The sequence below is a fragment of the Bos taurus genome, chromosome 13 (genome assembly GCF_002263795.3).
Source record: "Bos taurus isolate L1 Dominette 01449 registration number 42190680 breed Hereford chromosome 13, ARS-UCD2.0, whole genome shotgun sequence".
In the NCBI taxonomy this organism is placed as follows: domain Eukaryota; kingdom Metazoa; phylum Chordata; class Mammalia; order Artiodactyla; family Bovidae; genus Bos; species Bos taurus.
Genome location: NC_037340.1, coordinates 74,352,785 through 74,475,690, shown reverse-complemented (window position 1 = coordinate 74,475,690; position 122,906 = coordinate 74,352,785). Strand labels below are relative to the sequence as shown.

Genomic DNA, 122,906 nt, shown 5'->3' with positions numbered 1-122,906 from the left:
CCCAGTGGGACGGTCCACGGGGAGTGAGTCCTGTGCTGTCCCCACTCCAGCACCACCAACAGGCTGCTTGTGGAATGAGGCCTGGCTGCGATCCCTGGGACTCCAGGCCCTTCCTTTAACTGTGCGGTCCCAACCTTTCCTTATGGCCTCATCTTTCTTCTTTTTTTTAATCCAGAGGGAGGAACAGTTGGTTCAGGGTGATGTGACAGGATTAATTGGCACAGGATGCCTTGGGTCTTGCCCCTGATTTCATGGTGAGTCAGTAGAAATTCCTCCCTGGGGTCCAGAGTCCCTACTACTCTGTACAATCACCACTTCTCTGATGTGGTCCTGGGACTAAGTCCAGAGACCGGGCGAGTGTGTCCAGCTGGGACGTGGGGTCAATTGTGAAGAACTTGGGAGGGCAGACCCTGCTGGAGGCATGGATGTGGTGCTATGCTCCAGGCCAGTGGCTCCTGCTGAGCATCAGTGAAGGAGATACGCCACGCCTCCATCAGCCTAGAGCCTCTGACCCATCTCAGGAGCATCACAGGGCTTCTGGTACTGCAGGGTCTCCTCTTCTGCTAAGAGCTGCCCTCAGACAAGGGGGCCTTAGGAAAGAGATCATGATCATAGGTGCCAGGCTGACCTTTTCCTTTCCCCAGTCTACCCTGCCCTAGAGAACTCAGAGGCTATCCCTGGAATGTTATGGATAGGAGTGCTTGCCTGGACACCAATGCGTGTTCTGGTTTTATTGAAATAATTGAGTGCCTCTTTATTACATAAATAGAAGGAGTGGAGGTCCCTTGGAAGACCTTGAAATTTATGGAGGCAAAGGAAGAAACAAATGCATACTCTGCTTTGATTTGGGTCTCCAAAAGGTCAAGCCCCAGCCTGCAGAGAACTGCAAATCAGAGCTGATCTGTTTTGAGCCAACCCATCGCCTCATGGTTGCAATGACTTTAGCATGACTTGTTCTCATCCCCTGCTCTTCTCTATGTCAAGCATATGAAAGGACCCTAGAAGTATCCTCCTCATCTCGTACATCATGATGGTGGTCAACTCCCACCTGCTCCCACTGACTGCCCCCAGTGTTCACAGGAGGATTAATACTGATGCCTTCATCAGCAAGTGTATTCCATCCTGTGTCTCTAGCTGTCTGTGTCATAACTAGACGCAGAATGCCTAAGTAAGAAGCTCCAGGAAGATATATGGAATGCAGATGTTGGGGTTAGGTGCTGGGTGCAAGATTTACTACTAAGAAATGCCCATCAGCCCAAATATATTGGTTCCTTGAACCATTCCAGGAAGATTTTCTTTCCAGAAGGAGATGTTCATAAGTCCAAAATAACATTATCTAGGAGTATGCGTGCATGCATGCTGGGTCCCTTCAGTTGTGTCTGACTCTTTGAGACCATATCTACTGTAACCCACCAGGTTCCTCTGTCCCTGGGATTCTCCAGGCAAGAATACTGGAGTGGGTTGTCATTTTCTTCTCCAGGAGATCTTTCCAACTCAGGGATCAAATCCATGTCTCCTGCATTGGCAGGCAAGTTCTTTACCACTGAGCCACCAGGGAAGCCCCTGTGTGTGTATATATAAGGTTGACCAAAAAGTTCATTCGGGTTTGTCCATAACATCTTACAGGAAACCCAAGTGGACTTTTTGACCAACCCTATGTATATATATAGCTGAGCGTGAGTTCATATCGATATCTCTGATTTTAATCCAGTAACCCAGGGTTCATTCTAGCATTTTCCTTTTGCTTATTTCTAACTCTCACAGAAACCTGGCTCTTATCTACCAGTTACTTACCTGTTCAATCTTTCATAGCTGTAAAATAGTTTTAGAACTGTTTACCCATACCCTGTGAAAACAAATTCACCGGAGACCTGCTGTCTGAAAAATGGAAAGAAAGGGCTGCTTGCCAGTTACCCACATTAAAATGGCATGCGAGAAATAAACTTCTTTTCTTGAAGTCCATGATTTAGCCTATTAGTTCTAAGGTAATCAAATGGGGAAGCAAGATTTGGAAGCAAGAGTTGGAAACTTACATACACACTATGACAATAGAAGGGAGTGTAATAATGGCATTCAAGGGTAGTGGAATGGAGTGGAAAAAAAGTCAAGGACCACTGCTGGCAGGTGAGTTTATTAGCCAAGGATTTACTCCTTCCCAGCCCTCAGTGAGAATGAACTGGTGTCTCAGTGGGAGGCTAGGCTTTTAGCTTCTTCAGTGATTAGCTGCAAGAGAAAAAGGTTAGATGCTTAGAGGCTCTGGAAATCTGGGAAGCAAGAATTCATTCCCAAGCTTAATATTATTCATCTTTACCAGATCTTGGAACAAGAATACTTCATGTAACAACAGGAATTGTCCACTTCTGATTTGGAGGAGGGGATGGTATTAGTTCACTGAATAGTTACAGGTAGAAATATGGGATCTGGGTAAGCTAAGATGGTTCATGGTAAAGTCTGACTGTGGATGCTATGGCTAGAAATCTGGATGAAAAAACAAAAAAAACACCAAGCTGTTGAAATACAGAATGAAGACATCACAGGCATTGATTATATATCGAAAGAAACAAGGTGCCCCAAGCTGGTATCTTGGTCTATTTGCCAGTGAATTGGCTTCCAGGTTTAGTGGACATGGTCTTCTGCTACGTTTGTGCCTAGGATTTAGGACCTCGGCCCTCTGTTTAGGGATAACAGCATCTGAGAAGAAGGTGAGAATCAGTGATGACACACACCCAAGCGTGCATCTCCAAACTCACTGTATTTTCCCAGCAGACGTTTCCACAGTAGGTCCAGCAGCATGTGTGATTTATTTTTACACATCTAAAATTTCTAGAACACCTGTTGTTACATTCTTGGATGGTTGGCTGTCCCCAGCACTCCTGAAGGAGCAATTCCCTCCTGAAAATGAGATGAGATGGTAAGACATTGGTGGGGCCATATAGACAAGTGTGGGAAGAGAAGTCCTTCATAAGCTTAACAGCTTATGTTAAGCTAGAGGGCCCCTCTAGGGGCCCCTCCTAGAATCCTGGCCCCAAGTCCCCACTAAAGTACCTATCTTCTAAGAAAATCCCCTTCCTTAGCCTCCTCATTGTATTTTCACTGACCCCATTGCATCTTTACTAAACTCTTAGACTTCTCTGCTCCCCAGGTCCTATAGTGTTGCAGACTTCTGGGTCCTCTTTGAACATCCTAGAGATAGGACTCCATATACTCCCAGCATTCATCTGCCCTCCTATAAAAGTTACATCTTTATAACGGGGGATCTCAGAGTCTGAGATAACCTCTACCCTCGTTATCACACCTATTTTACAGCATGGGAAACTAGACCAGGGAAAGTAAGGAATAGATTGCCTCACTTTCTTCCCCTCCTTGCTGACCCTGCCTTTAATGTAACTCAGCCTCAGGACTTCTCTGGTGATCCAGTGGTTAAGAATCCGCCTTCCAATGCAGGGGACATGGATTTGATCCCTGATTGGGGAACTAAGATCCTACATGCTTCAGGGCAACTAAATCTGCATGCCACATCTAGAGGAAAAAAAAAAAATCATCCTATTAAAAAAAATAAAGTAATTCAGCCCCTCTCCAAATTCTCTCTCATCTCATTTTCTTGGCCCCCTCCATTGATTTCATTTTCTCATCATATGGCCCCCAACATTGCTCCACTAAAGACCCATCTGATGTCTCTTTTCCATCTTTTTACATTCTGAACTATCCTACCAATGGGTCGGCTTTAACTCAAGCAGTCATTCCATTGCATTGGACTTCTGAAATATCCTATCGCTAAATTAAGGGTATATATCAAGAAATGATATTGGTATCATTTGGTAATCATCAACATGCACACAGTTAGGACACAGAGCTTCTGGAAGAATGGGAAAATATGGTAGCTCTCTACTGGTGCCCCATCTCCTCCAAGATAGCCTGACACGGGAAAATATTATATCCTTATAATTTATGGAATGTATCTAAAAGCTGACAGATACTCATTGATACTTTTAAGGTTGGAAGAAGAAACATTGAAGGATTTCAGCTTGCGAATTTCTTGGATCTCTGTCTATAGAAAAGTATCTATACACAAATGCTCCAACAGGTGATCCAGGGAAGTGAGTCCTGGGTCAGATGTATCAGGCATGATACTTCTTCATTTGTCCAGAAATAAGCACAGCCCCGTCATGCCCTTTTGATCCTCAATCCAGGCTCATCACCTGCTGCTATATCTTTCCTTCACTCCTCCCAGCACAGACAGTAGTACCATACAGAGTAACATCATGAGGAGAGGTGTCCCGAACTTCATGATGTTGACCATATATATACGTCTGAATAGGTGTTGTCAGGAGTTCTTTCCTTTGCAGTTGCTTCTAGAGATCAAAAGACACAAATAAAGAAAGCTGGGAAGCAAGAGGAAAATTCTCATGGAATTTCTTTACACTCTGTCCTCTAATTATTCTTCCTTGACCTCCACCACCCAACCACAGGTACAAACCAATTCTGGATGTTGACTTTGCTAAAAGATATCTCTCCATCTCAAGTTTCATGCCTTCCTTTTGCAGGAACCCGCCCCACCCCCCTGCTTTTTTTTGATGTGCTATCTTCCCTTGATTAAAAAATAACTCAAGGGATTCCTGGTAGTTCAGTGGTTACGAATCTGCCTGCCAACACAGGGGACATGGGTTCGATTCCTGCTCCAGGAAGATCCCACATGCTGCAGGGCAATGAAGCCCATGTACCACAATACTGAGCCACCACTCTAGAGCTTGAGTGCTGCAACTGCTGAAGTCTGTGTGCCTAGAGCAAATGCTCCATGACAAGAGAAGCCACCACAATGAGAAGTCCGCACACTGCCACTAGAGAGAGCCGGCACAGAGCAACAAAGACCGAGTGCAGCAAAATAGATGAATACATCTTTAAAATAATGATAATTCAAATTTAGCACTTAAGACAAGCTTCATGCCTTCCTTTTGCAGGAAAACCTTTTTTATTTTTATTGTTTTGCAAGTGTGTGTTATTTTCCCTTGATTAAAAAAATGACTCAGAGGCTTCCCTGGTGGTCCAGTGGTTAGGAATCTGCCTTCCAATGCAGGGAACTTGGGTTTGATCCTTGGTCAGGAAACTAACTCACACAGCACAACTAGAGAGCCCATAAACTGCAACAAAAGATGAGCGTGCTGCCACTGAGACCCAACGCCAAATAAATAAATAGAATATTTTTTAAAAGAAAAAAAAGGAAGTAAGTGGTCAGGGAAAGATATCACAATAAACCAGCTGGTAAAGAGATGGATTCAGCCAGATCACAAGTGAGCAACTTCCATCATTTGGGTGGGGGAAAACTCAAGCCATGAAACCACCCATGACAGAGTCAATTTGAAGCAGTACCAAGTCCAGAAAGTACAAAGTTCAAGAATGCAACACTGCCTGCCAGAAGGAGCTGTCCTGACCCCTTTATCTATTCTTGCTAGATAAAGCCACCTCCAAATGGCTCTTAGCTACCTGCAGGAGGAGAGGAAAGAGCAAGGAAACTGACCACTCTCTTTCTAGGTGTGGAGGGAACAACCGTTTTAATTCAAGCTTAGTGTTTCAACTGTGCTTGGGCTTAGACTTTTTTCTAAATTTATTATATTATATTATGAATAATATATTTTAGCATATAATATACTATTATATTTTAAATTTAGGCAGTGACTAGAAAAGTCTGGTTCTATACCCAAGCTCTCATATAGAACCAAGAAATGAAGTAGCTCTTCTGGATATATTTAAATGGGACAAAGGACAAGACTTTCAACATATTACTAGTAACATTCCCAGTGAATATTAATGATATGTGTACCAGTAACACAGATTATTAATATTTTCCCATGGATCATAAGACATCTGAAAATTTGTGACTTCTCTTTCTTCAGGGGAAAAATGTCTTTGGAAACCTCCTTGCAACTGAAATTCGGTTAAATGCATTTGTAAATGTGGAGATCCTTGGACAAAGGATACTGCCTATCTCAAACCCTAGGTGGGGTTGGTGCCAGTTTTTCCTGTTTTAAGATTAGTTTATTCTCAAAAACAGACTCACAGATTTAGAGAAGGAACTTATGGTTTTCAGGGGGGAGGGCGGTCTGGAGTGATAGCTAGGAGTTTGGGATTAACAGGTACACACTGCTATATTTAAAGTGGAAGGACTTCCCTGGGGGTCCTGTGTTTAAGATTCCTCAATTCCAATGCAGAGGGGCACAGGTTGGATCCCTGGGGAACTAAGATCCCGTATGCCCCACATGCCTCATGCCATGGCCAAAGATTTTTTTTTAATTTTTAAAAATTAAAACTGATAACCAACAAGGACCTACTGTATAGCACAGGGAACTCTGCTCAATATTATGCAACAATGGGAAGAGAATTTGAAAAAGTATTTTTAAAAAATAAAAGAAAAGAGAGGTAGGATGAACTGGGAGATTGGGATTGATAAATGTACAAATGTATATACAGATACATGTATACATGCATAACACAGATGGCTAATGAGAACCTACTGTATAGCACAAGGAACTCTACTCCATGCTCTGTGGTGACCTAAAGGTCCTAAATGGAAAAAAAGCTATATGTGTATATATATATATAGAGAGAGAGCTGATTTACTTTGCTGAACAGAAGAAACTAACACAACATTGTAAAGCAACCATACTTCAAAATTTTTTTAAGTACAATTTAATTTTATCAATAATGGCTGTGGTTTCTCATAGCCTTAAAGAGTTAGACATATAAAAGGAACCTAGATGGGGTCGCTAAGAGTCGGACACGACAGCGACTTCCCTTTCATTTTTCACTTTCATGCATTGGGGAAGGAAATGGCAACCCACTCCAGTGTTCTTGCCTGGAGAATCCCAGGGATGGGGGAGCCTGGTGGGCTGCCGTCTATGGGGTCACACAGGGTCGGACACGACTGAAGTGACTTAGCAGCAGCAGCAGCAGAGACACATAACTCTAAAATGTTTACTTATTTAAAAATTGGTTTATTTTACCAACAGGATATACATCCTGTCTTATCAATAGGAGGGAAATTCTCTCCCACTTGACACCACACTGAAAACTGTCAGTGTGGCATAGACAGTAAATTCCTGTGACTTTCTGGAGTCAGATATTCAAATTCCTGTGAATTCCCAACCCCAACATGCCTAGTTTAATATAAGCTATGTGTTTGGCTAACCACCTAATTTCTCAAAGACTCAGTTTCCCTGGATGTATTATTTTTGGGCTCCAAAATCACTGCAGATGGTGACTGCAGCCATGAAATTAAAAGATGCTTGCTCCTTGGAAAAAAAGCTATGACAAACTTAGATAGCATATTAAAAAGCAGAGACGTCACTTTGCTGTCAAAGGTCCGTATAGTCAAAGCTATGGCTTTTCCAGTAAATAGATGTAAGGATTGGACCATAAAGAAGGCTGAGTGTGGAAAAACTGATGCTTTTGAACTGTGGTGTTGAAGAAGACTCTTGAGAGTCCCTTGGACTGCCAAAGAGATCAAACCAGTTAATCCTAAAGGAAATCAATCCAGAATATTCATTGGAAGGACTGATGCTGAAGTTGAAGCTTCAAATAGTTTGGCCACCTGATGAGAAGAGCTGACTCATTGGAAAAGACCCTGATGCTGGGAAAGATCGAAGGCAGGAGGAGAAGGGGACGACAGAGGATGAGATGGTTGGATGGCATCACCGACTCAACGGACATGAGTTTGAGCAAGCTCCGGGAGATGGTGAAGGACCAGAAAGCCTGGTGTGCTTCCTTGGGGTTGCAGAGTCTGACACGACTGAGTGACTGAACAATATGGGGATGATATATCCACATAGCAAACGTTGACTATATGAAGCACTAGCAAAAAATTTAAGTTTTAAAAATTAAAAAATTAAGCCTCTTGGCATATGTTACAAATTATAAAATAGGAAAATATAGAAAATTTGGGGGATTTCCCTGGTAGTCCAGTGGCAGACTTTGCCTTCCAGTGCAAAGGGGTTTGGATTCAGTCCTTGGTTATGGAGCTAGATCCCACAGGCCTTGCAGCCAAAAAATCAAAACATAAATAAAAGAAGCAATATTGTAACAAATTCATTAAAAGACTTTTAAAAATGGTCCACATGAAAAAAATCTGTTAAAAATAATAAAATAAAAATTGAGGCACATAGATGGTTAGCTGGGTTGCCTTTAACTTCTAAAACACTGTTATTTGGAAATGATTTCAAAATTACAAGAGTAAGACTAGTCAAAGAACTTCTACATACTATTTACTCAGATTCACGTATTTTAAGAATTTACCCCAATTGCTTTCTCTCTCACATGTGTGTGCGTGTATATATATATATATGCCTAAGCCATTTGAGGGTAAGTAGATACATCATGGTTCTTATTTAGGAATAATACTTCAGTGAGTACTAACAATAGGAGCATTCTCTTCTGTGATCACAGTACAACTTCATTAAATTGAACATTTCTAAAATCTTTTTATCGAATCTACCATAAGTATCCCATTGTGTAAATTCACCCAAGAATGCCCTTCCTTTATCTTTTATGAGGTTGAAATTTTTGACGACGCTAGACAGTTTTTTCTTTTAAATAACATTCCTCATGTGGGGTTTGTGTGCAGTGTCTTCATGATTAGGTGCAGGTTATACGTTCTCCCTGAGACTACTCTGAAGACAATACACAATGGGCCATGTGTTGCCGACAGTAGTGTCATGTGTATTGTAGGCAATACATGGTGAGTCGGCGTCCATCTGTCTCATCTTTCTCTCACTTTCTCCATTTGAACATCAAGGACCATTACTTCTTTCTGGGAGCATGAATTGGACACAAGCCACAAATGAAAGCATTTTCAGGCTCACATTTCCAGCCCCAAGATTCTGACCCTCACCTACCTCTGAAGTTGTTGGAGTTGGAAGTGCCGGTATTTATATGACTGATGGCTCTTCTTCCTGGTCTCTGCGAACTGCCGAGCCCTTGCACACGGGGAATCTGATGAGCAGAACAGAGCTCGAAGGTTCAGAATGTAATCATGGTTCTGGTTGTGGCAGATCTGGGAGTTCTGCCAGTAAGTTGGGTACATATAGAACATTGTCCCTAAATTCCTATAAAAAGTACTCAAGGAGTACTTTTTTTTTTTTTTTAATCTCTTTGTGCTGCAGGTAATACAGGTAAAAGCCAAACACTGGAGAACTGCAGGAGCCTTCCCTCCCTCAACACACACATTGCCTGGCTGTCTGGGTGATTGTAAGGGTAGTGAAGGATCTGCATATCTCTTTTGTGCTAACATGTGTGCGATGACTTTTGTAACATCCTATCCATCTCTATGTTAACTTCTCCATGGTTAGCACCAGCCTAACACTACCTGCAATGGCACCCAACTCCAGTACTCTTGCCTGGAAAATCCCATGGACGGAGGAGCCTGGTGGGTGCAGTCCACGGGGTCGCTAAGAGTCAGACATGACTGACCCCACTCCAGTACTCCTGCCTGGAAAATCCCATGGATGGAGGAGCCTGGTGGGTGCAGTCCACGGGGTCGCTAAGAGTCAGACATGACTGAGTGACTTCACTTTCACTTTTTACTTTAATGCATTGGAGAAGGGAATGGCAACCCACTCCAGTATTCTTGCCTGGAGAATCCCAGGGACAGAGGAGCGTAGTGGGCTGCCGTCTATGGGGTTGCACAGAGTCGGATACGACTGAAGCGACTTAGCAGCAGCAGCAGCACTACCTGAGCACAATGTCCTGTGGGTTTTGAGCTACTGAAAAAACAGAGCTCTGCCAAGAGAGCTTGGAAAGGCCACCTAATACAGAGATTTACAACACAGACTTAACCTGGATTCAAATTCTAGTTCCCACTTACTTTTGGTGAGTCACTAATCCTCTCCGTGCATCAATTTCCTCACTGACAAAGTGGATTAATAGCGGTGCTTTCCTCATAGGGTTATTGTGAGGGTTCCCTGAATGATTATCTGTTAAGCACTTAGAACCAATGTCTGAATTAAATCAACAAATGAGAGTGTTACCCAATGAAGTGTCAAGCATCACCCAGTTTAATACCAGATTTACTACCTGTCAGATATTTAACATGTATTAGCTAGTACTCTCAATGACCCTATGAGTTTAGTACCATCATTCCTATTTTACAGATGCAGAAACTGAGACATAGAGGAGTTAAGCAACTCCTTTGAAGTTCTTAAGGGCAAGATATAAATAAATAAATAAGAAAGTAAACAAGTAAATAGATACAGCGTGATTGTGGCTATCTAGTTTTAGCTGTTTTTAGAAAATCCATACCGATCAATAAGGAGCAAATAAATCACTCCACACATAACCGTCAGTCTAATGAGGAAATAGAGAACGTTACAAATTTCAGTTTGTTAGGAGAGAAATAAACACCCCAACGTAGCAGGTGCAGTGTCGGAGTCCATGTTTGTGCATGTCTGCCTGGTCACTCAGTCACGTCCAACCCTTTGTGGCCCCATGGACTGTAGCCCACCAGGATCCTCTGTCGATGGGATTTTTCAAGCAAGAATACTGGACTAGGTTGCCATCTCTTTCTCCAGGGGATCTTCCCGACCCAGAGATTGAACCTGTGTCTCTTGTGTCACAGGCGGATTCTTTACCTGCTGAGCCATCAAGGAAGCAGAGACATACGAAGACCACAGAGACTGCATGCCTGTAAATGAGGTAGGGGCACTGGGCTTAGGCTAGGACACAGATAAAATAACCCTCAGAAAATGGAAGTCTGAATGCAAATGGAGGAACGCTGAGAAACAGGCTGCCATCTACAACAGATCCCTGGACTCTGAGAAATCAAAAAGAGAGGTGCAAGTACAAGAAACCCTAAGTAGGCAAACACAGGAAGACGCCATTTCTCAGAGTGCCAGCGGGGACACAGAAAGGGCAGTGCCTCTGGTAGACTTAGAGGCCGTGGGAAAGGATGAAGCTAGAGAGGAAGGCAGTGGGTCCTCAGAGTCCACACACCTGATTATACAGGTGACTCATTTCCTCTGGAACTGATCAAGCTCAGTCTCATTTATACCATTTCCATTTGACAATGAACCGCCTCTATGCACTGCCCCCCATTTTGAGACTTCATAGATCAGATAACCCCCCAAGTTGCGATGGAAGCTTTCAGTTGCAGAGTGGTTTGATGTCCCCTGGTTAGACATGGGTCTTTACCAGGGTTTGCTAGCAAGGAAAAAGCTGCTTCAAAAATGGAAACCATCTGGCAACAGAAGAGAAAGTCTGACCTCAACACAGGTGTGCATTCTTTGATTCTCCTACTGGAACTTGCAAAGAGACCAGTCAGCATCTTAATCAACCACAGACACTTTGTATAATGCATGTACTAGGGGCTACGACCCAAGGGGCAGGCAACTTGCAAAATATCCTGGACCTGTTGCAGAAATATTCCTTAATTTGGATTCCACTCAAAACTAGCAGCCTTGGACTTCCCTGGTGGTCCGGTGGATGAGAATCCGCCTGCCAGTGTAGGGGATGTGGGTTCAATCTCCTGTCTGGGAAGGTTCCACATGCTGTGCAGCAATTAAGCTGTTCTAGAGCCCAAGAGCCACAACTACTGAGCCGGCAGGCTGCAAGCACTGAAGCCCATGTGCCTATAACCAGTGCTCTGCGACAAGAGAAGTCACTGCAGTGAGAAGCCCATGCACAGTAACAAAGAGTAGCCCCAGTCGCTGCAACTAGAGAAAGCCCACGTGTGGCTCTGAAGACCCAGTGCACCGAAAATAAAAATTAGTGAATTATTTTAAAAAACTATCAACCTTATGTTCCCCCAGAAAGTCAGTAACAGCTGAGTGCCCCCAAAGTGGCCTTTATTGTCTCCAAAATCCAAAGAGCTCCACCAAGGGAATTCCCTGGTGGTCCAATAGTTAGGACTCGGTACTTTGATTGTTGTGGTCTGGGTTCAGCCCTAGTTAGGGAACTAAGATCCTGCAAGCTGTGTGTCACGGCCAAAAAACAAAACGACGACAACAAAGCAGAGCCCCACCACGTACTGTGTCTTTCTTCACGGTGGGCAGCAGAAGGTGCAGCAGCTTGTCTGCTGCCTCCCAGGGTCTTTCCTATACACCTGGACAACTGGATCTCTGGAAATGTTACCAGCAGAGCAAGTCCTGACTATCGTCAGGTGTCAGACTTCTGTCAGTCTGGACTATTGCCCCACCCTCTGGCATGCAAGTGCTAAAGCATCTAGGGTGCCTGCTATTTCCATTCTCTATGGCCAGTGAGCAGAGTGGCATAGGTATGATGAAGCTGGCGTGATGCTCCATGGAATACCAAGGGATCAAAGTCTCTTCAGACTGTGAAGTCAAAAGCCCAAAGAGATGAATTAGTCCTGAAGTAAGACACTGAGGGTCTATTGCTAGGTCTGTACATGGGAGAAAGCTACTTCCGATTATCTTGGTTGATAGGAACCAGAGGTAAAAATTTGCTAGAAGACTGGAACTTGAGAGGACAACAAATCATGCAATAAATAAATATATAGAGAGACAGACAGGCAAATAGATAAATGAATGAGTGAATAAGGCATAGCAACCAGGAGCCCATGTGTTTGTCACAAACAGATCAGTCCTGATCTGCGATTTTCTATAGGCAGGGACTTGACCTTTTGGAGACCCAGATCATGGCAAACTCTGCACTTGTTTCCTCCTTTGTCTCCATAGATTTCAAGGTCTTCCAAGGGACCCCCCCACCCCTCCCTTTTATGTAATAAAGAGGCCATTGTTTATTCTAATAAAAATAGAACATGAAGTGGTAGCCGGGCAAGCACTCCTCCTAGCCATAGCGTTCTAGGTGTGGCCTCTGAGTTCTCCAGAGCAGGGTGGACTGTCCAGAGAGGGTCAGGGCACCAGTTACCACAAGGAGAAGAACAGCTGCTTCCAGTAAAATTCACGGCCCACGGTGTCCACCAGTGGCAAGGAATAGGTCAGCCTGGTATCTCCGATACACCCATGGAGTAGGACACGATGGGCTTGGACTTGGGAGGCCATTCACTATGTGGTCCCCTGGCAGGTGATTTTGCCTCTCTTAATAGTCTGTCCCACGGTGTTTGAGGGGATAGCCAAGCTTGGGAAAACGCATGCAGAGTGAGGTTATCTGAAGAAGTACCACATAAGAGCTCCTTTAGAGCATGCCCTTAGCACCCAACTACCTCCAATGATGTCTGAATTGCTAGTGGATCGTGATCTCTTTCCTAAGGCCCCTTGTCCAAAGACAGCTTTTAGCAGAAGTGGAGGAGACCCTGCAGTACCAGAAGCCCTGTGATGCTCCTGAGATGGGTCAGAGGCTCTGGGCTGATGGAGGCATGGCGTGTCTCCTTCCCTGATGCTCAGCAGGAGCCACTGGCCTGGAGCATAGCACCACATCCATGCCTCCAGCAGGGTCTGCCCTCCCGAGTTCCTCACAATTGACCCCACGTCCCAGCTGGACACACTCGCCCGGTCTCTGGACTTAGTCCCAGGACCACATCAGAGAAGTGGTGATTGTACAGAGTAGTAGGGACTCTGGACCCCAGGGAGGAATTTCTACTGACTCACCATGAAATCAGGGGCAAGACCCAAGGCATCCTGTGCCAATTAACCCTGTCACATCACCCTGAACCAACTGTTCCTCCCTCTGGATTAAAAAAAAGAAGAAAGATGAGGCCATAAGGAAAGGTTGGGACCGCACAGTTAAAGGAAGGGCCTGGAGTCCCAGGGATCGCAGCCAGGCCTCATTCCACAAGCAGCCTGTTGGTGGTGCTGGAGTGGGGATACCACAGGACTCACTCCCCGTGGACCGTCCCACTGGGATGCAGAGAGGGGAGCACAGAGGAAACCTCCTCCTCCAAGCAGACCACAACTTCTCCCTCTCCTTTGACCTTGGACATGTCATCTCACTTGGGATTCACTTTCTTTGTTGCAAAGAGACAGTGACCTGAGCCTCTCAAGGACGATGAGCAGGATGGGATGGGGGTGGACCAAGTTTAAGAAGAGTCCTTCTCGGGGGCCTCCCCTTCTGTGCCCCAGGGTCTAGCCTCGCGGCATGTCATGTTGAACTTGGCCCTTTGTGGCTCCGGGCGAGGCACGTTCTCCTGCGGACCAGGAGGTGCCACCGAGCAGGTCCTCCCCCAGGAGTCCTGGTTCAGTGAGCAGAGGAACAGGGGGGCTGGCAGGGAAGCAGGGGGAGGTGGGGAGGGGGAGCAGAGAAGCTTGACAAGGGGAGAGATCAGAGACCCAGACCCAGAAAGGCGGGGGCCCTCTGGGGTCTGTGCCGGGTTCTCCATGATCACAGGCACTGGGAGTGAACTAGGCAGGCCCTTCCACATTCGTTCTGGTTTATTTGACAGGGACAGGTTGTTCAGATCCTAGCTGGACAGGGTGGCGTTCCTGTCGACATCCTGTATCCAGGGTCAAGTCCTTATCTTCAGCCGCAGGTACAGTGTCTGCGGAGACGGCTGGAGGGGGGACAAGATGTAAGGCCCCAGGCTCTCTGACTCACAGGACGTTCATGCAAATGTTCCCGCAGAAGGTTGAACAACATATGTTATTTGCTTGACATTCTCGATCATCTGTGCAGGGGATTTTGCACATATATATTTTGGGTCTTTTCTCACACTGCTTGATTTCTGGGGGTTGCTGCTTTTCTGAAACAGAGCAGATGAAAGGTCAGTGGAACCAGGCCCCTGAGAATACCTCTCTAAAGCTTAAAACTTCCAAGACCCCAGACACAGGCCCACTCATGACTCTTGGACTTTTCAGGGAACTCACCTCCGCCCTTCACCAGATCCTGGTGATGGGTAGTATCTTAAACCCACTCCTCCTACTCTTCCCCAATAGACCTCGATGCCTGGACTTCCTGGACTCTCTCCATAATCCTGCAATAGGACTCCGTCTCCCATATTTGTCATGGCCTTGGCCAAGTCACCTCCTCAGAACCTGCACCCGACCCCTGAGAACTCCACAAAGGTGAGGATGACCTGCTAACTCTCCCCTCTCTCCACAATCCGTGGGGACCAGAGAGGAAGATGAACTTGCCCCTTCGTCGTCTCTCTCCTCTCATGCTGCCACTGTCTGCTCCATCCCTGCCGCTTCCCAGCAAAGTAGCACCCTCAGTGTTTCCCTTCCACTCTCAGCATCCTGCTCCCTCTGAGATAAATTTACCTTGACCCTTGCACCCCAAATGTTGCTCTCCCACGTACTTTCATTCTACACCTGCTCCCCTGAATGTCTCGGAATGTTTACCTGTCACCTGTGTGCATAAACCAAAGAATAGCTGTTTGTTTTCCCACCTGATTCTCGCTCAGGTGTATCTTTCCCTGTTGTAGGTACCACATGTCTCTGGATTTGAGGGATGGGGAATGAAAAGATGCAGTTTCCCCCTCCACCCCCATCACTCTTCCCAGAGCCAGATAAAGAGGCTGGAGGGCCGTGGTTTGGGAAGAACCAGAGTCTTCACAGTGCTGTGGTCCGACCGAATAGGATGTGCCGGAAAGTTCGAACTCCCAGGTCCTCCTTAGACTGGACGGGTCACCCCTCCCCCGCCCCCTCCCGCCCCCTCCCCCACCACCTACGGTTCGTCTTCTGGCTGTGTTGCCTTCCCCTGGCCTGCAGCAGCAGAACGCAGAGGAGCAGGATGGGCAGCAGAGCCTGGGCTCTCATGACTCTGGCCAGAGTGGTGAGCGCTCTTCTGGCCTGGACTCCCCTGGAGAGTTGAGTGGGGAGAGAGAAGGGAAGGAACGAAGGTGATCCTGGGCTCCTCGCTGCCTCTCCTGGCCAAGCCGGGGCAGAGCAAGGAGTCCTTGTTCCTCACGTGGCCTGCCCCTCACCACGGCCCACTCCTGTGGCACTGGGGCTCCTACAGGGACGGTCCTCCTCTCACAGCTAATCTTCCTCTTTTGTCAACAGTTTTTTTTTTTTTTCTGGAAGATGTAACTATTTCTATTTTGTAATTACAAAATAATTTATAAGAAAAGAGACAAAGAGTGTTAAAAAAGATGATCATCTCACTGCCTGGAATTAACATGGGCCCTGTTATACTGTCTTTCTAGTTCTTTGCATATTTACTATGTACAGTTCTTTGTCTTCTCACATTTTGAATCACCCAGCTTTTGTTACCCATCCTCTCCACTCTTAATGAATATTGTAAATATTTCACAAAATATGATTTCTCATAATTGCACAGCCCTCACTTAACATAAATGCCTATTGTCAAGCATCTGTATTACATTATGGAGAAGGCAATGGCATCCCACTCCAGTACTCTTGCCTGGAAAATCCGATGGACAGAGGAGCCTGGTAGGCTGCAGTCCATGGGGGTCGCTAAGAGTCGTACATGACTGAGTGACTTCACTTTCACTTTTCACTTTCATGCATTGGAGAAGGAAATGGCAACCCACTCCAGTGTTGCCTGGAGAATCCCAGGGACGGGGGAGCCTGGTGGGCTGCCATCTGTGGGGTCTCACAGAGTCGGACATGACTAAAGCGACTTAGTAGCAGCAGCAGCAGGATTACATTAATTACTGATTATCTGGACAATATCCTGTTGAACATTTTTATTCAGAAGTCCTTTTTTCTTTTTCTTTTAAAGTAAGGCAGCTGGAATTTGTGGGTGAGACAGTGAGTTAGGTACACAGTGTTCTTCCTGGCTTAGCAGGAGACACTTCTCACATCAAAGAAAATCCAGGACTTCTGGATGGGTGAATATCACAGAGGCTGCGATGTGACCAGAATGTTCCTGAGTGGGAATGAAAGATGGGCTGCAACCAAAATCACCTTTAAGTTCCCAGCCTTTGAACTGACTTTTTCTCCTCTTCTGCCCCTTGTTCCAGACCACAACCCCTGCCCCCTCCCGCCCCTCCACTGACTCTCCCAGTAGGAAGAAGCCAGATAAAAAAACAGCCTGTTACTGCAGACACTCCACTCAGATGCCTTCAGAGGTAGGTGGAGGTAAGGGTTTTGAGGCGTGAGTTTTTATTTGTGGCTTGCTCAGATGAGTTTCCTTCCCAGTGGTATCAACATTCTTCCTGTTAAATGGGGATTATTGCCTGAGGTATGAATAAGAAAGTTGATAGAGAGGGCATGGGAACTGTTTGAAGTGCTCTGGTAAAAGGAGCAGAGAGTAAACAAGATGACAATATCCCTGACTAGAAAGCCCCGGTTCTCTCCTTTAACATCTAGAGAGCCCAGGACCCTGAATTTGGGGGAGGGGGCAGTAGTTCTGTGTCTTTGTGATGCGTAGAGACCATTTCATTGCCATACACCCTATGTCATCATGGCCAAAAGATTCGCCCAGACCTCTGTATGTGAGTGGTACACAGCCTGCGCGGGATGATACTTTTCCTCTCTGGGATCATTTAGGACACCTGAGGTGTGCAAAGAAGGGGACTGGGCATCCCCAGGATCCTGAACAAGCCCTCTAGGGACAAGTGAGAAGCTCAGAGAACAGGACAAAGAATGAGGCTCTTTAAATGAACAGGTCTCAAAGCTCCGGCAAACTTGCATCTAGAACGCTATTTTTGAATACAAATAAACAGCTTCATTGAACCCTTTGCTTTGAATTTATTGTGTCTGTCTTCCTCCTTCTGTGTGCAAAAGGCGGGGGTGTCAAGAATTCAGAGGCCGGTCCCAATCCATGCCCAACTCCACCCAGTTCTCTTTTGCCTTACCCCTGCCTATAAGTGGTTAACAGAGCATCCTCATTACATACCTGTCTTGCTATGTGCTGCTGCCTTTGGAGGATCAGAAGAACACTGAGCCCGGCCCAAGGACTGGGACTCTTACCACTCTTAGCTGGCTTTCCAGTGCAAAAAAAATGTGAGTGATTTACAGGATTTCTGGAAGCCCACTGTGCATAAAGAAAGTTCACCTTTAGCTTGGAGCTTCACCAGTTAAGTGGTATCCTTTGGTATAAATATTGCCCAATGTGTCAGTAGGTGAACTTCACAGTTTGCCCTCCCCATGCCCTGCTGAAGCAGGCTGGCAAGAATGTGGGTTCTGAATGGACATGGTTGGAGAGCAAATATACGCATCTGAGTGGAAGCCCCCGGACATCTGATCTTTTACCTTTCCAGTTTTTTTGACTGTGCCGGGAGGCATGTGGGGTCTTGGTTCCCCAGCCAGGATTGAACCTGTGCTCCCTGCAGTGTAAGCGTGGTCTTAACCCCTGGACCACCAGGAAGTCGCTTTTTTTACGTTTTAAGGGCTTTTCCTCTCCTCTTCTTCATTAATCTCCTTCTCTTACTGTCTCTCCTCATCTCCTAAATCCAATTTGCCTCTAAGTCAATGCATCGAGGGATTCACATGCCTAAAATGTGCATTTTTGCAACTTCCAAATTTCACGTATTCTGAGTGGACAATGAGTTTTCAAAGATCCCTTTGAAAAATTCCACACCTTTTAAATGATCTCTAGCACTAGCCTTGCTTTTAAGCAAAGGCATTTTGTTTCATTCCGAGGAGTGTGGTTTCATAGAATTTTCTGTGATGATGGAGATATTTTACATCTAACCTATCCAATAGACTAGCCACTAGCTTCATGTGGATATTGAAGCCTGAAATGCCTGGAAACTAAACTTAAGTTTAATTTTTAACTGAAGGACAGTTGATTGTGTTAGTTTCAGGTGTACAGCATAGTTTGTTTGTTTTTTTTTTAAGGTTATATTCCATCAAGATACTGAGTATAATTCCCTGAGCTACACAGTAAAACTTTGTTGTTCATCTTGCACTTTAAGTTAATTTATATAGTCATAGGTGTCAGCAGCTACCATATTGGACAGTAGTCTTCTGGTGGACTGAAAATTTCTAAAGACTTTCAGGGAGAGAAACAACCTCTAACTTGTTACTATGTAATCTGTGATATCAGAATTTTACCCTTTTCTTAGATTCTTTCATTTTTCTTCCTGTTTGGTTTTAAGAGAGCAAGACAGCAGATAAAGGATGAAGGAAGCAGATGGGAGAGGGCGGGGACTTCTAATTAAGTCTCCTTCCCCACATGTCCTCCACCCCTCAGCTGCCAGTTGTCAGCAGGCTATCTCATCTTTTTTCTGCTTCTTTGTTTTCTCCTAAGTGAGTGAGTGAGTGAGTGAAGTCGCTCAGTCGTGTCTGACTCTTTGCGACCCAGTGGACTGTAGCCCCCCAGGCTCCTCCGTCCATGGGATTCTCCAGGCAAGAATACTGGAGTGGGTTGCCATTTCCTTCTCCTGAGTGCTTACTATCAAATATGTATTTCCTTATTCTCTTACTTAACTAGAATGGCAACTCTACAAATGTATGGATTTTTGCCTGTTTTCTTCATGACATGGGGAATGATCGTAATATTTATCATTGTATTGTTGGCATGACTTGTGTGATGTGATCATATTATTTTTGTCCCCTGCCTGCTCTGTTTGATTTTATTCACAATCTATTTATTCAGAATAGATTTTATTCTATTCAGGAAACAGCTAGTTTTTCCCTTGCTTCTTCAGGAAAACTTTGGTAGCTGCCCATAACTTCTGTGACTTTAGTCACAAAACATTTTCTCAACCTAATCATTAGAATGTGCAGGCCCACAAAGTTAGCCACAACTTCCTAAATTGCTTAGAACTGTGGATCCTCCTTTTTCTCAGAGGCTCCAGCTGTGGAAGAGGATGTGGCCAAAATCTTTCTCTTGGGTTCTTTGTGATTCTGTTCCTCCGCCCCCAACTGGTTTAAAAAAGTTTCTGGCCCCTGGGTAGTAGAGGGAGGAAGGACCACTAAGAGAGATGGGAAAGTTCTTACACAATAGGCATGATCACTGGCTGGCACTGGGCTTTTGGTCCTCTTTTATGGGTGATTTCAAGAGTTCATTGGAGACACAAAATGGCATCAGGCCATTTACAATTAGATACTTCTCAAACTGTAGCCCTCTTCTCTGCTACTACAGGTCGCTTTAGACACATTCCTTACCCTTTAGAGTTTTCAGTCATGACTGGAACACAAGTCTACAGTGTCTCTGTAAACTTTTGGGGACATACTGGAGACTCTGAGTAGCAGCCACAGAGCTCATGCTCCCAACTTGGAATTGGAAGACAGCATGTCTACTTCTCTGGGCAAAGCTTCTGACCAATGAGGTCTCCTGCATCATCTTCTCTCATAACGCCTTCAACTTTGGATCATCTTTGCAGATGAAAATTTTTTTTTTCCAGTTTTATTAATTTTTATTGGAGTATAGTTGCTTCACAATGTTGTGTGAAAGTCTTGCTTCTAAGTTTGGCCAGCAACTTTTCTCAAGTCCTGCTGAGTCATCTATCTCATCCACTCTGTCTTAAGGTCTCAACTAAAACTTCCACTATATCATCCTGTTACCTGTGTTCTTAACAGATCAGATTATTTCAAGTAGTCTATTTTTCCAATTTTGTAAAATAATGACTGCAACATAAAAGCATAGACATTATACAGTTATCTCTGGGTAGTGGAATAATGGATAATGCTTACCCATTTCTTCTTCTTCTTCTTTTTTTTTTTAAATAGCTGTGCTGGGTCTTCGTTGCTGTGCAGGCTTTTCTCTTGTTTCGGTGAGTGGGGGCTACTCTCTGTTTGTAGTGCACGAGCTTCTCGTTCCAGCCGCTTCTCCTGCTGCTGAGCACAGGCTCTAGAGTGTTCGGGCTTCAGTAGTGGCAGCACGTGGGCTCAGTAGTTTCAGCGCCCGGGCTCCAGAGCACGAGTTCAATAGTTGTGGCATACATGCTTAGTTGCTCCGTGGCACGTGGGGTCTTCCCAGACCAGAGATCAAACGCGTCTCTCCCGCATTGGTAGGTGGATTGTTTACCACTGAGCCACCAGGGAAGCTCTCCTGTTTGTATTTTTTTAACAATACAACCTGAAGATAAATTGCTTTTTGATCAGAAAAAAACAATGCATTAAAAAAAAAAAGTAATTTCATAAAGGAAGGGGTACCTAATGTGAATGGGGAAGAAGTCCAGGGAAGCCACTGGCTAGTTTGCTGTGTTGCTGGGGCCAGCGGGCGGAAAGGAAAAGTAGGAGAAGAACAACACAATATTCACAGGCATTTTCTCTTTCTTTCCTACCCTGTCCCCTTAATTCCTATCTCTAGTAGCATCGGGAAAAGACCTGCTTTCTGCCAAAACCTAATCCACACACACGTAGAAACGACCATGAAGCCCTGGATTCTTCTACTCATGCTTCTCACCTATGAGCTTGTGATGTTTCTGCCTGTGTTGGGAGGCATCAAGAACAAACTTCTATGTAGGTGGTGTGGCCAGGGAGGACAGGGAGGAGGGTGCTTTGTCCAGGCCTGGGGTGTCTTGTATAACTGATTCAGGGCCCACATTTCTAGGATCACCCTTTAAATGAACAGAGTCCTCCTTCAAGCAAGAGATGTCCAAGAAAGATTAGGTTGGCTGTTCCCAAACTGGCATCTCCTCAAGCTTCCTTTCCCAGCTCTGAAAGCCGTAGTGGGTACATGGAAAGGGAATGTAGCTTTTGCCCACATTCCATAACCTAGCAGCATACAATAGTGGCCAATGTCAGACCACCTTGGGTGGAGGAAAGACCAACACAGAGTTTCCCTCTGAGCCCACAGTTTTCCAATCTGAAAAATGGGTATGGAAATTGGAGCTAGAGACTATTGCAGACCTTGCAATCTAAAGTTATGTGGGAACGGACTTGGTGAGGTGGTGTCATCTGTGTTGGGGTTGTCCGAGGCCCCATCTTTAGGCAACCTGGACAGAACCTGCAGCCCTGCAATGCTGTGGGAACATGTGGTAAGAGGGAAGTCATGCCATATAAGGATGGTCTTCTGTAAAAAGCCACTGCCTAGGGTTCACAGAGGGATTCTCTTCAAAGGCAGGAAAATATCTTGTGACTTACAGCTCAGGGATTTTTCAACTTGAGAAAAGATTTCTTGTCCAAGTACTGGGTGGATAGACACTGCCAACTTCTATGCTCTTGATTCCAGATGAAATAAAAGACGTTGATCAATGCTGGGTACAGCCTCCATCATTAAGGTATTGTGTAAAAAGATGCACTAAATTAAGGGAATGTTCCTTTCCAAATCACACATGCTGCTGGACCTACTGTGGAAACATCTGCCTGAACAATGAGTGAGTTGATTGGGGTGGGAAGGTTGGCCTGCGGATGCTTCCTTCCTGCTCCTTGCCCTTGTTCAGAAGGTGTGACCTGGGACCGAAGACATCATCACCCAAACCCTGGTCAAAGAAACAAGCGGCATAAGGCAACGTCCTCCTGCCCCCACACCTAGGCTGCCACTCACTGCAAAGTAAACAAGATACCAGCATGGGGGCCCTCCACGTATTTTTTCACTCTCATTCAATTCCCCGCAACATCACCCATCAATTTGTTCATCCTTCCCTTGTCCAAGGTTCCTATTATTGCCTCAATCTGGCCTCTCCACTGGCCCCTTTTCTTAGCCAGGCCCAAGGAGACCAGGTCTTTACTTGTCTGCTCAACTGGCAAATCTCTTGAGAGAAATTGATTAAAAGCAGGTAACTCCTGATCTTCTAGGAAGAATTCCTGTTTCCATTAACTGGGACTAGAAAGTCAGTTAAGTCGCTTAGTCGTGTCCAACTCTTTGTGACCCCGTGGACTGTAGCCCACCAGTCTCCTCCGTCCATGGGATTCTCCAGGCAGGAATACTGGAGTAGGTTGCCATTTCCTTCTCCAGGGGATCTTCCCGACCCAGGGATCGAACCCAGGTCTCCCGCATTTCGGGCAGACACTTTAACCTCTGAGCCACCAGGGAAGCACCTGGTGCTTAACTGGGACTAAGGGAGGAGTTAAGTTTGGGAATGGATGCCCCCCAGAGTTCTGTGACTTTTAACCACTTAACTTTTCTCTTCCAGGGAACCTTTTAAATTCAAGTGAAAATCCTAGTTTCTAGATGACCTCCTCCCAACTAGTGTGGGCTAGAGGCTATGTGGCCAAGAAGAGGGCTGCCTGGTTCTCTGTTGGGATACCCACTCGCTCCAGCTGAGGATTTCTGTTCTTCCTTGACCTTTCAATCTTGAGAAGGCTCACGTCTTTGCCAAATAAACTGATGCACCAACTTGAGCATTCTGTGTTTGTTGGTACTTTATCCCTGTGACTTCATTTCTTTCATTATAACCCTCAACAGCTCCCAGAGGTGTTCCCATCCCATCATGGGCACAGGCACTCAACTCTGCCTTTCAATTAGACCCATGTATTAGTCTGGCATGGTCATGGTTGTAGCAAAAATACAGAGTTTATAAAAATCTTGGGGGGCCACGTGCTCTAGATCTCACGTGCTGCAACTCCTGAAGCCCGCAGGCCTTAGAGCGTGTGCTTTGCAACAAGAGGAACCACCATAAAGAGCAGCCCGCACAGCGCAACTAGAGAGTAGCCCACATCTGCAGCAACGAAGACCCAGCTCAGTCAGAAATAAATAAACAAATAAATAAGTTAAAAAATAATTTAAAAAACGTATGTGGTCAACACAGTAAAGTTTATCCTTATTCATAATACATCAGGGTGATCAATGAATGATCCATGTCAAGATTCAAGGGTCCTGGCTCCTCCCATCTATAGATCCATCATCTCCTATGGCTGCTTCTGCATCCAGCCAGCAGATGGGAAAAGAAAGCTAGGATGGAGGCCCTTAACTTTTAAGGGCCAGGCCTAGAAATGAAGTTTATTATTTCTCTCCAATATTCTATTTGCCATTATGTGGTCCCACCTATTGGCAAAAAAGACTAAGAATTATAGTCTAGCTCTATGCTCAATAAGAACAGGAAAATGGATTTGGTGAACACATGACAGTCTCTTACCTGCCTATTTATGAAAAACCAGACTCCTGAAGTAAGACCTAAGATGCTGGCCTCCATATCACTCTCGCCCCGGGAGCAAGCACCCTTGATAACCTCTGTTGTTGGGCTTCCCTGGTGGTTCAGACGGTAAAGGATCCACCTGCAATGCAAGAGACCTGGGTTCAATCCCTCAGTCAGGAAGATCCCCGGAGAAGGAAATGGCAACCAACTGTAGCAACCTTGCCTGGAGAATCCCATGGACAGAGAAGCTTGGCAGGCTGTAGTCCGTAGGGCTGCAAAGAGTCGGACACGACTGAGGCGACTTAGCACACTGAGCTTTAGAGCTCAGAACAATGAAAAGGGACAATGGGCCAGGGGCTTGGGTAAACATCCTTCAGGAGTGGGGCTCCAGGCTCCCCACTATGGAGCGCCCCTGGGGATTTCTCTTCACCATCAAAGTGGTATTTTACTTTCTCCTGGTTTAGAGATCCTGTTTCTTGCAGCATGCAAGATCTTTAGTTTCAGCATGTGAAATGTAGTTCCCTGACCAGGAATTGAAGATGGGTCCCCCTGCATTGGGAGCATGGAGTCTCAGCCACTGGACCACCAGGGAGATCCCTATTTCAATCATTATTTCTGCAATTCCTTTTTTTCCATCAAATTCTCTCACCATGAAACTAGGACCTGATTTTTGTCAGTAAAATACTTGTAAACAGGTGCAAGTATTTTGGAGATTAATGAACTAAGTTTTATTTAAAATCCCTTGTGGCTCAGCTGGTAAAGAATCTGCCTACAATGTGGGAGACCTGGATTTGATCCCTGGGTTGGGAAGATCCCCTGGAGAAGGGAAAGGCTACCCACTCCAGTATTCTGGCCTGGAGAATTCCATGGACTATATCGCAAAGAGTTGGACACGACTGAGCATCTTTCACTTCACTTCACTTCGTAGTTGATTTACAATGTTGTAAATCACTATAAAGCAAAGTGATTCAGTTATACATACATTTAAAAAACATTTAAAAAATATTCTTTTTCATTACAGTTTATCATAGGATTACAATTTTTAAAATTTGGGAGTTTACAGCTCTTTTTTATAAAAGATAAAAAACCCTAGTATCTACCTATATCTAGGTAATGGATAATCAACTGACAATACCTCATTACTCTTCTTCATACTTTTCTGTGTTTTTCAAACTGCTAAAATAAAAATTAGTAAAGTACAAAGAATCCATTTCTACAATGAGAGGAGTATATAAAGTATAAGAGGAGGCAAGTGCTTCTTGAGACATCAATGCCCAGCCCAGGAGTGGTGGCTGAAGACGGAGAGGAGGCAGAACCAGATGGTGCACTGAGAGAAGGTCACGTGGTCTCCCAACTCCCCACCCTGAAACCCTTCTTGAGCCCCTGCAGAACCTGGCCCAAGTGCTGGGTCTTCTGCCAGGCTCACCTTGACATGTCCGGGGTCAGCGTCATGAAGTTGTTGGGTCTCCCGCTGCTGATGCTCTCCTGCATGGCAATCCTGCCAGTTTCAGGAAGCTGGAAAGAAAAAATAGATTCTCCCTTTGAACTTCCACCTTACAGTAGGTATTTGGGCTGGGCGTCCAGATGAAGAAGGAATAGGAAACAAAAGGACCTTTCTCGGTCTAATTGCAGAGAAGAACCAGGGTCTGTAATAGAAGCAGTGGTTTTTTTAAAGTCCGGGTACCAGAGGAAGGCTGAATGTTTTGTTCTCAATCTTGAGGGTCTTCTGATGCTACACGGAATGCGATTTTTTTTTTTAAACATGTGCACATAGAGTTTTTGTCCAGGAGAGCACTTAGCAGTGAAAAGCTCCATGGGGTCTAGAGCTTAGCTTGAGCTACCAGGAGTTTATGTTCTCAGGAGTTTCAAGGATGAGCAGCAAACTGGAAAAGGACTGGTAATAATTTCTTGAAATATGCCCTTTGTTTACAATGTTCTGAGTATTTCAGAACATTGGGTATGGAGAGGAGAAATAAAACACATGCTCATCTAGAAAAATGGTACTGATGATCCCAATTGCAAGGTAGGAATAGGGATGCAGACATAGAGAAGGAACTTGTGGACACAGCAGGGGAAGGAGAAGGTGGGATGAGTTGGAAGAAGAGCACTGACATAAATACCGTACCGTGTGTAAAACAGATACCTAGTGGGAAGCTGCTGTGCAGCACAGGCAGTTCAAGGTGGTGCTCTGTGATGACCTGGACGGGTGGAATCGGGGGGAAGTGACAGGGAGGCTCAAGAGGGAGGAGATATATTTTCACATTTAACTGATTCACACTGTTGTACAGCAGAAACTAACACAACATTGTAAAGCAATTATACTCCAATGAAAAAACAAATAAAAAATAGATTGAGGGGAAAATAAGCCTAGATATTCCAAGACTAAAGGCCAATAAAAAAATTCTGTTCCATGAAGAGAAATTTAGAACCACTGGTGTAAAAAAATTGAAATCAATAGAATTGAGGGGAGAAGAGCAGTGAATAACTAGTGATAGATGTTTCTAGGGAAGAACTAGGTGTGGAGGGCCATTTCCACCAGAGGTGAAACAGTGGAGTCTCTGCTCTGGGACCTGGTTCCCCTCATTCTGTAAAATGAGAGTGGGAGACTGGGAGATCTCTTGGGATTCTTTGTTCTGAAACTTGGGTTTCAGGACCCAGGTTCTGTGAGTTTAAATTCCACAGGGGTGACTTCAGGGTGGCTGGGTTTGTTGGGGGCAGGGGTGGGAGCAGGATCTTGAGTCTGGGCACTAGGAAGTCCACCTAGACCCCCGGGCAGGCAGAGGAAGAAGAGAAATGAGTGGAGCAGGTCCTGGGGTCTTGGAGGGGCTGATAATACTGAGGACGCTCTTCTTCTGGGAGTCAGTACTCATGTACTCTTCTAAGTTGAGCCAAAGCTGAAACTGAAACCCTGCAACAAGAGTCCCACTAATGAGCAGTGTGCCATCAAGTGCAAGCTTCACACGGAGTGTCAGCTCGGTCATCACTGCTGCAGTGCCTTCTGCGGAGATGTCTGCATGCTTCTGAAGCCGAACGGTAGGGTCTAAGAAGCACCCTTCCTTGCCTTGCCATTTGGTTCTCAAGGACTATGGACTCCTGGGACATCCCTGGCAGTCCAGTACTTAAAACTCTGTGCTTCCAATACAGGGGGCATGGGTTTGATCCATAATCGGGGAAATAAGATCCCACATGCCCCAAGGTACAGCCAAAAGATTTTTTAAAAAAGGAAAACCAAAAGACTATGGATTCCAAATTGCGGGGAGACAGACTGCAGGAGACTCAGCCTCCCCTCCTTCTCCCAGTTCCAATATCTAATCAAACCTGGGATCCCCTGCCTCTTCATTCATCTGAGTCCTTGTCTGCTTGTGGGCCTACCTGATTCATCCAGACTTCAGGAGGTCTGACATTTATGTCTCCTTGCTCATGGCTGACTTAAAACATCCCTGGAGAAACCTTGTGTGGCCCTTCCCTACATTGCAGAACACACCCGTGCCCCTATGGTTTGGGAGGATCTGTTTTCTCTGGATTGTGTGATGACTGAGTACCTACCCCTCCTCTCTCCTAGTGAGCAGCAATACAGACCACAAAATCAGCAACATCCTGTCCACCGTGCAGCCCACAAAGCACCCGTGAGAGTCGGAGGATACCTAGGAGGCCTTGGAAGACCGTGCTGTGACCTCCAGTAGGATCATCTTCCTAACTCAGCTCTGGGTGGGGCAAGGAGGGTGGGCCAGGGTAATGTCCCCCTGCCAACCCTCTTCCCTAAGCTATTATGTTATCAGCTTTAATTCCTTGACAAATAAGCTGTGACAGTAAAGGAGACATCTGTTTCTTCTTCCATAATGCCGGCCCGTATCGTTCGCTGACCATCCCCACCCCACTTTATACATGCCCTCAACTTCTGCCTCCCAGCTTTGTTTTGTTTTTCTGATCACATCTTGCAGTATGTGGGATCTCAGCTCCCCAACCACTAATGGAACTTGTATCTTCCGCAGTGGAAGCACAGAGGCCTAACCACTGGACCACCAGGGAAGTCCCTGCCTCCCGGTTTGGATCCCCCTACCTCCTCCCCCTTTAGGGGCTTGATGTCCTTAGCCAAGATTTCTGGATTCTACTCTTCTTTGTCCACGGACCAACCTCCCTGGGATGTTCTTATGGCTACAGAAAACACTGTTCCTCTGAGATCCCCATAACGTGGTGTAGCCTTTCTCCTATAATCTCAGGCCTGTGATTTAACTAGTTCATGAGCTTCCCAGGTGGCACAGTTGGTAAAGAATCTGCCTGCCAAGGCAGGAGATGCAAGAGACTTGGGTTTGATCCCTGGGTCAGGAAGATCCCCTGGAGTAGGAAATGGCAACCCACTCCAGTATTATTGCCTGGAGAATTTCATAGACAGAGGAATTTGATGGGCTCCTGACAGTTCATGGAGTCAAAAAGAGTAGGCCACGACTGAGCACAAATGCACACACATGAAATTACAATCTTACCTAAAGGGGATAGCACCAATGGTCTAGAATGAAAGGAAATACCCCTGGCCTCCCCAAGTTCTCTTCCTGAACAATGCCTAACATGTTACCATTACTTATTCAATCATTTGGCACCTACAGGGCTATTTTTAGATGTAAATACTCCTAGAAATCATAAGCAACCTTTGGAGGGTGGTAGCCTACCATGTGCCCAAGATGGTGGCAAGGCCACTCCACATAAATGAGGGTGTCACAAACTCTATCTGTTAGCATTTTACCCAAGGAAGGAGGTATAATCCAAACAGCTAGAAACCTGAATGAGACATGACAAGAAGGGGCCAATGGACAGACAGTGCATTAAAGTACAGAAGACAGTGGGTAGATGTAATCAGGCTTCCTGCAAGGAGAGATGCTTGGTCCTATCTTGAAGGATAGAGAGGAATTGGAATGCCCCAAATGATAGTTATTTTCCCTTCTTGAGTAGATTAAATGTAGACTTGGGGGGAGAGGAAAGGGAGCTTGAAAGACATGAAAGCCTGCTACCCTAACCTCCCCCTGCCTCCAATAGCAACAGACGAGTTTGCCGAAAGGGTTGGATCATGAATTTGGTACTAAATTCTATGGCCCTAGCATTTCTAATTTGCAACTTTTCCATTTTGATCTGTGCTGTTATGCCCATTAAGCCTGCAGAGAATAAGTTGTTGTTGTTCAGTTCCTAAGTCATGTCTAACTCTTTGCGACCCCACGGACTGCAGCAAGCCAGACCTCCATGTCCCTCACCATCTTCCAGAGTTGACCCAAGTTCACGTGCATTAAATTGGTGATGCCACCCAACCATCTCATCCTGTTTGCCAAAATTAGTAACGGAGAACAAACAGGAACTAACAGGTGACTGAACCTATCCAAACTCACTGGGCAACTTGATGATGAATGAATATGCAGACCCCATTCTCCAAACACCTCTGCACTTGAGTTTACGGAAGTTTATCTGTGTCAGGGGACAAAGATGTGCTTCAGGGAAGGGGTCTGGTGGGGAATAGAGTTAGAGAGGGGCACTGTGCAGAAAAAGCATTAAGTGAGATGCATGATGGAGGACAGGTCCTCAATGTTTTCCTGGACAAGCAGGGGGTGATTGCCTTAGGACAAAACCAATGAACTAGTCACTGTTGAGTGATTAGAGAAAAAGAAAGTTGAGAAAAATCTCTGGAATCACTTGTCAGAGAGAAGACTCTCATTTCCCCAGGGGTGTGCTAGGAACACACTGAAACAGCTTTTGCACCTGGTTATCTAGCTTCAAAGTGTGGAGTCAACCCACTCTGGAAATGGGTGGTGATTGCTACTCAAAGATGTGTACTGAGAGCCCCCCAGGGGATCTCATTTTGGCTTTACTGGGAGGATTGGTCCTAAGTAAACTGGCCTGCCATGGTTGATCAAGCATGATTGATCAGCAGCAGACAGTTTTAACATCCTTCTCTCAGTAACTGATAAAATAGGATGATATGTCTGCTCCCTCCTCCACAAAATCAGCAAAGAGACAGAATATTTGAGCAACATAAAGTGACTATTCGACTTATATCAAAAAGAATTCAGGACTTCCTTGGTGGTCCAGTGGTTAAGAATCCTCCTGCCAATGCAGGGAACATGAGTTCAATCCCTGGTCTAGGAAGATTCCACATGCCTCAGGGTAATTAAGTCCATGTGCCACAACTACTGAAGCCCCTGCACCTAGAGCCCGGGCTCTTCAACAAGAGAAGCCACCACAGTGAGAAGCCTGCTCAACACAACCAGAGGGGAGTCCCCACTCTCTGCAACTAGAGGAAGCCCCAGTGCAGCAACAAAGACCGAGTGCAGCCAAAAATAAATAAGTAAATAACAAAGAATTCAGCATTTCTGTGGAATATACTTTTTCCCCCCAGAGCACGCGCATGTGTACTCAGTCCCTTCAGTCATGTCCGACTCTTTGCGACCCTGCGGACTGTAGCCCACCAGGCTCCTCAGTCCATGGGACTTTCCAGGTAAGAGTACTGGAGTGAGTTGCCATGTCCTCCTCCAGGGGCTCTTGCCAACCCAGGGACTGGACCCGCCTCTACTGTGTCTATGGCATTGCAAGCAAGGTTCTTTACCACTGAGCCACCAGGAAAGCCACATGGGAACGTTAAAGGATGTCTCAGTGAATGTCAATAAATTGCAATCAAACTGACTACGGTGGAAATTCAAAGTGACCACTGTGGAAATAAACTAGAAAATAAAATGAAATAGCTAGAAAACTATCCATACATAATTAAAAATAAGGCAATTCTAAGGAACCATGGGTCAAAATGAAATCATGATAGGAAGTAGAAAATATTTTGAACTGAAAAATGAAAATATGACAGATCAAAACATATGGATACAGAATGATGTCAATAAAACAATGACCTAGGAGACCCCAGTCTCTGTCCTACAAAGGACAATACTTAGACAGCTATCTGTGAACAAAAACAGCTCTGGGGGAGCGTTGGAGCCCACTTACAAAATCTGGGCAAGAAAACCTGAGCAACACATGGAATACCACCCGAGAGAACCACCTAAGAGGAGAAGAGAACCGTGAGCTTGTTTCCGTTTTGTGAATAAGCTCATTTGTGCCATATTTTAGATTCCATGTATAAGTGGTGCCATACATATAAACATGGATAAAACGGAGTCACGTTGCTGCACACCAGAAACTAACAGGACACTGTAAATGGACTATTCGTTGTTTCGTCTCTAACTCGTGTCTGACTCTTTGCGACCCTATGGTCTATAGCCCGTCAGGCTCCTCTGTCCATGGGATTTCCCAGGCACGAATACTGGAGTGGGTTGCCATTTCCTTCTGCAGGGGATCTTCCTGATCCAGGGATCAAACAGGAATCAAACCCAAGTCTCTTGTGTCTCCTGCCTTGGCAGGCAGATTTTTTTTTTTTTTTTTTACCACTGAGTCATGAGGGGAGCCCAATACTTCAACAAAAAAACAGAAAAAAAATTTTTTTTTTAAAGGAGAAGGGAGAATGGTTGCATTTTGCTTACAGCATCCCATCCCTGAAAGAATAATTGCTTAGGCATTGCTCAGTCCCCAGTATCGAGAGGAATTTTTCCAGGTAGAAAGAATTCTCCTCCCTAGGAAAGAAAGGATTCTCCTAAGAATGAAAGAATTCTCCCCTAGGAAAGAAAGGAAACATGTCAGAACTTTGGTTATCATCCCTGAGGCTCTGTATACCTTTTTCAATATATTTTTCTCTGTTGTTCAAATTGGATAATTTCTATTGCTCTGTCTTCAAGTTCACTGCTCTTTTCTCTGTCATCTACATTCTGATATTAAGCCCATCTAGTGAGTTTTTTATTTCAGTTATCATATTCTTCTCTTAAAAAGTTTCTATTTCAGTCTTCTTTATCTCATCTATTTCTTTGCTGAGGCTTTTTACTTTTCCATCAGTTTCAAGGGTGTTCATAATTGCTTGCTGCACAATTTCTATAGTAGCTGCTTTCAAGTCTTCATCAGTGACCTAAATGGGAAGCAAATCTAAAAAGGAGTGGATATATGCGTATATAACTGACTCACTTTGCTGTACAGCAGAAACTAACACAACTTTGTAAAATAACTATACTCCAGTGAAAAAATCGGAGAAGGCAATGACACCCCACTCCAGTACTCTTGCCTGGAAAATCCCATGGATGGAGGAGCCTGGTAGGCTGCAGTCCATGGGGTCGCTAAGAGTCAGACATGACTGAGCGACTTCACTTTCACTTTTCACTTTCATGCATTGGGGAAGGAAATGGCAACCCCTCCAGTGTTCTTGCCTGGAGAATCCCAGGGACGGGGGAGCCTGGTGGGCTGCTGTCTGTGGGGTCGCACAGAGTCGGACATGACTGAAGCAACTTAGCAGCAGCAGCAGCAGTGAAAATATATTTTTAAAAAAGATAACAACAACAAAATCCCTCAATCATAATTATCTTGCCTCTCCCAACTTTATAGAAGAGGGAACAACTCTTATTGTAAGACCTTTGTCATTCAATACAAAGTAAGTTACAGAAATAGGAAAGATTAGGATGCCTATTACAAGCTGTTCATCAACTAAGAATGGATGTTTTTGGAACAGTTAAGGTGTGGTCAAGGTTTAAAAATTTGGAAAAAATATTAAATGATTTATTTACAGAGAGAAGTTTTTAGATGCATAGAGTAATCTTGGATCTTTACTATGTGAATCAACAGAATGCAAGAAAACTTCCACTCGTGTTTTTGCTCTTCTTCAAGAACATCAGTGAATTTGTGGAGAAAATATCACTGGTACGTCCATGTATACATGTGCATACTAAGTATTTTATATTTTTATTACTTGCTATCTTATGAAAAAATACCAAAGAAATGTAAAAAGAAAAAAGTCTTTGTCAGATAATTCTAACATTTATTTCATCTTAGAATTGGAGTCTCTGGATAGTCTTTTCCCTTATGAGTTGTTATTTTCCTTTTCCTTCATCCAGTTTCTAGTTCACTCACTCAGTCATGTCCAACTTTTTGTGATCCCATGGACTGCAGCACTCCAGGCTTCCCTGTCCATCACCAACTCCTGGAGCCTGCTCGAACTCATGTCCATTGAATCGGTGATGCCATCCAACCATCTCATCCTCTGTGGTCTTCTCCTCCCGCCTTCAGTCTTTACCAGCATCAGGGTCTTTTCCAATGAGTCAGATCTTCACATCAGGTGGCCAAAGTATTGGAGCTTTCAGCTTCAGCATCAGTCCTTCCAATGAATGTTCAGGACTGATTTCCTTTAGGACTGACTGGTTTGATCCCCTTGCAGTTCAAGGGACTCTCAAGAGTCTTCTCCAACACCACAGTTCAAAAGCATCAATTCTTTGTTGCTCAGCTTTCTTTATAGTCCAATTCTCACATCCATACATGACTACTGGACAAACCATAGCTTTGACTAGATGAGCCTTTGTTGGCAAAGTAACATCTCTGCTTTTTAATATGCTGTCTAGGTTGGTCATAACTTTCTTTCCAAGAAGCAAGCATCTTTTAATTTCATGGCTGCAGTCACCATCTGCAGTGATTTTGGAGCCCAAGAAAATAAAGTCTGTCACTGTTTCCATTGTTTCCCATCTATTTGCCAGGAAGGGATGGGACTGCATGCCATGATCTTTGTTTTTTGAATGTTGAGTTTTAAGCCAGCTTTTTTCACTCTCCTCTTGCACTTTCATCAAGAGGCTGTTCGGTTGCTCTTCACTTTCTGCCATAAGGATGGTGTCATCTGCATATCTGAGGTTGTTTATATTTCTCCTGGAAATCTTAATTCCAGCTTGTGCTTCATCCAACGTGGCATTTTGCATGATGTACTCTGTGTAGAAGTTAAACAAGTAGGGTGACAATAAACAGCCTTGATGTACTCCTTTTCCAATTTGGATCCAGTCCTTGTTCCATGTCTGGTTTAACTGTTGCTTCTTGACCTGCATACAGATTTCTCAGGAGGCAGGTAAGGTGGTCTGGTATTCCCATCTCTTTCAGAATTTTCCATAGTTTGTTGTGATCTACACAGTCAAAGGCTTTGGTGTAATCAATAAAGTAGAAATAGATGTTTTTTCTGGAATTTTCTTGCTTTTTCTATGATCCAACAGATGTTGGCAATTTGATCTCTGGTTCCTCTGCCTTTTCTAAATCCAGCTTGAACATCTGGAAGTTCATGGTTAATGAATTGTTGAAACCTGGCTAGGAGAATTTCGAGCATTACTTTGCTAGTGTGTGAGATGCCAAATAATTTTGGATTATATACTGGGCATTTTGAATATTGTATTATGGAACTCTTGGGTCTTGTTTAAATCCACCAGAAAAAGCTGATATTTTGTTTTTAAAAGTCATTGAAATGGTTAGGTTCAGGTTTAAAAGTTCCATCTGTCTTCTGCGGGTGGTGGTTCCAATGTCAGTACAATTTCTAAAGCTTTGCAGTTCATTCAGTAACTTCCCTGCCCGTGTACCACCTAGTGGCTAGTCTGGGACCTAGACAATGTATTTGTTCATTTCTCAAGGCAATGGCACCCCACTCCAGTACTCTTGCCTGGAAAATCCCATGGACGGAGGAGCCTGGTGGGCTGCAGTCCATGGGGTCGCTGAGTCGGATACGACTGAGCGACTTCACTTTCACATTTCACTTCCATGCATTGGAGAAGGAAATGGCAACCCACTCCAGTGTTCTTGCCTGGAGAATCCCAGGGACGGGGGAGCCTGGTGGGCTGCCGTCTGTGGGGTTGCACAGAATTGGACACGACTGAAGCGACTTAGCAGCAGCAGCAGCAGGGTATGTTAAATAGGCTTCCATACATGCTTGGAGGTGAGCCTAGGAGTAACCAAGTAACTTTCCTGAGTTATTTTCCCTGTGATCTCCCCAGTATCTTGTGTTTCTTCAAAACACCTAAAAGCATGGGCTTTGGTTACCCTGCTCCTCTAGGCACTTCCACAACTGCATCCATACTCAGGGCAAGTGGCAGAAGAACAAAGACAGAAGTGGAGGATGGCAGGGGCCCACCCACTCTCAAAAGTACAGCTGTACCCCATGAGGAAGATTTCCCTTCTTTCAGGGTCTTGGTTCCTTCTAATTCCTGTACTAACTGCAGTCGTCACTAGCATAGAATTTCTTAGGGGCCAGGGTGAAAAAGAACAAAAAAAAAAGAAAGGAAAAAATAAAAACAAAAAACCTGCACCGCTGCTGAACATTGCAAGTTCCCTTTCACATGCATCAAGCCAAAATTAGAAGGTTTCTTCTGAAGCTCTGTCTCTCTGCACCTTAGTGCTTATTTCCTGGTTAACCAGGAATATTTGATGGAGGAAAAAAATGCCAGTAAACTCATGATTGGTAGTGTGGCCCTTGCAGTCTTTCCCAGTCTGCCGGCTATTACTTATTTTACAGCTTTTATACTCTATTCAGTGGGAGACACAAGGAACCAGAACCAGTAAGTAGCTTTTCTTACCCCTGGAAATAGGCTCACCTTTCCTTCTACTAGACTTTGAGTTTGTGTGAATCTATTTCAGAGCAGGGCTGCCTTTGGGGTGACTGGTTGATGGTTGCTGTGGTTGCCCTTGAGTGCACCGTGGATTTTAAATTTCATCCTCAAAACAGAAATAGTGTCTGTGTTTAGGGTGGAGCTGGGTTTATCAGGTTTTTTCCGCCCCCCAACAACTGCTCTGATTTCAGCTTCGGGCTGGCTCTGAGAATGACACTCTTGCAAGTTGCTTATTATTCAGTGTTTTTAGCCAGGTGAGGCGGGAGGAGGTGTGGTTGGGGTCCATTCTCTGTCGTTCTGGTTAAGCCTCAGTCTTAGGTAGATGCACTGTCCTGAGTCTCAGGGGAGTGGTCTTAGTGATCTTACCCTTCCCCCCACCCTCAGGGACAAAGTTCTGAAGCTGGCCAGTATTTGGACCCCTCCTCCGGCTGCACAGAGATTTCACTGGTATCCTTAGGGCAACAGTATTGCTTCATTCTCTCTAAATGAAAAGTCCCTTTGGAGGAAGGACAGGAAAGCTTTCAGGTGGAATTTCTTGCCTTTCCATAGTGGGGGCTGCCTTGTCTCCCCTCCCCAGTGTTGCCCCTCCAAGAGACTTTATCAGAATTGTAAATTTTTTTCTATGAGGGCCCCGTGGGATTCCTGAGAGAAGGAGTGTGTGGACTTCCCGCTGTATTTGCAGCCTCAGGGACTGCGCTATCTTGCCAGTGCCCACTCAGCCTCCAGCCATTTGCCAGCCCTGGAGGTGTACTCCTTTTACTAGTCCTGCATGGTGACTGCTGCACGTCTCCAGGTAATCCAGCTCACGGTGTGTCTCTCTGAACAGGTGCCCATCTTTCTCTAGATCCTGGACGGGTTGATTGGTGAGTTCAAGAAAAGCTGTCCAGCTTTTTTTCAAGGTAAGTTTGGGAGGTTTATTCAGCTCTCTGCATCTCTGAGCATAAAGCAAGAGTCTCTTTCCTTTTATTATTAAAATTATTTGCAATTGTGGTAAAATATGCATATATAAAGTAGACATACACCTGTGTGTTAGTTGCTTGGTCTTATCCAACTCTTTGCGGCCCCATGGACCGGGGCCCCCCAGGTTCCTCCTCTGTCCATGGAATTCTCCAGGCAAGAATACTGGAGTGGGTGGCCAGTTCCTTCTTCAGAGGATCTTCCTGACCCAGGGATTGAACCTGGGTCTCCTGCATTGCAGGCAGACTCTTTACCATCTGAACCACCAGGGAAGCCCAACTACACAGTTCAATGGTTTTTGTTTTTTTTTTTTTAGAATTTTTATTTTTTTATTTTTTAACTTTACAATATTGTATTGGTTTTGCCATATATCAACATGAATCCGCCACAGGCATACACGTGTTACATTCATCTTGTTGTGCAACCATCATCATCACCCATATCTATTACTTTTTCTGTTATTTATTTTCCATTATGGTTTATTAAGTCAAGTTGCTCGCTCAGTCGTGTCCGACTCTTTTCGACCCCGTGGACTGTAGCCCACCAGGCTTCTCCGTCTATGGGATTCTCCAAGCAAGAATACTGGAGTGGGGTGCCAGTTCCTTCTCCAGCTTCCATTAAATATAGGAGCTCACATACAAACACGCATAGACATACACATTCACAACATAGGTTAGAAAACAAGAAAAGATGGGGGGGAAAGAGTAAAGAGAAACAACAGAGAACATGTTAAAACAAAGATTAGAACATTTATTCACACCACATACAAAAATAAACTCAAAATGGAATAAAGATCTAAATGCAAGATCTTAAACCATAAAACTCCTAGAAAGAGAATGTTGGCAGGACACTCTTTGGCATAACTCATAGCAATGCCTTTTCCTTTTTTTAGATCTGTGTCCTATGGGCATAAGAAATAGAACCAAAAATAAACAAATGGGACCTAATTAAACTTAAAAGATTTTGCACAGCAAAGGAAACCAGCAACAAAATAAAAAGGCAACCTATGGACTGGGAGAAAATATTTGCAAATAATATGACCAACAAGAGGTTACTATCAAAAATAAATAAACAGCTCACACAAATCAATGTCAGACAAACAAACAACAACCCAATAAAATATTGGGTTCAAGGCCTGAATAGACATTCTTCCAGAGAAGAAATACTTATGGCCAACAGGCACACAGAAACAAGCTTAGCATTGCTTATTACTAGGGAAGTGCAGATTAAAACAACTATGAGGTGTCACTTCACATCCGTCAGAAAGGCTATCATAAAGAAGTATACAAATCACAAATGCTGGAGAGGATGTGGAGAAAAGGGAACACCTGTGTGCTGTTGGTGGGAATGTACATTGGTGTAGCCACTGTGGAAAACAGTATGAAGGTTCCTCAAAAACTAAAATTAGCATACCATATGATCCAGCAATCCCACTCTTGGACATAGAGCTGGAAAAAATGAAAACACTAATTTGAAAAGATACATGCACTCCAATGTTCATCAGATCAGATTAGTCGCTCAGTCATGTCCGACTCTTTGCGACCCCATGAATCGCAGCACGCCAGGCCTCCCTGTCCATCACCAACTCCCAGAGTTCACTGAGACTCACGTCCATCAAGTCAGTGATGCCATTCAGCCATCTCATCCTCTGTCGTCCCCTTCTCCTCCTGCCCCCAATCCCTCCCAGCATCAGAGTCTTTTCCAATGAGTCAACTCTTCGCATGAGGTGGCCAAAGTACTGGAGTTTCAGCTTTAGCATCATTCCTTCCAAAGAAATCCCAGGGCTGATCTCCTTCAGAATGGACTGGTTGGATCTCCTTGCAGTCCAAGGGACTCTCAAGAGTCTTCTCCAACACCATAGTTCAAAAGCATCAATTCTTCGGTGCTCAGCCTTCTTCACAGTCCAACTCTCACATCCATACATGACCACAGGAAAAACCATAGCCTTGACTAGATGGACCTTTGTTGGCAAAGTAATGTCTCTGCTTTTGAATATGCTATCTAGGTTGGTCATAACTTTCCTTCCAAGGAGTAAGTGTCTTTTAATTTCATGGCTGCAGTCACCATCTGTAGTGATTTTGGAGCCCAGAAAAATAAAGTCTAACACTGTTTCCCATCTATTTCCCACGAAGTGGTGGGACCAGATGCCATGATCTTTGTTTTCTGAATGTTGAGCTTTAAGCCAACTTTTTCACTCTCCACTTTCACTTTCATCAAGAGGCTTTTTAGTTCCTCTTCACTTTCTGCCATAAGGGTGGTGTCATCTGCATATCTGAGGTTATTGATATTTCTCCCGGCAATCTTGATTCCAGCTTGTGTTTCTTCCAGTCCAGCATTTCTCATGATGCACTCTGCATATAAGTTAAATAAACAGGGTGACAATATACAGCCTTGACGAACTCCTTTTCCTATTTGGAACCAGTCTCTTGTTCCATGTCCAGTTCTAACTGTTGCTTCCTGACCTGCATACAAATTTCTCAAGAGGCAGATCAGGTGGTCTGGTATTCCCATCTCTTTCAGAATTTTCCACAGTTTATTGTGATCCACACAGTCAAAGGCTTTGGCATAGTAAATAAAGCAGAAATAGATGTTTTTCTGGAACTCTCTTGCTTTTTCGATGATCCAGTGGATGTTGGCAATTTGATCTCTGGTTCCTCTGCCTTTTCTAAAACCAGCTTGAACATCAGGAAGTTCACGGTTCACGTATTGCTGAAGCCTGGCTTGGAGAATTTTGAGCATTACTTTACCAGCGTGTGAGATGAGTGCAATTGTGCGGTAGTTTGAGCATTCTTTGGCATTGCCTTTCTTTGGGATTGGAATGAAAACTGACCTTTTCCAGTCCTGTGGCCACTGCTGAGTTTTCCAAATTTGCTGGCATATTGAGTGCAGCACTTTCACAGCATCATCTTTCAGGATTTGGAATAGCTCAACTGGAATTCCATCACCTCCACTAGCTTTGTTCGTAGTGATGCTTTCTAAGGCCCACTTGACTTCACATTCCAGGATGTCTGGCTCTAGGTCAGTGATCACACCATTGTGATTATCTGGGTCATAGATGTTCATAGCAGTATTATGTTCATAGCAGTATTATTTATAACTTCTAAGATGTGGAAGCAACCCATGTATCCATCAACAGATGAATGGATAAAGAGATGTGATATATATATGAATATTAGCCATAAAAAAGAATGAAATTCTGCCATTTGCAGAATGGATCTAGAGAATACTATGTTCAGTGAAGTAAGTCAGACAGAGAAAGACAAGTACTGTATGATATCACTTATGTGGAATCTTTAAAAAGTCAAACTAGTAAGTATAACACAAAAAAGACTCACTTGGGGAATTCCCTGGTGGTCCAGTTGATTAGGATTCAGCACGTTCACTGCTGTGGGCCAGGGTTTGATCTCTGGTCACGGACTAAGGTCCCATAAGCTGTGTGGTTGGGCCAAAACAAACAACAAAAGGCAGATATAGAGAACTAGTGGTAACCAGTGAGGAGAGGAAAGTGGTGGGGGTGGGGGGGAGCAGGCAAAATAGGGGTAGAGGATTAAGAGTTAGAAACTAATAGGTATAAAATAAATAAGCTACAAGGATATATTGTGCAGCACAGGGAATATAGCCAATATTTTATAACTATAAATGGAGCATAATCTATAAAAATTTGAATCACTATGTTGTACACTTGAAATTAATATAAAACATATAAGTAAATCAACTATACTTCAATTAAAAAAACACCTAAGTGCCTTGAAAGGTTGAAAGCAAGAAGATGGAAAAAAGTCATCTTCTGTGTCTGTGCTCAGTTGCTCAGGCGTGTCCAACTCTTTGCAATCCCATGGACTGTAGCCTGCTAGGCTCCTCTGTCCATGGAATTTTCCAGACAAGAATAGTGGAGTGGGTTTCCATTTCCTCTTCCAGGGTATCTTCCTGCCCCAGGGATTGAACCCGAGTTTCCTGCGGCTCCTGCATTGGCATGCAGATTCTTTACCACTGAGCTACCTGAGAAGCCCCAAAGTCTAGATAACTGTGAACAAAAGAAATGGTATAGTTTGGTTAATATCAGACAATCAAGAACTCTAAGGTGAACATTTATTTTATCGATAGAGAGTAGGTCACTATATAATGACAGAAGATACAATTCACAAGGAATGCACTGTTTCCCTGGTGGGTCAGAGGTAAAGAATCCCCCTGCAGGTTCAGTTCCTGAGTCAGCAAGATCCCCTGGAGAAGGGAACGGCAACTGACTCCAGTTTTCTCACCTGGAAAATGCCATGGACAAACGAGCCTGGCGGGCTACAGTCCATGGGGTTGCAAAGAGTCAAACACGACTAAGCGATTAAAACAGCAACAGCAACAATAAGTATATAGAATCAGGATATATTAAACAAACATTAGTGGAATTACAGGCATAAACTGAGACGCCTATGGCTATATTGATAGCCCTCAACACATCTTTTCCAATTACTGATAGGTTAAAGATCTTAACTGTGTTAAGGATCTTAACACAGTTTGGAGACACAAAGTGCTCTGCATTCCACCCTTAGAGACTGCCTTTCGTCAGTATCAGAGTGTAGATCGCTAAGTAGGTGTTATTTAGAAGGCTGTATCTTTGGAAGAGGCATCTACTTACTCTACCTGAGCTTAGGGCATGCTGTATGTGTGCTCAGTTGCTTCAGTTGTGTCCGACTCTTTGTGATTCTATGGACTGTAGCCCTCCAGGCTCCTCTGACCGTGGGGATTCTCCAGGCAAGAATACTGGAGTGGGTTGCCATGCCCTTCTCTAGGGGATCTTCCTGACCCAGGGATCAAACCCACATCTCTTACATCTCCTGCATTGGCAGGTGGGTTCTTTACCACTAGCACTACCTGGGAAGCCCATCCACAGAGCTAACTGTCCTCCTCAAGGTCTCCTGCCCAGAGACGGAGGCTCAAGGCACATTACTGGTTGAGCCACATTACACCAGAAGAAGATGTGAGCAAGGAGCTCTCAGCCATGGAAACAGGGCTGGGTTTGCTCCCAGTAGGGGAGTTAGAACGTGGTGGGACATAGTGGAGACAAGGTGGAGCCTTTACCTGTGGTTCCAAAGGTTGTAACCTGGAAATTCACATGTTCCCCCAGCTCCTGGTCATCTGTAGACCTTTCAGTTGCAACATGTTCCTCAGTCTACTGCCAAGAGTAACCTCGGCCACGCGGGGAAGCTGGGCAAAGAGGTAGGTTCAATGACGAGGCTCTGGGGACACTCCTGACCAAGCAGGCTCAGGAACCAAGGAGGATGCTGGGCTTGAAAGTGCCCTAAGGAAAGTTGGAAAATAGGAGAAATCTCCCCATCATCCTTCTCGGTGGCTTAGATTCTTAGGGTTCTAGAAATTTAAGCCAACTACTTTAATGTCTTAAAATGTTTTTCAGTCTTACCACTATGCATCTATGAGAATGATTAAAATAAAAGCATTTACATTAATACATATACATTACTGTATATATGATAGATACCCAACAAAGACCTACTGTATAGCATAGGGAAGGATACTCAATATTGTGTCCTAAACCACATATCTATATCTATATATCTGAATCACTGACTGTACACCTGAAACTGACATGGCATTGTAAATCAACTATACTTCAATTAAAAAGCAAAAAAATATTTACAATACTAAGTTCTAGCAATCATGTGGAGCAGGTGGAACTCTCATCGAATCCTTGTGGAAATGCAAAATAGTACGGCCATTTCGAAAAACATTTTGGTAGTTTCTTATAAATGTGTATGCATGTGTCTCAGTCGTGTCCGACTCTTTGTGAACCCATGGATGACAGCCCCCCAGGCTCTTCTGCCCATGGGATTTGTCAGGCAAAAATACTGGACTGGGTTGCCATTTCCTACTGCAGGGAATCTTCCAGACCCAGGGATCGAATCTAGCAGGTTTGATCAACTTCAGTACTGACAGGCGGATTCTTTACCAATGAGCCACCAGGGAAGTAAAAAGATACCTTACATTCATGCAAAATCCTATATGCAAATGTTTGTAGGGAGTTTATTCATAATTGTCCCAAACTGGAAAAATCCAAATATCCTTTAGTGAATGGATGAACAACCTGTGAGACATCCATATAGTGGATTTAGGACTCATCAATAAAATGGTACAAACAACACACAGAAACATGAATGAATCTCAAATGCGTTATGCAAACATGTTGTAAACTTTATTTGGCCATGCCATGAGGCTTGTGGGATTTTAATTTGCCGATGAGGGATTAGACCCTGTCTCTCAGCAGAGAGAACATGGTGTACCAACCACTGGACTGCCAGGGAATTCTCTGTTGTAAATATTAATACTTTACAAAAACCCTGCTACATAACAAATGAATCAGTTGGGGCCAAAATACCATAATAACTTGATATACAGCATCATTCATTTAAAAAATATGTGAAAAGCACTTGAAGAGTTGGAAAATTTAAAACACTTCTCCTTGAACTTCTCTTTCCATTGCTCTTACCCCACAGACTTTTAATCTGATGAAATACAATCTTACGCTCAAAAGCCTTTTATTCATGACTTTTTCATATTGCTATGCAGCAAGAACATGAGTTTAAATTAAAATTTAGCCTTTTCATTTACAGTGATCATAAGACTATAGGAATAAAATGTTTTCCTTCGGATTCATTTTCACTCCATTTGTTATTTAAATAACATAATAATAGTAATGACTATATAAGTAAATATATTGAAATTATTGATAAATAAAATTTTATTGATACATTCCATAGGTAATGCAACTCAATGATATGTAAGTTCATGGGAACAAATGGAGTTCGGTTATAGGTATGTCACTCGGTTCTTTGAACTTCTAGCAAGTTGCCCCCCAGTCACATAATTCTGTATAATAAAAATGTATTTTAATGATCTAGTTAAATGTTTAAGAAAGTTTTATTAAGCCCTATTTCAATTTTTACTTAGACATACAATTGGAAAACCTACCCTTGAAAATAATTTGTTTCCAGTAATTAGAATACTGATCACAAATCACAAGTGATTTTCTTAATTTCTGGAAAGTTTACCAAAAAGGTTTTAAGAGTATTTGCCAAATGATCAAAGATGTTTGATTACATCCATTACTCTTTTACTTAGACACCTTACATAATCTTATATGTTCTGTAAATGTTGGAAAGCTTAACCTGATTGAACTTTGATAGCATATTTTCATAAAATGCATTAATCTTATTGAAGTCCTTTAGTACATTTAAAAAAATCTTTGATGCTACAGATTTTCAGTTCAGTTCACTCACTCAGTCATGTCTGACTCTTTGCGACCCCATGAACCACAGCACGCCAGGCCTCCCTGTCCATCACCAACTCCTGGAGTCCACCCAAACCCCTGTCCATTGAGTCGGTGATGCCATCCAACCATCTCATCCTCTGTCATCCCCTTCTCCTCCTGCCCTCAGTCTTTCCCAGCATCAGGGTCTTTTCCAATGAGTCAGCTCTTCTCATCAGGTGGCCAAAGTATTGGAGTTTCAGCTTCAGCATCAGTCCTTCCAATGAATATTTAGGACTGATTTCCTTTAGGATGGACTGGTTGGATCTCCTTGCAGTCCAAGGGACTCTCAAGAGTCTTCTCCAACACCATGGTTCAAAAGCATCAATTCCTTGGTGCTCAATTTTCTTTATAGTCCAACTCTCACATCCATACGTGACCACTGGAAAAACCATAGCCTTGACTGGGTGGACCTTTGTTGACAAAGTAACGTCTCTGCTTTTGAATATGTTGACTAAGTTGGTCATAACTTTCCTTCCAAGGAGTAAGCATCTGTTAATTTCATGGCTGTAATCACCATCTGCAGTGATTTTGGAGCTCAGAAAAATAAAGTCAGCCACTGTTTCCACTGTTTCCCCATCTATTTGCCATGAAGTGATGGGACCGGATGCCATGATCTTAGTTTTCTGAATGTTGAGATTTAAGCAAACTTTTTCACTCTCCTCTTTAACTTTCATCAAGAGGCTCTTTAGTTCCTCTTCACTTTCTGCCATACGGGTGTTGTCATCTGCATATCTGAGGTTATTGATATTTCTCCCAGCAATCTTGATTCCAGCTTGTGCTTCTTCCAACCCAGCGTTTCTCATGATGTACTCTGGATATAAGTTAAACAAATAGGGTGACAATATACAGCCTTGACATACTCCTCTTTATTTGGAACCAGTCTGTTGTTCCATGTCCAGTTCTAACTGTTGCTTCCTGACCTGCATACAGATTTCTCAAGAGGCAGGTTATGCACTATATTTGTGGAAAAATGTTAACCAAATTGTCTAATTGGCAAAGTCAGTCCTCAGTCAACCAAATCAAATGACTTTCTTCCATAAAAAGATTGAATTAATTGTTCAATTTAAATGTTTTAATACACATTCCTGTAGCAACTATCATTCTTCTGAATTCTAATTCTATTGCCCAAACAAGTCCCCTTCCAATCTAAATGAATTGATTCTGTTTTAAAGTTTCCAGATTTAACAAGTACAAACACGTGATGACCAATTCAATTTGGGGGGTTCTTTTGGCTGTGCTATACAGCTGAGGGCCGAAGAATTGATGCTTTTGAATTGTGGTGTTGGAGAAGACTCTTGAGAGTCCCTTGGACTGCAAGGAGATCCAACCAGTCCATCCTAAAGGAAATCAGTCCTAAATATTCATTGGAAGGACTGATGCTGAAGCTGAAACTCCAATACTTTGGCCACCTGATGAGAAGAGCTGACTCATTGGAAAAGACCCTGATGCTGGGAAAAACTGAGGGCAGGAGGAGAAGGGGATGACAGAGGATGAGATGGTTGGATGGCATCATCGACTCAATGGACATGAGTTTGAGTAAACTTGAGGAGTTGGTGATGGGCAGGGAAGCCTGGCGTGCTGCAGTCCATGGAGTTGCAAAAAGTCAGATATAACTGAGAGACTGAACTGATTGACACAGCATGTAGGATCTTAGATCCCCAACCAGGGATGGAAACCATGCCCTCTGCAGTGGAAGTGCAGAGTCTTAGCCCTTTGACCTCCAGGGAAGTCCCAACCAACTCAGTTTGAATGAATAATTTTTGGTGTAACTACAGTCCTTACATTGCATGGGATATGCTTATACTAAAAATGATAACTGGACATCCTATATTATATTTGGTAATCTTATTTATCCGTATCCTTCCCTTTACCCCTTTTCAGGCGTTCTGCTTCCTACTAACTGACTATAGGCTAATCCGATCAACTAACTTTCAAGAGTTAATAGATGTTACTTCCCTGGTGGCTCAGTGGTAAAGAATCCACTTGCCAACTCAGGAGACTTGGGTTCGATCCCTGGGTTGGGAAGATTCTCTGGAGAAGGAGATGGCAACTCACTCCAGTATTCTTGCCTGGAAAATTTCAAGGACAAAGGAGCCTGGCAGGCTACAGTCCATGGAGTCATGAAAGAGTCAGACCGGACTTAGCAACTCAGCAACAACAACACACTTTGGCATAAAAACTTTCTTTCTTCCCTACCCTCTTCCTTTCTGTCTTCCTCCCTTTCTTCTTGCCTCCTTCTCTTGCTATTTTTGAAATTTACTCCGAGAGGCAATACAGTAAGACATTATCAGTTCTTCACATTATTAAAAAAAAAAAATAGATAAAGGCCAGGAAAATACATAGAAAATGGAGACTTAAGTGGGGGAAGATGTCCATTTATCTGGTTGTCTGGACATATCATAAGCTCCTAGGCTTGGATAACATCAGAAGGAATAAGAGGGATCCCTTTGTTAACCTCAGGCTTCCTTTGTGGCTCAGCTGGTAAAGAATCCGCCTGCAGTGTAGGATACCTGGGTTTGACCTCTGGGTTGAGAAGATCCCCTGGAGAAGGGAAAGACTACCACTCTAGTATTCTGGCCTGGAGAATTCCATGGACTGTATAGTCCATGGGGTCGCAAAGAGTCAGACATGACTGAGCAACTTTCACTTCACTTTGTTAACCTCAGATCAACTGGCATCTTTTTGGCTCTTGGGGCACTAAAACCCAGCAGGATATGGCCAGGCCTCCCTGCAAATCTCATATCATCATCAGTTTCTTGTTCAGTGGAGCAAAGAAAAGATTCTCAGTAGTGTCTGGGGTTGCCCCAGGACTGATTGTGGGCAAATCAACTTGGTGTTCCAGACAGATCCCTGTGATCACTCATGTGTGGCCTCTAGCCTGGGAGCAAGACAATGGGCAAGTGTCTGGGTAGGTAACGTACAATCCACAGCAGAGCGTGGGGCCCCTGGGAGGGTGTTGGGACTGAGAGACCTGCCCTGCTTGCCACATGACTGACCTCACGTGATGCGCCTTGGTTTTCTGCTCTGTGAACTCAGGGAATTGGTGGGTCAGCTCCAAGGTTCATCTGCAGATGCTTGCATCTCTCTGGCTTGTGCCTAATCCCTGCCCTCTTCTCTTCCCCTTCCACAGGCATCTTCCTCTCCACAGCTCCACCTTCTCCTGGAGAAATGTTGCCCTCCTGCTGCTTCTCTCCCTCTCTTTGGAGCAGACATCTGCCTCGCCAAGCTACAGAGTCAAAAGTGGGTTCAGAAAAGCTGCAGCTGCTCTTCTTTAGAAGGAGATCTTGGGGACTGAGGATTAGACACGAGGACTTATGTCAGAGGAGGCCACTGTGATGGTGGCTTCAGAGAACTAGCCCCACTCACCTGTCCTGAGCCCTTTATATCCTCCCCTCACCTTCCTCCCCCCAAATTATTCCCCGACTTTTCCTGATACATGTCTTTTCCAAGTTTAATTTTTGAAAATTTGTCAGTTGCTAGGCAGGACTCTGAGGGCAGAAGACCGATGAGGAGCCTGGTGCAGTAGTTGAGGGGGGAGATGGGAGAAGGTTGGGCTTCCCTAGCAGCGAGAGTGGTGAAGAATCCACCTCCCAAAGCAGGAGGTGCAAGAGACACAGGTTCAATCCCTGGGTTGGGAAGATGCCCTGGAATAGGAAATGGCAGTCCACTCCAATTTTTTTGCCTGGAAGATTCCATGGACAGAGGAACCTGGCAGGCTCTAGTCCATGGGGTCGCAAAGCGCTAGACATGACTTGGTGACTGAGCACACAAAGCACGCCTGGGAGGAGGTCAGCTGCTGCCCTGAGGAAGTGGAGCAAAGAGGAAGAAGAGATGGGATTTAGAGAGCTGAACTGACCCAAGTCTATGACTGGTAAAATGCTGGGGTGGTGGCGAGCGAGGGAATTGAATCTCAGGATTCTAATAACAGATCAGGGGACTGTTGATGCCAAACATCAAGATGGAAACAGAGAGAAGGTGCTGTTTGGACGTGGGGAGATGCTAGCTCCATTGTCTTCTTCTTATTCTTTTAACTGAAGTATAGTTGATTTACAAAATTGTGCTGATCTCTGCTGTGCGGCAAGATGACTCATATATATACACACATATATACATTTTTAAATATTCTTTTCCATTATGGTTTATCCCAGCGTACTGAATGTAGATCCCTGCGCTATATATCAGGATTTTGCTGTTTATCCACTCTAACCCCGCACTCCCCGTCCATCTCCCTCGCTCCTCTCTCTTCCTTAGCAACCACGGGTCTGTCCTCTATGCCTGAGTCTGTTTCTGTTTTGTAGATAAGTTCATTTGTGCTGTATTTTAGATTCCATGTGTAAGTGATTAGTTCCATTTTAAACATGTTGGAGCAGAGGTGTTTATTAAATGCCCAAATGGTGTTTTCCATTGGCTATAAAGTGTCTTAGCTTGGAAGAGAGGCTAGGTCTGAAGGGAGCTATAGGAACCACAGTTGGGATTGTGGGAATGGATGTGATCTCCTGGGAAGTATGAGCCAAGGAATGACAGGAGAGGCCTGATACCATCTTCTTTTCTCAGCTTTAGGCCATCCTTGGAGAGTGCATTAAGGATAGCATGAAGGGGGGGCATCCCTGGTGGTCCAGTGGTTAAGACTTTGCACTTCTGATGCAGGGGGCACAGGTTTGATCCCTGTTAGGGGAGCTGAGATCCCACATGCTTTGAGGCTTGGCCAAGAAAATAATAAATAAATAAATAAATAAATAAATGTTTTTAAAAAGGGTAGTATGAAGGGCAAGAAATATATTTGGAAAGCACTAGAAATCTCAGTGGCCAGTCCTCACCAAAGAAGCGGGTCTGGAAGCCATGGACTGGAAGTCCCAGACCTGCCCCCAATTCACTATATTATTCTACGTGACCTCGCTCTTTCTTATTTTAACCTATTAGATTAAGAAGTTGATACCAATGATAAATATGTTTTTTTCTGATTCGAAACTTCTGTAATTTCAAGATTCAGTAGTATCCAAAAGAGTCACGTCTCTCCGGTCAGATTCCACCAGAGAGATGCTCAGTTTTGAGACGTGGAGCCACAATAAATATTGTATCAGTTATCTTGCTGTGTGACAAATTACCTGTAGGTTGGAAGTCTGGCATGGAGTGTTGAGGTTCTCTGCTCAGGTTCTCACCAGACTGAAATCAAGGTGTCCATCAAGGCCGCCATTCTTATATGGGCTCAAGGGTCTCCTCCTATCTCATTGGTTGTTAGCAGAATCATTCCTGGCAGCTGTAGCACTGAGGTTTCCTTACTGGTTGTCAACTTTTAGCAGCCACCCTCATTCCTAGGCAATTAGCTTCTTCCATCTTCAAAGCCACAAATAGCAGGCCAGATTCTTTTTTGAATATCTCTGACCTCTTCTCTACCAATCTGGAAAAAACCTTCTTTTAAAAAGACTTAACAGATTGGGCTGAACTCCAGTTACTCCTTGCCTCTCTGGGAGGCTCTCTACAATCAGCAGGGGGTTCTGACCTTGGCTCCTTTCAAATCACTGCTTCTGTCCTGGGTCCCAGAGCAGGTGAGATTTTGTGTGTGTCCTTCACCAGTGGAATCTTTTTTCACAGCCCTCTGCCTCTCCTGAAAGTAAGCCCCTCTGGCCTTTGAAGTCAAGCATTCTGGGTCTTGTCTTCCTGATATAGGACTCCTGTGTTGGGGAGCCCAGTGTGGGATTCAGACCCCCTCACTTCCTGGTGATAATCTCTTCAAATTGTAATTATCCTTCTGTTTGTGGGTTTCCCACCTGGGGTATAGGTCTTGAGTAGACATCTCTGCCCCTCCTACCCATCTTATTGTGGTTCCTTCTTTGTATCTTTCATTGTAGAAGATCTTTTCTGCTAGTCTTCTGGTCTTTCTCCTGCAGAGTTGCTCCATGAAGATTTGTAATTTTGGTGTGCCTATGGGAGGAGATGAGCTCAGAGTCTTCCTACTCTGCTATCTTAATCTTTCTGAAGAGCCTATAGAGATTGTAATTCTCATTTCATAGATGGAAATTTATAACTCAGACAAAGGAAGACATTTCCCCCAAGATTATTTAGCTGTTGTGTAGAGTCAAGCACCTAAGCCAGAGTTGTCTTATTTATAGTGATTCTTCCACTCCACCATTTCTTCCCCCTTAGAGACAACTGCAGAGTCGTAGAGTGGAACTCAGATTGGTCTTGAATTCACAAGGAGTCAGGAACCAAAATCAGGGCTCCTGACTCCTATGTCCATGATATTTCCACCACTCCTCACTAATTAACTTCCCTTATCAACTAAGATACAGGAGGCAGAGGAATTAGGCATTAAAATAATTAGTTTTGGGAGGAGAAAGGAGATCCTGAATTTAAGACTAGGGTCTTGATCCCTATAAAACCCCCTGCCCTGGAATCTGAATGGGTAAAGAAAATGTGGTGTATATATATATTACTATTACTCGGCCATAAAAAGAATAAAATAATGCCATTTGTGGCAACATGGATAGACCTAAAGATGATCATGCTCTGTGAAGTAAGTCAGAGAAAGACAGATATGATTTCACTTATATGTGGAATCTAATTAAAAATAATGTAATGAACTTAGTCATGAAACAGAAACGGACTCACAGATTTTGAAAGCAAACTTATGGTTACTAAGATGCTTCCCCTTTGGTTCTACCTGGGCACAAATTCCTGATTCAGATCTACCTAAATGTGTGAAGAATGGTGAGAGGTAGACCCTGAATACAACAGAGTGACAGTTAAGAATTGAAGGTAGAGTATAGGACTGAAGGAATCTCACTATCCACTTTTTTCCATGGGCTGATAAGAGCTGAAACTCTCAAAAGATGTGAATTTGGACATTTTTTTCTTACAGTGAAGCCAGGAAAGTGCCCCCAGGAAAGGATCACCTGTAGTTCTAAAGCCCCAGACTTATGCAAAACAGATTTCAATTGCGATGAACACCTCAAGTGCTGCCCTTTTGCCTGTGGGAAGAAGTGCATGGACCCGTATGAAGGTAGGGCCATCCAGGCTGAGAGCAAGGGTGTCTGTGAGGTGTCCTGCTTCCTGCTCTGTCAAGACCTGCTGGAATGACCCCCTTGAACGTTGGGATAGGGAGGCCAGGGTTCAAGCTTTTCGCCTTCTCTAATGAGCCTCCCAACCCTCAAGTACAAACAATGAGTCTAGGCATGGTGGACATCAATGGATACTCTTGATGTTATTCTTCTTTGGTCCAACATCCAATCGCTCCCAGTAACTAAAGCTTGCTGCTTGTTCACTGTGCGTCAAGAAACTATTGTTGGCACTGTGGCAAGTAGCAACCTCAGTTCAGAGGCTGGACTTGCTCTCCGATTCTTTGCCCTTCGAGGAGGTTTTCTAGTAATTCAAAGTATCTAATAGTAGGGAACTGTGCATTTTGTATAGATTCACTCTTCATTCATTCATTCCTTCAACAAATAAGTAGTGTCAATGCCCTTGGTTAAAGACCACTAGGAACAGATCTGCAGTTGAACAAGTTGAGCTTATCACTTGCTGCAGCGAGGGAGAAAGTTCACCGCAGACAATTTGAAGTGTCTCGAGAAGAAACTGTTAGGAAGTATCTACTACAGGATGAAGGCTTTGATTGGGGAATTTGGGGGAAGATCTAAGGAAGTGGGAATTCACCCTAGATTGGGTGCTGTCAGAAAGTGGGGGGAGTTGTATAACTATCCTGGTAAGTCTCTTCAATAGAGTGGGAAGGCTAGGAGGAGGGTAAAGCTGTAATTGGTAGAGAAGCATACATCACTCATAGGTGTTTGGTATTTTGTAGGTTTCACAGTGATCTTTTTTTTTGGTCCCACTCTATCACCTCAGAGTAACTTTGTTTGATGTGGATGTCCTATGGGATTAAGTCCAACAGGAGAACAATATGGCTTAGCTGTGAGCATCAGATCAATTTCCAGACAGAGAGGGACTGCTCTTTTTCTGTCTCAGTACCTCATTCTTTCTATGTGCCAGGTGCTTTGATAGGCAGTTTGGATACAGTTCTTGAACAAGTCTTTCCCTCTCAAAACTCAAAGCAGTGAAGAAGTAAGATCAGCTCTGAATCTTTCTTATATGCTCTTTGTGACCACCTTTGCAAGGTAGGAAGAATGCTCAGGGATGTTAAAGAGTGACCATATAGAGCTAGGACCGGAACTTTTATTGATCATGGCTCTTTCTACAACTTGGATAATAACACCTGGAGCTATACAAAAGCTGAGGGCCTAACCCCTATCTTTTTTGCTACTCTTATGTTCTTCCCTCTCTGTCTCCTGTCTCAGAACCCTGCTTGTTACCCTTAGACCAAGGACACTGCAAGAATACAGTCCAGCAGTGGTATTTTAACACCAAAGAGCGTGTATGCAAACCCTTTTTATATGGAGGCTGCCTTGGGAATGCCAACAACTTCTCCAAGAAGGAGGACTGCATGCAGGCTTGCTTATCAGCTGGTAAGACTCATACCCTTGGCAATCTGTGAGCCTAGTCTGATGAGAAATAGTATACCGTCCCAGTTGCAGATTCAGGCTTTGAGGTGAAATTGCCTTGGTTTAAATCTCTGCTGTGTCATTCACTGGCTGGGTAGTCTTAGTTTTGTGTCTTTCATGGGCTTTAGTTCTCCTGTCTATAAAATGGGAATAATAATAGTCTTTACCTAAAATCTTTACCTAAAAATACCTTTACCTAATACCTTTACCTAAAGACTTTACCTAAAGTCTTTACCTAAAGGAGTTGTGCCAAAAAATGAGGTAGTGCATATCAATTGTTGGTAAACTTTGGCCAGTGGGACCTGAGAGTCATGTCTACACTTTGGAAACAGGTTATTTTCTCATGACATTGACCTGCTGAATATTACCTAAGGATTCACCCAAGAATGAAGCATAGACAGGTCAGCTCTGGAATCCCATGGAATAGGGATGGAGCAGGGAGAAGGTGAAGAGTAGAGCTAGGGAAGGGTTTCCCTGGTGGCTCAGAGGAATGGCAACCCACTCCAGTATTCTTGCCTGGAGAATTCCATGGACAGAGGAGCCCAGGGGGCTACAGTTCATGGGGTCAGAAAGAGGTGGGCATGACTTTCACTTTCAGAGTGGGCTAAAGGTAAAGTCTGGATTAATTCCTGTGCAATGACCAGTAAGGATACAGCATGACAGCGTGATACAGAGCTTAGGAGTCAAAATACTGGCTAGAAATCTGTCTTTCTCACTGCAAATTTCTTCGCTTCTTTGAGTTTCAGTTCCTCCCCTTGTAATACTGGAATAATAGTATTGGAATACTGGAATAGTACCTCACTGAATTGTTGACAGGGTTATGTATTATCAAGGACACAAAGATTTGACAAGGTTACGGGGTCACTAAGGAGGAGGAGGAGGAGAGCAAGAAGGAGAATGACAGGGACAAGGAGAAAAAAACATTTCTTGCTGTCAGGGAATTTACAATCAGATGAGGGCAAACAGAGACATGCACATGCATCCTTGATATCTGTCTTTCTCAATCAACATCCTTTGTTAAGAAGTCATTTTAGACTTACCTGGAAAATAGATCCAGAATCAGATCAGTTCTTACCACAACCACAGCTGCCACCCTAACCTGAGGTGCCATCTTCTCATCTAGATTAATCGCAATGACCTCCTAACAGATCTCCTTGTTTCTCTCCTTCCCTTCTTACAAGTCTGTTATGAACACAATAGCCACAATGATTCTTTCAAAATTCGAGTCAGATCACATCACTCCTCCTGCAAAGTAAAGCACGTCCCCTAAAATAGCTTACATGGACTTGTGTGGATGTCACATAATTAATCCTACCTTGTAGAGAAGGAAACTGGAGTCATTCATTAACTGGCAGGACGGGGACTTTACCTTGGCCCTTCAAACACCAAGTTTAACTCTCTTTCTATTTTATCTCCTGATATAGCGGAGCATTTCATCACTCCACAGCCTACTAGAGGTGCCCGTGGACAGGGTAGAATGAACCACATCCCAGAAAGAGATACTAGTTTTAAAGAAAAGGAGAAGCTGTTTGAAGGGTGATGGGAGAGGATGGGGTTTGAAGGAACTCACATCTGCTCTCATTTCAGTCAAGGATGGACAGTGCCCACTCTTCCCTTTTAAGAACCGTATGGAGTGTTCAGCTTCATGTAAGAGTGACTACGATTGTCCCTTAAATGAAAAATGTTGCGAATCCATGTGTGGCTTTGATTGTGCCATGGCCTGGACAGGTAAGGACTGGGGATATACTTCCCAAAGTCTACTGGGCAAACCCTGAGAATGCCAAGCTGTCCCAGAGTGGTGGATGCCCCTTTGTTTAACTCAGAAGTCTCTCGGGAAATTTCCCTCACTTAATGGCCAACCAGGGCTCTCATGTTGCCTTCTTGACCTTGGGAGACTGTTGTGCTATTCTTCCAAGCCAATCTTGCATGGTAACCCTCTTCATATTTCTCAATTAAAATGTATTTATTTCAAGTCTCATTCTTCAGTGTCCTGCAAGGTGACTGTATCCACTTATTCATATAGAAAATTCATAACCATTCATAGGTGTAATTCAGATGAATCCTATGTCTGCACAGAACTTCATGTAAAGTATGCAGGGGAAAAGATGGGTAGCAAAGTGCTGTTGGAGTAGAAGCGAACTCTTCCTCTATAGATGCTATTCATTCCCTCATGCAGTGCTAAGATACTGTGGTCTTGTCCCAGGGATTGTCAGTGTTTTGAGGAACAACATGGTATGGCGGAAGGAGTCAAAGGCTTTTCAACTGACTTCAACTTTCATGCTTGTTTTCTGTGTGACCTTAGGCAACTCAATTCCCCCTTTATGGTCCTTAGTATCTACGGTTTATAAAACAAGGAAGTTCTTCGTGTTCTCTAACACTCCTACTTCTGGTACTCTGGGATTAGATAACCCAAATCTATTAATTTTGTAGAGTCAATAAGGAATCCTATCAGATTTTATAAATCAGAGATGGCAAAACTTTGTTTTCTGCCCATTAAAAAATATTTATTTTTAAATGAAGGATAATTGCTCTACAGTATTGTATTCATATCTGCCAAATGTTAACATGAATCAGCCATAGGTATGCATATGTTCCCTACCTCTTGGCAAGACTTTCTGATTCTCCTCAAATAATTATTAAAATTACTTATCACATAGAAGTTGATACTCCACCTATTCCACCTTATTGTTACTCTAGGGGGGAGGGTAAGAAGCTTAATTAGAGGAAAACCTTATTTAAGGTTCCCAAGATTCCCCTAATTTGTCTCAAAGTATGGTCAAGTATTTCAAGGTCAAGTGTCTTGCTTTACCTCATAAAGTCAAAGCAGGTTTTTGCCCAAACAAGCCGCCAATATGTTCCACGATTGATAGACCCAAGTGCCTGCAGGATAATGATTGCCCATTGACAACGAAGTGCTGTTCACGCTGTGGACTAAAGTGCCTGGAATCCCTGAAATGAATAGTAAGTTTAAAATGTTATCATCAAAATAATTAATGATGATCAGTATAATAAAAGGGCTTCCCTTGTGGCTCATGTGGTAAAGAATCCACCTGCAATGTGGGAGACCTGGGTTCTATCCTTGGGTTGGGAAGATCCCCTAGAGAAGGGAAAGGCTACCCACTTCAATATTCTGGCCTGGAGAATTCCATGGACTGTATAGTCCATGGGATTGCAAAGAGCTGGACACGATTGAGTGACTTTCACTTTCGGTATAATAAAGAGCTATCAATTTTGTCTTGCATCCGACTAGTTTGCTAAATGGCCTTATTAAGTATAACAATATTTATTGGGGTTACTTTGATTTTATATACAATCATATAATCTGAAAATGATGATAAATTTGACTCTTTTTTCCCCCAACTTTATGACTTACTTTTTAAAAATTTCAGGGCTTTTTATATTATATAGAACCTCTGAAATAATGTTGAGAATAAATTCAATAAGCTCTAGCCCTGTCCAGTTCTTTATTTTAAAGTCAGTGTCTCTGGCTGTATAAAATGACATTTGTTTTTGGGTTTGGGACATATAGGTTTTATTGCCCTTGGGTCATTTTCTCTTTAATCCATTTATAGCTGCTGCAGAAAATTACTACTAAATTTTGTCATATATTTTTTCAGCATCTAGTGATGCAATTATTTTTTTCTTCTAATTTGTTGGTATAAAAACGTATACAATTTTTTTCAATACCTTTAGACCATGAAATTTCTGCACCTGGTCTTATGCCTCTGGATATGTTCCAGTGTCTCCTACCTTATAGTCTATGGGAACTTAAATAGAATTTGTATCCTACTGTTGTGTGAAAATTGTATAAATCTTAATTACATCAAGTTGGTTCATAATGTTTTTCAGATCTACTATCTTCATCTACCGGAGAAGGCAGTGGCACCCCACTCCAGTACTCTTGCCTGGAAAATCCCATGGATGCAGGAGCCTGGTAGGCTGCAGTCCATGGGGTCGCTAAGAGTCGGACATGACTGAGCGACTTAACTTTCACTTTTCACTTTTATGTACTGGAGAAGGAAATGGCAACCCACTCCAGTGTTCTTGCCTGGAGAATCCCAGGGACGGGGGAGCCTGGTGGGCTGCCGTCTATGGGGTTGCACAGGGTCGGACACGACTGAAGCAAGTTAGCAGCAGCAGCAGCAGCATCTTCATCTACTTTTCTGTACATTCATTTTATTAATTTCCAAGAGTTTGATATTGAAACCACAACTAAAAATCTTAATTTATCTACTTAAACAATGGTAAAATATAGTGGAATTACATGTAACTTTGTTCTGTATTTTCCAAGTCTCCTGTAAATGTGTTACCATATTTTCATAATTTAGAAAATAAAAAAGAAAGACAAAAAAAACTTACACAAATTTTCATATGTTGAACCATCCTCATATTCCTAGAATGACTTTAATCATGTTGAAGGTATAATTGAATTAATACATTGTTGGTTCTTTTAGCAGATAGTTTATTTAGAATTCCCATATCTATAGTTAAAAGAAAAAACTAGGCCTATGATTTTTGAGTGCTTTGCTATTTGAGTCATATTACCTCAGAAAACTAGCTTGGAAGACTATTTGGGAAACTTGCCTATTTTCGGCTCCTTCTATAATAGTGTGTGTGTGTATATATATGTATATATATATATATATATTTTTTTTTTTTTTAGGTTAGATAGGATTTTTTTCAATTGAGGTATACAATTGATTCACAATTTTAGTTTCAGTGATTCAGTTATATACACATACACATGTAAATATCATAATGGTATATTTTTACTTATTTTTTGATACTTCATCTTAGGGTTTGTATAGGCTTTCTACCTCATCTGTAAATTTTGGCCTATTTTGCTAAAATTGATAAATTTTCTCCCTATTTATAAATGTATGACTTTATAGTAATATAAATTATTCTGTATACAGTCCCTTTCTTTTCTTCAACTTTAGTTAATATTTTCATTCATGTTTCCACCCCCCCCCCCCACCTATCCATCAACCATTCAGTCCATTTATTCACCCATCCATCCACTCACTTTGCCCTCCGTTGACACACGTTTCGACTAATTTATCTTTGCACCCATTCTTTCACCCATATATCCATCCAACTTACCCTTCTCATCTTCCTTCTGCCTGTTCAGCTGCCCAATTTATATCCAATCTTTCATCCATCTACCTAGTTATCTACCTACTTATCTTTCACACTAACACACTTCTCTCATATCCATCAATGTACTTCTCCATCATTTCTACATCCGTCTTTCTTCCTTACACCCACCAATAACTCATATGCTTTCCATTCAAACAGCTTTCATCAATAGACCCATTCATTGCATCACTAACCTATCCATACTTTTATCCAAAGCAGTTTACTTCTTGGCCCAGCCATTCATCCACCCATCCATATCCATGCATTCATGCACTTAAATATTCATGCTACCCTCACTCTTTCTTCTTCCTACTAATCCAACCACCTTCCCACTTATCACACCTTGGTCCATCTATCCATCCACATGTCCACTTACCAATCCTGCACCTCCATAGCTCATTCAACAGAATGTACTGAATATTTATTCTGGGCCTATTCATGTTCTAAATATGAGGTTCTACAACAAGGACATACTGAATAGCACAGAGAACTCTACTCAATACACTCTAATGACCTAAATGGGAAAAAAATGTGAAAAAGAATAGATACATGCATATGTACTAGGAATCACTTTGCTATACACCTGAAATTGATACAACATTGTTAATCAACTATACTCTGATATAAAATAAAATTTAAAAAAATGTAAATCTCAGACTTCCCTGGAGGCACAGTGCATAAGACTGCCTACCAATGCAGGGGACATGGTTTAATCCCTGGTCTGGGAAGATTCCGCATGTTGTGGAGCAGGTAAGCCTGTGACCACAACTACTGAGCCCTCGGAGCTGCAACTACTGAAGCCCATGTGTCCAGACCCTGCACTCCCCAACAAGAGAAACCACCACAGTGAGAAGCCTGCATGCCACAGTGAAGAGTAGCCCCCACTCACCACAACCAGAGAAAAGCCCATGAGCAGCAATGAAGACCCAGTGCAACCAGAAATAAGATAAATAAATAAGATTGAAAAATGTCAACACCAGGATCTAGACACAGACCTGCTCAGGGGAGCTCAGAGTTTCTTTGGGAAACCAACATGGCACTCAGTGGTTAAGTCAGAGGCAAAGGGAACAATGCAGAAAGCCAGGGACTGGAAGTCAGCATGTGATATGTCCTGGTCTAGTGAAGAAGCCGAAGTTTCCAGGTAGAGGCCATCTACCTTGGTGTCCTTTGGAGTCCCTCATTCTGAGCCCAAGATTGGCCCTAGGACAGAAGTGTGGCTAAGGCAGAGGTAGGGCACACTGACCGTTGGGGAGATGCCAGAGGGAAGGAGGGACAAAAATCCAGGTGGATCCTTACTCAGCCTTCTCCGAGAAATTAGATGAAGGAATGGTCCCCAAGCAACATTAATCCAAGGCCCCCAAAATGTAAATTTCATTTCACCTGCTTCTAAAGTGGCTGAAAATTTAACAAGACAGAATGGGATAGAGCAACCAGAAATTCTGAGATTTCATTTAAGAAAATTTACAGAAAAATTCAGTCTTATTTGGGAACCCTGGGAACCACTTGGACACTTACAGACTCTGTTGGCCTTTAGTTTCTCTGTGTGTTTGCTCAGCCGCTCAGTCATGTCCGACTCTTTGCAACCCTGTGGACTGTAGTCCACCAAGCTTGTCTGTCCATGGGATTCTCCAGGCAAGAATACTGGAGTGGGTTGCCATTCACTTTTGCAGGGGATCTTCCTGAACCTGCATCTCTTGCACCTCCCGCGTTGGCAGGCAGATTCTTTACCGTTGCACTATTTGGGAAGCCCTGGTCTTTAGCCTGTGTTGCCTAAAATATCATTTTCTTCCTCTTTGAACTCACCATTCCTCTCTACCTTCAACTCTCTACTAAAATAGTATATCCACACCAATGCAGAAGATTCTCTCATGACCTCTGGCAAGGGCTTAGGAACCCAACTCCCTCCTAACTTTATTTCTGACACTCACTTGCTAGGTGAAGTTGGGTCAGCATCTTCACTTCTCTGGACCATATGATCTCTAGCTGTAATTTGAGGAAATGGGACTTGATGGGCCCCCAGAGTTTTTCCACTTAAGTATTTCAGCTTTCTATTCCCCGCGGGCTGAGTTTGGGAGAATGCAAGTAGTAGAATAAGAAGGACGCCACTGCTTAAGACATCTTGGCAGTTCATTAAAAATTCTGTTCCCTAGTTTCTTTGTGGGATCTGGTGAGATCATGTAGTTGGTGGGAAAGTATTCTGTAGTGCCTGATGTTAAGCTTTTGATTGTCGGGACATCCATTTTGACGACATCCCTCTTGAGTAAGCATATTGCCAGTTATTTGACACAGCGAAACAACTTGGCAAGGAACCAGGCTGCCCCCATCTGTGAAGTTTCCCTCTTAGAAAGCCCAAGTACTGAAACTGTGTTCAAGCCCCTGTGTCCTTGTCTTTTGAAGTAAAATATTGACTCAAGAGTTAATAGTTGGGAAATGTGAAGATGCAGAAACAAAGAATAGCTGTTGACTGGGGAGCTGGTAACATTATCGACTATAATTCTGTCACATAGCAGAACTCCCGAATTCCCAGTTCCCTGAAAGATACAGATGAAGGCCTGGCACAAGTTCCTAAGTTGTTTTTACAGGAAGAAGACTCCCTTCAGATGAAAACTGCTCACTGCAAGAATATAGACCCTGCTGCTACTGCTAAGTCACTTCAGTCGTGTCCGACTCTGTGTGACCCCACAGATGTCAGCCCACCAGGCTCCCCTGCCCCTGGGATTCTCCAGACAAGAACACTGGAGTGGGTTACCATTTCCTTCTCCAATGCAGGAAATTGAAAAGTGAAAGTGAAGTCGCTCAGTTGTGTCCGACTGTTAGCCACCCCCTGGACTGCAGCCTGCCAGGATCCTCCGTCCATGGGATTTTCCAGGCAAGAGTACTGGAGTGGGGTGCCACTGCCTCTCTGAATATAGACCCTAAACTGGTTGAAATCAGGACATTGAAGATGCTTGAAACTTCACCTGGATGCCAGTCAATCTGAGAATTGTCCACAAGCTGATGAGGCCCTGCTCCTTGAACACTAGAGAGCTCCTGTCTAGCTCGCCCAGGGTGGGTTACACAATCTTGAGGGCATTAGCCCCCTGTGGACTCCTTCCCCTGGCAAAGCACTAAAAGCTACTTTTTCCTATTTTACCCAAAACTCTTGTCTCTGCCTTTTTATTTGGCACTGGTGAACAGAGGCTGAGTTTTGGCAACATAACCTAGATGACTAACCACTGGGTGACCCGGTTTCTCCCTTCCATGCCCTCATTCCTGCTTTCATGCTTTAAACTCATCAATAAAGAGTGAAGTCTTAGGATTTTCCTTTGGTCCAGTGGTTAAGAATCCACCTTCCAATGTAGGGGATGTGGGTTCAATCCCTGGCTGGGGAGCTAAGATTCCACATGCCATGGGGCAACTAAGCCCAATGCCACAACTAGAGAGCCCACTCGCTCTAGAATCCATGCTCCACAAGAGATTCCCAGCTACTGAGCCCGTGCAACGCAGAAAAGACCCAGTGTAGCAAAAAAAAAAAAAAAAAAAGGGTGGAGGGGAGAGGGGCAGAAATTGTTTCAAAAAAAAAAGAGTGAAACCTTAGACACTCCATCTTGAACCCTAATAAAGGCAGAGCTCCAGGTCTACACTTTCTTCATCTTTCTCTGCTTGTGATCTTAACTATGTGGTCCTCGGGCCTGTCATGTACCCTCCAGGACTTGTGAGTAATAAAAACCTTGTTCTGCAAAGTTCCACTAAAAAAATACAATTCAACTGAGTAAATTTGAAGGTCAAACTGGCTTTCTTAGGTGACTGATGAATTGAGTAGCATCCATCGAACTGCTAGAAGGTGCTCCAATGGGTTGTACAAAACGGAGGGTTTTTATAGGAAGAGCTATGAGACAAGGGAGCTATAAGCAAAAGAAAAGAAAGGATTACTTTTAGACTGGGCTATGCTTTTGGAGGGAAGAGAATCACGGGTCCTTATCACACAGATTGCCTGTTCTTGGGGAGTGGGACACATGGAGATGGCCCACACGACAGATTGCCTCATTGGTGCTGACCCAGGAATTCCAGACTGAGTAATGCTACATTTCTGGTGAAGGTCAAAACTGCAGTTAGGTTAGGTATTAAATCTAGGCTTGGTATCATAGACTTGAGCATAAATGATGCCATTTGTGGCCTGTGGTTTTTCCCTTTAACAGTTCCTTGAGGATTTTGCAGAGATGTGTCCTGCAACCACCCGAAGAACCACAAAGGTTAGTCCAGACCCAACCTCGGCCCTGGTGATGATGGAAGGAATGTCTGTGGGGCTCTACAAGAGTAAATACAGGCTGTCTGAGTGCCTCAGGCAGTCTTGGCCAAGAACATCACCATCAGTAGGCTCAGACCCACATGATAGATTCCATAGGGACTTTGTCATGATCCTAGATTTTGTGACCATAGAGTCAGTCATGGATAATAAGGTTGGTTTTTGTCTGGCTTCTCCAGCAGATAAGACAGTTGGAAAATAAAGCTATGCCCAAATGTGCAACATCTATTTAGGGAAGAAAACAGTGACCCTACTGATGACATTTGTCTCTTCCTCTACCAGGACTGATTGACGGGCTGGGGTTCTGGGTTCCGTAGCTGAAGGAAAGCTGACAAGTCCTACAGCACCACCCCCCACTCTCTCCCACAGCCTGTCTGTTAGTTAGAAGTCCGTTAATTAGTTAGAAACCAGAAACTCTGCTGTGTTATTGACATTTACTGAATTGTGGTCTCAGGCACGTCTCTTCCCTTCACAGTTCCCCATCAGACAACAGGGAGTTTGCACCAGATGGTAGATGGTCTGTACAAGCTCCAACCTTCCTGACCCTCCCTCCTGCTCTCAGGACAATGCAATCTGGACAAACATTATCTGCAAACTCTGCTATCAGCCTGCTTCCTCCTCCCCACATCACTCTGGGGCAACATCTTTACTCTTTGGTCTTAATCAGAGTTTGAGTGGAGTGAGCCAAAGAGAAAAAGGACGATGGGAGGCCAGTGTGGGAGAGGGAGCAAAGAAACATAGGGACCATGGGAGACTTACAGAAACAAAGAGATACTAAGAGCTTAATAGATGCACATGGATCAAACAAAACAAGAAGGGGTGTGCCAGTTGAAATGGAAAGTGAAAAGAGAATGAGGTCCTCCTACAACTCTCAAAGTTATCAAGATGAAGACCTCCGATGGTGGCATTCACTCCTAATCTAGCCTGGAAAATGAGAGCAGCTTTGCCCACTTTCTCTGGTTGACCAGAAGACCCACTGCAGTTGAGGGGGCTAACAATCAAGAGCCACCCGTAAGAGACCCTTGCCCAGGGCTGTGGGATGTGGATGCCAGCTAGTCACGTTGATGACCTCAGGAACCCAGTGTTCCCACCAGGAAAGGAGGTGGTTGGCTTGACTCCAGCTCTCAAGTATCCAAGACACTGACCACTGAAAGATTAGGCTGGACAAAGGCAGCCAGACATTTTTATGGTCTGGAACAACCAGCAGGACAGCTTTCCTTCAGAATGGAGTCTTCTGTTCTTCTGAGCCTCTTGGTGCTATCCCTCCTTCTGGTGAATGTCCAGGGACCTGCTCTGACTGATTGGTTCTTTCCCCGTAAGTACTGGGGCCTCAGCCCTTGCCCTGGAGAGAAAGAATATGGCTGGGAGGAAGAAACAAGCTTTCCACCACCTTAGCCCTGGGCCTGGGCTAGAGATGAGGGAGATACTTGGGTTATTTCTTCCCTTTTTCTTTTCTATGGAAGATCTCTTCAGTGAATGCAAGAATCCAGACCTGGGCAATTCGTATTTTCAGCCCCTTTGAAAGGGAAGGTCTTTTGGAGTTGAGGTGGGGTGGTGGGGTGTGTATCACAAAATCTAGCATTTAGGGGAGGGGCTGTAAGGATCTGGGATGCGTAAGGGACTTTTCCCTCACCCCATGACAAAAATAGCCCCCTTTCTTGAAACGCCACCTCTATTAACTCCTGAGTCTTTCAAATGTAGTTCTAGAAAGTGTTCCCACCTCCCCAGGGGTTCCTTGACTTTTTGAAATTCCTTTGAATTTAAGACAGTAATACTCCATGCCTGGCATGCTGCAGTCCATGGGGTCGCAAAGAGTCGGACACGACTGAGCGACTGAATAACGACAAATAGAGTAATATTGATAATTGCTACCATTTACTGAAAAATCTGAAAGTAGGGATTTAAAGAGAGGGAGTCAGACTTGGTGGGTACAAATTCTGCTTAAATTCCCTGTGCTTCAGTTTCCTCATCTGAAAAGTGGGGAATATTAATAGAATTAGCTTCATATAACAATTATGGCGATTATGTGAGATAACCTCTTTACAATGGTTGGAAGAGTGCTAGGCTTATGGTTAACTTAACCAGTGTTAGTTAATATTATTGGGCATCTGTGACGATGATTATAGCTTTACACGCTTTGTCTTAATTCTTCATCACCTCTCTGTAAGGCTAAAAGGATTTTATAAATGAAGAAACCAAAGTTCAGAGACAGTAAGTGGTAAACCAAGGATGAGAATTAAAAAACCCAGCTGTCTGACTACCAGGGTGAACAATATTGCTGCACAATAGCGCCCCCCAGAGGAACCCCCAAACACTGTTTTCTCAACCAGCCCAAAGCGACTAGATTGGCTTAGTTACACCAGTGGCTTTCAATGGGCTATTTTGCCTTCCAGGGAACACTGACAATGTCTAGAGGCTTTTTTGGTTGTCACAACCCGGGAGTGCTACCGGCAGTCTAGTGGGTAGGGGCCAGGGGTGCTGCCAAACGTCCTACAGTGGACGCTCTACAAAATGACAACCCTCCTCTACCCATCAAATAATTATCTGGCCCAAATGCCTCCAGTGCCTAGGTTGAGAAATCTTGCCTTAGCGGGCGGGGCTAGGGGAAAGGAGGCAGAGAGTGAGGGGTGGTCAGGAGAAAGGTCGCTGCAGGCAGCCCTGGGAAATAAATGAAAGTCCCCCAGGAAAAGGACACCTGGGGATGAGCAAAGTGAAAGCAAACTCCCCTGACTCCCCAGAATTGCCTTGGGTCTGGACAAGTGTGGACACTGTGACTGTAAGACTCATGGTTGTCGGTCCTTCCCTAGAGAGATGCCCCAGAATCCAGGGTAATTGTGAATTCAAAGAAAGGGATGAATGTTCGAAGAACAAAAAGTGCCCGAAGCATGAGAAGTGTTGCTTCTTCAGCTGCGGAAGAAAATGCTTAAACCTCCAACAAGGTAAACACATATTGAGAGCCTCAATAACCAACCCCTCTACCCATGTCCTCCCCTTCTGCTCCTCTGGGCTGGCCCTGTCCCTTGTTCACCAAGGGCTGGTCTCTGAGCAAGACTGTTGGACTTGGGAAACTTGAAATTTAGATATATCACCGCCCCTATTTTGATGTTTGACATTAGGGAGTATCTTTATCCTGTTGGGCTTCAGGTTCCGCAAGCAAAATCTAGGTATAAGGTTGGGACTGAACCACAAAGTCTCTTGGCTCCTTTCCACTCTTATTATTTTCTTACTATTTTTTTTTTTTAACCCTTATGATTTTCTTAGTCCCCAGGGGGCCTGGCAGCCCACTCCAGTGTTCTTGCCTGGAGAATCCCATGGGCGGAGAAGCCTGGTAGGCTGCAGTCCATGGGGTCGCACAGAGTCGGACACGACTGAAGCGACGCGGCAACAGCAGCAAGGGGGCCGCTATCGGTTCACCATATATCAACATTGTTGCTGCAAATGATAATTAAGATGTTTGTATTTCTTAAAAATACAAAAAAAATAGCTTTTTGCTCCAGATTCACTGCCTGCCTATACAAATCCACTTTAGCATTAGGAAATCTTTGCTGACCACTCCAGACCAGAGGGCCTATCCTTGCTGATGCAGTCTTAACTCCATGCCCATCTACCTCAGCTCCAGAAAGACTATCAACAAATTTTTTTTAATTAAAGTGTAATGTATATGTATTACATTATACGTAGGGTCCCTTCGCTGTTCACCTGAAATTACCAGAACATTGTTAATCGACTGTACTCCAATACAAAATAAAAAGTTTAAATTTTGAAAAAAAAATAAAGACAAGAGTTAAAGTATAGTTCCTTACAATGTTTCAGGTGTACAACAAAGTGATTCATATATATATATATTCTTTTCAGTTGCCTTTCCATTGTTAATCATTACAAGATGCTGAATGTAGTTCTATACGTGCTATACAGTAGGTTTTTGTTGGTTATCTATTTTATGTATAGTAGGATGTATCTATTAGTCCCAAACTCCTAATTTATCCCTTCTCCTTCCTTTCCCTTTTGGTGACCATAAGTTTGTTTTCTATGTCTGTTGAATCTATTAAGACTATCAGAGATTCTTTATTCACTCATTTAAGAAATGTTTGTTGAGTGTCTCTGAGACGTATAATAGGATTTGACCTATTATAAAGAGGTTGAGGAAGCCTTCCCTGAGAAAGTAAAACTAGAGTTGAGTTCAGAAGGATGGGCAGCAAATTTCGGGGAAAAGTGGGTGGAAGGGCTTTCCAGGCACAGGCAATGTACACATACAAAGTCTTGATGGATTCTGGTGTCCCGCCATCAAGACTTTGTACATGAGTGTGAACATGGTGAAAGGGAGAAAGGGTCTCGGTAGGTAGGTTCTTGTCGGACGAGGGTCTCACCTTGATCTTAAGATCAATGGAAATTCACTGAGGTGGGTGGGCACATGGTGTGGCTTTTACTCTGCCTACGAGGCAGGAATGGAGTGACTTAAAGAACTTCAAGATGAAAAAAAAAATGGTTTCTTGGACTAAGTAGCTGAGAGGGTGGGGAAGAGTCAGATGTGTCTGAAAGGCATGTAGGAAGTGAAGTCAACAGGGCTCGACGGTGGAGTAGACTGGACAGGCAGGGGGACAGTGGGTTATTCGTCTGCCTATAGTTGAGGAATTCTGGACGCAGACTTCCTGAGTTCAAATCTTAGCTCCAGTTCTCACCAGCCTATTTATCTTGGGCAAATTAACCACTTTCCCTTGTGATGCCTCAGTTTCTAGATAGCAAAAAGACTAATGTTAAAGGTTATTTGAAAGATCAAATATGTTTATGCAGGTGAAATGCTTAGGGCAATGCCTGGCATCTAATAGTCACGTGACACATGTTAGCTCACATTATTCAGTCATTCATGACTGGGAGCTCCTATATAACAGAGGCCATACTTTTGTCTCTTTAAGCACTGAGCACGTAGTAGGTGCTCAAGGAATGACTTATTCAGTTCCAGGCAGGATACATTTTGTTCTACCCTCAGCATTTGCAAAATCCTACACTGTGCATGACCACCTGCTAAGAATGGGGTTCCAAGATGAAATCAGACATGGTCTCTGCTCACTACCTCACAGAAGCTCACCACCTCATAGATGAGACCGAAGATGAAAAAAATGGCAAACGCACTCACATGACTCAGAAGCACAGTAGAAAAATGCAGGATCGAGTGAGGCACCTGTGGGGGTGCGGTGTGGAGAATGGAGTTCAAGATGCCATAGTGGAGTTGATGTCTGGGAAGGGTTTTGAAGGGAGAATAAGAGTGTGATTAATGAACAATGGAAGGGTGGCAGAGGGAATATGGAGTGAAAGGTGTGTGTGTGGGGGCGGGGGGCGGGTGTTGAAGATTGTGGAAGCCTGAAGCTCAAAAGGGGACTGTGGTAGGGGAGGAGGCCAGAGCGCCAAACAGGAGCCAGACGAAGTGTCTCTAGGCCACGGAAGACCTGCTCATGAAGTCAAGTCTTAGCTGTGGAATGACACAATTAGCTTGGTCTCGGATCCGTCAGGTCCTTCTCTCTGGTGGGCAGCAGGAAGGACTGATTGTAGGAGCCAAGGATAGAGGCTGCAAGATCAATATGAGGCTCTCTCAACAGCCTGAGACTTAAGGAGAGGGGCAGACAGGTGAGCTTTGAGAAGGTAAAAATCAACAGGACTCAACTGTTTAGCTGTGGGAATTGACTCTTGGGGAACTTACAGTTTAGCCCGGACCTGTGTTAGTTTGCTAGGACTGTTGTAACAAAGCAGCACCGACAAGATGGCTTAAACCGCAGAAATGTATTGTCTCACCATTCTGCAGGCTAGAAGTTCAGGGTCACGTGTTGGCAAGTTGGTTGATTCTTTGTCAGGTGGGGAGGGAGGATCTGTTTCACACCTCTTCCTCTAACTTCTGGTGGTTTGCTGGCAATCTCCGGTGTTCTGTGCCATGAAGATCCTCGATCTTCATGTTCACATGCTGTCCTCCCTGTGTGTGTGTCCGTGTCAGAATTTACCCTTTTATTATTAATTTTTTTATTGCAGTATAATTAATTTACAATGCTATCTTACTTTCAGGTATACAGTACAGTGAATCGGTAATACGTTTATCCACTCTTTTTAAGATTCTTTTCCCATATAGGCCATTAGAAAATATAGAGTAGAGTTCCCTGCACTATACAGTGGGTCTTTGCTGCTGCTGCTAAGTCGCCTCAGTCGTGTCCAACTCTGTGCGACCCCACAGACGGCAGCCCACCAGGCTCTCCCGTCCCTGGGATTCTCCAGGCAAGAACACTGGAGTGGGTTGCCATTTCCTTCTCCAATGCATGAAAGTGAAAAGTGAAAGTGAAGTTGATCAGTCGTGTCTGATTCTTAGCGACCTCACGGACTGCAGCCTACCAGGCTCCTCCGTCCATAGGATTTTCCAGGCAAGAGTACTGGAGTGGGGTGCCATACTAGTTATCTATTAGAACTTGTCCTTTTTAAGGGACACCAGTCATTTTGGATTAGGGGCCCATCCCATCCCAGTATGGCCTCATCTTAACTAATGATATAGGCCCCAATTTTATTTCCAAACAGGGTCCTTCTGAGGTGCTGAGGGCTAGGTTTTCAGTGTATGAACTGGAATTGGAGGGGGACTCAATCCATAACAGGACAGAAGCTAACTGCAGAGAAAAAAGGGGCTTGACAATCTGAAAAACTACCCCTTCCATTCCCTGCATGGACTTGCCCTTGACTCTGACCCCATATTCTCTTTCTTTGGCGTGGATTGGAGGGCAGAGTAAGTGGCTTATAATTTGGCAGTTTTGAGGCACTGCTGTATCCATTCAGAACGAATTTATTGAGCACCTAGTCTTGCCAGGCACTGTGCTGGAAGCTGCACATTTAGATACAATCAAGGAGCTCAAAACGTAGCGGGCCTTGAGGGCGGTCTTATTTGCACCTCAGGACAGCCCGAGTGACGAGCAGGGTGGGATTTTGCATCCTCATTTAACTGAAGTCAAGGACAAGACTGGTAATGTGGGAGGTCAATGTGCGTGCCCCGAATTAAGTGCACAGCCCTGAAAACAGAGGCTCCTCACTCTCAGGGGAGACACTGAGTCCAGTGACCTGAAGGGAAAGTGGGGACCTGACCTGATGTTCCCTGGGGATGCAGATAGCCAAACAGCTCTGTTCTGGTCTACAAATGGGCAAATATATCAATGGAACTGGGCTCCCAAGGTGTGAAAAGGTAAAAGGAGCCTGTTTGGTTTCGTCTGTGCTAGTTACTAGGGGGACAATAACAGCTGCTTTTTTTTTTTTGGTGTGGGCACTTTAAAATCTCAACTCTGGCATCTCCCTGCAGACATATGCAGCATGCCCAAAGAAGCTGGCCCCTGCATGGCTCTTTTCCATCGTTGGTGGTATGATAAGACAAATAATTCTTGCTCCAGCTTCATCTATGGTGGTTGTAGAGGAAACAATAACAATTTCCAATCCCAAGCCGTGTGCCAGAGCGCCTGCTCTGCAAAGGGTGAGTCCCAGGGGCCCCAGTCTCTCATCCTTGCCAGGGCCACTCTGAGGGGGGGAGTGTGGGTGTTGCTTGGCCCATACCAGAATAGTTGCATCCTTGACAGACCAAGTGAAGATCAGGAACTGACCAGCCACGATCAGCAGGTAAGAATGAGCCTTGCAGAGGGTGGGACCATGGCTTGCTGGGAAACTGAGGTTGGGAGGGGGTGTGGTTGTGGATCAAAGCTGGCAAGTATTAGGAGTGGGAGAGGATGCAGACATAGTGAGGTCTCAGAGACCAACTTCAGAGAGATCACAGGACATCCAGCCTAGTGCTGGAGAGGTGGACCAATCACCCCTTCCAGGCCATCAATTTCCCCTCATGAGTCTTCGCCAGCAACCCACTCCCAGCCACATCCCATTCAGAGTTTTCCAGAAAAGCCCACTTCCTTTTAGTCTTCTGTGAAAAGATGTACAAACATAACTTCAAGATTAGTTTGGAAAATAAGCTGAGTCCTAGAAGCTCAGTTGGTCCTATCCTCCGTTCTCAACAGGCTCTAATTCGTGAATGTGAAAGGATACACTGCAGCTGCCACCGGGATTCAGTTTATGACCAAGCGCTGTCCATGTGGCTGCAGATGATCCAGGCTGGCTTCCACTGTTCCACTTCCAGTGTTCCAAGGCCTTAGAGCTCCCCTAAACTGAATCCTGGTGCCTGTCTCCCCTTTCTCCATCTCAGCCTCTTTTTAGACATAATCTTTCTCTTTTGATCCCATCTCTATGCTTCTTATCTTTATGTACAACTTCTAGAGCTGCTTGTTTATATCTGTGAAGCTCTCATTTTCCCCAATAAAGCACTTTATTTAGTCTTGTGCCTCTGAGGCTGAATAATTTACGTCTATTGGCATATCACACTTTGCAGGGAGTAAAGGGTCATTGAGGTTTCTGGTGACAGCATTAAAGGGAATGAAGATACTCAGAACCTTGAGAGTTGAGGATTCCAAGGGTGTTACTATACTATTCCTCTGTTTTTTCAAAGCATCATATGGCCCTTTTAAGGCAAGAGCTCTTGGGTGCTGCTACTTTCTAGGAGAAGGGCATGGGTGAAAGTAAGTTTATTTGGGACCTTTCAAGAAATACAAGTTGAGGAGTGGGATAAGTGATACAAAGAAGAGAGGAGTTGATTATGTGTTCGTTACTGTGGTGGGAAAATGCAGCTTAATCCCATTAGGGACCTTCCAAAGAACCTTGTAAAACCTGCCTTTGAATTTTCTTCATTCATGAGAAAGCTGAGGTGTTTAGTCATTGATTTTCATCCTCTACTGGATGCAATGTTGGTTGTTAAATCCCTCACTCTTCCAGACTCTTCTGCATGCAAGCTGACCAAGTTCCTAGGAAGTCAGAGAGAACTCCGAGCAGAGAAGCAGAGCTCTGATACTTGAAGTGGGAAGCTGTTGGTGTGCATCGGATATAATTCAGCCACTGGAGCTTCCGCGGTCGCCCAGTAGTTGGGACTCCGCACTTCCACTGCAGGGGGTGTGCATTCAATTGCTTGTCAGGGAACAGAGATCCTGTGTGCTGTGGCCAAAAACAAAACAAAATTTAGCCATAAAAAGGAATGAAGCACTAATGCATGCTACACTGTGGATGAACCTCAAAAACATTCCACTAAGAAGTCACACAGGGGCGGTAGCTGAGAGGAGCTACCCCAGGTCCGAGGTAAGGAGCAGTGGCTGCGCTTTGCTAGAGCAGCGGTGAAGAGATACCCCACGTCCAAGGTAAGAAAAACCCAAGTAAGACGGTAGGCACTGAGAGAGGGCATCAGAGGGCAGACAGACTGAAACCACAATCACAGACAACAGGCCAGTCTGATCACATGGACCACAGCCTTGTCTAACTCAATGAAACTAAGCCATGCCGTATGGGGCCACCCAAGACGGGCGGGTCATGGTGGAGAGGTCTGACAGAATGTGGTCCACTGGAGAAGGGAATGGCAAACCACTTCAGTATTCTTGTCTTGAGAACCCCATGAACAGTGTAAAAAGGTAAAAATATAGGACACTGAAAGATGAACTCCGTGGGTCGGTAGGTGCCCAGTATGCTACTGGAGATCAGTGGAGAAATAACTTCAGAAAGAATGAAGGGATGGAGCCAAAGCAAAAACAACACCTAGTTGTGGATGAGACTGGTGATAGAAGTGAGGTTCAATGCTGTAAAGAGCCATAAATGTAGCATTTTGAAGTAGCTGGGAAAAGTATTCATTTTTGCTTGCATATTTGTTAATATCTTTACTCCATAAATTGCTGTTACTAAAATCAACACTAAAAGAATGAAAATAAAGTGTTCATTTGCTTTTTTGCTAAAAAAAAAAAAAAGAGCAATATTGCATAGGAACCTGGAATGTCAGGTCCATGAATCAAGGCAAATTGGAAGTGGTCAAACAGGAGATGGCAAGAGTGAATGTCGACATTCTAGGAATCAGCGAACTGAAATGGACTGGAATGGGTGAATTTAACTCAGATGACCATTATATCTACTACTGCGGGCAGGAATCCCTTAGAAGAAATGGAGTAGCCATCATGGTCAACAAAAGAGTCCAAAATGCAGTACTTGGATGCAATCTCAAAAACAACACAATGATCTCTGTTCATTTCCAAGGCAAACCATTCAATATCATGGTAATCCAAGTCTATGCCCCGACCAGTAATGCTGAAGAAGCTGAAGTTGAACAATTCTATGAAGACCTACAAGACCTTCTAGAACTAACAACCAAAAAAGATGTCCTTTTTGTTATAGGGGACTGGAATGTAAAAGTAGGAAGTCAAGAAACACCTGGAGTAACAGGCAAATTTGGCCTTGGAATATGGAATGAACCAGGGCAAGGGCTAATAGAGTTCTGCCAAGAGAAAGCACTGGTCATAGCAAACACCCTCTTCCAACAACACAAGAGAAGACTCTACATGTGGACATCACCAGCTGGTCGACACTGAAATTAGATTGATTATATTCTTTGCAGCCAAATATAGAGAAGCTCTATACAGTCAGCAAAAACAAGACCAGGAGCTGACTGTGGCTCAGATCATGAACTCCTTGTTGCCAAATTCAGACTTAAATTGCAGAAAGTAGGAAAAACCACTAGACCATTGAGGTATGACCTAAATCAAATCCGTTATGACTATACAGTGGAAGTGAGAAATAGATTTAAGGGACTAAATCTGATAGACAGAGTGCCTGATGAACTATGGATGGAGGTTCGTGACATTGTACAGGAGACAGGGATCAAGACCATCCCCAAGAAAAAGAAATGCATAAAAGCAAAATGGCTGTCTGAGGAGGCCTTACAAATAGCTGTGAAAAGAAGGGAAGCAAAAAGCAAAGGAGAAAAGGAAAGAGCCACCATTTGAATGCAGAGTTCCAAAGAATAGCAAGGAGAGATAAGAAAGCCTTCCTCAGCAATCAATGCAAAGAAATAGAGGAAAACAACAGAATGGGAAAGACTAGAGATCTCTTTAAGAAAATTAGAGATACCAAGGGAACATTTCATGCAAAGATGGGCTTGATAAAGGACAGAAATGGTAGGGACCTAACAAAAGCAGAAGATATTAGAAGAGATGGCAAGAATACACAGAAGAACTGTACAAAAAATATCTTCACGACCCAGATAATCACGATGTTGTGATCACTCACCTAGAGCCAGACATCCACATTCTGGAATGTGAAGTCAAGTGGGCCTTAGAAAGCATCACTACAAACAAAGCTAGTGGAGGTGATGGAATTCCAGTTGAGCTATTCCAAATCCTAAAAGATGATGCTGTGAAAGTGCTGCATTCAATATGCCAGCAAATTTGGAAAACTCAGCAGTGGCCACAGGACTGGAAAAGGTCAGTTTTCATTCCAATCCCAAAGAAAGGCAATGCCAAAGAAAGCTCAAACTACCGCACAATTGCACTCATCTCACACGCTAGTCAAGTAATGCTCAAAATTCTCTAAGCCAGGCTTCAGCAATATGTGAATCGTGAACTTCCGGATGTTCAAGCTGGTTTTAGAAAAGGCAGAGGAACCAGACATCAAATTGCCAACATCTGTTGGGTCATCAAAAAAGCAAGAAAGTTCCAGAAAAACATCTATTTCTGCTTTATTGACTATGCCAAAGCCTTTGACTGTGTGGATCACCATAAACTGTGGAAAATTCTGAAAGAGATGGGAATACCAGACCATCTTACCTGCCTCTTGAGAAACCTGTATGCAGGTCAGGAAGCAACAGTTAGAACTGGACATGGAACAACAGACTGGTCCCAAATAGGAAAAGGAGTATGTTAAAGCCGTATATTGTCACCCTGCTTATTTAACTTACATACAGAGTACATCATGAGAGACGCTGGACTGGAAGAAGCAGAAGCTGGAATCAAGACTGCGGGGAGAGATATCAATAACCTCAGATATGCAGATGACACCACCCTTATGGCCAAAAGTGAAGAAGAACTAAAGAGCCTCTTGATGAAAGTGAAAGACGAGAGTGAAAAAGTTGGCTTAAAGCTCAACATTCAGAAAACAAAGATCATGGCATCCAGTCCCATCTCTTCATGGCAAATAGATGGGGAAACAGTGGCTGACTTTATTTTTCTGGGCTTCAAAATCACTGCAGATAGTGATTGCAGCCATGAAATTAAAAGACGCTTACTCCTTGGAAGGAAAGTTACGACCAACCTAGACAGCATATTAAAAAGCAGGGACATGACTTTGCCAACAAAGGTCCATCTAGTCAAGTCAAGTCAAGTCTAGTCAAGGCTATGGTTTTTCCAGTGGTCATGTATGGATGTGAGAGTTGGACTGTGAAGAAAGCTGAGTGCCGAAGAATTGATGCTTTTGAACTGTGGTGTTGGAGAAGACTCTTGAGAGTCCCTTGGACTGCAATGAGATCCAATCAGTCCATCCTAAAGGAGATCAGTCCTGGGTGTTCATTGGAAGGACTGATGTTGAAGCTGAAACTCCAATACTTTGGCCACCTGATGCTGAGAGCTGACTTATTTGAAAAGACCCTGATGCTGGAAAAGATTGAGGGCAAGAGGAGAAGGGGATGACAGAGGATGAGATGGCTGGATGGCATCACCGACTCAATGCACATGGGCTTGGGTGGACTCTGGGAGTTGGTGATGGACAGGGAGGCCTGGTGTGCTGCAGTTCGTGGGGTCGCAAAGAGTAGGACATGACTGAGCGACTGAACTGAACTGAATAAGTCACACACAAAAAGTCATATACTATGAGATTCTATTTACATGAACTATCCAGAACAGGTAAATCCATAAAGATAAAAAGAGAATAGTGGTTGCTAGGGGCTGGAATAGGCTGGAGAGGGTGTAGAGTGACTGCTAATGGTATGAGGTTTTCTTTAGGAGTGATGAAAATGTTTTGGAATTAATAAGGTGAAAGTTGTGCAATATTATGAAGGTACTGAAAAGCTACTGCACTGCTACTTTAAAATTCTTAATGTTATGTAATATGAATTTCACCTCAGTTTACAAAATGGATTAGGAAAAAAAATAACGAACTAGAACTGTCTCCTACAGCTGCAAGTAAAATCAGAGACAAGCCAAGAATATGACCTACGGATGCTGCAAGCCTTAAATTGGAAAGTTCAATAGAACATTCTTCAGGCCTCACTGCTGCAGCTAGCTATGAGGTCATAACTGACATTTATTCCCCCCTCCTCCACTCCCTGCATCACTGATTCCAAATCATACTCCGAGGTGATAGAAGCTCTCCATTAGCTATAACCTCCTCTCCTGCTTTCAAAGCACCACAACTTTAACAGGCACTCTGAATATTTGGTTCATTTTGAAATCAGGCTGTTTCTTCCCCCACATGCTACTCATGACAATACCTTTACTCTTTGACAATGATTAAAGAACAGTGGTGCCTATCCAGTTAGGTGGTACTGGGGTAAAGAATCCACCCATCAATGCAGGAGATGCAGGGATCTTTGATCCCTGAGTCAGGAAGATCCTCTGGAAAAGGAAATGGCAACCCACTCCAGGATTCTTGCCTGGAAAATCCTGCGGACAGAGGAGCCTGGCGGGTTACAGTCCGTAGGGTCACAAAGAATTGGACGCAACTGAATGACTGAGCACGCACACACAACGAGAAGGGGTGGCCCAAAAAGAAGGAAGAGAAAGACAGAAGAGAGATGAATGGCAGGGAGAAAGAGACCCAGACAGAGGGAAATGCAAAGAAAAAGAGAGAAATAATAGGCAGTATAAGAGAAAGGTGTCAAGAGAAGCAAAAACAAACAAAAAACAAAAGCAGTGTGAGAAAAATAAGCAGACCAAAATAGATACGTCTGGAGAAGAGTAAGATTAGAAAGAAACAAGAGAACTGGGATCTTCGTGATCTCCAAACTCCCCCTGGAAAACAGAAGATCCTGAAATCAAATATACCCTTCTGCTTAGGGGGTCTAGAAGCCCCTGACAAGCTTTGTTCTCCTCCCTGGTTGACCAGAAAGCCAGAGAGCCTCAATGAGATGAGAAGAGGGAGCTGCCTATCAAAGAGCTCTTCCCCACAAGGGTTGACGTTGTGGGAGTCAGCTAGTCCCACTGACGGCCTCCGGGGCTTGTCGTTCTCCAGAAGAGGGAGTGTGGCTGGCTTGGCTCCAGTGATGTGTGGTTTCCTGGAGTGTCAAGCTAGGCCGGGGCAGCCAAAGTTCAGAAGCAGAAGCTGCAGAGCAGGAGTTCCTGGTTTTGGTGCTGCCAGCCAGGCGAGTCCCTCCTGTAATGGGGTTCCTCAGAGTTTTGCCAATCCTGATACTATTCATGCTCTTGGGGGGTGTCCAGGAACCTGGGCTGGTGGAGGCATTCTTTCTAAGTAAGTATCAAAGTAAGTATCAAGGCAAGAATTGAAGACTCAGTCTTCCTAGTGGAGAAACTGAGCTTGGCTGGGAGGAAGGAACAAAAATTTTTGCTGATGAGAAATGTGTTCCCCCACCTCTGTCTGAGATCCTGGGGGAGAAAGAACTGTATCCGAAGACCTCCTTTTAGCCCCTTTCCTCCTGGTTAAGATGTCCTTGGTGAATGCAGAAACCCGAGCCTGTGGCAACTGACTTCCCACCATAATTATGAAAGGGCTTCTTCCTGGAAGGGTTTGGATGAAACAGACTAAGGGAAGTTGGGAAAATTCCCCATAAGAAAGGCCACTCCCTGCCCCCAGCACCAGCTACATCAACTTCTAAGTCTTCTCACTGTAGCCTTCCAAAGTCTCCCCACCCCCACACCCGCACCTACAGGGGATCTTTGTCTTTGGGGTAAAGAAGGGTCTTTGAAGGTCCCCGGAAATGCTGACATAATGAAGACCCCTGCCATTAGCAGCAGAGAGAAAACTGAGCCCTCAGACAGCAGCGGAGCCACGCATGGCAGGGCCAAATCTTGTTCCACTCCCTGGTAGCCGTGTGAACTTGGCAAGTTTACAGCACCTCCTTTTTTACACAGTGTGAATGGTGACAAAGCTTACCCAGAAGAGCTGTAAGGAGGGCTGAAGGGAAAAGAACAGGGACACAGCAAACACTCAATCAGTACTGGTTATAATGATGAGCAGGAGGAGGATGGGGATGGCGGGTGGGGATGGTGCTGACGTCCCGGGCAGCTTGACAATGGCTTTACAAGGTTTGTCACATGAATCCTCAAAACAGCCCTCTCGGCAAAGGAAGAAAATCAAGGTTCAGGGACAGTTTCTGCCACACCGAGGGATGCACAGAATTCAAAAGCCCTGATTCCAGAAAGGGAGTTCGCAACCACTGAGAGCTGCAACCCCCCCTGCCCCCAGCCAGGGAACATCCAAATACGGAAAGGCCAAGTGACCAGAATAGTCCTGGGACGAGCATCTCTGTCCCTGGAACCTTATGGATGATGGGTTTAGAGATCAGATGTTGAGCGGTTATGTGGTTGGGAGTGGGGATATCGTTGGGGAAATTCTGAGCTCCCTGAAGGTGAGAGGTGAAGTGAAAACAGCTTCCCTCCTTTGGTGATGGTGTCCTGGCCCTGGGAAGGGAGGGCTCCAACCCCTTCAAGGTTCCAGATGAGTATATCCTTCTGTCCCTCAGGGCATTGTCCCCGAAACAGGGTAAGATGTGAAATACAAGAAAGAAACCTATGTACGAACAGCAGAGATTGCCCAAAGAAGATGAAATGTTGCCAGTTTAGCTGTGGAAAGAAATGTTTAGATGTCGACAAAGGTAACTCACCAATCCCCTGGGTTACCTGACACCCTCACCCCTACGGCTACTTTCTGCCACCTGTGCTGGTATCGTCATACTCTTCCCCTAGCTTGTTGATGACTGGTCTCTGACCAAGAGACCAGATGCATCTTCAACTTGGCACAAATCCTGTCAATGCTGGGCTGGGGAGGGTGTTGACAGACGTGGGTTTCATCTCATTTCTGCCTCTATTTAGGTGTGTGATGTGAGTAATGTAATTTTTCCTCTAAGGGTCTTAGTTTTCCTGTTTCTAAGAAAGGTGCTAAGTAGCTATGGAAGTCTCATCAAATGCCAGCACGGTGGCAGGTGACATGATAGCTATAAAAAAACGGGTATATGATCTGTATTTCCTAGCTTCTTTTCTGGTCTCTCTGTCTGTAGAAATTCTGGATGCCTCTCCTAGACATCTTTGATCTCTTACACTCTTTTCTCTCTGCCCTTATCATTGAGCTCTAAAGAAGACCTTGTCCATCAAGCATTATTCATTCATTAAACAAACATTTACTGTGGCCTTGACACCCGTGATGGGCTCCACTTGCTCAGTGTAGCCGGGGGGACAGGAAAGGAATCTGTGATTTAAGATCTGAAAGATGGATAGAAGGTAGGAAAAATGGAAGGGAAGACGTTTCTGGCACAGGGAACAGCATGTGCAAAGGCCCTGTGTGAGAAGACACCATCCTCAAGCTAGGAAGCCCAGAGAGCAGAGAAGAGCATGAGTATGGTAAGAGATGAGCACGATAAAGCTAGAGTAGGTAGAGAAAGCTCTGACAAGGCAGGGCCTTGCCAGTCAGAGTAAAGGATCTTGTCTCAATGTTAAAAGCAACAGACTATCTACATTCAAATCCCTTACCATCTATATGTGACCTTAGGGAAGTGACTTAGCCTCTCTGAGTCTCAGTTTGTTCATCTGAAAAATGAAGATGATAAGAGGACCTACCTCATAAGACTATGTGTTAATATATATCAAGTACTGAGAACAATGCCTGACCCTTTAATAACTGTGTGCTCATCGTGCTTCAGACTCTGAGGTTCTAAAGAACTCTATTTGTACCTCCTAGGGCTGTGCACAAAACAGCTGCTCAGTAAATGCTTCCGTTCAGGATTTTTTACTGTAAACATTCCTGAAGCACCCATGCAGGATGAGTTCTGTGCCGTGCGCTAAAATTTTCATGCCTTTGCATCCCACTGTCCTCCCATCCCATGCCTTTGCACATGCTTGGAATGTTCCTTAGGAGGCAGACATCCAAACAGCTCTGCCCCTCAATCTCCCTGCAGATGTGTGCACTTTGCCAAAGGTTCCTGGCCCCTGCAACGCCTACTTTGTGCGCTGGTGGTATGATCAGCAAAAAGAAACCTGCTCCTCATTTATCTATGGAGGTTGCCAAGGGAACAATAACAACTTCCAATCTGAAAGTGTCTGCCATGCTATCTGCCCCCAGAGAAGTAAGTCCCAGTCTCCATGCTAACCTGGGCCACCCTGGGAGGCCTGGTGTTGACTAGTCCATTCCAGAAGCCTGGCAGTCTTGGGGCTTATGACCCAGAGGTAAGAATGCAGCTCACAGAAGGGTAAGTAGAGGATGTTTTGGGAAAGAGAGGGTGGGAAAGGGAGCAGTGGTCCAAGGGATGTGGGTGAATATGAAATGAATGGTGGGTACAGACAGAGTAAGCAGAGGTGGTGGAGTAGCTGAGATCAAGTCAGAAGAAGGCCCAGTGAACGGACCCAGAGCTGGGCGCCATGCACCAGCCAGTCGCTCCAGGCCTTAACTTCTATCAAACCTCGTCACTGATTCTTTTTATTTTCTTAAGGTGATTATAGCCAGGGCAACTACATGCTTTATTGACCAAATCAAGATACTTTTAAGAGTGAAAGGAGATGCCATTAATTATTACACTGGGAACAACAGGCATAAACTGGGACTATTGGAAAAACCAGAACACACGATCACTCTATGAGCCCCTGATGACACTCCACTTCTGTTTTCTCTCCCTGTGAAATGATATAAAAATGACGCCATCTCCTTTCTTCCATTAATTGCAAGCTATGGTCCTGAAGGTGAGAAGGGCCCCAGCATCTCACCAGGACATCATTTTTCATCCTGTTGTCTTGCAGGGTCAGTCAGCTGGCTGGGATAAAGAAAGCTGGAACAACCTCCAGGATTTGGCTCTTATTCCAGGGATCTCTCCAGGTGTGCCTGACAGATGTTCCACGTTGGCTTCCACTGGTTGAATCTCAGCTGCTAAGACCTTGGCGGTTCCCTTGAGGAGCCCCATGATTTGCTTACATCCTTTACTCCAGCTCAGCTATTCTTCAAACACAATGACCTTTGCTCTTTGATCCCTTCTCAGTGTGTGACCCTATTTCTTCAACTTTCAGGGCCCCCATTTATCATTTGGAAACCTCCAGTTCACCCCAATAAAGCGCTCTGTGAGGTCTGAGTTCTCTGCGGCTGAATAATTCACATCTGTTCCCTCTGCAGAGAATACATCATTGGATCTCGCAGTGACACCAACGGAGTATGAAAGAAGAGTATGAAAATCCTGTAGAGGGCTGATGATATTTTTGTCCTGGTGCAATTGCCATAAATTTGCTTAAGAATGGAAACAGAGCAGGTCCAGGTTTTGTCTGGACTAAAGCTTGGAAGTTCCTTTAAAAAGGAATGCACACACAGCCCAGGGGGAGGCCGAGTCGGCTGGACCTGCCGGGGACGCGGGGGCGCGAGAAGCAGGACAGGGAGGTTGGCAGGTGTGGGGTGTAGCGAGTGGCGTAGGGAACAGAATTGCTCCCGGGTCCACGATGCAGCCCCCGGATGAGGCCGCAGTATTTACCTTATATGATCGGGCCCCATGGCTGGCGGCGCTGCTGGCCCGGAGCCTGAGACGATTATGAAAACGTGTCAGGCGAAATGGGGCCAGGGACCCGGGGGCTGGGAGGTTAGGGGGAGGCAGTTAGGCTAAGATTTGGGTGACGTTAGGGTGGCCCCAGCAAGCCCTGGTCGATGATGACGTGACCACTGCGCAGTCTGAGTTCTGGGAACTAGGTGATGGAGCGTGTTCTGAGAACGGACTGAGACCGAGAAAAAAGAAAAAAAAAGGAATGCACATTAAATTTAAAAGTGAATATTATTTCAAGTGAGAAAGGAAATTGCACCAATTGCAAAGTTTAAAAAGCTAGCTAGTACTACTAATTGCACAAAATCCATTTAGATGAATTATCAATTTTTTAAAATGTAGGACATTATTTCTGTAAAAGTCAATGTCTATGGAAAGATAATTCAGTCTTTGATTTACTGTGGCTGATCAAAAGATGACTATCTTTCTATTTCGATTATGGTGGGGGTGCATAAATAACACAGCCATATGTGATAGTTGTAGTTCTCCTGCAGGTTTGTGCCCTAAAGATACAGGACTTTTAGTAAATTCTCCTTGTATAATTCCATCAAAAAAGAAGAAAATGTATGGGACATTTAAAATTGTACATAATGAATTATCAAGTATATTCTTGCTAGTAAAGAGCATCTGTTCTTGGGATGGGATGGGGGAGGGAGGTTCAAGAGAGAAGGAACATATGTACACCTGTGACTGATTCATGTTGATATATGGCAGAAACTGAAGAGGAGAAGTTACAATTTAACATAACCTCTTTCTCCCTCTGCCTCTGTAACTCAGCTTGCCCCTTGCAAATTGTAGATCTTGTAGGTCACATAGTGTCAGAAGGTGGGGACTTGCAATACTAGGAACTGGAGTTTATTTCACTCACTCTTATCCTGCTCCTTGCAATTGCCCAACCCCTGCAAACCTGCTTAATCATGCCTGTCCAGGTCAGGCACCCCCCTACCCATCTTGACTGCTGTTCCCGCACACGCGAAACCCCTTTTTAGTTTAAACCAGCCTATTAACAGCTAGTGTTGCCCACTACAGTCTGTCTATAAAAATCTGTAATCCCTTTGCTCAGGGCTCAGAGTTTGGAGTGTTGACTCTTCTGGGCCCACCGGTGTAATAAACCTGAGTTTTCCAACTCTCTGAGTGTGGTGCTTGGTTTCTCGAATACTGGTTTCTGCAACAAACTAATGCAATATTGTAAAGTAATTATCCTCCAATTAAAAAAAAAAGAACACCTGCTCTGAACAGGCTTCTGTAAGAACTAATTTTTTTCTCTTTATAGATTTATTTTTCTGATATTTGGAAGAATTGTTTGCAGAATGATTTTTCTTGCTCCATACATTTTAAACCTTATTTTTCCTCCACTATCCCATCCTTCTAGGTGCATTTTGTACATTTTATTACAACACAACCTCTAGCCCCATTCCTTAGTGTCATGTGGGTGGTAGGAATGTTGCTTAGCACCATTTTTGCACCAAGACAGATGGCAGCAACTTATGATACATAGAAACGTCATGGGAGTGTGTAATTTCCTTGGTCCTGTCTCTTCACAACAAAAATTTGAAGCAATGGATGTTAAAGCTCTCGGACAGACCGTGTCACAGCATCTTGTTACAGCTCAGTTTTATTTAGAAAATTAAAGGAAAATACATCCTCGGGGTGTGAAGGCATGCTGACCCAAAAGATGTGAAGAGAAGAGAGCGAGAGAGCCGGGGAGAGAGAGAGCGAGCGAGCGAGAGAGAGACCCCTGGCCCTTTGGCTCCTCTTTATTTGTTTTTTCTCCTCCCCCTGGGCCTGCCCTGTGTAGATTGGGCTAGCAGGAGTGTTGTTTGTTCTACCTGAGGACCTCACTCCGGTCCTTGGACATTCCTTTGTTCTATTTTCATGGACTTTTCCCTTCCTTGTCTTTTAGCCACTGCCATTCTGGACTCCTTTTTCCTATTCTAACTACCTAACAGAAATAACTGATACACAGTACATAGATGTAGCATACATACATGAATGACTACTTAAACACAGGGGCTTCCCAGGTGGCCCTAGTAGTAAAGAACCAGCCTGCCAATGCAAGAGACATAAGAGATGGGGATTCGATCCCTAGGTTGGGAAGATCCCCTGGAGGAGGGCATGGCAACCCACTCCAGGATTCATGTCTAGAGAATCCCATGGACAGAGGAGCCTGGAGGGCTACAGCCCAGAGTGTCTCAAAGAGTCAGACATGACTGAAGCGACTTAGCATGCACACATCTAAATATATCCCACTAATTCCAAACTCAGGTGCTTCCCCAACTCAACTTCCTTTTAGCTGGATGCCATAAATATCACGGCACAGGAGAGGGAAAGATGGAGTGGAAAGAGAAAGCAGGCTGGCTGGTTAAAAGATCTTGCTTTCAGAGATGATATGGAGCATACTACCTGGGCCACTCTCAGAGTCTTACAAGGGGTCTGTTCGAGTGAGGAGCCCTAAGGCTTGAGGCTTAATAGAGGGCAGCTCCATCTTGGAAAGGGCTCATGCATCTGCCACAGAGAGGGAGGGGACCAACTACACTGAGATGATCACGCTAAAGAGGCTCCTGTAGGTGATCTGGTCCACAGCCCCAGAGAAGCTCTGCCTAAGGAGCAGCATCAGTCTCCAGCCACATGAATGAGCTCGCAACCCATCAGAGCCTCCAGCAAGCATCAACCCTATGAAGACCCCAAGAGAGGACCACCTGGCTGATTCCTTCCCATTTCCTCACCCACAAAAAATAAAATGTTTGTTTTAAACTACCAAGTTTGGGGAATTAAAAAAGTGCTTTATTTGGCTGCACCGGGTCTTAGTTGCATCATGCGGGATCTTGGTTGTGGCCCCTGGACTCTCTAGTTGTGACTGGTACACTCTGGAGCCCATGGGCTTTAGCCATTGTAGTGTGTGGGCTTAGCTGCTACGTGGCTTGCGGGGTCTTAGTTCCCTGACCAGGGATGGAATCTGAGTCCCCTGCCTTGCAAGGCAGAATCTTAACTATTGGACCACCAGGGAAGTCCCTGGGGAAAGTTTATTTGCAACAATTGGTAGATAATTGGAACAGATGAAATAAGGAAGTGAATAGAATGGAAGCAGGAAGCAGGGAGGGGAGAGGAAGAGGAAAGACATGGAGAAGCCCAGGTGAACAAAAAAAGGGGTCCCCAAAAGACAGGGCAAGATAAGAGGGCGCAAGGCTTGAGAAGGGAGCCCCACAGCACACATCTTGCATGTCATTTTTGAATAAATGCCTTGTTTGCTTTGACTTGCACCAAGAGCTTCTAAAGAGAGACTGGGGTACACTTACTGGTCAAGTAAGACCTATCATCTTCTCAACTCTCAGTTTCTCCCTCTTTAAAAAGGGCTGGTTAAATTTATGACTATTTCTGAAAATGATGTTAGCAAACACCTACATTAGGGTCACTGAGGGTCACTTATGGGGCTTCCCTGGTAGCTCAGTGTTAAAGAATTTGTTTGCCAATGCAGGAACCACAGGACAAGCAGGTTCCATCGCTGGGTCTGGAAGATCTGGAGGAGGGCATGGCAACACACTCCAGTATTCTTGCCTAGACACTCCCCATGGACAGAAGAGCCTGGCTGGTCATTTAGGGTAGGAAGGACTTGTCTAAAGTGTGGGTCCTCCAGAAATTGTCTTCTAAGAAATTGTCATCTCAAGAAGGAGAGTCCAGGAATCTTCAAGATCTAAGTGATTTTATCAGAACCTGTGGATGGAATGATACTTAAGGGGCAATACAACAGTGAGAAAAAAAAAAAAATAGAGGTTTAACATGTTTATTGGTGTCTGCTCCTGGTACAGAAGGACATTAGGAGAAAATACTAGAATCTTTGAAAGTTGGGGAGGATCAGGCAGGGTTGGGCTGCAGACCTCCAAAACACTGCTCATTTGGCAGTTTTGCAGAGTGACCACCTGGCCAAGTGGTCTTTGTGTGTGGTGTCTCCCACATTTACATTGCTCTTGCCTTCACACCTCTGTTCTCCTGGGAAGCCTGTTCCAGTCCTGTGCATCTTTGTAATGCAGGCCAAATTACCAAAAAGTCATCATTAATCTGCATCCTATGGGGAGAGCACTTCTCTGGGAATAAAGACGTGGAAATGAGTCTCAACTTTGCCCCTCATTGAATGTATGGCCCGGTTGGGACAGCGTAGGGTGGAGAGGTACTCCTCTCAGAATCTCAGTTTCCAATCTGTTAGATGAAAGTGGTGGACTAATATTCAGAGTATTTCTAAAGTTGAGAAAATATGGAAGCTCAGGAACCCTGCCAAATCTGATAAGCAACTGATGTTTGTCCATCCCATTGGTAACTCTCAGTTCTTGATTGAAGTTTACATGCATGAGCAATTGGAACAGAATCATTCTGCCCTCATGGACCACAGAGTTCCTTGTAAATGGCCCAGTGTGCTTTGTGGATGACAGTGTCTGCACTCTGTGCTCAGACACTCCTGTGCAGAGCCCTCAGGGTTGAGCATAGGTCCTTATATGGAAGGTGCTGTGTCTCCTTGTTGTCAACTGTTTGCTCATTACTCTGCCCCTTAGAGCCCTACTCAAGAGGATACCTTGAGTAGGATTTTTAGGTGTTACTTGTGGTGGCAGGCAGACCCAGGACTCCTTATTTCCCTTCTCCTTCTCATTCTCTTTTCAAAACTACCTCCAGAGCCAGAAATGCCCAGAGGAAGCTGTGGATGGCTTGGAACCTCTGGGAATGAGCCAATAAAGGAGACTAGAGAGTTCTCACAGCCCAATAACTTTCCCCTCTTTTTTTTTTTTTTTAACACATGTACAAAGAGAAGCTTCTAGCAGGAAGCAGACTTGTCCAAAGTCATATAGCAAATCAATAACACATCTGGATCTAAAATCCAGGTTTGAAGGGTAGCAAGGTGTTGCTCGGTGGCTCAGACTGTAGAGTCTGCAAGCAATGCAGGAGATTCAGGTTCGATTCCTGGGTCGGGAAGATCCTCTAGACAAGGGAATGGCTACCCACTCCAGTATTCTTGCCTGGAGAATTCCATCAACAGAGGAGCCTGGCAAGCCATAGTCCACAGGGTCACGAAGAGTTGAGTACAACTGAATGACTAACACGAGGTGTTGCCAGATCCCACAGCCTAATGGGAAATCAAGGTGGACATAATGGCTATTTGTCTTTTTTTTTTTTTTTAATATTCAGCATCTTAATCTCATCCCTACAGATGAATCCTACAGATGAAGAATTCCCTATCCAGGGGAGTCTTGGAATGAGGTAAAACCAGCATTCCAATGTAAAAGCTGAGAGGGTCAGACACTATCAGTCAGGGTTCATTAAAGGACACTGAAACCACCATATTTTGTATTTCAAACAGAGAGAATTAAAAAATATGAATTGGTTACATGAGTATTGGGAGGATGAAAGGCCAAAAGGAGGCGGGGCTGAGGCATCCATCACTCCTAGATTTGGGAGAATAAAAGATTTGGGGTTATCAGATCTAAAAGTTCATAGAAGGGGCCCAGGCATAGCTGGGGCTCACACTTTTGGAAGGACAGAGCTGGGGGCTGTGTGGTGGGCACTCAATCTTCTAAAATGCCCTGCAGCTGGTATTCGGCCCTCTGAAATGAGGGGAAGTTGGCTCCAATGGTACTTGATCTACTGTGTCAGCAGGCAGAGCCAGCTGGTGCTGGATTTCCAAGGAGGTGCAAAGGTATCTGGCTTGAAAAGTGATCTAGAGAGTGGAGCTCTAACTCTTTTCTGCTGCTGGAAAGATGCCGACAGGAGACAGAAAAAATCTTCTCCCTTCATCTCATCTGTCAGTTTTCTTTCAGAGTCTCCCATTCACAGAGTCTAACTGAAGGCAAACTTGCAAAAGAATAGGGAGAACTTTGTTTGTAGAGAGCCCGTCCCCTGCAGAGCGAGGATGGACTTGGGGCTAGAAGGGAGGAGGTTATTGCTAGCATACTCTCTCTCCCAGCCTGTCTTGCAGTCTGTAAACAGGCACTAGTCTTGGGTTCAATCAGACGCCTCACTTAAAACACTGAGTTGGGAGCTAGGAAGCAAGAAGCAAGGATAAGAGAGAATTCATTCTGAGGGCAGCAGCAAGAGCAGAGAGCCTCATCCTGTTTCTGGGGCGCAGTGGGCATGATGGTAAAGGTGTTGGTACAAGGTGGGTCCCCAGTATTCAGGGCTCTGATGATGTGGCCCTGGCTTTGTCGCCTTCCTTGTTCCCATCCATTCCCCTAATCTTATTTTCCTGTCCAGTTGGGCATCCTGCGAACCACCCAGAATTTGAAAAATAGATTTCCATCATGTTTAAAATAACCCGGATTGCATTTGTGTCTGGAGACCCTGACTGATATATGAGGATGGCACCTGGAAGAGTCTAGAAGTCCCAACGATCGTAAAGCTCAGTCACTCAGTTGTGTCCAACTCTTTGTGACTCCACGGACTGAAGCCCGCCAGGCTCCTCTGTCTATGGAATTTTATAGGCGAGAACACTGGAGTGGGTTCTCCAGGGAATGGAATGTAACTTGAGTCTCTTTCATTTCCTGCATTGGCAGGCAGATTCTTTACCACTAGCACCACCTGGAAATCTCAGTGAGCACAGAGGACTTTTTTTTCTCGTGACAGGTTGTCGGCCTAACGTGATGTGGTCCAATGAAGTCCTTCCACAACCAGTTCCTGAAGTTTGTCGTTATGCTATGGGCCCCATATTCCTCTGGGTTAGGTTTTTCTTTGGAAAGGGTGTCCTTTTAGAGCATGAATACCCAGACGTGAGTAACACTGAGGTCATTTACCCTCTTATTCTCTCGTTGCAAGGATATGGATATGATGAAAGAACTGGGGCTTGAGTGGAAATCAGAAAGAATATTCTCTTCAAAATAGCAGGGTAAAGCGAGACCACTTCCATGAATGGTAGAAAGAGCTGTGGGCTTAGGGAACTGGTCTCTACTGCTGGCCCCAGCCCTTGAACTATGTGACAGTGAATAAGTTGCTCTTCTCTCTGGGCGCTGGTATTACCACACCTGCACCCCTGGGAAAAGACAAAGGACCTTCCTCTGTAGACTCACCGGGGGCACTGCCTTGGCTCGAATCCTTCCCACCCCTAGTGAGGTTCAAAGCGACATCAATAGAGGTAGTGATGGGGGAAGAGTGGGCCTGGCAGAGCAACAGGAGGTCCAGAAAAACCCTGTAGATCACACACCTTCCAGGGAGGCCTGGGGCTCCAAACCCTTGTTCTACCTCCGCCTCTTGTCAGGTGAGCTGCACCCCAATGCAGTGTCATATTGGGAGGGGAGAATTGAGCCCTTATAACTGTCATCAAGACCTGGGTTTTGCGTTTGGAGGGCAGTTTTCACTCTCGATCAACAGGATGTATACTTCAGTATCCACAAGTACTGACATCTGAGCTGCTCTAAGACATCGCAGACACAACTTCAGCAGGCTCTGTCAAGAAGATGAACAAACATTTTTAATGCCTTTTAAATACCTTATCTGCCTTTGAGTAGGTCAAGGATTTTTTTTTTTCCTTCCTTTTTTAAGCCACATACCTAAGGCAGTGGCTCACCAACACTAGTACATTGAGAACTCAGAGATTCTAGACTTTTCCAAACAAAACAAACAAACAAACAAAAAACAAGCTTAAAAGAAAGGTCCCAAGGTAGTTCTGATATGTTACAAGTTTGGAACTACTGGCCTAACACCTTCTCCATTTAATATCACAATTCCTGATAAATATCATAAAATGCAGAGCGTATCATTTCTAATTCATCATATTTATACTACTGTACTCCTTCTGCTATTAATTTTGAGACTAAAGATTCTTCCTTCTTGATCTGCCATTCCTGATAAGTATTGTCCAGTGGAGAACATCTCATACCTGTTTCATCATATTTATCTTTTGCACTACTTTCCCTCCCTTTTCTCTTTACCACCTACTTTTGGCATATTAATTCATCAAGCAAAATGAAGACGGACTTACTCAGTGTTCTTTCAAGATCACTGAGCAAGTGAAAAGAGGACATCAGAAGAAGGCTAAGCTTCAGTGAACTTTGTTTTTCATGGCTGGAGAAGCTCCCTATCTTCCTCTCAACCCCCTGCTGCTGCTGCTGCTAAGTCACTTCAGTCATGTCCGACTCTGTGTGACCCCATAGACGGCAGCCACCAGGCTCCCCCATCCCTGGGATTCTCCAGGCAAGAACACTGGAGTGGGTCTCAACCCCCTACCCAAAGCTAATACATTGGTGAACCTGGTTGAGTCAGGCTCCTCTCTCCCTCATTTCCTGAGCTATAGCCTTATTGGTCTTATTTCAGTTTCTCAAATGTGCAGAGCTCCTTTCCATCCCAAAGCATCCATGTAAGCTGGTCCACATTATATGGATTCCTCTCTCTCTGAGTCTTCAGGCATCCTATACTTCTCTGTGATGGCCCTTATCATGGTATGAAGCTAAATATTTTAAAAAATTGAACCATAGTTTATTTGGGTTTCCTTGGTGGCTCAGATGGTAAAGAATCTGCCTGCAATGCAGGAGACCTGGGTTTGAACCCTGGGTCAGGAAGATCCCCTGGAGAAGGGAACAGCCACCCACTTCAGTGTTCTTGCCTGGAGAATTCCATGAATGGAGGAGCCTGGCTGGGTATTCAGTCCATAGGGGCTCAAAGAGTTGGACACGACTGAGTGACTGACACTTCGGGATTTCCCAAGTGGCACTAGTGGTAAAGAACCCATCTGCCAATGCAGGAGATAGAAGAGACTCAGCTTTGATCCCTGGGTTGGGAAAATCCCTTGGAGGAGGGCATGCCAACCTACTCCAGTATTCTTGCCTGGAGAACCCCCACAGACAGAGGAGCCTGGCGGGCAATAGGCATAGGGTTGGAAAGAGCTGGACACGACTGAAGTGACTCAGCATGCACTTAGGTTTGATTTACAATGTTGTGTTACTTTCAGGTGTACAGCAAAATGATTAATATATACAAATATTATTATATATTACATATATATTATACATGTATATAATACATATATTCTTTTTAAGATTCTTTTCCCTTACAGGTTATTACAACATATTGAGTATAGTTACATGTGCTATACAATAGGTCCTTGTTGGTTATCTATTTCATGTATTGTAGTGAACGTATGTTGATCCCAACCTCTTAATTCATCCCTCCCTGCCCTTTCCGCTTTGGTAACCATACATTTATTTTCTACATCTGTTGGCCTATTTATGTTTTGCAGATAAATTCATTTGTATGGTTTTCTCAGATTCCACACACAAGCCAGGTCATGGTATTTGTCTTTCTCTGTCTGACTTACGTCACTAAGTGTGACAATCTCTAGGTCCACCCATGTTGCGGCAAAAGGCATCATTTCATTCTTTTTATGGCTGAGTAATATTCCGCTGTTACTGAGCTATTAAATCAGCCATATATCTATGACTGATTTGCACAGTTGTGCCTCCCTCTTGAGTCTCCCTCTCCTCCCCGCGGCCCCCGATCCCACCCCTCCAGGTCATCACAGAGCACCAGGCTGGGCTCTTACTGTTATATGGCAACTCCTTATTAGCTATCTGTTTCACGCACGATAGTGTATGTATGTCAATGCGACTTTCTCCATTCGTCCTACTCTTTCCTTCCCTTACTGTGTCCACAATCTGTTCTCTATATCTGCGTCTCCATTCCTTCCCTGCAAAGAGGTCATCAATACCATTTTCCAGATCCTGTATTTATGAATTAATATACTATACTTGTTTTTCTCTTTCTGACTTACTTCACTCAAATAACACACTCTAGGTTCATCCTCCTCACTATAACTGACTCAAATTTTATCAGCATTAGGTCAATAGATGTACACGCAATCCTATGTACATCCTAAACTCAGGATCTCTAAAATCTCTCTGCCATCCCAAACATGACTCTATGAGTTCCTCTACTCCATGACTTCATTTCCCCAAGAATAAAGCCCTGAAGTGGATAGACATTGAGTTCATGGAGAATTGATGGTCTCTCTGGGGTATGCAAATGATGGAGGGGAATGTCCTTTCTGCAGGACAGAGGTCCTTGGCAGGGTAGTGGTAGAATGACACAGTATAATGGTTTAACAAGGGCTTGGGTCACAGAAACATAAGTTACCCCCAAGACAGATCAATTATGAACTAAATAAACTTGGGCATGTCTCACAATGTCTGTGGGTCATGGTTTCCTCATCTGTGAAAAACGCAAAATGATAAAACCTGAGCCACAGAGTTTTTGTGAAGGTCACACAAGATGATTTATGTGAGGTGCATAGCATACTCCCTGGTATGCTGGAGATATTTCATGACTGAAAAAGGACTAGTATGAGAACAAACAGTGCAAAATGCAGGCATTGCTTCACGGGGTCAACCACTCAGATGCAAACTGTATAGAGTCACAACTCCCAGGAAAATGGCCAGGCTGGAGCTGTGGGAACTCACTGTGTCTCAGGGAGAATTTCAACCTCCTGAGTTTTAGGGACATTTTCTTCCCTCCACTGAAGACCCTAGTCATATGCAAGCCATTTGGCATGGAATGCTAAAAATTATCCCCTGCTAAAATTCTCACTTGTCTTTCTGAAGACATAAATTGATTTCCCTGGTGGCACAGTGGATGGGAATCCACCTGCTCATGCAGGGGACACAAGTTTGGCTTGGTCCTGAAGGATCCCACATGCCACAGAGCAACTAAGCTTGTGACCACAACTGCTGAGCCTGTGTGCTAGAGAGCCAGTGCTCTGCAACAAGAGACGCCCCCACACCACAACTAGAGAAAAGCCTGCACAGCAATGAAGACCCAACACTATCAAATAAATAAATAAATAAATAAATTGACTCTGCTTTTAAAGTAATCAAGCTTATTTCCCCCTTCTGGACATTTATTTTGAACATAAATAAGGTTGAAACAAAAATAAAATCTCCTGGTATGTGTGCGTGTGTGGTAAACATATTTGTTATATGTACAAGCAAGTCGTCTCTCTAAGTCTTCATTTCTCTGTTGTGTTCATAATCTTGGGCTGATAATAGTATCTGTCCCAAGGTCTTTTCATGAGAATGTGAAAAGTCAAGGCAGAAAATTCTCTGATGTGTAGCTGGTACTCAGATGATGTTGGTCTCCTTCCCCCTTCTAGAAAAGATAAAGATAAACTTTACATGGAGGTTTTAGTCTGAATGGGAAGATTTTACTTTTCCAATATTCCACCCTTATTTACTTCCCCTGTCCCTACACGGGACTTCCCTGGTGGCTCAGTGGTATAAAGAATCTGTCTGTCAATGCAGGAGATGTAGGTTTGATCCCTGGGTCAGGAAGATCCATATCCTGGGAGCAGGATATGACAACCCCTCCAGTTTTCTTTCTTGGGAAATCCCAAGGACAGAGGAGCCTGGCAGGCTACAGTCCATGGGTTCACAAAAGAGTCAGACATCACTTAGTAATTAAACAACAGCAAAAGTCCCTACACTACCCAAAAGCATCAGGTCTCAATTAATAGTAATTTAATTAATTCTTTATATATGTGTACACACACACACAAACCATGTATACATGGTTGACATGGGGTTAGTAAAGGTCACTTTTTTTTTAAAGATAGACAGTACCAAATATTTATTCAAAATAGTTGTAGAAATCATTGAAACTATATAGGTAGCCCTGAAATGATAGGAAATTAATATAAAGATTTTTATATCATCAGAAATAATCAATCAATTTTCTTATTTTATTGAAGTATAGTTGATTAGTAAGACTCCTTTGATGACTATAAGTACTAGTAACTAGAAAGAACTTCCTGCTAGCTTCTCCAATGAGCTTTTAATAAATCTTGCACTAGCCCTCCAGCTTCTGGAATAGTCATCAGTCACCTGAAGAAAGGCCCAGTCACTGAGTCAGCGCCAGAGATCGCCCAGGGCAACTGGGTATAGAGTGCCTGGTTTGAAAAGGTCAGCCCCTCCCACACCCACCTACAAAGCTTGTTCACTCAGTAAGTACAGACACAGCTCATCAAGCACTGCATTTACTTTGTGGAATCCATATCACGCTGCCAATGTAAGGTCCAGTGGTTAGGACTCTGCACCTTTATTGTCAAGGGGGCCCCGGGTTAGATCTCTGGTCAGGAAGTGTTTATATCTATAACTTTTATGCAGGTTGCTTAACCTCAGCAATATTTGACATTTGAGGGCAGATAATTCTTTATGCTGAGGCTGTCTTATGTCTTGTAGAGTGTTTAGCAACATCCTTGGCCTTTCCCAGGTGCCCCTCGCCCCTAAGTTGTGTCACTCAAAAACATCTCTAGATATTGTCCCTGGGAGGCCAGAATTATCCCCTCCCCAGATGAAAACTGCTTTTCTGGGAAAGCAGAAACTTTTCTGAAAAACATTTTTCTTTTGTAGCTTGTGGGACCTGACCCGAGATGGAAACTGGGCCCATGGCAGAGAAGACCTGGAGTCCTAACCACCGGACTAGCGGGGAATTCCTGAAAACTGCTTTTCTGAATTTAGAGGCCAATTCTCACTCTAGAAGAGGGAACATTGTGGTAAAGCTCTCAGCCGAGGGAACCTGTAGGCAATCCTGCCTTTCCTTTGTTTGAATGGAATGTCTGTTTACTTCCTGGGAGCCTCCTTCTGCCATTATTTTGGTTTCTAATGAACTGATTTGACCACCTAAGAGAGCTAAGAAAAGAGATACCAGGAATAATGCTGCTAGAGCCACCAAGGTGCAAAAGAGGATGCACGCTTGGATATGCGGAAATGCAGGCTTTCGAGAAGCCTTCAAGGGAATACAGTGAAGCTCTGAAGGTGATGAGACGGTTGACCAGTCACTGTGTGAACTATAGTTGCGAGAAGCAATGCCAATGAATGAGGCTTCAGGGAATTTAAAGAGAAGGAAGGAAGAGTTACCACTAATGTGTAAAGATGGTAACAAGTTTCTATAGAGACCAAGTGTGATGCTGATCCAGCTGGCACTCTCATTTCCAGTTTGGGGCAATTATGAATAAACCCCTTACAAACATTTGCATATAGGATTTTGCAAGAACATAAGGTATCCTTTGGCTTCCTGATGGCTCAGTGGTAAAGAATCCGCCTGCCAATGCAGGAGAAAGTGAAAGTGAAAGTCTCTCAGTCATGTCCGACTCTGTGACCCCATGGACTATACAGTCCATGGAATTCTCCAGGCAAGAATACTGGAGTGGGTAGCTGTTCCCTTCTCCATGGGATCTTCCCAACCCAGGAATCCAACCAGGGTCTCCTGCATTGCAGGCACATTCTTTACCAGCTGAGCCACAAGAGAAGCCCAAGTATACTGCAGTGGGTAGCCTAACCCTTCTGCAGGGGATCTTCCTGACCCAGGAATCCACCTGGGGTTTCCTGCACTGCAGACAGATTCTTTACCAGCTGAGCTACCAGGGAAGCAAGGGTTCAGTCTCTGGGTCAGGGAGATCTCTTGGAGAAGGAAATGGCAATACATTCTAGTATTCTTGCCTGGGAATCCTATGAACAGAAGGCTTGGTAGGCTATAGTCTATGGAGTCCCAAAAAGAGTTGGACATGACTTAGTGACTAAACAACAACAAGCCTTGCCGGGATCTTGTGTGGATTCAAGGGAGCTAATGAATGAAGAGTATTTTATTGGGTGCTTGGAAAGTTAAAGGCACTCAACAAATGGTAGCTGTTGATTTATTAATTGTTTAAGGGGCTTGCACCATGAAGTGTAGTAAAGCAGCCTTTGATAAATTCAGATCAGGTAAAGTCAAAGGAGAAAGGCAGAACTGTGCTTTGGATGGACACTCTGTTCCAAGAGTGGACCAGCCTTCTGAACTGCAGAAGTTAGGGATGAATGATTTGGATGTAGGATCAGACTCCTCCTTGGTCACCCTTCTCTCTAAAATACCAACCCCAAGCTGGGCTGCTGACTAGGAGGCAACCATGCAGATCTGGGTCTCTCTCTTACTTCTCCAGCTCTTCGACTCCTGCCAAGGGCAAAGTTAGTACAGAACATGGGAACTCTAAGAATAACCTGGGAATAGGATGGGTGTGTATGTGTGTGTGTGTTGGGGGGCGGGGAGTGGCGAGCAGCAACACAAAGTCTCGGACCAACACTTTCTAGCATGACATCAGGAAAGACACTTCATCTCTTTGACTTTTAGCTTTTTTCATGTAAAGTTGAAAGTCCCAATATCTACCTTGAAGAGTAATTGCAAGGATAAAGTTGTTCACTTACAAGGAACATAAAAGGAAACTTATGCTTTTTTAACATAAAAGGAGTTTTATATTTTCTTGTTTTTTTTTTTTTTTACAAGAAACTTGTAACACTGCCTTAGATTCATGGTTGTCCCCCACCGACCACAACCCCATTAACAAATATTTCCTGACAACTCAGAGCCAGGTGTGTGTTAGGTGTGTAGCTGCAGAAGGAGTATTATGAGGTCCCTGCTTTCAGAGGCTTCTTGGTCCAGGAAGGAAAAGAGTGATTGAGAGCATCTTCCCTGATAGCTCAGTTGGTAAAGAATCCGCCTGCAATGTGGGAGACCTGGGTTCGATCCCTGGGTTGGGAAAATCCCCTGGAGAATGGGAAGGCTACCCACTCCAGTACTGTGGCCTAGAGAATTCCAAGGACTGTATAGTCCATGGGGTTACAAAGAATCAGACACGAGTGAACGATTTTCATTCTTCAGGGTTTACTGATGCTTTTCTATTTATCAAGCTTCCCATTGGTCATCTGTCACCCTTCAGATCAGATCAGATCAGTCGCTCAGTCATGTCCGACTCTTTGCGACCCCATGAATCACAGCACGCCAGGCCTCCCTGTCCATCACCAACTCCCAGAGTTCACTCAGACTCATGCCCATCGAGTCAGTGATGCCATCCAGCCATCTCATCCTCTGTCGTCCCCTTCTCCTCCTGCCCCCAAATCCCTCCCAGCATCAGGGTCTTTTCCAATGAGTCAACTCTTCGCATGAGGTGGCCAAAGTATTGGAGTTTCAACTTTAGCATCATTCTTTCCAAAGAAATCCCAGGGCTGATCTCCTTTAGAATGGACTGGTTGGATCTCCTTGCAGTCCAAGGGACTCTCAAGAGTCTTCTCCAACACCACAGTTCAAAAGCATCAATTCTTCAGTGCTCAGCTTTCTTCACAGTCCAACTCTCACATCCATACATGACCACAGGAAAAACCATAGCCTTGACTAGACGAACCTTTGTTGGCAAAGTAATGTCTCTGCTTTTGAATGTGCTATCTAGGTTGGTCATAACTTTCCTTCCAAGGAGTAAGCATCTTTTAATTTCATGGCTGCAGTCACCATCTGCAGTGATTTTGGAGCCCAGAAAAATAAAGTCGGACACTGTTTCCACTGTTTCCCCATCTATTTCCCATGAAGTGATGGGACTGGATGCCATGATCTTAGTTTTCTGAATGTTGAGCTTTAAGCCAACTTTTTCACTCTCCTCTTTCACTTTCATCAGGAGGCTTTTGAGTTCCTCTTCACTTTCTGCCATAAGGGTGGTGTCATCTGCATATCTGAGGTTATTGATATTTCTCCCGGCAATCTTGATTCCAGCTTGTGTTTCTTCCAGTCCAGCGTTTCTCATGATGTACTCTGCATATAAGTTAAATAAGCAGGGTGACAATATACAGCCTTGACGAACTCCTTTTCCTATTTGGAACCAGTCTGTCACCCTTCAGTAAGTCTAAAATGTGCCTATTTTGTTATTTTAGTTGCTAAGTTGTGTCTGATTCTTTGGCTAGTCTAGGTAGCCCACCAGGCTCCTCTGTCCATGGGATTTCCCAGACAAGAATACTGGAGTGGGTTGCCATTTTCTTCTCCAGGGGATCTTCCCGACCCAAGGATTGAACCCACGTCTCTTGTGTCTCCTGCATTGGCAGGCAGGTTCTTTACTGCTGAGTCACCAGGGAAGCCCAAAATGTGCATATACACCCATTTTACAGTATATATTTGTATATTTGAGTGTCAAAAAGATAGGTGATTTATCCAAGCTAGGAAATGATTGAGTCAAGTTCAATCCTGCTCTCAGATTCAAGTTGGTCCTTGTCTCATGATCAGATATCTTTTCTAGAAAGACAGTGAGATGGGGGTGGATACCTGAGAGATCTTTCTCATCAAATCCTAGAAAATCAGACCTGGAAGGATGCTCAGAGATGGTGGAGTTCAGCTCCCTAATTTTACAAATGAAGAGATGGCAATTTGAAGACACTGCTGCTGCTGCTGCTAAGTTGCTTCAGTCGTGTCCGACTCTGTGTGACCCCAGAGACGCAGCCCACCCCAGGCAAGAACACTGGAGTGGGTTGCCATTTCCTTCTCCAATGTATGAAGGTGAAAGGTGAAAGGTGAAAGTGAAGTCTCTCAGTCGTGTCTGACTCTTGGCGACCCCATGGACTGCAGCCTACTAGGCTCCTCCGCCCATGGGATTTTCCAGGCAAGAGTACTGGAGTGGGGTGCCATTGCCTTACTACGTTGATATAATATCACATGGTATTAACAGCAAGTGGCAGGGCTAGGACTTGCAGCCGCTTGAGTGGAAGTCTCAAGTCTTGGGTTTTCACCACATCAGGCTACTCCCAGAAGTGAAAATCTCGACTAGGCGGACTAGGTGGGTTGAGTGGGAAGAAACAGAACTCAGCTATTACAGACAGCCAGGGGCTTGTGGCCAGGGTCATTCCCTGCCCCCACCCGCCTCTGCATATGGAAATAAGAAGTGAGCCTCTCTCAATCACTTTCTCTCTTTAGTCAGAATGGGCATCGCAAATGTTTGCAAATATCCTATAAACACTGGCCCCTGTGCAGAATGGACCCAGCACTGGTTTTACAACTGGAAAACTTCTGAATGTGAGTCTTTAAGTTTTGGAGGTTGTTATGGCAATGGCAACAACTTTGAGAAGAAAACAGAATGTGAAGAAACCTGCAAGAAACCTGATTTTCTAACAAGTCAGCCCTCCCTGGAGCCAGGCTTGCTCTAGGGCAGTAGAAGTTATTTTTGTGAATAAGAAGTGCATTCCTTCACCTCCTTCTCTCTGCCATGCTCTTTTTTTTTTAAAAAAAAATTAATTAATTAGGCTTCACCAAGTTTTAGTTTTGGCATGTGGGACTTAGTTCTCTAACTAAGGATAGAAATCAGGCCCCTTGGGAGCCACAGTCTTAGCCACTGGACCTCCAGGGAAGTCCCCCTAGTGTGTTCTTAATTTTCAAAAAATTTATTTATTTTTAATTAGAGGATAGTTGCTTTACAATATTGCATTGGTTTCTGCTGTGAATCAAAATGAATCAGCCATAGGTATACATATGTCTCCTCCCTCTTGAACCTTCCGCCCACTTCCCACCCCTTCCCCCTCTTCTAGGTTGTTACAGAGCCCCAGTTTGAGTTTCCTGAGTCATACAGCAAATTCCCATGGGCTATCTAGTTTACATCTGGTATACATGTTTCCATGCTACTCTCTCCATCCATCCCCCTCTCTCCTTCCTCCCCCGTACCCCTGTCCATAAGGCTGTTTTCTGTCTGTGTCTCCATTGCTGCTCTGCATACAGATTCATCAGTACCATATTTTTAGATTCCATCAGTCAGTTCAGTTCAGTTCAATCGCTCAGTCGTGTCCGACTCTTTGCGACCCCATGAGTTGCAGCACGCCAGGCCTCCCTGTCCGTCACCAACTCCCAGAGTTCACTCAGACTCACGTCCATTGAGTCAGTGATGCCATCCAGCCATCTCATCCTCTGTCGTCCCCTTCTCCTCCTGCCCCCAATCCCTCCCAGCATCAGGGTCTTTTCCAATGAGTCAACTCTTCACAGGAGGTAGCCAAAGTACTGGAGTTTCAGCTTTAGCATCATTCCTTCCAAAGAAATCCCAGGACTGATCTCCTTCAGAATGGACTGGTTGGATCTCCTTGTAGTCCAAGGGACTCTCAAGAGTCTTCTCCAACACCACAGTTCAAAAGCATTAATTCTTCAGTGCTCAGCCTTCTTCACAGTCCAACTCTCACATCCATACATGACCACAGGAAAAACCATAGCCTTGACTAGATGGACCTTTGTTGGCAAAGTAATGTCTCTGCTTTTGAATGTGCTATCTAGGTTGGTCATAACTTTCCTTCCAAGGAGTAATATATACATGTTAATATACAATATTCGTCTTCCTCTTTCTGAATTATTTCACTCTGTATAACAGGCTCTAGGTTCATCCGCCTCATTAGAACGGACTCAAAAGCTTTCCTTTTTATGACTGAGTAACACTCCACAGATACGTGTGCCAGAGCTTCTTCTCCATTCATCTGCTGATGCATGTCTAGGTTGCTTCCGTGTCCTAGCTGTTGTAAATAGTGCTGCACTGAACACTAGGGTACACGTGCCTTTTTCAACTTTGGTTTCCTCAGGGTGTATGCTGCGAAGTGGGATTGCTAGGTTGTATGGTAGTTAGTTTTATTCCTAGTTTTTAAAGGACTTTCCATACTGTCTCCCATAATGACTGTATCAATTTACATTTCCATCAACAGTGCAAGAGAGTTTGGTGTGTCTTTAAACTACCCACCTCTGTGCCTGAAATTCTACAAATATTGCCAAAATGTTTAAAATCGAAAGACTTTATTTAAAAAATATATACATATAAATATTAATATACTGTGGGGATTAAGAGTCATTCACACTTAGTACTGGAGAAGGAAATGGCAACCCACTCCAGTATTTTTGCCTGGAGAATCCCATGGACAGAGGAGCCTGGTGGGCTATGGTCCATGGGGTTGCAAAGAGTCGGACATGACTGAGCAACTAATACACACGCACACACACACACACACACACACGTAGTATTAGTTATTGCTTAGTGATTTGGAGGATAAAAGTTTTGGGGGATGGAAAATGAATTTGAAAACTTGGGGCATACACAGGAAGTATATTTTGGGGGTAAAGATTAAATTAAATTAAATTTTATGCACAGGGACAACATTCAATTATCATCTTAAAATAACATTCCTCTGTGTATGCCTTTACTTTCTCTCTTTCTCTCCTCCCCATTTCTCTCTCTCTCTGTGCATGAATTATGTAGTATTTTCTACCGAGATTTTTATGTAGCATTTTACTATAAACATTTAAATATTTTTTCAGACCAGTGAATATTCTTCAGTATCACTGTTAATGGCTACATAATATTCTAACCTACAAAGCACTGTAATTTACTTAGCTAATCATCTGTGGTTAAATGTGTGCTTCCAATTTTCCATTATTGCAAAATAACACAAGGTTAAACATTAAGAATGATTTTTAATACCTTTGAAAAGTAACATCCTGAGTGACACCAGAAAGATGGCTGAACAAGAGGTCCCCCTCTCATATTCCTTCTGAATAATTATTTGGCATCCATCCATAGACAAAAATGCCTTTGTGGAAGCTTTTAGATCCTGGAAGGAGACTGTGAAGCCCAGGGCAGCCCTAGACCTGGGAGAACCACTTGAGAAGGCAGGCCCACAGCCAGGTGGCTGAAACAGCTATCACAGTTCCAACTAGGACCCAGAAACAGCTCCATATCCATGAGGACTTGGTTACAGTCCCATTTAGCTTGGTCCTGTCACCAGCACCATATGCTGAGGGACCCAGACAGAGTCAACCTCCCCCACGCATCAGATAATAGGCATAGAGAACTAGTGAGCCCTGAACTAGCCTGTGAACTGCCTACAGCTCCTGCCTAGAAGCCCCTGGAGGAAAACCCACGAAACTTACTCAGAGTGTAGATTCTGAAAGGCCCCTAAAATAGGATCTGTCTTGTCCTGTGCATGGTCTGCAGACCGGCCCACTGGCTCAGGGACCCAAGAGAAGACACTCCCATCTGCGACTCTGGAGATCCTGAAAGGCCCTAGACTGGGTTCCAGCCCTTTCCAGCCACAGACTGTGAGCAGTCTTGCCAGAACAGAGACTTGGCAGGAGACACATCTGTACCTTGGGAGATACAGAAAGGGCCCTAGAATTGGCTCCGGTCCTTCCAGTCACAGTCAGGGAATAGTCCAGCCCAGCCAAAGACCCAGCAGGCAACACTGTGCCTCTGGAACCAGGAATAGAACCTTCAATCTTGGCTGTTGAACCGGAAAAAGTCCTGCGGCTCCATTTCAGTCCCTGGCAGCCATGGTCCAGGACCAGTGTCACCCACCCAGGGACTCATCCGGTGACTACGCAGCAGCCCTCCCAGGGACCTGGTGGGAGCCACACCTACCTTGTACCTGGTAATAGGCTCGCTGAATGAGGGCCTGACCTTGGACCCTAAAGCAGACCCCTCTCCCAGAACCTCCCTACAGAACCAGGTTCTAGATAGTCTCATCCACCCAAGGACTGGGCAGAATCCATGCCTACCTGAGCCTCTGAAATCAAACATGCAAATCACAAACCCACCGCAGACGACCCAGTGACAGTCTCAAAACCAGTTCTAATCCAGCACAACTCTGATTCTAGTGGTAATCCTGGCAGCCTGGGGAGCTGACTGAAAGTTCTCACATGCCAAAACCAGTATGTCAAGACTGGAAGAGGTGTTTGTTCCTTCAAAGGCAGAGATACCATGTCAAGGCCACACTAATCATGAAGAATCAAACATGGCACAACCAAAAGAACTTAGTAAAGCTCTGGTAACTGGCTCCCAAGAAACACAGATCTACAATCTGCCTGTCAAAGATTGCAAAATAATCATCTTAAGGAAACTCACTGAGGACTTCCCTGGGGAACAGTGGATAAGAATCCACCTGCCAATGCGGGAGACATAGGTTCCATCCCTGTTTGGGGAAGATTCCGTATGCCTGGGAACAAGGCATGCACCACAATGACTGAGAAATGGAAAATTTTCTGCCATATCAGTAAACAAGGTTGTCACAATCCTCAGCAATCCCAGCCCTCCAGATGCGAAATCCTGAGCCCTAAGGGCACCCAAGAAGGAGAGGAACACTTGCAATTCAGCAGCCATTAGGCTGTAGCCACTTCCTACGGTAAACCCTGAGGAATTCAAGATGTAAAAAATACATGATGCTGGTCCCACATAGCTGAGATGCAAATGAATGAATGATTCTGTGAGTTCAGACTCTTGCATCTTCCCATACATACAGTTGTGCTGAATTCTTTAACTTGGGATATCTGATTTTCTTTACTTCACAAAAGTACTTTTGATGTTCCGACTACCTGCCCTTTGCTGCAAACTTCTATATAACCTGACTCATCCCCCTCCTCCTCGGAGCAGTTCTCTCAGGGTTACTTGAAATACTGTCTCCTGAGCTTAAGTTTTTTTTACAAGCATGCAGTCTAGGTGTCAATGACTGACTGAGGCTGCTCTGCCATCTGAAGTTCAACTGGGGAAGGATCCACTTCCAAGCTCACTCACCTGGCCATTGGAAGGACTCAGTTCTTCAAAGGCTGTTGGCCAGGGGCCACCTTCAGCCCTTGACAATTGGGCCTCTCCAGGGGGCAGCTCACAAACATGACAATGGGCTTCATCAGAGCAAGCAGTGGGAAAAACCAGAACAAGTGCTGGCAAGATAGAAGTTGCAGTTGTTTGTAACTTAATCTCGGAAGTGACACTGCACTGCTCCTTAGAAACAGGTCACTAAGTCCTGCCCACATCAAGGCAGTGATTACACAAGAGCGTGAATCCTAGGAAGTGAGGATCACTGGACCACCTGAGCAGTCTGACTGCCACGAGGAGGAGGAGCTTGGCCAGAGTCACACAGCTGCTGCTAAGTCGCTTCAGTCGTGTCCGACTCTGTGCGACCCCATAGACGGAAGCCCACCAGGCTCCCCTGTCCCTGGGATTCTCCAAGCAAGAACACCGGAGAACCTTCTTTCTACACAGCAGTGACGGCTTAAAGACTCAGTTCTTGGGAATTTTCTGGTGGTCCAGAGATTAGGACTTCACGCTTCCACTGTAGGGGACACAGGTGCCATCCCTGGCTCAGGAACTAAGATCCCGCAATCCATGTGGCCAAAAATAAATGTATAATAAAATTAAATTAAAAAAGACTCAGTTCTTGAGTCTTCTTCCTCTCCCTCGTTCTTCTCTGGTATTTGTTCACAGGTGACAAGTTGAAGACTCCCAGTGCCTGGTTCCTATGAGTACAAATATCCAAGAGGCCTTATATCACCAAGTCTGGGTGATGAGAACTGTTGTGATTTAAAAGTTGTTTAGATGAAAAGATACACAGAAACTGTCAAAAAGAAGAAACTACCAGAAGACCAGTGAGTGCCAGATGAGCTACAGAGGCACTGGAAACAGCACTCTTGGTGCAGTGTTGAGATCTTGCTAAATTTCTTAATCCACATATGCTGGAGGAAAATCTTTCAAATGAACAAGCTCCACAAGCCTTAAAAAAACTTCCTGGGAAGAATGAAAGAGAACAATTCAGGAGCATACATTAATACAGATTTATAACCTGCTTTTATCAGTTAACAATATCAGGTGAAAATTTTCCTATATCGTTAAATATTCTTCAACAGAACCATTCAAAGGGGTAGAGCTTTCTTGGTATGGCTGGATGATAATTTATTTAAGCAAACTTCTTTGATTAAATATTAAGAGAGTTTACAATTTCTCAATATAATAAGTAATGCTGTATGGACTTCTCTGGTGGTCCAGTGGTTAAGAATTCACTGGTCAGGAAACTAAGACCACACGTCTCCGAGCAACTGAGAGCACGTGCCACAGCCAGAGAGTCCACGCACCGCCATGAAAGATTCTGCATGATGCAACGAAGATCCGATGCAGCCAAATACATAAATAAATATTAAGAAAATTAAGTAATGCTACACTTTACTTCACAAGGATAATAAATCACTGTGAGCATTTCTGACTATTTAGTTAGGATAGATTATAAGAAGGGGACCCTCTGGGTCAGAGAACATGCATTTTAAAAGCTTTCAATACATAATACCGTCTATTAAAATTTTCATAATTGCCACTTATGAAACACTTATGATATGCCAGGAACCAAGTTAAGTGCTTTACATATACGCTCTCCTTTAATATTCCCAACAGCCCAAAGAGGAAGATTCTATTAACATCTATATCTTACAAATAAGGAAGCTGAAAGTCAGAAATATAAATGACTTGATCCAAACAGCAAACTGACAAGGAGTAAAGCTGGTGTTTGAATTGAAGTGGGACTCTAGGGCCCATATTCTTTTTTTTTTTTTTTTTTACTACAACCATGCAGCATGTCAGATCGTAGTTCCTCAACCAGGGATTGAACCTGCACCCCCTGCATTGGAAGCATGGAGTCTTAACCACGGGACCACCAGCGAAGTCCCTGGAACCCATATTCTTAACCTGTTCGCTTTCATTAAAGTTGAGCTCTACTGTGTGAGCAACCCAGTCCTTGCTTACCTCTCCATCCCATAAAATTCCCTGACCTCTCCATACGGACTATACAAGGATATTCTGGGCCTGCCTGCTTCTACCTTCTGATGTTTATATTTTGTGGGCTCTTGAAAGCTGGGATGTTGCGTTACACATTTCTGCACCCAGCCAAGAGAGGTGACGTGTGTACAGAGTAAATACTCTACAAGTACCTATTGATTCGTTTTGTAAAAATTACACTGTGGAGGAAAGGAGGGGCCTGGGATTTATTTTTCAGAGGTAAAGTTTTAAGCTCGCAGTCAGTCCTACGATTCTTGTCATCTTTGAATTATGGAAGAAAGGAAAGAAGGAAGGAAATGAAGGAGGGAGGGAGAAGCAACGCTGATCAAACAAGAGGCAACCCACAGCTGGGAATTCTCATTTTTCAAACTCTTTTCAAACTGCAGACAATAGAATCAAGAGCTGTGAGGAGGGAGCCCAGAAAAAATCATGAAAAAACCTCAAGCGTGAAAGCCTCCACCCACTATCAAAGGACCTCCAGAGAAATGACAGAAACCCACTAGGGATGACTTTTATCCTCTGAACTAGGATAAAAGTGGAAAGGAAATGCAGAATGTGATGTCTGAGTGCTATTTGTCTCAAGCAATAAACCCAAACTAGAGAATAAAGCCATAATACATAAGATCAAGAGATTAGAGAATTCCCTGGTGGTCCACGGGTTAGGATTCTGAGCTTTCACTGCTGAGGGCCTGGGTTCAACCCCTGGGCTGGGAATGCACGGCATGGCCAAAACAAACAAACAAAATGCAGCGTAGAAATAACAAGGTGACCTTACAAGTATACCACAGCTGAACCAGACGAGACCAATGGAGAACTAACCCTGAGATAAGCATGAACATGCCTAACTTGTACATTAATATGTTGAGAGGTTTATCTATTTCAAACTAGAGTCTCCAACCCACCAACAGAGATCATGAGTGAACCAATGTAGAAAATTCAACCCAGCATGTCTGTGTATATTGCTACCTGGAGGTTGGTTAAAGGAGGGTCCTGTGGGCACCATCCAGGCCACTTGGAGCTCGGCCTGCAGAGTGAACCAGCCTTCCATCAGTGAGGGGTTGTTGTTTTCAGACTGACTGAAAAGGGCAGCTGCCTTCCATAGTCTGTTCCCCTGGTGGTGCCAAGATTCTAACCATAACCCTAAACCTAATCGTAGCCCATAATAAACCACAGGCTTTGTTTGGATCGTTCATCTGGTGAAAAATCTCCAGAGGGCTGTTCAAGATGTGAAGCTTGCAAATGATGAGGGGGTGATACAGTAGCTCTAGGGGGTTCCATCTTTTATATAATAAGCTCACCCCAGTAGGCTTGGTTTGGCTGGGCGCTGGGCTTCTGGGGGGTTGATATCCCATCTCTAGGGGATACAGAGACCTCTAGGTCCAGAAGGCAGGACCTTCAAATGCTATGCTTTTCTGTGACTGAAGGGGGCACTGCAGCTCCCCCGCAAGTACCATCTTTAATAGCTAAAGAAACCAGATACCCACCAGATTGCAGCTGTGAATGGAAGACTAACAATGTCGTCAGCTGTCTATTTTTGTTTTCCTCACCCCCTCACTTTTGATCAACGGGGTAAACGTGGTCATGGGGCAGGAAGCGGAATATTTGTTGTGTTTGCAATGTGATTATTTCGTGAGCTAATTTCCCAAAGCTCCAACAGACAGGACACACGGAACCACACAGGAGTCATAGGAGCCACCGTGGCTGGTACAGCCCTAGCTCCCAGGCATTAGGGCTGACAGTTTGGAGGTCTCATACATATTAGTAGATGAAGAGGCAAAAAAAATAGTCATTTCTTCCATGTCCTGTTGGGTCGCCTAACTGCTCTCTCTGCTTCCACATCGCCCCAGAGTCGATTCTTAAATTCTATTTTGGCTGTGCTGGGCCTCTCATTGAAGGGGGCTTTTCTTCAAGGTTCCTGGACTCTAGAGTGGGGGCTCTGTAGTTGTGGCATGTGGGCTCACTTGCTCCATGACATGTGCAATCTTCCCAGACTCGGGATGGAACATGTGTCCCTTGCATGGCAGGAGGATTCTTAACCACTGGACCACCAGGAAAGTCCCACAGTCTAGCCAGAAGGATCTTTTTCAAATGTAAGATGAAGTCGTCCTTCTGCTCAAACCCCCAGCAGGGCTCCTAAATTCCTCAGAATAAGAGGCAAAGTCCTTGTAGTGACCACAGGGCCCTCTGTAATCTGTGCCCACATACCTCTCTGACTATCTCCCCTGGTACTCCTGACCCCTCACCACTCCAGCCATGATCCTCAAGCACACCCAGAGCACACTCTGACCTCAGGTTCTCAGCACTAGAAATGTCCTCGGTCTGGACAGCTCTTTCCATGGATTTCACATGGCTCCTGTCCTTCACTCAGCCCATGGCTTGAATGACGTCTTAGGAAAGACCTTCCCTGAATACGCTCTGCAAAGCAACTGCCCCTTTCTCTCCCCCATCCCCTGGACCCACTAGTCATCTTACTCATCTTTATAGTTTGCTAACATCTTGCCACCACCTAACATGTTATATATGCCTTGTTTCATTCATTTATTGACTGTTCTTCCCCCCTACACACATACATGCACACATGCATACACCACACACCTCCTTGATCTCAAATCCGCCCCACCTAGAACAGAACATATAGTAAGAGCTCAAAAAGTATTCCCCACATGAGCAATACCTCTGCTTACGCTGTTCCTCAGGCAGGGCTGTGGTCTGGCTTCAGAACTTCACTTTTAAGCTCTGGCTCCCTCAAATATAGCTATTATCCCACCAACCCCAACCTGCACTTTACTGAAGAGCAGACATTTGTTTTTGCATCAGTTTTACTGTACAGAGCCTCTAGACTGGAGGTGGGGTTTAGAGACAGCAGCAAGGTAGCCTGTTGTTGGAGATGGGAGGTCAGTGCAAGAAGAGCCCCTGCCCTGCACTCTGGAAGGGTGGCAGTTTACCAGAATTCTGGCCCTGGGAGCCAGGAGATGGAGAGAATAAATAAATACATATAGAAAGAAGGGATAGAGAGGAGGGAACAAAGAGAAGGGTACGGGATAGAGGGAGTGAGCTTGAGCTGTAGCTTGGAAAGAAGATACAAGAAACTGATAGCATTCACAGTCTCCACAGAAAACACAGAGCAGGGACTTGTCTGCTGTTCCGCTGGCTAAGATTTTGCTTTCCAATGCAGAAGGTGTGGGTTCTGTCCCTGGTTGGGGAACGAAGATCCCACATGTTGATGCCAGAAAACCAAATCATAAAACAGAAGCAATACTGTAACAAATAAAGATTTTTTTCAAAAAGGAATTCTCAAAGAAAAATACAACAAAGTGGCTGGGGGTGGAGGAAAAGTGTCAAGGGTGAACGATGTTTCATTGTGTATTCTGTTCTTTTTTTGGAGCATAATTGCTTTAGAATGTTGAGTTCGTTTCTCCTGTACAACGGAGTAAATCAGCTCTACTTATGTTTATATCTTTTCATATATCACCTCCCTCTCCCCCCATCCCAGCCATCTAGGCCATCTTTGGGCTATGTTATTTGCTCTGAGGCATGTGGAATCCAACCCTGGTCTCCTGCACTGGCAGGCAGATTCTTTGCCACCAGGGAAGCCTGGCTATTTATTTTAAAGAAGATGTGGTACATACATTATATATCCTGTTTTTTACCTTTTGAATTGTGATCCATGTAAGTGTTATTTCTACAAAATAACAGCTTGATTAAAACAAAACCCAAAACCTACAACAAAGCACCCTGACTTTGTTACCTTCTTTCTGTGTGGCCTCAAGCAAGTAACTTGGCTGAGACCCGTCTGTAACACCAGCTCAATAGTTGAGACCCAGGAGCTTAGTTGCTCCATGGCATGTGGGATCTTCCCAGATGAGGGATCTAACCCAGGTCTCCTGCATTGCAGCGAGATTCTTTACCATTGAGCCACCAAGGAAGACCTTATCACAATCTGAGGGCTATTTGGGGGATTCAGGAGATCTTACAAGTGAATCTCCCAGCCCTGTGTCAGGCACACAGTACGTGCTGCTGTTGTCAGAACTCCCAGCAGCTCTGGAAGGATTCCAGCATCTCTCTGAGCCCCAGTTCTCTTCTCCATCACCCTGGGAGAATAACCTGCAACTGCACAGGGCTGGTGGGACGATTAACTGGGGAAGGGCCTCGGCACACAGAGCCCTGAGTTACCTTCACTGTGTCACCGCGTCACAGCTCATCTCTTCTCGGACTCTGCCTGGACGATCTGGTGGCCACGCCCACTCCCACCTCCTCAGCCCACGCTTGCAGGCAGGAATGGAATGTGACTGAATTATAAGAACAGAGGCCACAGGCCCGCCAGTGCTGGAAGCAGTCACTTTATTGGTTGGAAAAAAAAGCAGCTGTGGTCAGCTCAGGAGGGAGGGAAGAGGCCAGAAAGGGAGGAGGGCAGCTGGGCTGGAGCGAGACAGGGCCAGGCAGACACTGCTGCTCCCTCAGTCCACAGGCTGGAGCTGGAGGAAGAAAATCATAATAATACCATCAACAACAACACCTGGGACACTAGACAAGAGTGCTTGCAGCTTAAATTCTGATCCAAAGCTCCTCCCACTCCATCACATTCCCAGCGCCTTCCTACTCCCAATTACCTTCCTACCCGTCCCCCCCGCCACCCCCCAGCAAAGCCTCACTTTCTCGAGGCCCTGGGGCTCTGCAGGCATTTTTCTGAAGGTCCTAGACTCACTTCTTTTGCTCCGACCATCCCAGGAAACACCTGGGTATACCATGGTCCCCACTGACCGCTGTGATCATTCATGAGGGGTCACTGTCATTTATCTCCCTAAGAATCCTTCCACCACTAGGATGTTGCACTATGCCCCCATTCCTTTGGTTAAGCTAAGTTAACTGATCAAAAAGATCTTATTTATCCCATTTTATAAGCAAAATATTTGCAGTTCAGGGAGGTGAAAAAGGCTAGTTAATTGTCAGAGCTGAAATCTGAACCTAGGTCTTCCTGACTGTAATGCCAGCCCATGCTGTTGGCACACATGGAGGCAAGAGGCAGCTGGCATCACTGGAGAGCTCGGGGCCCTGGCGAGACCGTGCTTCCCTTTCAGGCACTGAATTAGCAACCATGGGTCCTTGGGCATGTCCTCCCCTCTGTCTGGGTCTCAGTCGTCACATCTGGGCAATAGGTTACATCACTGACCTGCCAGTCTGTTGACTGAGAGCTTATCAACAGCAGTGCACGATTAGCAATTAAATTACAACCAGGGGGTCCTTCCAGGGGCTTGCTTGGTCCCATTCCCTCCATCCGGAACAGCTTCCCTACCACTGTACTTTACCAGACTACTGACCTTTCACTCATCCTTCAGGACTGGCTCAGAACCCTGCTCCCTCCTTCCCCCACCGTCACCTGGGTGAGATTTCCTCCTGTGTTCTTACCACACCCCGCCCTGCCCTCCACTGCCGCACTGATTATAGGCATTGGGAGTGTCTGTCCAACTGTCTGCCTCGGCCACCTGGCTGCAAACTCCGTGAGGAAGGGCAGCCGTCACCTTCTGTCCCAGCACATGGCACAGTACTGGATCCCTCAATGGGCTGAAGATGCATGTGCTTTGGGTTTTGTTTCTCTTTCTTTTCTTTAAAAAAAAAAATCTTTATGTATTTATTCATTTGGCTGCACTGGGTCTGAGTTGCAGCGTGTGGGATCTATTTCATTGACCAGGATCAAACCCAGGCCTCCTGCATTGGGAGCTCAGACTCTTAGCCATGGGACCACCAGGGAAGTCCCTCTCTTTACTTTCTTATGCTTGCTTTAAGACTTAATATTGTTTTATTTTTAATTATCTGTGGGGAAAAAGAGGTTCCACGATCTTGTCTTTAGGCATGAGAACCACTCAAAGCAGGTGAATGTAGCCCTGTCGGCCACAGAGTAAGTGCACAAGTGAAGGGGAAAAGGAGTAAATCTTACAGCCCAAATAATCAGCAAATATTGTCCCATCCACCTTCATGTGTGTCGCAAACCCAGCCTCTTAGGTCACCTGGTCCATCACCTCGCACCTGGCCTCTTGCAGGAGCCTCCTAGCTGGTCTCCCTGCTTCTGCTACTGCTGCCTCTAGGGTCTCCACACAGCAGCCGGAGCAATCCTTTTAAATTCAAGAGCATGTCCATTTCCAAGGGCCCAACATCTCTGGGTCAAGACCAAAGTCCTGGACTTGCCTGGTGGTCCAGTGGTTAAGAATCTGCCTGCCAATACAGGGGACCTGGGTCCGATCCCTGGTCCAGGAATATCCCACATGCTGCAGAGCAACTAAGACCATGTGCTACACCTTCTGAGCCTGCGTGCTGCAGTTACGGAAGCCCGCTTGCCTAGAGCCTGGGCTCTGCAGCAACGGAAGCCGCCACAACGAGAAACCCGTGCAACGCAGAGTAGCCCCAGCTTGCTGCAACCAGAGAAAGCCTGTGCAGAGCAGTGAAGACCCAGTGCAGCCATAAATAAATAAAATGCCTCTCTGACCCTCTCCTCTATTGCCCTCTTTTTGATCATAGGCTCCAGACTTCAGGCTTTTCCTGAAACACACCAGGGGTTCTACTGCTTTATATCTGCTGCCCCCACTGGTCATAACAGGCTCTCTGAAAGCTCCCAGTTCCCTCCATCATCTCCAACAAGTTTGTTCAAATGCTGCCTTTTGAAAGGTCCTGTGATAAAACTGCAACACAACTCCCTGCTGCTCCCCATCCCTACTCCGAATTCTCCTTCTGTTTTCTTTTTCTCCAGGTCACTTATTTCCTGCTAACATTTTACAGGGAATGAAGGTGTTGAATGAAGGTGTTAGTCGCTTAGTCATGCCTGACTCTTTGCGACCCCATGAACTGCAAACCACCAGGCTCCTCTGTCCATGGGATTTTTCCAGGCAGGTATACTTGAGTGGTTTGCCATTTCCTTCTCAAGAGGATCTTCCCAACCAGGGATTGAACCCTGGTCTCCTGCAGGTTCTATACCAACTGAGCTACCAGGGAAGCCTTTTTACAGGGTATACTTGCTTTTTTATTTGATTTACATTCACTAGCATCTACAGGTGGCATTAGTGGTAAAGAACTCCCCTGCCATCACAGGAGACATAAGGGATGCAGGTTCGACCCCTGGGTTGGGAAGATCCTCTGGAGGAGGGCACAGCTATCCACTCCAGTATGTGTGTCTGGAGAATCCCATGGACAGAGGAGCCTGGTGGGCTCAGGTCCATAGAGTCGCAGAGTCGGACATGACTGAAACAACTTAGGACGCATGAATGCACAGTATATAAAACCCATCAGAGAGAAATTTTTGTTGGGTTTGTTTACTCATGGAGCATCCCAGCACCTACAGCAGTGAACCGCCTGTGATAGATGCTCAGTGACTATCTGTTGAGCAGATGAGAACAAATCAAAGGATGGATAAGCGAATAGCACTGTGTTAGCTCAGGGGCTCCTTTTCAGCTTCCTGCAGAGCTTGTCATATCTGGGTATCAATGTATCCCTCCCCCCAGCACAGGGCACCTACCTCAGAAGACAGGGGTGACACAGGACACCCTCCCGCAACCATTGACGCAGCATTTCAACGCGTCAGGACACTGGCTGTCCACCTGGCACTGGTCCCGGCAGAGGCCGAGCTGGGGGAAGGCGATATCCACATTAGGGCATGAGCCCGGCTTGTCTGGGTAAAAAAAGGAGTAAGAGGTGGTGAGCAGAGCCGAGGCAGGCGGCTGCACACGTCTCCACAGCATGTCTGCCCACCTGGATTCACAAAGAAGACAGCTGCTTGCCTGAGCGAATCTCAGGGGGCTTGGAAGGTCGTCTGCAAACTCTCTTCCTCCTGTTCTCTCCTCCCAGGGGTTTTGAGATCACTGCACTCCAGTTTGAGTCCCAGCTCTGCCTTCTCCTAACTGTGGCCTCAGGAGGGAAATCCCCCAGAGCCCTGTGTCTTCAGGTGTCAGATGAGATCAGCGTTGACCACACCACAAGGTTGTTATGGAAGCAATGGAGGCAACAGACTTCTCCCTGAGAAGTCAACGTCCTTTGTAGCAATAATAATGATGATGAGTAAAGGCAGCTGTTAACACTTAGTTCCTTCTAAGTAGCAGGCATTATCCGAAGCTTGCGACATTTATTAACTCATCTAATCCTCGGGATAAGCCTAGAACCTGGGACAAGGAGCTGTAACTATTTTCTCATGTTGCAGATGAGGAAATTGAGTGAAGAAGTTAAATAATTTGCTTTAAGTCAAACAGGGTAGAGACAGGATTTGAACCCAGGAAACTGGCTTCAGGTCTGTGCACCATGCATTCTGTTGCTTTGTAAGCAGTAAACCATAGAGCCCACGTCAGGGTGATGCACCCACAGGCCTTCACTCCCATATACTCATTCCTAGTTACAACCAGGTGGAACCAAGGTCCCCTCTACACTCTCACTCTAACACCCAGAGAAGCATTCTTCCACTAGTGCATACACACACACACACACACAAAACCACAGAGATGTGCCAATTAACAAGTCCTTAGTGCAAATCCATTTTGTCCTTTAGTTTTCACATCAAACCTATCTTCTGTAGGGGATATTTCTACTGTATTCTTATTACAGCAGAGGAGAATGAAACCCAGAGAGGTGAAGGCATCACCCAACAAAACACTGCTGATGAGAAGTAAAACCAAGACCTGAGCCAGCCTTTCAATGTCCACAGACACACACACACACACCCTGTGCTCCACTCCAGGCTCAAGGAGGAGGGAGCTGGGCTCAGTGCCCAGAAGCCCAAGGAGCAAGTCCAGCCAAACGTCAAGCACGCACAGAGCTGGGTGATGAGCTGAGAGGACACGGGGGCTGCCTTCCTGCACAGACACCCTTTCCCTGGAGAAGGGCAGGAGCTCTCAATACCGAGCTGCCCCAGGACAGAAGGGCATCAATAGCCAGTAACTCACCAAACAAGCCACTGTGAGTGGAGGATCTACTCTCTCCTGAGACATCTCACGTGTACCATTTCTTTTAGCCTCATGTCAGTTCTACAACGTCTGAGATTCTCATCCCATTGTGTCAAGGAGAAAACAGAGGCTCAGAGAAGTGAAGCCACTTGCTCAGGACACAAACCTGCAGATGGTACAACGAGGATTCTAATCCACGAGACCCTCTGTCCCTGCCCCTCTTCCTGCCTCAGTCTATCCGAGACCAGGGAGCAGCAGAGACTCCCCCAAGCAGAAACTCCTCTTTTCTCCCCACTCTCCTCTCATCTGTGTCTTTCTCTCCCAATGTCCTCCTCTCCTGGTTTTCCTCACTTTGGTCCAGGTTAGAGTACTCTTGCCTGGAAAATCCCATGGGTGGAGGAGCCTGGTAGGCTGCAGTCCATGGGGTCGCTAAGAGTTGGATATGACTGAGTGACTTCACTTTCACTTTTCACTTTCATGCATTGGAGAAGGAAATGGCAACCCACTCCAGTGTTCTTGCCTGGAGAATCCCAGGGACGGGGGAGCCTGGTGGGCTGCCGTCTATGGGGTGGCACAGAGTCAGACACGACTGAAGTGACTTAGCAGTAGCAGTAGCAGTAGAGATCCCCAGATCCACAAGCCCCCTTGACAGGCTGTTCCTCCCTCCGGCTCCCACCACCTGCTCTGACTGAGGTCTCTGATTACAGGCCTTCCTGGCCCTGCAGGCATCTTCAGAGAAATCACAGGGAGGGAGCATCACAGGGACTTTTTCTCTGGGTAAAGACAAGCGATCCCAATACAGTGGGATCAGGTCATATCCTGGCTTCTAGTCCTCAGTTTTTCCTTCTGAAAAACAAGATGCTCAGAGTCCAAGCTGTTTAAGACCCCTTCCTGCTCAGGTAGGAGTCCCTAGGACCTGCTGGACAGTCTTGAGCTCCAGCAAGTGCTTTCTATGAAGGGCAAGCTTCACATACTCTCTCTCACTCAGTCTTCAGAGCAGAAGAGAGGGTGTTAAGAGGAGGAAGGGGGAGGGCTGCTCAGGATGGGGTCCTGACTTTCTTCAAGCCACTCAGACAAAAAAGGGACCCCTTGTGTTATGAATCCTGTCCAGCCAGGGATGGCAGTGTGACCTTGGACAAGAACCTTTCTCTCTTTTGTATCACATCTTTAAGATGGGCGGAGTGCTCTCCTAAACCTGGAAAGCCTCCATCTGGACAGTGGAATTTGGGGAGTGCGGGCAAGTAGGCATCCCAAAGCCTTCCCCCAGGGCCGGGGAAGCCACAGGAAAGGGGTTCTGGCACGGGAGCGAGTCCAAGACCTCCGGACCCAGCCCATTGGACAGCCCAGGGCTGCCCCGCGGCTAAACCCCCCGCCAGGAGGAAGCTTCGACCCTGGCGCCCAGATCTCAGGGAACAATGGTCCGGAACCACGTCCCCGCGGTGCGTCCGGGAAGTCCGTCATGCACCAGAGCGATGAATCCGGCTGGGAGTGGGGGACCTCACTTCCCCTCGGCGGCATGTCAGCGACGCCTCGGTCTCCCCGGGGGTCGCGGGAGGGAGAGCACGGGCTGATCCGGTTCCAGCCACCTCGACCTGGTCCTGAACCCCCGGGTCGGTAGCGCTGGTGTGCCCGGAACGGGGCGCTCCCTTCTCCCGCACCCCCGCTGCCACGCCCCGGCCCTCGAGGGTCCCCCAAGTTACCATTAGGCATCTGGCAGACGGTGGCGCAGCCGGCCTGGCAGCACTTGAGGTTGTCATCACAGTCCTCATCCAAGACGCAGGCCTTCGTGCAGTTCGCGTCACCCTCCAGCTCGGGACACTCACCCGGCTTCACTGCGATTGAGCCTGGGAGGTGGACGGGTCGTGGGGAACCCGGGCCCGCTCTCAGAGGATGCCCACCTCGTGTCCGATGGCCCCCAATCTCGATCCCCACCCCGCTACGAAATTCTGAGTCTCAGTTCCTAGGCCCCCCCCCAACAGTCTTCAGAGAGCCCCACTTCCAGGGACGGGGTCCTCCAATACCTAGGAGGACAGGAGGGACCAAACCCTTGGCCTCTGAGCCTTCAATTTTTAGGAGACCCCAGCCCGACTGAGCGTCTAGGAGCTTCCAATGTCCCGGCAGAGGGTCCCCGCCACTGGCCATTGCATCTCCAAGATCAGCAAAGAACCTCCCCACCCCCGCTGCCCCCCCCCCCCCCCCGCCCCATCCCAGGCATAAGGGTCAGTCTTCAGTGGTCTCTGCGCACCTCCAGCACACTGGACCACACATCTGAAGCTCAAGGGCTACCTCCTTCAGAGCACCAGGGATCCCCACATTTTAGTCTGCAGGGGACTCCCCACTTCCGCCCTGGGGAATCCTCACTGCTCAGAGAGGCTAAGCTCCTGCCCGGCTCCGTTCCTTCGCTCCTGGTTCGGCCCCTCTGGGCACCCAGCCTTTCCCCGCCCCACTCACCTGTGACCGGGGGGAGGCCCAGGAGCAGGCCAAGGAGGAGGGCAGCCAGGAGCGGACCGAGGCGGCAGGCAGGCATGGTGCTCGCCAGGGCGGGGTGCGGGAATGAGGCGCCGCCAGGAAGATTTAACTGGGTTCCTGGGGGGCGTGGGGTAGGGGCGGGGCTGAACCCTTGCGGGTAGAGGCCTCAGCACACAAGGCAGGCGGGCCGACTGCCACCTCCTGTCATTTCACAATCTCCCAGGATCAGGTGTCACTCTGGCCCCAGTGGGAACCAGGAACCTAAGCGGCTTCCTGGCCGGGTGCAGCTGGTCGCACCCGGACCCTTGTCCCCTCCCCCTCCCCACCTCCCTCTGGGCCCTGGGGGCAGGGCAGCAGGAGGCCAAGGGCTAGATCTAGGACTCCCGGGATCCCATTCCAAGACCCAGGGGTCTCCCTGTGATGCCCACTGTGGTAGGAGAGAGGAGGGCAGGACCCACTGGGAGAGACTGCAGACGAAGTGGCTGGACTCGGGGTCAGCAGGTCAGAGCCCGGATCTTGCTTTAGGGATCCCTGGTGGGGGTGTTGTGTAGTGATACACAGCACACAGAAGGAGCCATAGGAAAGCGTATTTACACATGAACCCACTGGACACGAGACACCGAGGCCAGAGAAGGTGGAACACCTGCTAAGGTCTGGAGCCATCAGGACCTGTGTTTCTCCCTCCCTCTCTTCCCCGTGCAGACACGCAGGCTCACTCACTCTGACTGTGCTCAGTGTCTCATGATGCCACGGATGGTCCCAGACACATGTGAACAGAGGGATATTATCATCGCCAGTAGTGCGTGCTAGATGAACGGTGCAGGAGGCCCTCCCAGCTCCCCAAGTCCCAAGCGAAGTTGCAGAGACAAGGTTTGATCCCAGGTCTCCATCTCTCCAAGTCTGTTTTTTTCCCGTCCATCATAAATGTATGTTTTTGTGACACATCTAGGGCACACAGTTGCTGTAGAGAAAGTAATTAAAGGAGCTCTCAACAATGGCCTTCGGGTGACAGAGTCTGGTTTGATTCCCGTCTCTCCCACTTCCTAGCTGTGGGACCTTGAATGAATCTCTTCTCTGTTCTGAGCTGCCAAGTTGTCATCTCCAGAGATCTGTAAATGGGCCAAGATGGTGTCTCCTGTTAGTAAGGAGACTGATGAGTAGACATCGAGGTTTAACATGTAGGCTGGTAAATGCCAAAGCATGGTTACCCAGCAAGAAGTATCTTCAAACATCCCTCCTGATTCAAATCTGAGGTCAGTAAACCCCAGGAGGTCTTTGCTGCCGGAGGGTGGAAGAGGTGGAGAGCAGTGGCCATGGGGATGACAGAGGAGCAGGACTTGATGACAGAAGTATGTCCAGCCACTGTCCCCACAGTTGGCCCGGGGAAAAGAGGCTTCAAATACCTCCCCCACTTCCCTTGTCCAGCCTGGGGACTGGAGACAGGTCCTCGCTGGGAGGGGCCAGGGCTGTTTACTCTGAGCACAGAACAGTTAGCAGCCATGAGGCCGGAGCCAGGTAGGGGCTCAGCCCAGGGCGGCTCCTGGAACTCAGTCTAGGACATGCAGAGGACACGTTGATGGGCAGCTGGTTTTAGCCTGTGAATCCAGCTGCCTGCTGGACATTCAGCCTCAGGCACTGCTTCCCACAGCTTTCTTCTGGCACCTTGTCAGCTTGTCCTCTCCAGGAAACTGCCCGGCCTCACCCTTCTCCAGCCCTCTTGGGTTCTCCTGGGGACTGACTCTCTTGACAGGAATGGGGATTAGCCTGAGGCGAGCGGGATGGGGTGGGGCACACAAATAGAGGAGAAAGCTCCATGGGTCCGTGGCCCATGGCATGCCAAAGATGTTTAGCTTTTGTGATGCCAGCTTGTGCTCTAGGTGCGTTCGTACAGTTTGCTTCTACATACAATATAAAAAGGGCAGAGGCTTTAAAACCAAATACACTCAGATCCAAATCAGGGGTTGGCTACTTCCTATGTGACTTATAACAGCACCTCACTTTTTGGACCTATGTCTTCTTATTCCTTGAAACGGGTATCCTTGAAGGAATACCCTGGCTGTCCAGTGGTTAGGACTCCATGCTTTCACTGCTGAGGGCCCAGGTTCAATCCCCGGTTGAGGAACTAAGATCCTACAAACTGCAGAGTGAGGGCAAAAGAAGGAAGGTGGAACACATCACAAGAAGTGTTTTGTAGGATTATATTAAGAGTCAAAGGGAAAACTAAGGTCCAAAATTCAGCTTCTTTGTATACTGGTGCCGAATTGATTCTTGGAAACAGAGTTTTGGGCGAAGTAGAAAAAAACAGCTTTGTTACTTTGCCAGGCAAACGGCGCCACAGCAATCGAACACCCTCAAAAGCATGTGTCCCAACTTGGAGAAGATAGTGAGAAGTTTTACAGTGATTGTGCAAAGAGGACACGATCAGCTCATTGATAGTCTTCTGATGGGTTGGTGGTGACATAGCAGGAGTCAGCATCATCAACCTGCAGGTAGGTCCAATGGGTCTGGGGTCTACATGCTTGTGGGCAGATTACCATCATTAATCCTTAACTTTTCCCACCTGGAAGGGGTTTCAATACCTGCAAAATAGCACAAAAATATTGTTGTATGTATCTGTTAATGGGGAAGCAGAACCTTGCCCCAAGGCTGTTCTTGACTATTTCTCCCTTGTCTCCTATCTCCTTCCTTCCCTAACTAACAATTGCTTGAATCTGCTGATTGGACCTTAGGGAAGGTCATGGAGGCTGAATGAAGGCTGTTTTCTATAATCAAAGAAATGCAAGACACAGAAAGGCCTTGTGCCCAGGAGCCCCATAGGGCCCTGCTCTGTATCAACAGCATAAACCAGAGGTTGCAAATCTGGATAGAATATTATATTGTGAGCCCACACAGTACCTTTTAAGAGTTTGAATTAGTTGTCAAATTTAAGAGTGAGGAATTTCACATAAAAGTAAAATTCTAGTATCTTTCAGTAAAAGGAAATGATCTGGGAACACAGTAGCAACCGGCGACTAGAACACTGGGCCTCAAATCTGAGCAAGCATCAGGATCACATAGACCACTTGTTCAAACACAGATTTAACATCTCTGCCTCCAGGGTTTTGAATCAGTAGGACTGGGGAGAAGTCTGAGAATCTGCATCTAAGGCTTTCCAGGGATGCTGGTGGTGCTGTTCAAGGGACCACACTGAAAGCCGTGGACTAAGCTAAGGGGGGCTGCTCTCTTCTCGGGAGGGGAGTGTTCTCTCCAGTTTCCATAATCCCCAGCATTCATTACTGTCCTCTTGCCTCCACCCCAACTCCAAATACTTCTGTCCTCATTACTCACCTGGCCTGGAGGGCATTTAAAAGTGTGGCTTGTTGGGTGAGCTCATCGTAAGTGTTTGGGGAAAAGGTAGCTTGTTTTTATTTAATAAGGTTGAAATGGGTGGTGATATGAGTCAGCTGCAGACTTGCCCACTCTAAGATGACTATAAACAAATGAACGTTAGATATCTGAGAAATTCCCAGGAAGGAACAGGGTACCTTTAACCATACAATGGCTCTTTGTCCTCTTGGACCCATTCAAACTTCCTAACTCAGGAAACCTCTCTTTCTGAGTGCATTGGCTATTTTGCTGTTTTGTCACCTAGCATCCCTTTGTCCTTTTACTGATAACACTAGCCTGATTTTGGACTTGCCTGGTGGTACAGTGGATAAGAATCTGCCTGCCAATGCAGGGGTCATGGGTTCCATCCCTGGTCCGGGAAGATTCCACATGCCATGGGGCTACTGAAGCCCTCCTGTACTAGGGCCTGTGAACCACAATTACTGAGCCTGTGCCTCACAACAAGAGAGGCCCTGCGATGGGAAGCCTGTGCAATGCAACGAAGAGTAACCCCATCTCACCGCAACTAGAGAAAGACTGAGAGCAGCAACCAAGACCTAGAGCAACCAAAAATAAACAAAATAAATAATTTAAAAAAAGGTAGCCTGATTTTTGTTTGAGAGAACGATCCTTCTTCCACCCCAGGTGGGCCAGGCAGGTTGAGGGGCTTACCAATCAGAGTTCTTGATTTTACTCCCAGACCAAGAGTGGCCAAACAGATTCTCTCCTTGGAATTTTAATGTTGACCAATGAATGCTTCCCTGGTGGTTAAGAGGGTAAAGAATCTGCCTGCAATGCTGGAGACATTTGCTCTATCCCTGAGTCAGGAAGATCCCCTGCAGAAGGGACTGGCTACCCACTCCAGTATTCTTGCCTGGAGAATTCTTTTTTTTTTTTTTAATTTTGTTTTATTTTTTAACTTCACAATATTGTATTGGTTTTGCCATATATCAACATGAATCCGCCACAGGTATACACGTGTTCCCCATCCTGAACCCTCCTCCCTCCTCCCTCCCTGTACCATCCCTCTGGGTCGTCCCAGTGCACCAGCCCCAAGCGTCCAGTATTGTGCATCGAACCTGGACTGGCGACTCATTTCATATATGATATTATACATGTTTCAATGCCATTCTCCCAAATCATCCCACCCTCTCCCTCTCCCACAGAGTCCAAAAGACTGTTCTATACATCAGTGTCTCTTTTGCTGTCTTGTATACAGGGTTATTGTTACCATCTTTCTAAATTCCATATATATGCATTAGTATACTGTATTGGTGTTTTTCTTCCTGGCTTACTTCGCTCTGTATAATAGACTCCGTTTCATCCACCTCATTAGAACTGATTCAAATGTATTCTTTTTAATGGCTGAGTAATACTCCATTGTGTATATATACCACAGCTTTCTTATCCATTCATCTAGGTTGCTTCCATGTCCTGGCTATTATAAACATTTCTAAATAGACATTTCTCCAAAGAAGACATACAGATGGCTAACAAACACATGAAAAGATGCTCAACATCACTCATTATCAGAGAAATGCAAATCAAAACCACTATGAGGTACCATTTCACGCCAGTCAGAATGGCTGCGATCCAAAAGTCTACAAGCAGTAAATGCTGGAGAGGGTGTGGAAAAAAGGGAACCCTTTTACACTGTTGGTGGGAATGCAAACTAGTACAGCCACTATGGAGAACAGTGTGGAGATAACTTTAAAAACTGGAAATAGAACTGCCTTATGACCCAGCAATCCCACTGCTGGGCATACACACCGAGGAAACCAGAATTGAAAGAGACACGTGTACCCCAATGTTCATTGCCTGGAGAATTCTATGGACAGAGGAGCCTGGTGGCTTACAGTCCCCACCGTCACAAAGAATCAGACATGACTGAGTGACTAACACTTTCACTTCTTAATGAAAGACAAAAATCCTGAAAATGTATGGTATTCATTCAAAAGCAGCCTGAGAAGACCTTGATTCTCTTGTTTCCCATCCTTTCCAAGCAGAATTCTTTTTAGCATTTCCTTCCGTTCCAAGACTGAATTACATCAGCTAGTGCTGTTGGTTGCCAGCCGAAGAATCCAATGGGATGTAACTTAAGGGTACAGTCAGGAAGACAGAATAGATGCCCTCTATATCCCCACACCATTCTCACCAATTCCTTCTCTTCTTCCAGTAGCCAGAGTCAGTTTCTGTTGCTCACAACCAGGGAGATTTTATGCCTTTACTGGTCACCAGCAAGTTCCTCATGTCCAAATCCAATGGCCTTTTCTCAGGCCTCAGTCCAGTTCAGTTGTCGCTCAGTCACGTCCGACTCTTTTGTGACCCCATGGATTGCAGCACGCCAGGCCTCCCTGTACATCACCAACTCCCGGAGTTTACTCAAACTCATGTCCTTTAAGTTGGTGATGCCATCCAACCATCTCATCCTCTGTTGTCCCCTTTTCCTCCCACCTTCAATTTTTCCCAGCATCAGGATCTTTTCAAATAAGTCAGTTCTTCACATCAGGTGGTTAAAGTATTGGAGTTTCAACTTCAGCATCAGTCCTTCCAATAAATGTTCAGGACTGATCTCCTTTAGGATGTACTGGTTGGATCTCCTTGCAGTCCAAGGGACTCTCAAGAGTCTTCTCCAACACCACAGTTCAAAAGCATCAATTCTTTGGCGCTCAGCTTTCTTTATAGTCCAACTCTCACATCCATACATGACCACTGGAAAAACCATAGTTTTGACTAGATGGGCCTTTATTGGCAAAGTACTGTCTCTGATTTTTAATATGCTGTCTAAGTTGGTCAGCCCTCATCCTCCTCTAACTCACAGGTAAGGTCTTCATGGCATAAATGCAAACCAAATTCTTTATAAAAAAATTTGTTTCTATATCATCTAATTGAAAAAATTATGAACAGCAGAGATTCCTTATTTCAAAACTTTGAGTCCTGTCTTGTGAATCTCCAAGGCTTTAGCCTCACAGCTTTCAAACTTCTTTTAGAGGGCAGTCTTTGAAGTCAGAGAATCTTGAGTTCAAATCGCACTCCTGCCATTAGTGATTATGCGACCTTGGAGAAGAGGTTAATCCCAGCTCCATCATTTCCTAGCTAGGTGACCGTGGCAACATTATTTAATCCTTCCAAGCTTCAGTTTCTTCATTTATAACATGAAATAGTATTTCTAGCCTCATAAAGTCAACTTGGATTAGGATATAATTTTTTTTTTAAAGCAACCAAGATAGAGCTCACATGTGATTAATGTCAAAATGTGGTGGTCAAACATTTTTTGATTAATGTCAAAATGTTGTCCAAGGGCTGTTGTCAAAATGCCCTGTAGATACTCTGAGCTCTGTCTACCTGGCCCTGCTTCATCCCAGCGACTCCAGGGATGTTGTCTACCTTTGTGCTCTGACAGGTCAGTCCTGGACCAAAGACACTTTGTGCCCACACCCTTGACAGTTCGTGGGGCCTGAAGGTATTTTGTCTCTGCCTGGAAAAGTCAGGTGTTATATTTAATTTCTCTGCCTCAGGGAGAGAAGCTGTAACAGACACTCCCAGATACCTGCCCAACAGCCTTTTCTCTTTCTTCCTTCCCAAGAAAGAAACCTGATGTTATGGGTGGCAACAAATTCTTTCCTAAAAATAGCCATTGAATGTATATGTGAGAAATCTGTCAGTGTCAAGCTATCTACATGCTCTTTGGATGGAGACCATTAATAAATGTTTAGCACTTTAAGAGTAAAACTAAGTAAGAATCCCAGGGATGGAGCCTGGTGGGCTGCTGTCTATGGGGTCGCACAGAGTCGGACACGACTAAAGTGACTTAGCAGTAAGAATCAAACTTGAAATTCTAGAAAACTGACATATAATTTCAATGAAACCTGATAATTAGTCAATAAAGAGCATATATGAAAACGCAGACTTAAAAGAAACATAATCCAGTATGTAAAGTAGTTGAAATTAAAAAAAGGAAAGAAATATGAAAGAAAGAACCTTCTTCTTTCTCCTTTCAACATCCTTCCCAGGGTTTATCTAATCTCATCCTCTGTACAGTCACGAGAGGGGAGATGTCATCACGCCCACATTATAGAGGAGGAAACTGAGGCTGATTTGCACAACACAGGACAGGCAGGGGCAGAATGCACACACAGCCAGTGTGCACTCCAGGAATTCGTGTGGCTGCTTCGTAGAATTGTGTAAGGGAGGAGAATCCATCTAAAGCAGACTTTTGCAGTGGTTGTTCTTCATCTCCATCATTACATGGTACCAGGCACCACCCTCCCTTGTAAGTGGACCCGCCTCCAGGGTCACGTGGGAAGGCAAGAGCAGAGCCGTATTCTCCCTGTTACTGTGATTGCGCACCCTCCCGGGTCCATATAACCACTCCTCCTAACACCATTTTCCATTAGGTGAATAATCTCAGATCTCCATCTCCAGCATGGACCTCCCTTCACTCTTTCTTTTTTTTGCCACATCATGTGGCTTGTGGGATCTTAGACCCCTGACCAGGGATGGAAGCTGTGCCCCCTGCATTGGAAACATCAAGTCCTACACTGGACTGCCAGGGAATTCCCCCTCTCTTTATTCTTGGTGTGTTACATTTTCTCATTGTTGGCTAGTGACTTTTTAAAAATGAAATTAGACCATGATATTTCCCTGCTTCACGTCTTCTCGAGGCTTCCCACTGCACCTGGAATTACAACCTAGATGCCCTAACATCACCTCTGAGCAAATCCCCGCCTACTTCTCCCATAGTTTCCCTTGCTGCACAGACCT

At 45.1% G+C, this 122,906-nt stretch overlaps 7 protein-coding genes and 2 non-coding genes across 23 annotated transcripts; 6 read left to right on the top strand and 3 right to left on the bottom strand.

The window, feature by feature from the left end:
- Nucleotides 1-2,115: 2,115 nt before the first annotated feature.
- WFDC11 (WAP four-disulfide core domain 11) lies at nt 2,116-12,707 on the bottom strand. Of its 3 annotated transcripts, none has more exons than XM_025000842.2 (6): nt 12,620-12,707; nt 10,617-10,669; nt 8,886-8,982; nt 4,200-4,352; nt 2,727-2,892; nt 2,116-2,223 (listed from the first exon to the last, which is right to left on the bottom strand). In XM_025000842.2, exons 4-6 carry the CDS (start codon nt 4,298-4,300, stop codon nt 2,185-2,187), a joined length of 306 nt encoding a protein of 101 aa, XP_024856610.1. In that variant the 5' UTR covers nt 4,301-4,352; nt 8,886-8,982; nt 10,617-10,669; nt 12,620-12,707; the 3' UTR covers nt 2,116-2,184. The 3 variants fall into 3 exon arrangements, with proteins under 3 accessions (XP_024856610.1, NP_001070516.1, XP_059748768.1); NM_001077048.1 differs by having other exon boundaries at nt 2,751-2,892; nt 12,620-12,692; XM_059892785.1 differs by lacking the exon at nt 10,617-10,669 and having other exon boundaries at nt 12,620-12,689.
- Nucleotides 12,708-12,792: 85 nt separating this feature from the next.
- Nucleotides 12,793-23,039, top strand: WFDC9 (WAP four-disulfide core domain 9). 7 transcript variants are annotated; one of them, XM_059893066.1, is made up of 7 exons: nt 12,793-13,026; nt 14,832-14,960; nt 16,823-16,930; nt 20,481-20,524; nt 21,064-21,215; nt 21,928-22,072; nt 22,832-23,039. In XM_059893066.1, exons 2-7 carry the CDS (start codon nt 14,901-14,903, stop codon nt 22,851-22,853), a joined length of 531 nt encoding a protein of 176 aa, XP_059749049.1. In that variant the 5' UTR covers nt 12,793-13,026; nt 14,832-14,900; the 3' UTR covers nt 22,854-23,039. The 7 variants fall into 7 exon arrangements, with proteins under 7 accessions (XP_059749049.1, XP_015329804.2, XP_024857048.1 ...); XM_025001284.1 differs by lacking the exon at nt 12,793-13,026 and adding an exon at nt 14,342-14,428 and having other exon boundaries at nt 21,067-21,215; XM_025001281.1 differs by lacking the exon at nt 12,793-13,026 and adding an exon at nt 14,342-14,428.
- WFDC10A (WAP four-disulfide core domain 10A) lies at nt 14,313-20,528 on the bottom strand. The gene is made up of 3 exons (XM_005215043.5): nt 20,445-20,528; nt 15,566-15,696; nt 14,313-14,638 (listed from the first exon to the last, which is right to left on the bottom strand). The coding sequence occupies exons 2-3, from the start codon at nt 15,651-15,653 to the stop codon at nt 14,490-14,492; spliced, it is 237 nt and encodes a 78-aa protein (XP_005215100.1). The 5' UTR covers nt 15,654-15,696; nt 20,445-20,528; the 3' UTR covers nt 14,313-14,489.
- Nucleotides 23,040-25,024: 1,985 nt separating the features above from the next.
- On the top strand, nt 25,025-27,613 carry LOC112449384 (WAP four-disulfide core domain protein 13-like). Its single transcript, XM_025001379.2, has 3 exons — nt 25,025-25,332; nt 26,657-26,806; nt 27,336-27,613. Exons 1-3 carry the CDS (start codon nt 25,044-25,046, stop codon nt 27,401-27,403), a joined length of 507 nt encoding a protein of 168 aa, XP_024857147.2. The 5' UTR covers nt 25,025-25,043; the 3' UTR covers nt 27,404-27,613.
- A 7,817-nt stretch (nt 27,614-35,430) lies between these two features.
- Nucleotides 35,431-60,421, top strand: WFDC8 (WAP four-disulfide core domain 8). Of its 6 annotated transcripts, XM_025001278.2 has the most exons (9): nt 35,431-35,501; nt 36,074-36,146; nt 41,324-41,415; nt 46,653-46,762; nt 50,382-50,522; nt 51,808-51,975; nt 53,599-53,739; nt 54,830-54,972; nt 55,861-56,373. In XM_025001278.2, the coding sequence occupies exons 3-8, from the start codon at nt 41,357-41,359 to the stop codon at nt 54,967-54,969; spliced, it is 759 nt and encodes a 252-aa protein (XP_024857046.1). In that variant the 5' UTR covers nt 35,431-35,501; nt 36,074-36,146; nt 41,324-41,356; the 3' UTR covers nt 54,970-54,972; nt 55,861-56,373. The 6 variants fall into 6 exon arrangements, with proteins under 6 accessions (XP_024857046.1, XP_024857047.1, XP_024857043.1 ...); XM_025001275.2 differs by lacking the exons at nt 35,431-35,501; nt 36,074-36,146; nt 55,861-56,373 and adding exons at nt 35,936-36,040; nt 59,733-60,421; XM_025001276.2 differs by lacking the exons at nt 35,431-35,501; nt 36,074-36,146 and adding an exon at nt 35,936-36,040 and having other exon boundaries at nt 51,829-51,975; nt 55,861-56,375.
- A 1,915-nt stretch (nt 60,422-62,336) lies between these two features.
- On the top strand, nt 62,337-79,577 carry SPINLW1 (serine peptidase inhibitor-like, with Kunitz and WAP domains 1 (eppin)). Of its 2 annotated transcripts, XM_025000848.2 has the most exons (6): nt 62,337-62,750; nt 64,243-64,374; nt 68,754-68,921; nt 76,989-77,120; nt 78,417-78,584; nt 79,252-79,577. In XM_025000848.2, the coding sequence occupies exons 1-6, from the start codon at nt 62,660-62,662 to the stop codon at nt 79,272-79,274; spliced, it is 714 nt and encodes a 237-aa protein (XP_024856616.1). In that variant the 5' UTR covers nt 62,337-62,659; the 3' UTR covers nt 79,275-79,577.
- A 344-nt stretch (nt 79,578-79,921) lies between these two features.
- LOC112449397 (small Cajal body-specific RNA 17) lies at nt 79,922-80,064 on the top strand. The gene has a single exon (XR_003037970.1). It is a non-coding gene; the product is annotated as a small Cajal body-specific RNA 17 (non-coding RNA).
- A 67-nt stretch (nt 80,065-80,131) lies between these two features.
- Nucleotides 80,132-80,214, top strand: LOC112449458 (small Cajal body-specific RNA 18). The gene has a single exon (XR_003038021.1). It is a non-coding gene; the product is annotated as a small Cajal body-specific RNA 18 (non-coding RNA).
- Nucleotides 80,215-107,713: 27,499 nt separating this feature from the next.
- Nucleotides 107,714-114,856, bottom strand: WFDC2 (WAP four-disulfide core domain 2). The gene is made up of 4 exons (NM_001076490.2): nt 114,759-114,856; nt 114,008-114,151; nt 110,894-111,046; nt 107,714-107,864 (listed from the first exon to the last, which is right to left on the bottom strand). The coding sequence occupies exons 1-3, from the start codon at nt 114,832-114,834 to the stop codon at nt 110,895-110,897; spliced, it is 372 nt and encodes a 123-aa protein (NP_001069958.1). The 5' UTR covers nt 114,835-114,856; the 3' UTR covers nt 107,714-107,864; nt 110,894.
- Between the last annotated feature and the right edge of the window lie 8,050 nt (nt 114,857-122,906).

Coding starts and splice junctions, on each gene's coding strand:
- WFDC11 (XM_025000842.2), bottom strand. CDS start 4,300: ATGGTCAACATCATGAAGTTCGGGACACCTCTCCTCATGATGTTACTC. Junction 2,893..4,199: donor AAGGAAAGATATAGCAGCAG/GTGATGAGCCTG, acceptor TCTCATTTTCAG/GAGGGAATTGCTCCTTCAGG. Junction 2,224..2,726: donor GTTTGGAGATGCACGCTTGG/GTGTGTGTCATC, acceptor TTTCTCTTGCAG/CTAATCACTGAAGAAGCTAA.
- WFDC9 (XM_025001280.2), top strand. Junction 16,931..21,063: donor CCACTCAGATGCCTTCAGAG/GTAGGTGGAGGT, acceptor TCCTATCTCTAG/TAGCATCGGGAAAAGACCTG. Junction 21,216..21,927: donor CATCAAGAACAAACTTCTAT/GTAGGTGGTGTG, acceptor TCTTGATTCCAG/ATGAAATAAAAGACGTTGAT.
- WFDC10A (XM_005215043.5), bottom strand. CDS start 15,653: ATGAGAGCCCAGGCTCTGCTGCCCATCCTGCTCCTCTGCGTTCTGCTG. Junction 14,639..15,565: donor ACACAGCCAGAAGACGAACC/GTAGGTGGTGGG, acceptor GCTCTGTTTCAG/AAAAGCAGCAACCCCCAGAA.
- LOC112449384 (XM_025001379.2), top strand. CDS start 25,044: ATGCCCAGCCCAGGAGTGGTGGCTGAAGACGGAGAGGAGGCAGAACCA. Junction 25,333..26,656: donor CTTTGAACTTCCACCTTACA/GTAGGTATTTGG, acceptor TACTCTTCTAAG/TTGAGCCAAAGCTGAAACTG. Junction 26,807..27,335: donor CATGCTTCTGAAGCCGAACG/GTAGGGTCTAAG, acceptor CCTCTCTCCTAG/TGAGCAGCAATACAGACCAC.
- WFDC8 (XM_025001275.2), top strand. CDS start 36,017: ATGGTGACTGCTGCACGTCTCCAG. Junction 41,416..46,652: donor CGGGGAAGCTGGGCAAAGAG/GTAGGTTCAATG, acceptor CCCCTTCCACAG/GCATCTTCCTCTCCACAGCT. Junction 46,763..50,381: donor GCCAAGCTACAGAGTCAAAA/GTGGGTTCAGAA, acceptor TTTTTCTTACAG/TGAAGCCAGGAAAGTGCCCC.
- SPINLW1 (XM_025000848.2), top strand. CDS start 62,660: ATGGAGTCTTCTGTTCTTCTGAGCCTCTTGGTGCTATCCCTCCTTCTG. Junction 68,922..76,988: donor GAGCGCCTGCTCTGCAAAGG/GTGAGTCCCAGG, acceptor TCTGTCCCTCAG/GGCATTGTCCCCGAAACAGG. Junction 78,585..79,251: donor TGCTATCTGCCCCCAGAGAA/GTAAGTCCCAGT, acceptor GTTGTCTTGCAG/GGTCAGTCAGCTGGCTGGGA.
- WFDC2 (NM_001076490.2), bottom strand. CDS start 114,834: ATGCCTGCCTGCCGCCTCGGTCCGCTCCTGGCTGCCCTCCTCCTTGGC. Junction 114,152..114,758: donor GGGCCTCCCCCCGGTCACAG/GTGAGTGGGGCG, acceptor TCCACCTCCCAG/GCTCAATCGCAGTGAAGCCG. Junction 111,047..114,007: donor CGTCTGCCAGATGCCTAATG/GTAACTTGGGGG, acceptor TTTTTTACCCAG/ACAAGCCGGGCTCATGCCCT.